The sequence below is a fragment of the Plectropomus leopardus genome, chromosome 15 (genome assembly GCF_026936395.1).
Source record: "Plectropomus leopardus strain MGB_pleo_1.0 chromosome 15, ASM2693639v1, whole genome shotgun sequence".
NCBI lineage: Eukaryota > Metazoa > Chordata > Actinopteri > Perciformes > Serranidae > Plectropomus > Plectropomus leopardus.
Genome location: NC_142190.1, coordinates 13,668,079 through 13,782,312, shown reverse-complemented (window position 1 = coordinate 13,782,312; position 114,234 = coordinate 13,668,079). Strand labels below are relative to the sequence as shown.

General features: G+C 38.4%; 8 protein-coding genes across 12 annotated transcripts; 6 read left to right on the top strand and 2 right to left on the bottom strand.

The window, feature by feature from the left end:
* Nucleotides 1-11,202: 11,202 nt before the first annotated feature.
* sar1b (secretion associated, Ras related GTPase 1B) lies at nucleotides 11,203-21,270 on the bottom strand. Its single transcript, XM_042499222.2, has 7 exons — nucleotides 21,111-21,270; nucleotides 17,568-17,643; nucleotides 14,966-15,085; nucleotides 14,680-14,745; nucleotides 14,239-14,342; nucleotides 13,576-13,707; nucleotides 11,203-12,919 (listed from the first exon to the last, which is right to left on the bottom strand). The coding sequence occupies exons 2-7, from the start codon at nucleotides 17,623-17,625 to the stop codon at nucleotides 12,803-12,805; spliced, it is 597 nt and encodes a 198-aa protein (XP_042355156.1). The 5' UTR covers nucleotides 17,626-17,643; nucleotides 21,111-21,270; the 3' UTR covers nucleotides 11,203-12,802.
* A 1,319-nt stretch (nucleotides 21,271-22,589) lies between these two features.
* sec24a (SEC24 homolog A, COPII coat complex component) lies at nucleotides 22,590-47,198 on the top strand. Of its 3 annotated transcripts, none has more exons than XM_088088390.1 (24): nucleotides 22,590-22,968; nucleotides 27,180-27,794; nucleotides 30,331-30,495; nucleotides 32,276-32,353; nucleotides 32,891-32,953; nucleotides 33,354-33,520; nucleotides 34,173-34,360; nucleotides 34,718-34,820; nucleotides 35,443-35,566; nucleotides 36,523-36,632; nucleotides 36,897-37,009; nucleotides 37,407-37,525; nucleotides 37,957-38,012; nucleotides 38,166-38,372; nucleotides 39,132-39,255; nucleotides 39,882-40,040; nucleotides 40,298-40,471; nucleotides 40,659-40,769; nucleotides 43,006-43,181; nucleotides 43,417-43,554; nucleotides 43,799-43,903; nucleotides 44,985-45,077; nucleotides 45,214-45,317; nucleotides 45,843-47,198. In XM_088088390.1, exons 1-24 carry the CDS (start codon nucleotides 22,914-22,916, stop codon nucleotides 45,955-45,957), a joined length of 3,462 nt encoding a protein of 1,153 aa, XP_087944516.1. In that variant the 5' UTR covers nucleotides 22,590-22,913; the 3' UTR covers nucleotides 45,958-47,198. The 3 variants fall into 3 exon arrangements, with proteins under 3 accessions (XP_087944516.1, XP_087944515.1, XP_042354799.2); XM_088088389.1 differs by having other exon boundaries at nucleotides 35,440-35,566; XM_042498865.2 differs by lacking the exon at nucleotides 32,276-32,353 and having other exon boundaries at nucleotides 35,440-35,566.
* Nucleotides 47,199-48,746: 1,548 nt separating this feature from the next.
* camlg (calcium modulating ligand) lies at nucleotides 48,747-57,664 on the top strand. The gene is made up of 4 exons (XM_042499439.2): nucleotides 48,747-49,082; nucleotides 50,866-51,338; nucleotides 51,665-51,730; nucleotides 52,690-57,664. Exons 1-4 carry the CDS (start codon nucleotides 48,929-48,931, stop codon nucleotides 52,879-52,881), a joined length of 885 nt encoding a protein of 294 aa, XP_042355373.1. The 5' UTR covers nucleotides 48,747-48,928; the 3' UTR covers nucleotides 52,882-57,664.
* Nucleotides 57,665-58,216: 552 nt separating this feature from the next.
* On the top strand, nucleotides 58,217-74,394 carry ddx46 (DEAD (Asp-Glu-Ala-Asp) box polypeptide 46). Its single transcript, XM_042499177.2, has 23 exons — nucleotides 58,217-58,366; nucleotides 58,622-58,780; nucleotides 59,859-59,981; nucleotides 60,085-60,172; nucleotides 60,266-60,434; nucleotides 60,791-61,029; nucleotides 61,871-61,978; nucleotides 62,250-62,415; nucleotides 63,750-63,870; nucleotides 64,522-64,697; nucleotides 65,181-65,302; nucleotides 67,696-67,774; nucleotides 68,885-68,967; nucleotides 69,337-69,501; nucleotides 69,699-69,861; nucleotides 70,541-70,734; nucleotides 70,883-71,020; nucleotides 71,152-71,301; nucleotides 71,520-71,747; nucleotides 72,451-72,669; nucleotides 72,983-73,127; nucleotides 73,227-73,300; nucleotides 73,898-74,394. Exons 1-23 carry the CDS (start codon nucleotides 58,350-58,352, stop codon nucleotides 73,943-73,945), a joined length of 3,174 nt encoding a protein of 1,057 aa, XP_042355111.1. The 5' UTR covers nucleotides 58,217-58,349; the 3' UTR covers nucleotides 73,946-74,394.
* A 141-nt stretch (nucleotides 74,395-74,535) lies between these two features.
* On the top strand, nucleotides 74,536-83,436 carry c15h5orf24 (chromosome 15 C5orf24 homolog). Of its 2 annotated transcripts, none has more exons than XM_042499285.2 (2): nucleotides 74,536-75,500; nucleotides 76,794-83,436. In XM_042499285.2, exon 2 carries the CDS (start codon nucleotides 76,797-76,799, stop codon nucleotides 77,406-77,408), a length of 612 nt encoding a protein of 203 aa, XP_042355219.1. In that variant the 5' UTR covers nucleotides 74,536-75,500; nucleotides 76,794-76,796; the 3' UTR covers nucleotides 77,409-83,436. The 2 variants fall into 2 exon arrangements, with proteins under 2 accessions (XP_042355219.1, XP_042355218.1); XM_042499284.2 differs by having other exon boundaries at nucleotides 76,791-83,436.
* A 286-nt stretch (nucleotides 83,437-83,722) lies between these two features.
* LOC121952180 (E3 ubiquitin/ISG15 ligase TRIM25-like) lies at nucleotides 83,723-85,972 on the bottom strand. The gene has a single exon (XM_088088131.1). It carries the CDS (start codon nucleotides 85,891-85,893, stop codon nucleotides 84,235-84,237), a length of 1,659 nt encoding a protein of 552 aa, XP_087944257.1. The 5' UTR covers nucleotides 85,894-85,972; the 3' UTR covers nucleotides 83,723-84,234.
* Nucleotides 85,973-86,997: 1,025 nt separating this feature from the next.
* On the top strand, nucleotides 86,998-92,750 carry txndc15 (thioredoxin domain containing 15). Its single transcript, XM_042498705.2, has 6 exons — nucleotides 86,998-87,187; nucleotides 88,643-88,959; nucleotides 89,774-89,920; nucleotides 90,438-90,601; nucleotides 91,664-91,794; nucleotides 92,411-92,750. The coding sequence occupies exons 1-6, from the start codon at nucleotides 87,091-87,093 to the stop codon at nucleotides 92,605-92,607; spliced, it is 1,053 nt and encodes a 350-aa protein (XP_042354639.1). The 5' UTR covers nucleotides 86,998-87,090; the 3' UTR covers nucleotides 92,608-92,750.
* A 603-nt stretch (nucleotides 92,751-93,353) lies between these two features.
* LOC121952659 (pterin-4-alpha-carbinolamine dehydratase 2) lies at nucleotides 93,354-112,383 on the top strand. Of its 2 annotated transcripts, XM_088088132.1 has the most exons (5): nucleotides 93,354-93,739; nucleotides 95,048-95,096; nucleotides 95,445-95,576; nucleotides 108,972-109,052; nucleotides 112,058-112,383. In XM_088088132.1, exons 2-5 carry the CDS (start codon nucleotides 95,067-95,069, stop codon nucleotides 112,151-112,153), a joined length of 339 nt encoding a protein of 112 aa, XP_087944258.1. In that variant the 5' UTR covers nucleotides 93,354-93,739; nucleotides 95,048-95,066; the 3' UTR covers nucleotides 112,154-112,383. The 2 variants fall into 2 exon arrangements, with proteins under 2 accessions (XP_087944258.1, XP_042355395.2); XM_042499461.2 differs by lacking the exon at nucleotides 95,048-95,096 and having other exon boundaries at nucleotides 93,462-93,739.
* Nucleotides 112,384-114,234: the final 1,851 nt, after the last annotated feature.

The following is a 114,234-nucleotide window of genomic DNA, read 5'->3' as shown; positions in this document are numbered from 1 at the left end:
TTCTCTTGAAAGGAAAAACCCATCCGTCATGTTTTTCTTTTTCTTTTCCTTTTCTTTTGTAAATAGTCAGTAGTAATCTAATTAAATGTTATGCTTTTATCACATAAAATATTCAATTCATTTAAACTTTATTTCATTTAATTATTTTTAGTTGTAGCAGTTACCCATTCTTTGATACTTGCTGTCTTTTCCATTTTCCCACTTCATTTTTGGCTGAATGTCACATTTCTCTTGAGTTGATTGGAGGTTTATTCAGATCACCTGTTGCACATGGTGTGCAGACTGACCCCTGATTAGGAATTGAGACCAGCTTGGTGCATTTCCCATCTGGGCCAATCAGGGTGTGGTGGCGCCCTTTCCTAAGTATTAAGAGAGGAGAGGAAACACACACTCAGGGCGTTCTGGTCCTTTCTCAGTGTCATGCAGACCTCTTGTTAGTAGAAATTGTCAACCAGAAACTCTGCTTTCTCTGCACTTTTGAGACTTCTTTGCTTTCTTTAGCTGTTCTGTCTTAGAGTGATTTTGTGCACTCTGAAACCTGGGCGTAGCGAATATTAGAGACAGGGATGAATCACTGAATGAGCATACTGGGCACAGGAACACAGAGTGCCAGGGGGCCACCTGGCCTTCCCTTCACCTGCAAAATGTCGACCATAAAGAGACTCAAAATGACAGAGGCACAAAAAAAATCCCACAAAGAGCAGCTAAAAAACCACAAAGAACAGCTAAAAAACCACAAAAAGACACAAAATCACCACAAAAGGGGACAAAACAACCACAAAGACAAACAAAGCAAGCAAAAAAGACACAACATGAGCTCAAAGAGATACAAACCACTACAGAGATGCAAACTACCACAAGGAGACACATAATTACCAGAGAGACACAAAACAACAAATGATGACTACAAATACATGGAAACAACAAAAAAAAGAAAAAGTCTGTGGGGCATTTTGCATGTATGTGCCCTGGGGAGTCAATGTCATGATCTGCCTTTGAACAAAGAAAACCTTTCCACGAGGTCACGTGCATCAGGGCAGTCATGCAGCTTTTGCTTGCTAATTCATAATATGGGGGGTGGATACACTGATAACGCCCACAGCCTTTTTTAGATCCATTTTATACTGCGTGTCAGAGGTGCGTGACTTCAGCCTCGCCAAACTGCAGTGTGTTTCATGCTTGTGGTGTTCACACATGCAGCTTTGTTGCAACGTCGCTGCTGCGTCACTGCCCACAGATATTACTATTTTATTCCACTTATTAAAAAATGCAGTTTTATAGGCAACTGATGGAATTCTTTTCAGAGACACTGTCAGGGGGATTTTATTGTGAAAGGGAAGCAGGGAAGTTGGAATAAAACAGATGTCTTTGTATTTCCTCATCTCTGTGACAGAGAGAGATTTTTAAACTGCAGTAAAAAGTGGCATAGAGTCAATATAATCATCAAAACACCATTCAGTGTCTATTTCTGCTGACAAACACGTGCGTCATGCGTAAAAAATTGGCGCTGCTCATGCGCTCCTGATGCGTGATGTGTGAAACGGGACTCAGTGTGTTCATGCAGCTTTTGCTTGCCAATCGATAACGCCCACAGCCTTTTTTATGATTTTGTTTATTGGTTTATTTTCATTGAAACCTAATATAACCCCTATCCCCATATATAAATATATTTGTTTATTGCTGAAAAAAGTGCAGAAATGTGGCAATAAGTAGTAATTTTGCAGGTTCATTCATTAACTCGAGGGCAACTTTCACTCAGTCTGAATGTCAGTGATGATTTTTTTTCTTTTTCCATAATTCTGACATTATGTGTGATACTCTTTAAGTTTCACTGGTGTATCTTTCCTCAGCCTGGAAAAGGAAATAAAGTCATCTCCTGTAATTATATTATTCTTGCAGCTAACTGTCCTCCCATTAGCTAGTTCATTAGCTTTCTAGCAAACACACATGTTCAATGAGGGATGCTAATAAAGCTTTGTTGAAGTCCAAAAGACACGAGGCAGATAGTAGCTTCCTCCACGTTGTGACAAGTGGCTGGCAAAGAAAAAATGACAGACGAAAATTCAAAATGTCAAGGCATCCATTTAACAGCCTTTTGTGCTGGCAGCCAGTTAATCTGACACATTGTTGAAAAATCAATAGAAAGCAGAAAACTGTTTGGATAAACTGTTGGCAGCTGACATCCACCACTGTGAAACCGTGAAATCCACATTAGTTTCAGGACGTCCAGCAAACGACAGAGGAAGGAGGTGGGCGGCTCTGCTCGGGGGGCTTGAACAATTCTATCTGTTACAATCTGATATACTGTCCTACACATGCACACGCACACACACACACACACACACACACACACACACACACAAACACAGTGATGACATACACACCAGCAGACCCTCATAGTCCTGACACAAGAGCTTGAACTCTCTTTTTCATTCCCTGCTCTGAGGAGATCCTTATCAACTACACTAACACATCGAGCCCCAGACCAGTATTTTCAAATGTTAGGTGTTGAAACCATCCAGTACAACAGCAGGCTGAAATGTCAAGAGGCCGCTGGGGTTTAGTGTGTTCCTGATGAATTATAAGTCATCTAGTTCCTCTTAAAGCAACAAACAATGGACTCAGCGGAGGGCCTGGCATAGAGAGAAGAAAGAGAGACACCAGACCCTGTGGACATGAAAGATAGTTTGTTTTCGTTGCTCTTGGTCCGCGTCCAGGGCGCTCTGCAGTAAGTGACGAAGCGCTTCCCGTATGAGACCCTTTGTAAATACTTAGCGGAGTCAAAGGAGGGTGGAGGTGAGGTGGGGATGAGGGAGGGCCTCGAAGAATAATAACAGATGCAGAGAGCAAATAACAGTGAGTTTGGGTTTGGACCAAGACTAGATTTAAGAGTCCAATATCAATATTTGACAGCGTTTTTTTTTTTTATGTGAACACTTAACATTTTAAAATAATTCCTTAAAGTCACAATTCCCCTCAAATTATAAATACATATTTTTCCTCTTACCTAAAGTGCTGTTTATCAATCTAGATTGTTTTGGTGTGAGTCGTCAAGTGTTGGAGATATCGGCCGTAGCGATATCTGCCTTCTCCTCTGTATAATGGAACTAACTTTGCACGTGGTTCTCGAGGTGCAAAACAATACATCACCTAGACCACTGAGCTAGCCTACGTTACCTCTCAGTCAAGGGGGTTGCTATTAATGTACAAGTATACATGTCTCACTGTCATGAGCATTAACCTCTTGTCAATGAGTAGATAAATGAAAAGAGACGTCGCTGTTGAAATTCTCAAATGTATTTTTTCGTTGACTGTCCCGTGACCATTATCCAGTGCTACTTTGTTTGCCTGGCAGCCTTGGTAAATCTGTGAGCTACATGCTACTTACTGTGAATTGAAATGTTTTTTGATACCTGCAGTTCTCTTTGTCCACTCTATTTTTTTTTTTGCACTTTTCACACCACAAACTGAGTGCAATCTAGTTCCATTGTATTTGAAAGAAGGCAGAAATCTCTATGGCTAATATCAACATACTGCAACTCGCACAAAAATGATCTAGAATGATAAATAATGATACAGGTGAAAGGAAATATGCATTCTTTGTTCTTATTTTATTTGGGGGTGAACTCCCCCTTTAAAATCAGTTATTATAAAGGGGATTACAATGAGAAACGTCCATATGTTTAGATAGAGTGGGCGCCATGCACTTGCTGAACCTTGTTATACAACAATACAGTCGCAGGACACAAACCATGTGTCTGTGAACTTCCTGAGTACGCTGTATCTCAGTCCACACCAGCCTTCTCCCAATAACACTTCAAAGACGAAAGTATCTTCTTCTCAGTAAGTTGCCTCACTAATTTAAAAAGAAATAGCCAATAGGGCATTTTTCAAAGTGATTGTGGTTCTGACAGGCAATTATCATCAGCACGCAGACATGTCTTCAATCCCAGGAAAGAACATCCTCAGAGGAGTTTACACAGCAGTTACCGATACACATGGACTGTCTGGAAACTTGTTTATAACAAGGATTACATACAAGCAAGACACAGGGATAAAAAAAAAAGAAACAACTTTTCTTGTCTGTGTAATTAAATCTGCATAATAGAGATGAGACAATGCCAGTTTCTTTTTAGCAAAACAGTCTTTTTCTGTCACCTAATGAGTGCTGGGATACAGGCTGCAGCTCGTATATAACCCCAAAGAAGAATAAAAAGATACAGCAAATATATAGATTGATGTGTTTGGGATATTTACGCAAAAGAATTAAAAGCATCGACTTAGCTTGCATCTTGCATCATTTTTAATTAATTATTATGTGATCAATTGATTCAAATTATTGCTGCCTGTCACTCGGCTACTACTTCATTCAGTATCTATTCTTATCAGTTTATTTTCCTTGATTTAGTTTAAAACATAACGATCATGACTTTTGTATAATTACTGATCATTTTTAATGATCTCCTTCTGCACATAATACATGTAATTTCAGTTTGTAGTAAACAAATATACTCATATGTCATGCTTTGTTTGGCCAAAGTATTTCTTTCAACCGTGTATAACAAATCAGTGAACATAAAAAAGAACTCAGTAGTATATAGACTACTAATCGAGTTTGTTCTGGTTTTTTTTCTTTTCTATTTTTGTAATTGCACACCAGTACTGAGGAAAGCTTTCAAGATGATACATAGGTTATTGTTGAATAAAAGCAATCATTTCCTTAAGGACCCTCTGCTGTGATTATAGGTACTCACATTAAAGGTTTCACATTGCAGGTATTTCCTAACCACCATGGACATAATCACACCACAAAATGCCCTCAACGGTGCTCTTGTCATAATAGTTATTTCCTACCATGTTTGTTCTCTAAGACAAGTAATCTTCATAAGTATAAAGATAACAGGATGTTGTTCTCAGATATAAAGTCTGTCAATGGTCGTCAACACTCCCTACAGTGTGTTGTTACACCTGAGGAAGAGAGGGACAGAAGAATATGCATGACTGTGTGCTTCCCACTAGTAAATAATTCAACTGAAATCTAGTTTTAAAGATGCACGTGTTAATAAAATAGCTCTTTCACTGCAGGCAATTTAAAACTGATTATGATAAATTATAGTAACATATAAGTTAGTTAAGAGCAGGGTAGGAGCGAGCAGTGGCTTCTGGGGGTCCAGCCCTGAATGTTTTCTTAAAAGCCCTGGATCTACATGTTTGTTTTTTCCCCCAATATGTTTGTCATTTTCTTTTTTCTGAAAACATATGAAATACACATATAGCAACAATATGATAGTTTGAAACTAAACAATGAATAATGCCCCCAGACCCCCTCCCTTCTAGATTTGGGCTGATGAATGCAACATCTAGCTCCGCCCCTGGTCAGGGGTTGTATATTTCTGGTAGTATGCGCAGAAATTATTCTGCTGCATGAACCCGACAAACAAACTGGAGACACAACAGACCTAATGGGTCAGTGTGGTTAGATTCTAAGAGCCTGTGAGCTACAGATTATTATCATTTAGGTTAATGATTATGTGACACGGCACATCAAAACAGTCCATCTGATATTCATGCAGGCAGTCTGTTTGCCTAAAGGCCACATGACTGTCACAAACAAAGCGGAATAAGATTTGATTACTGACGGCTGATAATGTTATCTCTGCACTGTGGGCTTTGTTAGCTCATTCTATTTAGATAATGTACAGAGCTGTACAGAAGAAAAACATGTAAAACTACAACAATTCACAATTGTTGATACAGGTACACAGCATATGGCTAAACTTGGCCATGAGTAGCATCAGAAAATGTTATGGTTAGCTTTGTGTGTAGTAGACATACATACAGTTAAAGTTTTTCTCGATCACTTTCTTAAATCATCCTTAAAAGCAATCAGATTATTTCCGTAGATACAGCACCACACTATGGAATACCAGCATTAGAGTACTAGTATAATACATTCTGATAAACATGACAAAAGCAACTGATAATGTAGGAAAAAGACAGTTGTACACAGTCACTTGAATGCTCAGAGGTATTTGAAGTTTGTTCAAAACAATGAGAAACTGCTTTTATGATGTGCACAAAACTAGATGATGTGCAGGCTGAACAATTAGTTATGAGAATTTTAGACAAATCTTAGAAATGTATCAAACTAACTGAGAAAACTGTATTATGAGTATTTGAGATGTCAAGTTTTAGTCTAGCCTGGCTCTTACTTCATAGGTTATAGGTAACTCTAACACATTTGTTAGCCCCAGCCTCTCAAATTTTAACATTTGATGCTTTTTTGTGCTACATATGATAAAGACTGAATATCTTTGGGTTTTTGACTGCCTGTTGCGCAAAACAAGACAATGGACGACATGAATATTTTTATTCTAGTTTCATAAGCTGATCATTTTTTTCTCAATTAATCAAATTGTCATTGATGCATTAAATGTCACAAAAATGTTTGAGAAATACCATCAAGATTGTTTTTGGTTGAAAAAAATGCAGAATAAAATTGCCAAACAATGTAACTTCACTGATAATATGGTGTGGCAGGTTATTGTTTGAATATTTAAACAGCACATTCTCATCACTATAAATTAATCAGAGCAGCATGTCAAGAGGTTTTGGCCAACTGGTATTGTCCTACAGGTGTCCAAAGGTCCAAATATGATATATTTCTCCTGTGTGCTAAAATAGTCCCTTATTAAGGACAGAAACTACCATCATTAGTCAGAGAGATAACTGAGGAAATGACCCTCGTGATCAGAGTACTAACCACAGTAAACTGATAAATGCTGACTATTACTGTTTCCTCATTCCTTTATCCTGTCCCGTGTCACTTTAAGAATTTAGACAACTAACAGTTTTTTTATTCAGTCACATCAAAATGGGCAGATTTGCTTCAAGGATGGAAACAGGGACCCTCAGCTGCCTTCCTGTACTGCCCTCTGGTGGCATTAAGTCATACGACTCAATATTTCATGTACCTTTCTCTGCTACTTGGGACAAGGAGTGTGTGGATGTGATTGATGCTATATTATTTTAAAAGTTATAATTTATTTGTGCAGGCAGGTGTTTCGCCCATTCATGAAGTCCACCCCCTCTTTGCACTATGTTTTCCTCATTATTAATTCTTCCCTTTTATTCTTCATGTCTCTCTTTCACCTTCCCTTCATCAACAGCCTGGTAAATATCTCTGAGAGAGAGGGTAACACACACACACACACACAAACACACACACACACACACACACACACACACACACACAGAGAGAGAGAGACACAGACATAAACACAACACACTGCAAAAACATTGGAAGCTATTTATAGAAGCAGGCAGAGGGGAAAAGTACACAGGCCATGGAGATGTGTCCTTCACCACTGCTGTGAACAATGCTGCCTGCCAGACTCACAAACACAACAAACACACATGCACGTATGCCCACGCTCAACACGGACATACAGGTGCCTCAATCAGTGTCGAACAATATTCAGGCAGACATACAAAGCAGCATACATACAATATATGCATAAACACAGGCTTTTACTCACGCACACAAACAAATGAATGCAATGAACACACACAATTGTACAAGTTAACACATAGATGCAACCACACGCTGAAAGGCAGGACAAATTTTATGCATGCACACAGAGAAAATAAAGGTCTCCCTGCCAGCTCATTTTTTTCTTCACCTGCTGAAATACATCAAAGAAACTCAGAGGAGAAAGGGACTGAGGTATGAAAGGCAGAATGAAGTCTTCAGATGATTTGGCTGTTGGTTGAGTTACCATTTATGTCATGGGAATGCAGTCATCAAAAGGTGTTTGGGTTGCATATTCTCCATGGTGCTTACTTGCTGATACAGGAATGGAAGGCTGCTGTGTTACTCTGTTTTGTTGAAGATGAAATTATCTCCACTGACCTCAAAGCTGAATAAAAAAACAGCAACAACAAAACCCCCTTGGTTAAAGGATTACTTGATTTGGGTGTTTTGTATAGCAGATCACAAAATAAAAAACTTTTCCTTTTCATAGGTCCCAAACTTTCCTATTAATTTAGTTAATATTTAACGGCAAATTCTTCAAACGCTTTTCCAAGTACACTATTTTAATCATTTGGGACCTGTTAAATGTAACAACAATGCAATTTTAAGATTTAAGATTTATTTGCATAAAAAAACAACAGAAATACAACAACAAAAAGAGACACGGTTGCTTAGGTGAGATGAAGAAACACCTAAGGGCTTATAAGGAATCAATCCTCAATAATATAATGTATCAGTGAATTACTGGGACTAATACCTTTTAAAATTTTATTGCATTAAAATCCAGTTAAAGGCTGGTTGGTACATTTTTAGAATTAAAAATGGTTGACTTGTTTAAATGCTATTTCAGACAAGCAGTCATGTATATGTTTTAAAAAATGAATATGGAAGTAATGTGATAGTATCAACAATCACTCAAAGTATTGAAGGGCTACCATGTAGGGTTTAGGAGCATCTATTAGCAGACATGGTATATAATATTTATAACTATGTCTTAGCTACATGCAGAGCAAGTCCTCTTCCACAGGGTCTGCAATGTTGTTCTACAGTTGCCCTGACAAGACAAACCAAACCCTGGCTCTTGATGGGGTCATTTTTGTTTTTGAGTCGGTCACCGACCTTCTCCTACACACTCTTTTCAGTTTTGCAGCCTCACTGCTAGCACCAATAAATCCTACACAGTGGAGATTTATTACTGGGAGCAACAGTGAAAGTGGGTTGAAGGCTTGGTTAAGGGTTAAATATATAATTCTGCATTTTAATGTAAGGAGTAAGGAAATTGTTTTAAAAAAAGGGTCACATGAGGGCAAAATAAAAGTATCTTGACATATGACGTAGGTTGCGAGTTTGTTAATGTTTTGATGTGACATCCAAAAAGATTTTCAGACAACTTCCTTAAAACAACTCAGAGAATACCAGGATAAAATCTTTCGGTACATATCAGGTAGTATTTTCCTCAATGAATGAAGGGCCATGTGCCATAGATCATGTCTAACCCCTTCTTGATAACTTGTTGTGTATTGTTGTGACTTGGTTGACGTGTTTGACTTGAATGCTGATTGCATGTATGTGAGAAGGACATGTAAGACAAAGTCACCAGTAATGGGGAGTCACCTCCTCTGGTGTCTCTTATCCTTAAATCCCTGTGAGGGAGGACGAGCAGCATTGGTTTCCTCTCTCTCTCTCTCTCACACACACACACACACACACACACACACACACACACACACACACACACACACACACACACACAATTCAACACCCAACTCAATACAGTATTACTTGAAGCACTGTTATTTGCTGCAATTTCCCAGTTTTCTCCTTACTATTGTTGTGGATGTATTGTGGATGATAACTGTTCTGGTATGTTGTACACTGCTTTATAAATCACTTCATTTTAATATTTTAAGTTCTGATATATAAACATTCCCTCACTGCAAATACTAAGAACAGACTGTATGTGCCATGTTTGTTTGATGCCTTGCTGTCTAATTTGTTATTCATTTTCATTAATTGCATTTCAGTTTAGGTTTTTGCCATACCATAATTACATTAATTGAAGTTGTAATTACTCACACTTCCCCAAAGAACAATCATTTTCATCACAATAGCTGAGACTAATCTTCACATACTCCTGCATCATGCCAAGTCAGTCTCTGCTCCTGCTGGGAACAGAAAACCTGTCTTGTGCCCACCTCGGCTGCAGGGACAACGCCCTGCACCTCATACAGGCAAGGGAGCTCCATGTTTGGGCGCTCAAGGTTCCACAACCTGCTGAGTGAACAACCATACAGACAATAGGAAGTCTGTCCAGACAGTGCTTCAGCCAGGACAGCTACAGGGGTCACAAACCTGTTCTGACACTTGCAGCCAATGCCTGGACCTCTGCCCAAACCCAGAGCCCCAGTTTCCACTATTAGCGCAGCCCTGCAGGGGGGGAGGAGACAAGAGAGAAGGTGCAGGAGCAGTTCAGAGGCAGGAGCATCGCTGTTTGGTGTGTGGGCATCTGTCCCAGCTGTCTTCTCCTCAGTGGTAGCTGTTTACATGGTGGATACTCTGATTGGAGAGTGCTGTTATGTGCATGGGAAAGACACATAGTCTGTGATTGACTCATAGGCTGTATTTTATGATACATGTCTCTGCATTACTGCATTAAACCGGTGTTTAAAAGTGATGCATTTGCTGTGACATCTGTGAGTGATTTTTTGTAGAAAATGAAACTGGTTGCTGCCTTAATATAAAAAAAAAACATATATAAAATGCTTTAAAAAACTATTGACAGCATCAGTTACTTATTGAGATAAAACCAATGATCTTTTCAGACGGTGGTACATCTATGCCATATGTTAAAGCGGAGACACGTCAAATAATTATCTTCTGTTCTTTTGGTGTCATTTGTAATAAGTATGATTTACTGTCAACCATTTAAAAAATAAAGACAAATTGTACAGCTCTCCTAATAGTACATCTTTCCATGTCATGTGTACCACCTAGTGGCTTGATGGTATATTGCTTGTACTGAAGTTAAGTCATACAGTGCAAATTTACTTATTAAATAGCCTTCAGTTGACTTTCTAGAAGCTGCTTTGTAAGCTGGCTCCACACAATAACTGTCTTATGTAGACATTTCAACTGCCAGAGAAGCTTGTGTACAATTTTGAGGTACCTTGATATTCAATTTTAACTTCTTGGGGCCCTATGTCACATTACAAATGTCTGAGTGATCTGCTCAAACTCAATAAATGGTTAGATAACTGTTTAAGGCCTCAAAAAGTCAAATGCTCAAATATTTCACAACAATGGCAAAGATTATGAAATGCCAGAAACATGAAAACCTATTAATCTAGAAAAACTGTGTTTTTACCTCCTCCTACCTCATTAATCATCTAACAACCAGATTTATTTTGTGGCCAACTAGAGGGGGCTCAACCTCTGCATGAAACTATTAAAAGTGACCAGCTACAACCAAACAATACTTCTGCATTGGTGCATTAATATCAATAATCTAAAAATTGTCATATGTATAAATTGCCTAAGTGTGATTTTATGTAGTGGAGTGCTTTTTCGACTGTTGTATTTGGACTTAAAATGAACTGATAATTTCTTCCACACTTAATCTCACCAAAGAAAAGTGACAAAAAAAAATCAGTCTGTATTGTGGATCAATGTTGAAGCCTGTTATTCATTGAAAACATTTATTACATTTTTTATGATGCAAACAACAGCAAGTCCCACCCTTGTTGGAACAGCTCATCACGTAGTCATGAGGGAATGAAAGAGACACAAAGGGACAGGGACAGAAAAAGTGTATTACGCGCAATTCCATTGTTTCCGTTAAAAAAACATGACAATCAGCTCTCATTGTAAGTTTTGGCATCTTTTTCCCTCCTTTTCTACTCTCTGGAATAATGGTCATTAAAAATCAAAAGAACAAGGCATGCATAATAGTTTCTGGTAATGCACATAGATCAAAGGATACCACTTAGAAGTACAAAATCCATGTACGATGTTCATGTACATTTCATATATATATATGGTCCCTTTCTTAGAGGTGTCTTAGGCCTACCTACCTGTTCCCACTGTGGGACTGTGTCCTCCATTATCTACGCTTGGTCACTAGATTCACCCTGTACAAAGGTCTTACTGGAAAATATATCTGTAGGATGGACTTCTAATATTGATGATTAGGCTACTAGATGTTACAACCATCTGTTTATCCCTCTCTTCCCCTCTTACTGCATGTTATTATCAAGGTATTTATCCCCAAGTTTCATTTACTTAAATAGTTGTCTTCACATGAACTGACCATTGTGCTACCTACACAATTTTAACAAACCTTGCCAGGGTTACAGCCTGTATTATTTTCTAAATTTCATCTCCCATCTGTTGTACTACCACCCAATGCTTCTTTTAAAAAAAGGGGAGCCCACGGCCTATTTGGATCCATTCAATGCTACTGTGCCCACAAGATAGAAGTCTGGAACAAAATAATTTTAACTTCGAAGTAACCTAAAGAAACTGATCTAATTTCTGATATGCTAAGATAAATGCACTAGTCCATTTTAATAAATGGGTGAAACAGCCACACATCTATAGTGAGGGCTGTATACGTGGCCACACAGTTTATTTGCTGAAATCACATTTTTAAAAAAGAAGAAAAAAAGGACAAATCAAAATGTGATTAAATACAATGTTGAATGAATGTCTTAACTGTTAAAAAAAAAAGTTAACTGCAATGTATATGACTATGTTGCTCTCTCCCATTGCTCAAAATGAGTTGAAGAGGGGGAAGAGGCATCAGGGATTGTGAATGGAATCATGTACAGATTTACAGTTATAATGCATCTATTGTCACACTCAACAGATGGCAGGAAGGGAGGGAGAGAGGGCAGCAAACGACAGACACAATATAGAAAAGATTCATCCGTTTGAATTTGAACACCCTTTGCTGTGGAACCAATGCTATGTTACTCTCTTAGAAAAAGACAGAGAGATGGAAACGAGTGTGTGTGTGTGTGTGTGTGTGTGTGTGGGCGCGCATACAGGTATGAATTCTGTAAGTGCGGAACCAAATGTTCGACCAATAAAAGTCTATTGGGATCAAGTTGTACTGGTTTCTCTGAAGGTGGAGGCAGACTTGTTTAACCAAACATGGGGCTGAGTATGATGGTACTGGTGGCAACGGTGGGCGTCTCGAGTGGTTGGGTTTAGCGCCCCCCTGATGGTGGTGGTGGTGGTGGTGTCGGTGCGTTACGGGGCTTGGCTGCTTTAGTCGATGTACTGGGAGAGCCAGCGGAAGCCCTCGCCGTAGCCCTGCCTCTTCAACACGCTGCACATGAACACTTCCAATGGTCTCGTGTTCAGCTCCTTCATGGGAATGGTGCCCTACAGGGAAAAGCAGAAAAAAAGTCAAATCCACTTTACGAAAACAGCAATTTGTTTTCACAGATAACTCATTCTTTATGCAATTTTATCCTCTACACAAAACAAAAAATCTGTTAGAATAAAAAACAACCTGCACTGGTCACATTCACTCCAATCTGGGCTCTTGTTATCAAGACATAGGAAAACAAACATCCACTGTTGTTATGTGCTGAGTTTAAAAGTTGTAGTTTGCAAGGAGATCAAGAGTGAGCTCTGAGTTTACATGCCTTTTTTGAATATGTAAATGGATCAAACAGGGTATGGTGTTGCTCTAAAACAAACAAAGGCAGTGAAGTCCTGTGAAGTCCTGTGGGAGTTCCCTTCAAGTCAAGTCAAAACTGACTTGACTTGACTTGACTTGACTTGAAGGGAACTCCCACAGGACAATACTTAACCTAAATAAACTGAAAGCTTGCAGATATTATATTTCACCATCTGTACAGGGACTTGAGTCTGCGCTATGACTGAATCATTTCTCGGTGTCAGTGTATTGGGGGGACTCGTCTTCCCATAGTCCAACGTTGGCACTTCACACAATCTATTCTCTGGTCAACAATTCAAAGTGACATTAATTTTTTTTTTGTATATACTTGCCTAACTTTACTGCGTCTACTCACCTTGCCTGTCGTCTGTCCATACAATCCAAAGAGTTCCCTCAGCTTCTCCTCGCTGATGGCTTCTGGTCTGTCGATCTTGTTGCCCAGTATCAGGATAGGCACGTTTCCAATAGTCTCGTCTGTCATTAATGCCTGATAGGGAACACTCAGTATTATTATGACTTTCATATAAATCCTCACTCTAATTAAAAAAAAAGAACACCCTCAGAAACTATTTTGTTGAACATTTCTAACTTAATTCTTTCAAGGAGTGATTTTATGAGCACTGTTATCTACTTCTACTTTAACTATTTATTTCCTACATTTTCCTAAATTACACTTGAGATATCCCTGGAAGAGGTGGACTGAGTTCTATATACATGGTAAAGAGAAATTGCATGGCAGTATTTTCCATAAAGATGAAGTCAGTAATTTGCTCTAGCTTGTTATCCATATAAGGAAAATGCTATCAAACGGCATCATATTTCATAATCTATTGTGAGAGCATAGTTTGCACATTTGCCTCCTCTACAGTGGATTCCTCTTTGAACAGATAAAACACTGGTGATTAAAGTTGACTGTAGAAAAAAAAACCTACCTCCAGTATGTCTGGTTTTAAAAAATGTTCTGTATGGTGTCTGGTGTACTGCTCTATGGTACAACAGTGACCTAGCAGGTACTTACGTCAAGTTCTGCTTTTGATTCAGCCAATCTGGAGAAGTCTGCACAATCCACAAGGAAGACAATGCCATTGATGGCAGGGAGGTAGTTTTTCCACACTCTGCGGGCTGTGTGAACAAACACAAAGACAGAGTTTACAGTCTGGACTGTCTACATATGTTAGATGCAGTATGCATTCACTGAAGCTACAGTGATTTATCGTATGTTAGCAAGAGTACTGGCAGGAGTGAGCTTCCCTTTAAGCACTGCCGAAACCGCATGCAGCACTTTCAGCATGTGAGTTAGGTATTTATTTACATACATAGTTTACAATCAAGTTTACACTTGCTAATATCAGTTTATTTTAAGATTATTTTCTGCAGCAAAAAAAGGACATCGGAGCTTAAAACGACACACACTTCGACATATAAAACCCCCAAACATTAGTATACACAAAACAAACACCTTGTGCGTGGCCTCCAAGGTCAAAGGTGGTGAAGGTCATGCCAGCAATCGTCAGCTCTTCCGAGGCTGGAGGAAGAGACAAAGTGATAATGAATAAATCTGAAATGTTATTATTATTTAGCATATTTACAAATCTGGAGTATTTTAACAACTATTACTCAGTCATAGTATACTTACAGCTCATACCACACAACAGTAGTTTGTTTAAAAATAGTGGGCATAAAGATCTTAATTTTAACCAACACAACAAAGTGAGCATGTGTATGAGAGTGTAACACCAACTCACTCGGATGTAAAGTTGGCACATGCTGTCCCATTCTGTCATCTTTGAGCATGTGCAATAGCGTCGTTTTGCCAGCATTGTCCAGGCCAAGAAATACTAACTTGCCGGATTTCTTGTACAGTCCTGGAAAAAAGCCAGAAGTATTTCACAAAACAAGCTTGGACACTAAACATATTTTTAAGATGGGCTGCATCAAATCATACAATGTTTAGCTATTAGAAATGTCACACATAGGAAAAGATTACTCCAGTGATGAGTCAAGTGTGACTGAAGGTCTGTCATGGCTTAAATTAGAACTTTGATTTGCATCAGGGTCACAAGCTCAGACTTGTTCTCAGACATGCACTGGATATTCAGCTCAGACATTAGTTTCTTTGATGCACAAGTGGCTGTTCTACATCTTCTGGTTTTGCCATTATCTTTTCATGACTTCAAATTATGAACGTTAAATTAAAAAAACTGAAGCCACCTTTGTCCAAGTTAAACTAAGCTCTTGCATTCTCCATTGTTTCACTTTGAATGCCATTCCTCCATGATTCCTCCAATTACAAATCAACAACTGCTTTTTTTTCCCAGTCACATTGGTTTAAAAACAGCAACAAAAACTTAAAGGAAAAAGTTGTGTTTTTTTAATTAAATGCACAAACGTGCTTTCTGCTTCAAAGGGAATCTGACAAGAAGTTACTCTTACTGTCAGTTTTTTCTAATATGTGCACTGACTCATGACTTTCCTGACAAGAAAACGAGGCTTTGTGTTTATCACTCTCTGATTCAGCGTAGTGATACTCAGCGAATTTGTGAAATTTCTGACTGAGTCAGCTTTAGTAGACGTCATCATTACTCACAAAGAGCACTATGCTACCTGTCTGACAAGGAAAACAGGAACGACTGCTTCTCAGGAGCAGCTCAAACACAGAAACTAGAACAGCACACTTGGGGGAGAAGAACATCTGGTACAAATAATAAGATTTACCAACAGTTTTCAGAGGGACACAGTGACCACAAACACATTTAAAAAGCTGGGGTGAAAATTCTCGTCCCCTTTCTGAGAGACATTTCCTCTGTGCCTTTCTTGTTCACATAACGTTAGGGTTGGGCGATTGTTCGTATTTTCATATTGTCACTGCCAAACGTTGCCTCTGGTTAAAGTAATATTTCATGAGTCATGATTTCACTACTTCCGATGTCTTACAACTAGTGATGGACAGTATATGGATAATATATTGATATTGTGATGTGAGACTAGATACTTTCTTAAATTTTGGATAGTTTAATATCATAAGTGTTTTCCTTTCCTCATTTTAAAAGGTGTATTATAGTTAAGTGAGGTAATTTTCTGAAACTGTTCTTGCTGTTCTATTTTTTTCCCTTTACCCACTTTGTCAGTACATCCACATTACTGATGGTTACCAAAATTGAACTGTGTAATTATTCTGTGAACACCCAATAGTCAATCTTACAATATTGTTGCAATATTGATAGAGTTATTTGGTCAAAAAATATTGTTATACTTGATTTTCTCCATATGGCCCTCATGAAAACAGAAATGGGTCTCTGCAAGTGCAAACACAAAAACCTATTTTTGCTGTTCGTGAGTCACGACAAAGTTTGTAAAAAATGAAATGCATCATTAAAAAATAATTTCAAGTCAACTGTCAATAATTACAGGCATTTATATTTATTCACAACTGAATTTCACACTCCAGAGATGCAAGCCAGTCCAGGAAAAGTAGAGGCACAGTGTAAGCTGGATGCTACGGACACTGAAAAATGACATTTTGTCAGGTTTCGCAGTGCACTTGACGGATTGGCAGATGGAAAAGGAGCTGCGAATGGACTTTACATTAAGGAGCAGCAATTAAGGAACTGTGATCGTCTGTGCACAGACATACCAGTCCACCAGAACATCAATAGAGAAAAAGCACTATCAGAGCTTGTCTTGTTGATAGTTGGTCTGATCGCCAGTCAGCACAAGGCTACATAACAAATGCTATTTGGTGGATGCTTTTAGCTGAGCTGCTTCAGGGAACATAAGTAGCAAGCGTGGCCACAGTGGAAATCAAACCCATCAGCCAGCTCGTGTTTGTACTCTAACTGAGGAGTTCTAGATGTTATAAGCTTTTATTATGAAATAAATTAATGTGTTTTGCCTGTCAAGGGCTTTTTCTGAGGAGGAAACTTTGCTGAAAATTATTTATTGCAGTCAAAATTATGATATGGATTAGCAGTTAAGGAGGTGCCTGCTGAACTTTCATGGTATTTGTATTTCAGATTTGATTCTGTGGTACACAACGTAAACCAACACTCACAGGGACAACACAACAGGGATGGAAACCTACAACATAGCCACAACTTTGCACAATACACTAAGCTCCACTTTTCAGTGAAAACTTCAGGACTGATGTACAAGACAGACCAGTAACAATTGAAGTTACTCTTGAGATCACTGAAGACATTGATTAGATTATACTCACACCACCCACCATGCTGCATAACATTTTTAATAATAGCTTTGTGGTTCACACTACAGCAATGCTATTTTGATTAATGACTTAAAGTACAACAGTGATCATAACTGTTAGTGTTTCTGATCCCCAATACTCACCTAAAAACTGTAGTATGCCATTCAAACTGTCATAAAGCCAATTAAATACGAATGACATATCCGGAGCTGTTGAATCCTGAAAGAAATGGCAAAAAAGCAGAGGTTAATAGGCATGAACACACACAAACAAAACAAAACAGCTGGGGTCTGTTATTTTTACTGTAACATCCATCATTAAAAAACAAGTGACCAAAAACAAAGCAAGACGTAAGTATCCTGATACAGCTCCAAGTGTTTGTACCTTTTGTCATTACCTTCCTACTGATGATTTATCAATAACTTACGTTGTATTTAGCTCTATACGTAGTTAGTAACTGATGTTATCCACAGAGTCTCTGTTCCTACCCATAAAGACATTTTGCTCCATAGATCACATGCTCAAAACACTGGACTAAGGAGAAAAGTGTAAATTGTAACTTATATTGTAAAATATATTTTTATTCAAAATCTTTGGAAAGGAGTGAATATGCAGATAAACTGACAAATTCCTGTCAATATTTGGTAGGATACATTTTATCCTACTGATGAAGATACTATTTTGCTGACATGCTGAAATTGCTACAACTGACAGAATTTCTTTTTTCCAATGGCACACTTTTGGACTTCGCTATGACTTAATATTCATATTTATGACATGCTTTGAGCTTACAGGGGGAGGTACTTGATAACACCAAGAGACAAATAGACACAATAATGCACAGACGTCAGGAGACACACGGTATGATCAATAGGAACCAATCAGAGCCCCGCGCCATTAACCTGTAAGTGACAGCGCTCAACTCCGTGAATATGCAGCCTGTCTCAACCTATCAGATAGATATTGGCAGCTGGTGATAACAATGACAAGCTTTCAACAGCCAATGATTAGCTTATTCCAGTGGGAGTCTTTGGACAGCAAAACAGGAGATTCAGGACACTAATCACATTTCATCTGAGAGTTCCTCAACAGGCAACATGAGTATTCTGATCAACAACCTATCTGCAAAGGCCTTGAAAATGACACCTAGTCTTAGCCTTTCATGACAAAATAGCCAGATTGTATTTCAATCAAAACAAAATGAATCTCAGATAGGACTGGGTGTAACTTTGTGAAGTCATCAGCTTCCTAACTGACTGACTGCAAAGCAAAACATTTGTTGCGTTCATGTCATTCTGGGTCACACAACCTGATTTTTTCCCTTTTTACATGTGATCAAATGTTTCTACAAGTGACAAAATAGAAAGGGGGGGCTGAAAAAAAAAACGTCCTCTCTCTGTAACCAAAGGAGAACTTTCAAGTTACAGCCATGATGTTTTAGACATAATCACACTCTCTTGTCAAACCTCATCTCATTTACTCGCCCTTTTTCTGTGACTGTTGAAGGGGCATCAGAACCAGGTAATCTGCTGCCAACCTCTAGACCCAGTTACGTAACAAGCAAACAACTCCGGGGTTAAAGTATAAAGTAGTCAAAGGTCAAGACCATGCAAACACAGCTGAACTACACGTCAGCTGCTGCTACACTCCAGTCTCATATGATCCTATGCCTGCTACGACACTGCAGGCTGGTGTTACAAACTGATGCTCCCACGTGTGGTGTGATGCAGCTGTGAATCTTGTGAAACAGTGTGACAGTAATTGACAACTACCTAGAACAAATGCGGGCTTATATAAAACATGTGAAATTAAAATATAAGTGTAAATGAAAAGGTTTGCCTGAGGGCAACAACCTTAACCCGTTTTAAGGGATCTGGAGTTGTCGTTTACAGGGTTCAACTGTGAAAATAAATCAACAAGCAAAATCAGCCACATTAAAGTGCAGTGAGAAAATGTGTGAGAAAAACTGTAGGTTGCCAAGTTAAGATCACTGAACATGCATGGCAAGAATTTGGACTGCAATGCCCCCAGAGCTAAACTCATCATCAATGAGACATCTGTTATGAATCAGATGAGTAAATTATCTTTATTTCAAGTTAGCACTTCAGCGCAAGATTATCTTGATCTTGAAAGAAGTGTAATCTCTCAAAAATTGTCTCTATACATATTTATATTACTATCTACCTCAGTTCTTAGGTGTCTGAAAAGCAGCTCACATAAGCACTCATACTCAATACGTAAGACTTGAAAATACATTACACGTGTAAGCATAACAGTAATATTTCAGCAATGTAATTCAGCTCACAAATTCGGACAATTGGCAGTTGGACACATCTTTTCCTAAGATACAGTATGGTTCCTATCAGTTCCCATCCAATGTTTCTAAAGGATTTCCGGCAGATGTTGCGAATCAAATAAAGAATTCAAACTGGTTTATTTACACTGGGTTGCATTCAAGAAATGTCCAAAGCTCTATATTGATTGTTTGAGCTACCCTTTGTTATGGTTGTATGGTTTTGATTTGGTTATGAATTCTGAAAAGTACCAACAAATCTTAACACTCGGTGCCATTCTTTCTGGAAAACCTCTGATTGGAAATAGGTTTAATAGTAAGAAAATGTCCCCGAGCACGCTGAAACCACATTTGAAAGAAAAAGGAAAAAAGATCTGAACATTACAGGAGCAGTGTTGGATCACCTGGACAGAATAAAAAATTTTTTTAAAAAAACATCCTACATCTCATGAAGAGATCTGGGGTTGTGAAGCAGCTGGCTTAGTATAATATACATGAAGATTATTGAAGAAAACTTCAAGAAAGACTGTCCAAGAGAGTTCAAGAGGTGCTACATGTAGTGAGAGATCACATTAAATACTAACTTCAGTTTGATTAAGCAACTTTGCTATTAAATTTTTGATGCTGTCATGCATTGAACGTGTTCTTTATATTTTTTAAATCTTAATAGAGTCTGAGACATGAATGTATATCCTCAATACAACTTTGCTCAAGCTAATCTATGCTGGCATAAGATTTTTGATCAGTACTGTAAATGTAATCATTAAATTGAGGTTCCAAAATAACTTAAAATACTGTAAAAGTGGTTTGACTCGGCTGTCAAACCAGTCCTGCTGTTGTACCACTGTCAACGGAACAGCGAAGTTAGCTAGCCAACATTTACATTCACGGCTAACGTTACATGGATGATTGATCTGCGTTGACAAAAAAAATAAAATGCCAAAATATCTTAACAACAACATGCCATATTTAAGATAGAAACACACGTTAGGCGTAAATTGACAAAGATTGGGTGAGGCCGACTAAAAGCCTGGCTAGCAGGAAGCCACTAGCTAACTTACGTGTCATATTCTGTAACAGGCGACGTTGCATCGAGGGGTTACTAGTAAGCTAATCGGCAGTTAGCTAGAACAACACCGAATACTTAAATTAGTTTATATATTTTCAATCCATTAATAAATCGGAATGAGGAAATAAATATAACAGTGGGTCAACTTCAGTTTAACGTCATATTCAGCTCAAATCCGTTTAATAGTAAGCGAGTTAGCCAACTTGGTGTTAGCAATGCTAACGTAGCATCGTTAGCAGCCGGGATGATTTGCTAGCCGAGATGCCGACGTTCACATAATACTATTTTTCTATCATTGTTGAGAAAATGTTTATAAAAACTTACCCGCTATTCAAGTGGAGATTGTTTTACCGAGTGTGTTATCTCTTTTAGTCATGTAAATTGGTCTGGAAAGATTCTGAGAGCCTGCGAAGTACCAGGTCTTCCTCTCCTTTTTCGTGTGTTATTACTGAGCCACGACACTGCAATGGCTGTCCAGCAACTCCCCAAACTCTGCCCAGCCGCTTCCTGTTTATGTTTCACAATCATCTTTCCGACAGGAGAACTGAAACAAACCGAGTGTCCGGTGCTCTTATTTTACAATTTGCACAGACTTACTCAACCTTTTTTTAAAATTCAATATATTATTAAAGAAGCGATGACTCGTATCTAAATCGAACAAAATGGCAGGCTGCAAAACAACTGCTCCTACAAATCAATATACGGAAATTAGCGGATATTTTACTGGTTTTGCCACATCAAAATAAAAAGGTAAATACTTAAAAATACTGATTACACATCCAATACAAATGCCCTTTGATTGGAGAAATCTGGAAAAAAAAACTGGTGGGAAAGAACTATTTCATCGTACATATAGGCCCAATAATCACAAAAATACTAACTTGAGATCAAAGTTACTTTCCAAAATCAACTCTTTTATGGAAATTAACTTTTTCAGAAATCTTAACAGAGAAAGTTTGGTCAGACCCTAAAAATATCAGTTCCAAACAAAACAAAAGAACGTAACTTAATTTAATACATAGGCCAAGATACAACCTGTGTAATAGCTACATTATTACATAAATTTAAAGTAGACATTACTCTAACTTTTTTTCTCTGAATCGGAAATTGAATCTATCTCTCATGTATTTTATAAATGTTCTTACTCTCAAGATTTCTGTGTTGAAGTTTCTCTGTTGATTTATACAAGTTTTAATACATTGACAACAACATTAGAAGACATGGTCTTATATCTAAATTGTTATACAGGCTCACCATCTACTGGCAATGCTCTCAGACTTGTCTGTCTGTTGGCAGCTATCACATCCATAAAGCTAGAGTGCTTTAGATAACTCTAAATATCCGTCTGTTTTGTGATGAACCACAATATCTCTTTTATTGTGTTTCTAAGATAAGAACAAACATAAAAAGCTATTAAGACCTCTCAAAAAATCTGAAAAAATGTATCTAATGAAACAAACAAGGTGTATTTTATCTTGGCTTGAATCTTCCACGTGCAATTTAATGTTGTCTGTATCAGTTTTTCTCTCATGTTCTTTTTCTTCTTGATATTGTTACATATACGATGTTAAATGTTGACTTGTAAATGCTTTAAAATTAAATGTATATCGTACAATGCACTGTTGAAGTTGAAATACGCCAAAAAAAATTGCATTATATATATATATAGATAGATATATAGATAGATAGATAGATAGATAGATATATTGCACCTTCTCTTTTTGTTTCCAGTACACTGCAAAACCAGAGGCACCGGAGGAAATGCCACGTGTACATACTGCGCATGCCCGACGAGTTTTACGTTGATCCTGCTGGGTGATCCCAACTTCCGGTGAAAGAGGAGAAGTGTCTCACACGATTACTCTGACAAGGCCTATCGTTACTTACCCGTAGGTAGTTAAACGGGGTTTCGGCGATAGCCATGGCTCTGTGATCACCATCAAGCCAGCTAATTAACTTTTTAAGAATCTGGGAGACGTCATTATAGACGCCGCTTTGACCAAACGCCACATCGTCAGAGCCACAGGTTTGAACGTTACTGCCAGCTAGTTAGCTCGCTAGCTAAAGACGCAGCTAGCTATTCGCCAACCAAGCACCTCTAAATTAGGTCCTGGTGTCTATTTCAAGATGTCAACTGCTGGGTTTAACTCTCAAAATGGGACAGGGCAGACGTATACAAATGGTGAGTAACATTTAAATATAAGTAAAGTTAGGTCAAGGCGAAGTAGCTAACAGTAGCTTACCCGCTTTACTCAGGTATTAAGCTAACATTAGCAGCAGTTCTTCTTGGACCCAGTCTCTGAGGCTATTTGCTAACTGTTAGCTAACTGTCAGCTAACTGTCTTGCTTAGTAACGCTGTAACTATAGTAAGCAAGAGTGAGCTGTCAGGTATAGTTACGCCGGGACAGCTGCCATTAATCTTGACCTGTGCTATCCTAACGACTTAAGATGTGTTAAGGCACAGTACTGTCCAAAAGTCTCAGGCCACCTTAAATTGTGTTATTTAAGCAAGGTTATAATAGTCACATATATTTATTTCTCGGAAGTCTCTTTACTAAAATACACCCAGAACATACAGGAAATAGTCATACAGTCTTAAAAACGGAACGTTTTCAGAGTAAAACAACTTCAACAGACTAAAGTTGCAAGGATTTAGTGTGACCACCCTTTACTCTTAGCATGTCTCTCTAGGGCAGACAGTATGAGATTTGTTAATCTTGTGGTTTATTTACAAGTTGCATTCAAGAAATGTCCACAGCTCAATGTTGATTATTTGAGCTTCCTTTTCATGCTAAATATTGACTTCATTCTGAAGAAGATGCCATTTTGTTCTGACTTTTTTGGTGTTTTAATGCATTGAACATGTTAGGTGTATTCTTTGTATCTTAATAAAGAAACAAGAAAAAAATATTTATATATTCTCATTACAACTTTACTAAAACAACAAATCTATGGTGACCTACGACTTTTGGACAGTACTGTACGATAACAATACTTGCCTTGCTAACTATCTATTGCTGCCTTTGGTTTCTTTCCGCTGGAAGACCAACAGGTTGAGAAACCCACAGGTCAAAAGGCAACATGACTTTTAAGACAGGTCTTGGGTTGTCCCGTCTTCTCCCAGTAAACATGATTATGATAGTGTGATCACACCCTCAATCTAGAACTTATTTGTCTCCTTCCAAACAGCTGCTCAGTTAGCCAGAACTTTTCCTGTCATGAAGAAAACATCAACTGAGCTTTGACTTATGTTTTCTTTTCTGCCTCCGTAGAGTTTTTTGTATTGCCAGCAAATAATCCCATCTGCAAGTCTATTAGTTCCCTCACTGTTGTGCAGTAGCAGGCTAAACAGCTAGGACAATTTTTGCTTTCCACGTTTTACTGTACATGTGGCAAATTGGGGAACGTCCAGATATGTTGCTGCAGAGCTTTCTCCAGACTCATCCAATTACCCTACAGCAGTTTGAGATTACTCGCACAATTCTATCGGATTTCCACGAATGCTAACGAAAAACAATCTAAGCACACTCAGTAACATCTAACAAAAGTGTGATTGTTTCAGAAGCATTTCTTATCGGTGCATGTAAAGGAGCTCTCTTGTACTATGCAGATGATGCAACTGCAGCTTGGGTTTAATGCCTCAGGTGGTTTTCTAAAACTGTAGCTATATTGTATTTGGGTTAGGGTTAGGGTTAGGGTGTCTATGTCTCTTGAGTCAGATGGGTCATTGACATAAAGGATGTTAAAGGACATTGTGTTACTGACAATAGCAACATGTAATGAAAACACGTCATCACACTAGATGGGATGATGATAGTGATAATAATGATGATGATGATGATGATGATGATGATGATAATGACGATGATGGAAGTGACGAGTGTGTATAAAATGTATCTATTGTCAGACCAATACATTTCCAAATATCATATTTATTTTTCATTAACTGATGTGCATTAGGATGTTCCATATCATATTGTTCACAGCAATACTGGTGTAATGTTTAATAAGATTAAAAAAAATAATATTGTGATAATGGCAGTGTTTCAGTTTGTTAGCATAATGACATTATACCATTATGCATGGCAAAAACAAGCATGGCTTAAAGCAAAATTGCTACTTTACAGGTACCTTTTAAGGTATTTGGCAACTGTTTAGATGTGTAATTTGGGGTGATTGTATTTTGTTTTTTATACAGAGTCTAAGTTACTGATGCTGTTTACAAACTAAAGAAATTAGAGATAATTTTTGTTCAGTTTTTGCTGAATATTTGTAGGCAAACTGTTACATTTATGCTTACCTATAAAACTATAACCTTTATTTTGTGGATTGTCTTTGTTTTTGAAATTAATATTAAAATATTTTTCAGCATTTTGTCATATCATCAAGAATATCAGTATTGTAAAAATACCCTGAAATATTTGATGTTAATTTATGGCCATATCGCCCACTTCTAATTGTAATAACATAGTATCATATGCACTCATATGTACTTTGTAGTTTTCTTACACATTCATAGTAATTACCCACTTGATGTTAATGAGGCCAATTTTTAAATTTACCTTTCAGTGGGATAATTTGTGATAGGCGCGGAGGTCTGATTCCACATCAGGCTCATCTTGATTGGACTAGAGCATTAGTTCTTTAAATTTTCCATCTCTCAGAAGGCCTAAGATTTAGGTGGACTATATTCCTTCAACTATCTTTACTCAGTGAGTTGTTTTCTTATCCCTTCTCATCCTGATGCTCACTTAGCTCCACTTCCAGTTATGTAGTACAGGACTAAGTGCATAGGAGTAAATCTGTTTGCATAAGGTAATAATTTCATGTTTAAACAGCGATATACTAGTGCCGCAATTTAAGCCCTGTTAAGCCTGTTACATTGTTATTTCGAGAACACATTTGCTGATATGAATTGTCACTATGACCCATTTTTCTCATTTTTTTCTGTCTGACTGACAAGTCGATAAATGTTTGAGATCTGCTTTTTGCTGTTGGCAAGATGTTACATCATCTATTATTTCAAAATGAATCATGTTTTGATATTTAGTTTGACACCAGGGTTCTTGGTATTGATATTCAACATTCTGGAAGTTGAGAAACAACTGACACATTTTAGTCTGGTACTCACACAATATACAATCAAAGCGTTCCTAATTGTGCAAAAGTGTCTGAGGTGATTTTCTGCTCTGGTCTGTCAAGTGAGGTCAGACCCGGCTTAGAGCCCCGCACTCACTGTCACTAGGGCAGATCATGATGAATTAAATCCAGGTAAAGAGATTAGACCCTGGGCTGTCAGTTCATTGGTCATTTGATGGATCTGAGTGGTTTTCACTTGTTGTCGTCACTACCAGTACTGTGCCATCTGTTTTTCATCTACCTTTTCAGACTGTGCTTCAGATGTAAACCCAAAGGACCTGCTCAGTTTTAAGATACTTTATCACAATCAAGCTCTTTTCAGACATTGATATCTGTAACATTGCTGGCTTCGTCTGTCGGGGAAGCTAATGGCTTGGCTTTTTGAGCTTTTAAACGGAAGGCTGCCTTACGGGAGCTTTCCATAATTGCTCTGGTCAAGTATAACTACACCATAGGCTAGAGAGGTGCAATGCTTGTTCAGATTTGGCATTTGAGACACAAGAGGGAGTACACCAGCCTGTTTTCTTCCTGCCATTGTGGCAGCACTGCCAGAGAAGAGTTTAAAAGTAAGAATAGTTTTCAACCTGAAGCTGACATGTGAAATTGCAGCAACATGGAAGGAGTGAAGTGTATTTCTGAAAGAGCTTTAGTGTCATTTTGATGGCGAGATCTGTGTTATCTTGGGTATAGGAAATATGCATTTAATAGGGCTGTCAAATGAAACATATAAAAAAAGTTTTAATAGCAGAATTTTAATAGTTAATTGCAATTAATCACATTTTTTGATCATATGTTTTCAATCACATTATTTTGCACAACAACAGTTATAAAGTCCAAGGAAAAGCTTTTCTTATTTTCATTCAAATATCTTGAGATCAGAGGTCAAGGGACCACTGTGAAATGACCATGCTGTTGTTCAATTGCCAGAATTTATCCTTACCTTGGAACGTTTTTAGCCCCCATTCTGAGAAGGTGGGTATGGTTGGTACCTCTGGATTTCTAGCTCTTCTCTTTCTTTTACACCACTATGACACTATTATCATCAGTCTAGCTTCAAAACTCAAAGACAGGAATGTCAGCAGAAAATAAAACGCAATTAAAAAAACAAATAAATAAAATGGGCTATGAACTGACCTTAATTGCATCGGAATTAACATGTTAATGCTGACTGCCCTAGTAATAAAAAAACGTAGGCCTGTTTTGTTTTTTCAAAAATCTAGTTTCTCTAATATTTTTCTCTTTCTCTTCTCCAGGTCCTTCACAGAATCCAGTTGCCCTGCAGCAGCTGCCAGGGGTCAGCTATGGTATGACTCACCAACCCCCCTACAATCCAATGCAGGCCAAAGCTCCCGCACCTTCCGGCCCTGGACTTTACCCTTCTGGGCCATACCAGCCTGCTCCTCCAGGCAGCTCCTACCAGCCCGCACCACCACTCACTTCTTACCCAGCTCCTCCAGGCCAGTCAATGCTGACCAGGCCTCTAATTGGAACTCCACCATCCCATACCCCTCCTCAGTCTGCCAGCCCTAGCCCTGGTCCTAGGCTGCCCCCTGCACAGGCAACACCTCCCCCTCCTGCTGTGTCTTCTAGTGGCTACTACCCAAATCCCCAACAGCCACAGCCCATGGCTCCAGCATGGCAGTATAACACAGCTCCCCCACCAATGGGGCCACCCACCTCCATGAGCACACCTCCCCGCGGCCCCATGGCTAATCATGTGATCCCAGCTGCAAGCTCGACAGCACCGCCACCACCACCGTCATCGGCTGCTTACAGCTCTGCACCCCTAGCCCCTGTGTCCCATAGTGTCACCCGGCCCGCAGGTCCAGGGATGCCCCCTACGTCTCTGCACACATATACCCAGCCAGGTAGGAACACAAAGCATCCAATGATGCAGGCACTCCTTGGGTCAAATCAATAAAAGGATGACTCATTTTATTCAAGCTCAGTAGATCAGATGAGTGAACTTTATCCCATTAATTCCAGTGTATCCATTACTTAACCACTGCAATGTGTGCCTTTTAAAAACATTCAGTGTGTGTGGTTTTTTTTTTTTTTTTAGATATCCGCCACTACCCCCTTGTAATAAGCTTTTAATATCACTCTTAGTATGTCTTGTCTCTTTCCTTGTCATTGTCTTCTGTCACTGACATGATATGCATATCAAGAATGCTGATACGTTGGAGCTGGACATTGCCCTCTGTTCTTTGAACATGTTGGCTGGCTGCTGCCTCTGGCTCCCTCTCAGGCACAGAGACTCATTTACACTGAATTTGTTCAAAGTTCAAATCTGAATTTTATTGTGTCCAACGTAATTCCTGTGTAACAGTATGACGTGGCTTCTAGGACTTTAAGTCCAAATATTTGTTTCAGTTTCTGGTGAAGTTGGATTGCTTTCTACAACAATGTCTTCTGGGCATTAAATAGTTTTGATAGATGCAGGTAGAAGTTTGAATTCTTGCTTTTGGAGTTTAAGGGTTGTGTGCACTGAGAAGCTGCCGGTGTCAGAAAAAGAAAAGACCACTCATAGAAAATCTCAGTAACTCTTTATGCCAAATAGTCATCGACATTTTAGGAGGAACTGGCTTAGTTAAATGATGTGAGTGTGATGTTGGTTGTGTAATCCGTGGCCACAGTGTCTGAACAATTTGTCATAGCATTTATAAATTAACCTTGATTCTTAAAAAGCTTTATTTAATGCACTGCTTCTACTGAGAGACAGAGTTCACGTGATCATCTCAAATTTGTTGTCAGCTTGTCTCTCAGTCTTATGGTTAGATTGGCTTGAAAACTGCTGTTTACATTCAGACCCTCAACTAGAAGAGTCTGCTCGATTTTAGTGACCTTTCCCCTAGCAGCACCATCAGTGCATCTCTTCCGAGTACAATGGTGACAGTGAGAGTAGCTGCTAACCAGAGAAATTATTATTAGGTCTTTGTGGAGATGTTTTTTCTCTGTCGACTGCTTTCTTGCTTTGAAATGTCACACGAGTCGTAAGCGATTCTCAAATGTCATTCATTTCTTCACCAGCCACAATAATATGTTGAACAGTTTTGGCTGTATTGGGCTGCAGAGAGCTTCATAGTGCAGTTAAAAATGGTTTTGGTCCCCAGGATTAACAGTTAAATGTTTCTGAATAAATGTAACCTGCCACAGCGTCAATATGAAATGCAAAAAAGTACCATGCCCAATCGGTTGTAAAGAGGATTATCTTTTTAGTCATTATCATGCAACTTCATCTCAGTCTAATCTCTAATCTAATTAAGTCTTTACAACCTTGTGTCCCTGAAATTATAGATTCTTCCCTATCAATAGATAATCATTTGTCATTATGATTGGCACTATCACTATTGTAAGAATAATCAACCTGTCCAGTTGTGCATGGTAATGCACCATACCTTTTTTAAGTGAACGGTGTGATTTAATAAGAAATGGTACACCTTTTTCTTTCTTTTTTTTTGTTTGATCAATAAGTTAATGAAGAGTTCATGTGAGTTTAGACGCATCTGAATCGACTGGTTCGTTAGTAGAGATGAACTTGTCTCTGTTGCTGTCACTGTTCTGACATTAGCTGGCTGTGGGTCATTGGTGCTACCAGCTGTTGTCGCCTCTAGTCAGAGCTTATAATGTTACACGCCAGTGATGCATCCTATCTCTTCCACATGGTATTTGGCAATATCACAGAGTGCACAATAATATTGACATGATTTCTGAAGTCATAACTCTATATTCTAAATTACTTCAGTGTCAATGCAGTTTTACTGGAGATTAGGGCTGCACGATATGCATAAAAATTATATTGTGATCATTCGGACAGATATTGTTATTGCAATTTGAGTCACAGTTTTTATAAGAATATAATTTTTTTTCATTTTATGTACACAAAGGAAATATGAAAATCGTGATGCTGTGATTTGAGTCTGTACCAAATAAGCATGTCCCCTTATGTCTAGAATATAATTTGTAGGCCAAGGCATCTCTGTAGAACCACAATGATTCATTCATCCTCATCATGTGTTGTGACACATTTTACCTTTATCAAAAAATTGCAACTCCGTTGATGTAAATATTGCACACGACCATATTTGATTTTGATGACATTTCGATTAATTGTGCAGCCTTAGCGGAGATAATGGAGGTTATGGGTTAAAGTATGTCTTTATCTCACAAGTGGATTTTAAAGAAAAATACTCAACAACAACATTGAAATATGATTTATTCTACATATCGCTTTTTCTTTCTGGGAAATTGTGACATGCATTGCTCACTTTTTTGTCACGTTTTAAGTACTAAATATATCATTAATTATTAATAAAAAAGGCTAAACATTAGCTTAACTCTATAATAAAATAGTAATGACTTTCAGTCCAAAGAAGACTCACTGTTGTTGGTGTTTTTCACCAGGCACTGCACCTCCACCAATGACTCCCATGGCTCCCCACACATACCAACCAAGCAGACCTCCTTATGGCCCACCACCTACAGGCCCACCACCAACCATGAAACCTGCACCGCCTCCCACTGGACCCCCAATGGCCAATGCCACCTCCCCACCCCCCAAGGCAGATGGTAAGTTTTTTTTAGTTTTTTATTTTTATTTTATTTTGGCACATACATTTTAGTGCTTTGTCGTCAGGTATGACCACCCACGTAGACAGCAACACATTAATAGTGCCACATCCAAAATTCTTTACACTTTACAGCATCACTTTATTTATTTATTTACATTTTACATTGTCTAGTTTGTCTTGAGTGGCCTTTGGCCTAGTCCACAAATGCACAGGTATTTTTGAACATAGCTTTTTTGCCTTTCATCCATGTGCAAACTGCATTTAAGTTTGAAAATTAACCTTTTGTAAAATTAAAAACTCTGTTTGCAGTGTTGGCATGTAGACAGGAAAAACAAAGTTTTTGGCTTGTGACATCAGAGTCTCTGCTGTTATCTGCTTTTGTGAAGCACCACAAATGAGGTGACATCTTGTGCAATGCTAGAAGTGATCAACAAACAGCTGGCTCTAACATCTTAAGCAGGACTTTTTACATGTTACACATAAATGTTCAGTTACTCCTCCACGATGTTGAGGAGCAGAGGCATCAGAGTGTGCTACAGAGGTCAGTGCTCGAGGCCGTTTTCCGGTAATAATGCCAGGCTTCTGTTTGACCAAAACCTTCTTGTGGCTAGCATGGCTTTAGGTTTAGGGCTATATTGCCATCTGTTGAGTTGCATACCCATGCACTGTTTTTTTTTAAATAGTGCATGGATGGTATTTTTGTTTTTGAGAATGAAGGAGGAAAACCCCATTTTTAAAAATACTCATATATGTGTGGACTAGGCCCTAGAGGAGCCAGTGGCCTGGTATGAACTCAACAAGACGAGACTTGTAATATATTTTGAAAGTGCTTGAATCAAGTGTGCTGACAAAAAAGGAAGTGGAGCTGGTTTTTCCATGTGATAATGTGACTAGTCCCTTCAGTAGAGTTAATATTTCAGACTGATTGCAGATGGATGGCTATAAAGTACTGTGCACAAGTCTTTGGCCATCATAGATTTGTTGTTTTAAGATAAGATACAAAGAATACAAAGAATATGTACACTGCATTAAAACACAGAAATACTCAGAACTAAATGGCTTCTTCAGGGCAAAGTCAATATTTAGTGTGACCCCCCTTTACACGTAGCACCTCTTGACTTTCACGAGGTTCACAACACTGCTTCTATAATTTTCAGATCTTGACTCTGTGGAGGCCACTCCATCACTGTCAGTGTTTTATCTGCCTTTTTTTTCGCCAAATATGATTTCAGTGTATTAGCAGTGTGCTTAGGATCATTATCATGCTGAAAAGGAAACCCATTTCCAATCAGAGGTTTTCCAGAAGGAAGGGCATGGTGTATTAAAATGTGTCAGTACTTTTCAGCATTCATGAAGACGTGCTAAGTGGAAAGGGAGGACACACTTAATAGTTGTGACTTTAGCCTGTTGACGTTGTTTTTTTTTTTCTGAAATATTTGTGTTTTTAATACTGTATACATATTTTCCTTTATGTTCTGGTTGTGTTTTAGTAAAGAGACTACTGAGAAATAAATATGTATGATCATTATAACCTTGCTAAAATTACAAAATCTAAGGTGGCTTGAGACTTTTGCTAAGTACTCTTTGTTAGAACCAGGTGTTAACTAAGTGTTTAAGTTGTGGAAACATTGATAGTCAAAGTCAGAGCAGCACAACGTTCTCATAATCATAATCGCAATGATGTCAGTGATGAGTAACTGTATGTCCTTTTATAAACCAGACATATTTGTTCTGATCATCATCTGTTGTTTCCCTTCCCTCCTTCTTCTACATGCCAGCTCAGTGTGGGGGTGCTGTTAACAGCACTCTTCCCCCCACTGAGCCCGACTGCCAGGAGGGAGATATTGAATGTCCAGGTGTGGCCATTTCTGTCAGTAGCTGTTAGTGTCAGTGCTATTGCACCCATCCTGTCCACTTTATGCTGTTGTTCATTGTATCTGGGGATGCACTAGTTATTTTCTTACGTCCCTGTAATTGATGTTGAGCTCTACAGAATCAGCCAATACAGAACTCCAATCTGTTGGCTGGGTGTCAGTGCTGCTTTAGCCCAGTTTTTTGGGGTTTTTTTTATTAGTGCGTCCCTGCTAACATATTTCCTGTCAGTCGTTTGTTTGCCTCTGTCTGTTCCCACCATATCTCCCATACAACCTTTATATAAACATCTTAGAAGCACCAAAGTACAAATATTTCTTTACAACACCATGCATTCCCATCATCAGCTTCATCATTAGTATTGTTTTGCCTCATCACTCTTTCGTGTCCATCTTATGTGTATCTTTTACTGTAGATCAGATCGTTCCATATCCATCGCCTGTGATTAGCACACTGGGATAGAAATAGCAAAGAGTGTCACTAAAATTATTCACTTCACATCTGTGTTTGTTTTGAAACAGGAACTGCGGCTGGCAATGGCCCACAAGCGCCAAACAGCTATAATCATGTTGACAACAAAATGGGTAAGGCCATTTTCTGCCACTTATTATATTCCTTTCACACAAGCCTCATGTACAGTCGAGGTTTATTAAGCAGGGTTTCAAAGATGCCACACACTTGTAGTGAATGGGAAAATGGTCCTCTTTCAATTCACGTCACGCTATTGATGAAGGCACAGCATTTCTAAAGGTGTTTATTTTACGTAAATTTTTTGACAACCTTTGAAAGTAGATCCCTTCTTCACTACTCTTAACACTTACAAATTATGACCTTTTACATTGATTTTTCTGTACTAATTACAAAATACAAAATGTCACAGGAGTAAAGCTTCCACAAAGTTAACTTTTTCAGTAATCAATGCTGCTCAGTGGGTTTGACTTCTTAATTAAACTGAACTAATTTCTGTACTCTTTTCTTCCATAGCTGGCCTGCCCCAACCCGGACCACCTGGTCGGCACCTGGGCCACTACCCTTCCCTCCCACCAGGGTACCAGAACACCTCTGCTCCTCACAACACCACCTCCCCCATGCACCCTGCAATGCAGGCCGCCACTCAGCCTTATACTCAAGCACCTCAGCCATACCAGCAGGTGAGTCTCGGCCGTGCACTGACTGATTTCTGCTGGAGCCTTCCAAATAAACTGCTTGTTTGCTCAGTGTTAATGGGTGTGGAACGATGTGCTCCGGCATTTTTCTGTCACACATTTGCTTTTCACAGAGTACACAGGCAAAACTCCTGTCTGCTCACAGTATATTGAAACATCAGGCAAGCACTGAGGAAAAAAATCCAAGCACTTGTAGAAGCAAAGTCGATGAAATAATAAGAAGTTAATGCATCAGTATCACAGAAGCTACATACCTCATTTGTTGTGTAATATCCTTGCACTGTTTTCAGAACTAAAACACACACATTTTTAAGTTTATACCAGCAAATTATTTATTTTAGCTTAACACATTGGTTTTCTGATAAATCAGACTGATTATTTCTTTGTAACTTAATTGATGGTAGTCAGTGTCATCCATAACTATAAAGATTTTGTAAACATTACATTTTATTGACAATGACAAGATGAAATGCTGGAGGAAATATTAAATCTTTGTGATGTTTTGGCTTTAAGGAGGTCAGAATTGGAGGCATTGAACATCTGCAGATATTAATGATATGCTTAATGATTTGGCTGTGGCTGTCGTAAGTTTTTGGTAAATAGATCAGCTGAATAGCTTGTCGTCCCTCCCTCTCAGCCACCTGGTGGCCCAGGGCCAGCCCAACTGAGCCCGTCCCTGGCAGCCATGAGCCTCCAGTCCAGCACCCCAGAGGCCCTGAGAGTGGTCAACCTGCTGCAGGAGAGGAACCTGCTGCCACCAGGTGCAATCCCTGCCCCAACACCCTGCCTCCCACAGGACCTGCAGAAGATCAACTGCAACCCAGAGTAAGCCATGGCAGACTTCTATTGATAGCATGTGTATATATATATATATTGTTTTTTTTCTTTAAAACCGACTTACTGTGATACTAAGTGTTTATAGTTCAAGTTCTTAACTATTGTATGCCATGTAATTTTGTGGAAAGAAAATTATTAAATGCACCTGAAGTGGGACTTTTTGCGTTTTATCATAGATCAGCATGAGCATGTATTTTCCCTGCATGTTTCTTTGCAAGTTTTTAGATCCTGCAGGGCTACATTGGTCCTGGAAAACATTTTTATAGCATGTGAAATATTGAGGTCAACATCATCTGATGGTGCTGTTGAAGTACTATAAACTTCTGTGTTTGCGTGTATCTCCAGGGTTTTTCGTTCTACTCTGACCAGCATCCCTCAGACTCAGTCACTGCTCAATAAAGCCAAGATGCCGCTGGGCTTGCTGCTCCACCCCTTCAAAGACCTCTCGGTAACACCTCAGTTCAATATTTAATGTGCACACACGTCAGTCATTGCATTAACATCAACTTAAATAACGTTGTAACTATTGGCTCTCTATTATAGCCTTGTTTCTGAGATGTCATGTCAACATGAAACCTATTTTACTGAGTTGTGGTCATACAACGTCATACTTTCAGTCCCAGTGACGTCCCTGTTGCTGCCTTATATAAGGGACTTTAATCTGTATTTGCTGTATTGCATTAATGCATAGGAAGATGATGCCAGGAGAAACTAGTATATGTGTTCATCTATTGCAGAGAAAGTTTAAAAAATCATCTACAGCCTCATCCTCAGTTATTTTCCTTAGATTTTGATAAGATAAGTGCATCAGACTTGTAGTGATTAAATGCTGATAATCTTCCAAACACTTTACTTCAGAATGAGATTTGACTTGATACTCCTCTGGGCAAAATCTGTCAGAATGAATTCACAATGGTTCGCGTGTTAATTGAGGACACAGGAAAGAGAGCTGTACCCCAGCTTAGACAGCAACAAGACTGTCTTTATGGAAACGAGTTACAAGAAAATTATATTGCCGGGAGACATTTTTCACATGGTTTGCTTTTGCTCCGTGGTTTTTCTTGCAGCAGCTTCCTGTGGTGACATCCAGCACCATCGTCCGATGTAGGTCCTGCAGAACTTACATCAATCCCTTTGTCTCTTTCTTGGACCAGAGGAGGTGGAAGTGCAACCTGTGCTATCGGGTCAATGATGGTAAGAACAGGGGAGGAGTGATGTCATGTGAAAGAACCACTGTTAGTGAACACCAGAGCAGATCGACAAGTTTCCAAAATGATATAGCCTAGCTACGGTTCACTGGACAAAATGGCAAAGCAAAATTCTTTTAAATTTTCAGGAACAGGTTGTGATGACCTTAAGTATTCTATAATGAAGCTTCTGCATTTATTATGTAACATTCACTTGAAACATTTTGGGGATTATATCAACATTAATAGCCAGCTACTTTTCTGAGTTAGCTAAGATGTGGACAAACTTAGGTATTTGTTGTCTTATTGGGTTTTTTTGTATGAATACCAGAGAAAGGGCCCTGAACCAGACACTGAATTTCAGGGAAGGCTGGTTCAGTAACAGGAGAAAATTGTGTTTTAATTATTCCACGTGGACTAGGAGCTGCAAATGAAGACTTGCAGAGCTGTTATCTTTTATTAAATTCAAGTCAGTTATCACTCTGTGGTCAAATATGACTCTTGGTCAAAGCTCTTGCTTCTAATTCATTGTTTTTACTTTGTTGAAGACAGTTCCGGAAATGTATCTATGCTTTTGCATTAGTATCTGGATATTATTTATAATATTTTCCTGTGTGTGAAGGTTGTATCAGCCTGTTCATGTTAAAAGAAAAAGAAGATATCTATTTGTTACATGACTATTATATTGGTGATTGCATAAAGATATAAAAATAGTCACATGAATGGATCCATTTTTTTAGTTAGACAATAACTTTAAGTAAGAAGTTTGCATACATGTACAACCCCAATATATGTTTCCACCTTTTTGACTGTGGAATAATAAATATCAATATTTTGGTCTTAGTGATAATACTTCCCACATACTTACCTTAATATTCAAGACTGAGAATTGTTACACACACAAAATACATTGTATAGATTTTAATATTTAACCTCACAAGATATTTTTGTGTCTTTATGTAGTTCCAGAGGAGTTCATGTACAACCCAGTCAGCAGATCATATGGAGAGCCACACAAAAGACCTGAGGTCCAAAATGCCACCATCGAATTCATTGCTCCTTCAGAGTACATGGTAGGTTTCAACAGCTTTATTGACATCAGTCCTTTTTAGGGTCTGAATGGTTATGTGCAAGCTCACTTTATTATAAATGAATAGCTCTTTTATTTATATGTATTAGTGCCTATGTAGTGCTTTCTGACCAAACTAAATTAGACATTTTTTAAAAACTTAATTACATGTTTGAAATGTGTACAGAAATCTGTGCGTGTGAGTATGATGATTTGTTTTGTTATTGACCTTGTGTTACATCTCATGTGTGTGCCCCAATTTACCCAGCTGAGGCCACCACAGCCTGCTGTTTACCTGTTCGTGCTTGACGTATCCCACAATGCAGTGGAGACAGGCTACCTGAATGTGTTCTGCCAGTCACTGCTGGACAACATCAACTCGTACGTTCAACATTAAATTTCCACTTGTTAGATGTTGGAAAGACAGCAGGGCCTTTTTGTAATTTCCTGTTGTGCCTTTAAACTGTACAGAGGGGGTCGATGAAGGTATTTCACAGTTAAGAAACACACTAGCTTTCTGCCAAAAAATGGCAAAATAAAGGGAAATAGTTTTTTTCATTACTGCAGTTATGTAAAGTAATATAATTCAACAGAGGCAGCATAACTTCATAATCTAATGGTAAAGCAGGGCTTTGTAAACAAAGATAAAAATAAGTATTCCCTGTTGCCTGTGTGCTAGCTTTATTTAATTGTGTGTGTGTGTGTGTGTGTGTGTGTGTGTGTGTGTGTGTGTGTGTGTGTGTGTGTGTGTGTGTGTCTCTGCCTGCGTGTGTCCCAGACTCCCTGGAGACTCTCGGACAAAGGTAGGCTTCATCACCTTTGACAGCACCATCCACTTCTACAACCTCCAGGAGGGACTTTCTCAGCCTCAAATGCTCATCGTGTCTGACATCGAAGGTGAGACACAGCTAACAGCAAAGGCCACACAGGCTTTACTACGGCAACATGACACCAGCAGTGTGCAAACTTACAGCAGATGTATAAAACTAAGAAATATATCAAGAGATCACAAAACTGCTTTTTTGGCGTGGACTGTTAACTTCTGCTTTGGTTAAAACTTCTGTGAAATGTTTCTAACATTTAGCTGGATCCAAATATCTACATGTCAGAGGTACTAGTGAAAAATCACCAAGATTATATTTTATTTTACTTTATTTTTCAAATCTAATTATGTCAAGTTAGCTGCATTAGAAATGGCTCTGTTTTATGTTATTTAAATGAAATACTTCATGGTAGCTGCACTATTAAAAATTAGTCCCATTACTTTTATATCAGCATGTATATGTCTGCATTATATTTGTTTAAATAATAGCTTTTGTGCTCCACAGATATATTTTTACCAACACCAGACAGCCTTCTAGTAAACCTCAATGAATGCAAAGAGGTAAGAAATGCACCATAACTTAAAGCTATGTTTATTGAATCTTACAAACATAACAGTCCAGGACCTTCTCATTTTGTCACATCAAGTCGTGTTTTTACATTTTTGGGCACAGTGTAGGAATTAATATGAACTCTCCCTGTGCTTGTTTCTCAGCTTGTGCAGGATCTGCTGAAGAGCCTGCCAACTTTATTTCAGAAGACCATGGAGACACAGTCTGCACTGGGGTCAGCTCTGCAGGCAGCCTTCAAGCTGCTGTCGCCCACCGGAGGGCGCATGTCTATCTTTCAGACACAGCTGCCTAGCCTCGGTGTGGGGGCACTCCAGTCCAGAGAAGACCCCAACCAACGGGCATCTGCCAAGGTAAAAGAGATGTGTTGGGGGTCAAACATAGGATTACAGAGCTGTATACCCAACAGTAGCATTATGTTACTTGAAAACACCAGATGTCACAGAAGATATTTTCATAAAATAGAATTACAAATGCTCATTATAGTAGGATCATGCCGATTATATTTATATAAGGGCAGTGTGCATGACAGAATAATGGAAATTTCACAAAACAAAAAGAAGAGATGAAATAATTCATCCTTGTTTTTCTCTTGAACTGTGTTGCTGATAGCAGTTTATGAGCAGACCGGCTAAAAAGGCTTTTTTGAATTTCTGATGGAGAGTATCAAAGACAGTATTATTATCAGTTGCTTCAATGTCACAAGAATTAACCCATTTAGGGTTTTACTAACAGCAGTTTTATCATTAGCCACCATTCATGTACTGAATTTTGAGGACTATATCAGACAAGGAAAGTCAGAATTCTCTGTGGAAGTAATACTCGTAGCACAAAAAATATACGTGATTTTGTTTTGGTAAATGCTTCTTTCACACTCTTATGGAAATTAAAGTCAGACTTTTGACTGCCCTGTAAAATAACACTGACCTAGTTCATGTCATGAAAGCGTTATGATACAATGGGAAGTCATGGAAAAGTTACTGATTTTTTACATTTTTATTTCAGGGCAGAATCTCCTAATTATATCTTGAAAACTGTCTTATGATTTTAGCTTATTTTTGGTAGTCACGTTACCTTTCTGATTTTGAGCCCTCTTGTGTGTTTTCTGTCAGGACATCCAGCACTTATCCCCGGCGACAGACTTCTACAAGAAGCTGGCTCTGGACTGCTCTGGCCAGCAGGTGGCGGTTGACTTGTTCCTGCTCAGCTCTCGATACTGCGACCTGGCATCGCTAGGTAAGTCCTGCGCTAAATGGATCAGAGTGGGTGAATTGAGATAGAGAGACGGTTTACTTTATTTTTTATTGTTTACCTGTGTAGTGCACAATACAGAATACTTTAATGTGATTTTGATCATTCAGGTTTTGTCAGGAGAGTCAAGTGTATAATGTAGTTTCTGGTTGTTAAGTTTTGCTCATATTAAAAAAGGGTAAAATCATTTTACATTCAAAGTTTATGGAGCAATATAATGATTTGTATTTATTATGGTGTGGCTTTATTTAGGCTTCTAACCACCATGGGCACTATTGTCCAAATAAATACAAAAACCTCGGGAAAGAAAAGTATTGCAAATGTAGTGGTCAAAACTAGTGCTCGAAAATACCAACTTTTTTTCTAGATTTTATTTTACCAAGTGCTAAAAAGCAAAAAGTAATATATATATATATATATATATATAATTTGTGATCAACTATGGCAAAAGAAACGGATAAAGATAAAGAATAAAGAAACGTGATTTGAAAAATACCAGATGCAAACACAGACCAGTGTGTGGGGGAAATGGGTGTGACATTTCACATTTTTGTCTTGTAAAAAATAAGACACTTAGCATCTCTCCTCTTTGGGTTGCCTCTCTCTTTCAGGCTGCATATCCAGATACTCTGCAGGGAGCGTTTACTACTACCCCTCCTACCACCACCAGCACAATCCCGCTCAGGTGGAGTGCTTCCAGAAGGATCTGAAGAGATACCTAACGAGGAAGATCGGCTTTGAGGCCGTCATGAGGATACGCTGCACCAAAGGTCTGCTGGAACAACAGCTGCTGCTTGGTTGAACTTTGACCTGAATATGTGTTCAAAGATGATTTTCAGAATTTCAAGTTTTGGGAAATGTTTAATCTTTCATCAATTCTGATTAGTAAATACAACTGGAAAGGAAACCCCTGAGTTTCCATTTCATCATGAATTTTGCAGCATTGTTTTAGGATTGAGTTATGTGACATCTTCCCTGTAGATTGATTTTTCTCTCTCTCTCTCTCTTTTTCTCTCTTTTTCTGCAGGTCTATCCATCCACACGTTCCACGGAAACTTCTTTGTGCGCTCTACAGATTTGTTGTCCCTTCCCAACGTGAATCCAGACGCCGGCTTTGCGGTTCAAATGTCCATCGAGGAAAATCTAGACGACATGCAAGTCGTCTCATTCCAGGCCGCGCTGCTTTACACGTCCAGCAAAGGTACACACACACACACACACACACATACACACACACACACACACACACACACACACACACACACACAAACACAAACATACCTAGCCAGGGTTGTTTTGTTTTGTTTTTTTCAAAGCCATTGTCCAAAATTGGAATAATTACAGTAATCTCTGACTATTTTGTTTAAATAACGTGTTTTCTCTCACAGGCGAGAGGAGGATCCGTGTCCACACCTTGTGTCTCCCTGTGGTCAATTCTCTGTCGGACATCTTTGCAGGTGCTGATGTTCAAGCCATCTCTGGACTTCTGGCTTGCATGGGTAGGTACTAAACTATCAAACACCTTATTAAGATTCCCTCCTGAAGTATTTTTCAGGGTTCGGAAAACCTGGGAAAGTCATGGAATTTAACAGTCACATTTTCCAGGCCTGGAAAAGTCATGGAATTAGTAAAAACTTTTGAGAGTTGTGAATAAGTCATGAAATGTTGTTGTGTGTAATGCAATTGTTACATATATCTTCTGTGGATAAGCATCAACATAATGTAACAGCAAATTTACTTTCTGAAGCTGATGACCTGGTGTAGCTCTAATATGCGTCAAAATGTGAGATTGTTTTGTTAACCATCACATTTTTCTCATCTTTTCCCTTCTTTCTTTCTTAACCTTCATTTATGTCAGCTAGCTGAAATTATGTTAAAATAGAGTTTAAATCTGATAACTGAAAAATACCAGGCAACTTAAGCAAGAATTTATTTTTTAATGATCAGTCCTTTAAAAGTCATAGAAAAGTTTTTGATACTTTGTACATAGAAATATTGTACAATTTTAATTTGTACAATTAAAATATTCTGCATGAAATATATATATTTTTTTTACAAAGTCTTACAATCTCTCTCCCTTATTTCAAAGTAAGAATCTATGAATATGCAGAAATTGTTCATTTAAAATTTCTACATCACACGTGCATAACGATTGCTTAAAAACTATTTGTTATGTCAAAAAGACACGCTCATACATGGGAATGATTAACTCAGATTTTCAGTTAGAGAGAATCGGTCCCCTTTGAGCAAACAAATATGAAAACAAATTGAGAAGCAAGTTGTTCTGATGCTGTGCACAGTAATTGAATGCCATTTTGACTTAAGTACGATAGCCTCTATATTCTTACCCCGAATTTTACAAATTTTGTATCAAATATCCTTTAATTTATTTAATCAGTTTAAGCAGCAGTAATGCTCCCCCGGTGTTTACTGTAACTCTATTTGAGTTTACAACTTACAGCTGTTTTCTTCCCTGCGTGTAGTAACTTTAAGCAGGAATGTGATGATAAAGTAAAAACATGCAGATTTCAGTTTTGTGTTTGATGCCTGTGATCATTTTCTGGGTACTTGATTACATCACATGAAGTCGTGTGTGTGTGTGTGTGTGTGTGTGTGTGTGTGTGTGTGTGTGTGTGTGTGTGTGTGTGTGTGTGTGTGTGTGTGTGTGTGTGTGTGTAATATGGATAAACTTGGATTTGTATAAAGCATCACTCACACAAATTGTTCTTTGTTGTTGCACTAAATAGTCTTTTGATTGGCCAGATACAAAATCACTGCAGGGGTTTCATCCACTTCACCGTTATTAGCACTGACAGATGGAGATGAGTGGCAGCAGCTGTGGTCACCTAGCAACGGTCGCATACTGAGCAGTCAGATCTGTGCTGGCTCATCTTGCAGTCACCTAGAGAGCAGATGCTGATGTTTTTGTTTTCTTCAGAATATGGCACAGAATGGTTCTGCCGCTGTTTTTGTGCCTTACTTCAACTGAGAGTCCACAGTTTTTCTAAACTGCTGCTTAATGTGCACAATTGTACAGATCTTAAAGTCACATTGCAGTTTTAAAAACACTTTAATGTACACTACTTACTGTACAACACGTCTTACAATTATCAGAAATTCATAAATCACATTTTGTCAAACTCCAAGGACAAGAATACACTTCTACACTCAATTTTTTTTAGAAATTTTTAAAAATCAAACCTGCACCATATTGATTTAACGTCAAACTTTTTGGGTGATTATGTGGCATAAGCGTTGGGATGCAAACAATATCCAAGCATTCATACAATCTCAGATTATTTTACAATTCCCTCTACACTGTTAACAACATGGTTAGAATTCCTCCATAGATTTCCCAAGAACCCCAGAGTAGCAACCTCATAAATTTATACACAAAAACAGTGTTCAGATTGTAAACTTCATGACCTCTCCCTCAACTCAAATACATTGAATTACAGAACTGAAAAACTATAGAAATGTTGTGTCTTTCTCGTCTGTGTCTCTCTAAGTCTCACCTAGAGCAGATATAGTGTTTCTCAAATTATTCAGATTTTGTTTCCAGAAAAATGAGAAAAATTCCATATAAAAATTGGTGGCCTGTTTTTATCGCTGTCATTTAAGTATGTCCCAGTGGGGGCTGCCATAGTCAGACATTTTAAAATCCAACACATGGCAATTTGAAAGAAAAAGATTCCTCCTCTTGACAGCTGCTGATGTGTCCCCCTCTCTCTCCAGCTGTAGACCGCTCAGTAACGGCCAGTCTGAGTGACGCCAGAGATGCGATGACCAATGCTGCCATTGACTCGCTGACGTCGTATCGGCAGTCTGTGTTGACCATCCAGCAGCCCGGCTTGCTCACCCCGGCCTGCCTCAGACTCTTCCCCCTCTTCATCCTTGCTCTGCTCAAACAGGTCAGCTTCTTTTCCCAAAAGTGCAGTCATTACACAGCATCTGCTCTGTGGACTAACAGTACACTTAAAACAACTTAAATTTAGCTTGTTAAGAGTCAGTTTACTAGTACAATTAAAACAGAACGGTCAAATTTAATTGTTTAGCATTTTTCAGCACTTACAAAACTAGTTTTACTCCCAAATCACTATTGAGCCCTTATTGATCCATTTTCACGTTTGTGTTTGCATCATGCAGAGAGCTTTCAGGACGGGCACCAGCACCAGGCTGGATGACCGGGTGTTTGCTATGTGTCAGCTGAAGTACCAGCCGCTGGCCTACGCAATGCTGATGATCCACCCTGCTCTGTACCGTGTTGACAATCTGACGGATGAGGTGAGGAGGGTGAAATTTCCTCTGAGATTTCTGTGCATGAAGTGGTGAAAAAAAGTAGTGAACCTGGATATAGTTGACTTGAAAAACATTATTTATGCAGTCTCTGTTGTTGAGGGTTTTTTTCTTGTTTTTTTAAAGCCGTGGGCTGAACCTCAGCAGTCATCCCAGTATTTTCCACTGTTATTTTAAATGTCTCCTTGTTGCCAAGTAATAATCTCTTATCTTCCGTTTCCTGCATCCTCAGGGAGCTTTGAACATCAATGAGCGGACCATCCCTCAGCCCAGAGTGCTGCAGCTGTCTGTGGAGAAGCTCAGCAGGGAAGGAGCTTTCCTCATGGATGCTGGAACGGTACAAGTCTTTAAGCCGTGGTTTTAGTAATAAGCAGTCATAACAAGCTAACAAAAATTCAAAGCTGATGTCTCAAACCTGGCTAAATTCTGCCCTAAGATGAACTCCTAAGATGAAAGCTTCTCTTTGTATTTGTGGGTTATAGTATGTGAATAGGGCGGTTATAGTCTCATAGTCAGAATGAGTGATAACTTGTTCTGAAGAAGTAAAAACAAACATTTTGTGCATTTCCTCTACAAATACATTTTGGGCTGTTAACACTTCTAGTGGTTTCATAATCTGACTCTGTGCCTGTGTGACAGTTAAACATTGGTACAAAGAGGCAGCTCTGTGATGAAGCCTTACTGTTGCTGATGGACCATGACATTACCATTGACAGAAACATTTCTGCAACACACTGGAGAAGAGTGTGTAAAATTAACATTTTACACAATGAAGTAGCACAGTTATCCAGTGTGGCTTTAAATTAAAAGAGCCTCAGTTTCTATTTTGTTTATGTCACACAGGAATGAGATGGCAAAGTTCTCACAGTGATAGCGCTCAGTTACTTCAAGGCTTACTTTTGTTATGCCCTCCAGTCGTAAGCCTGATCATGCGTTTGTTCGTGAGTGTGTGTGTAGCTGTTTTTCTTCAGCTAAACTCACAAACTACTGGACCAGTCAGCCTAATATTTTGTGATTGTATCCTCAAGGACCTCTCAGTTTGTGGTGATTTAAAGTTGTTGAAAAATGTGTTTTATTGTTTTATACCATCATTGACTGCTGATTCCTCACTCCTCTTAAGCGGACAGTAGACACCACAAGTCATCATTGAAATGGCTTTGCAAAAACATAGAATATGTTTGGAAGTTGTCTCAGTGAAAAACAGCAAGCCGATAGTTGTTGTTGTTGCAGGCCACATTTTGACCTTTGTCTTGGTCCAAAACTTACATCCATAGAAAAGTCTGGTCTTATTTTGAAGTGAAGCCAGGAGGGACAACTCCCCTTGGCGTAGCTGAGCCACCTGCATTGTCTAGAGTTATTGTGATCAATAATGTAGTTCTGAGTTTATATTTCATTTATAAAATATTGTTTTCCAAAAGGTGATGTATCTGTGGATCGGACGGAACTGCCAGCCCAACTTCCTCACACAAGTCCTGGGAGTTCCCAGCTACGCTGCCGTGCCTGATAACCTGGTAGGAAAGCTCATGTTTACTAAGATTTTCCAACAAATTGTCTTGAGGGTGACTTAATGGTCACACCTGTTGACTCACATACAGGACAGCTACAGTTGCACTCATTGCATCCTCCTCCCACTCTCTCCTCTCACAGTATCTGCTCCCAGAGCTGGACACTGCCGAGTCGCAGAGAACCAGAGCTTTCATCGGATGGCTCCGAGACCAGAGGCCGTTCTTTCCCTCCCTGCACGTCATCAGGTGGGCAACAAAATTACATCCTGTATGAGAGAGTAAAGAATTAAGTTTGAATAGTGTAAGGAAATTAAAGCCAACCAACAGCTGCAGGTAGATTTCAATCTTAGCAGTTAATATACTGTCCTTTTAAGGTCACCTTCTGTTCCATCGAACTAACCCTGGAAAACCGTGTTGGCTGATAAAATCTTGAAAATTGTGTCTGAACAGATCAATTCACATGGTAGCTGGCAAAAAAACGGACAGTCTGAAAACTGAGCAGTAGTGAAGTTACTTATGAGCTTTTGTTTAACTGAAACAGAATTCAGATTCTTTTTTAAAGAAAAATCAGTAACAAAGAAAACTACTAAAGGCTGCAAAAGTAGTCCAGTAGATTTAAAAAGGGGAGAAAATTCCAGTTTGTAAGTGTGCAAAAGTTTTCATAATTAAACCAATCTCTTGAATTTTGTCTGCCAGCACTTTTAAAAATTGAACAACTACATCTGACTTCCCCTGACTTTTTTCTTTCACTCTTAACCCTTTGACTCTCAGGGACGAGAGCCAGCTGAAGCCCACCTTTATGCAGAACATGATCGAGGACCGAACAGAGTCGGCCCTGTCATACTACGAGTTCCTGCTTCACCTCCAACAGCAAATCTCCAAATAATTTTCAGTGGGTCTGTGGAGAAGAGGGAACACTGACACGAGGACATGCATAAGCGTATGTGTGTGTGTATGTATGTACATGATGTGTGTGTGTGTGTGGCTGTGTGTGTATATGTTTGAAAGCAGTGGGAGTCAGACTCAAGGATGCCTCTTGCTTCCTCTCCAGCTGTGGCCCACCATCTCTCTGAGGAAAAGCTGAACTGATGTGAAATGTCACTAAAATCAAAATATGTGACAGACATTGCGAGGACGGAGAGACAAAGAATCTATTCTGATGCTTATTTGACACTTTTTAACCAGCTGAAGCTTTGCATTGGAAGAAGAAGAAGAGAAAAAAAGCAAGAAATCCAAGATGATGATGGTGATTATATATGTCAGTGATCGAATGAATCAGTGTTTATTCTCATAGAACAATGCTGTCTAACTGAGGTATCGTTCAGATACAGTCCAGGCAAACTGATGTGTAAAGTGTTTTTGTTCCAAAAGCACAGTCGTCTTTACTAAAACAAGTCAAATGTATGTTTGTATGTGTGCTTAAGACTAGGTTTGTGAGGAAGGGTTAGTATGTCTGCGCTCAAAGACTGTTATTGAGTGTCACCAGGAGTATTTGTACACAGAACACCTGAGCTCTAACAACACTCTTAATATTGTACCTGAAGGACAGAACGTGTGCTTTTTTTATTTCCCAGTCATTATAATTGTGTGTCGAACAAATCTGTAGACTCTGTTGTAAAAGGCAGGAATGTTGAAGGTGTTTGAAGGTGGATCGACCTTGCCGTCATCGCTGCCTTGAATGTGTGGACTCGGCAGTGGAAAGTCTTTTTCGTTGGTCTGATCTGTCCTTCAGAAACTCTCTGTCATCCTCTCTATCTCTGGACATTCAGAACACCCCTGATGACATCGCTGTTCTGTTTGTTTCTTTTTTTGTTTCCGATTATCTAATAATTTATAAGACTCCCTATCTGATTAAATTCTATAATTGCCTTGTATGGGAAGTCACTTTTTATTATTAAACCTCTGTTTAAATACAGACTCTATATATGAAATATTTTAATATAATAGGATATGGGAAATTCTTTAACACAGACATAACAAAGCCATTGTGATCTTTTAATCATGCTTATTGATACTTGTATATTGAAAAAGACTGCGTTATATAAAGGTGAAGAAATGCTGATGATTTTAGTATAAACATTAAGGTGAAATGACGCTAAGGAAATAAAATGTTTGGGACTTTTTAAATGTAGTGTTGTGTGCTGGTGGGTGAACAGTGTTTATTTCAATGGAAGCAAAGACCAGGAAACAGAATATGGACCAATAATAGTCAAGTTTTCTCTTGACTCAGCATGAATTGAAAGTTTTTTTGATTTGGTCTGATTTCATACAGTTTGTAATCTATGTATTATAAAAGCAAAAATGTATTTAGAACGGACAAATATGTTTTGGTCTTCTTGCACAAAATTATCTTTACATAAAGAAAAAACTGATAAATACAAATAGCCTGTGTTTGTACAGAGTAAATTGCAGAATTGTGGACTCGAGTCACGTGACTTGGACATGAGTCTTAGACGATGTCATAAAAGAGTGTGCAAAAGGCGAGCTTTGAATCAATTCAGTATCACTTTGCGTGAGCTGAATGGAAAGGCACATTACACATGTCACAGGAACAACAGACCAAAGACACCTGATAATTTAATATCGAAAGCAATAAATACAGATTTTAAAACACATTCATTTATCTATTTAAATTAACTAAATGTTGCTCTGTTAAATGTCATAAATATGGTGATTATGCACATAACATGAGACTTACTTTTAAAATGTAAAACAATGGTTTTAAACCACCTCAGGTGAATCACGAATCACTGTAAAACAGTCTTTGATGTTAGTAACAACACTCAATATTTTCTCACCTCTATATGAAAATTCCATGCATACATTTGTAAATCTTAGTCCATGCAAACAATGAAAGTGAATTTTGAAATCTGTGATACTTTTATACCTATACGTCATTACAGATTCATATTATTAACACAAAATATAAATTAACTAATAAATTATAATATATTAGGGACTGTGCTTTATTTATCAGAGGAGGGGGTAGCTTGGAAGTGACTTTGTTTTTTGTGTATGACCCTCCCCTGGAGCTACAAATATTTTTCCAAAACAAACCTTGCAAAACAAAACTGTGAAATATAGACAAAATATACTCATTTAAATGAATGTGTGTGCTAAGCCAAAATTAAAAAAAACCTCTCACCAGTTCCCCCCCAAGGACAGATGCCTTTCACAAATATTTAAACCATTGAAACCTGAACAAATTGGTGCAACTTCTTTCAAAAACGTAAAAAGGGAAATTTAGAAAATTATTCTTTGAAAGCAAGGGCAAAATGTCAAAGGAAAAAGATAGAAGCTAGGGGAAATGTATCATAATTACACATTAAATGTTATTTTAAACAATTATTCTGTTTTTATGCACTTTTTTCAAGTAACCTTTAAACGTATTTATTTATAACTTCCAGGCAGTTTTATTGATCCCCCCCTTATTTCTTGGTAATTTTTGGGTTATTTCTTCTTTCGTTGCTCATTACCCTCTTTCCATGTTTTGAGAAAAATCAAGTAAATTTGCCCAAGTTTCAAAGGGTTTAGTATGAGTACAATTTTGAATGCAGGACTTTCGTAACACAGTATTTTCCATGGATATACTATAGATATTTTCATCGCATCCGTGATTTTCACGCTGCGTCTCTGCTTCCTGCAAGTCATCGTTGAGGGCTGCAACACCTGCTGAAACTACTTTGTCATGCTTAACGATGATCTCATCACTGTGCGTCCTCTCTTCAGACAACGCTCGGTCCATTCCGTTGTGTTTACCGTGTTATTGATTCAGTGAGACGTTTGTGTCGCCGTTAAATCGCTATTTTTTGCATGTATCGGGAATACAGTTTGTAACCGACGCTTACATATTTACTATGGAGTCCGGAGAGGCCAACGAGGGAGAGAAGGCAGGCTCTCTGTCGGCGGCGCAGAGGAGGGCAGAGATCCGGAGGAGAAAACTGCTCATGAATTCAGAGGACCGGATGAAGAGAATCGTAGGCTACGCTAAAAACGAGTCCGAAAACAACGGTATGTTTTTATAGATGACCCGGTGTTGTGCTGAAGACTGTTTTCTCGTCGGTATCTATTATCCTTATCACCCGAGCTCCCTAAGGGACCGTGCTTTATTTGTCAGAGGAGGTGGGTGGCTGGGGTGTGACTTGTTTTTTTTTAATCTCGACCCCTCCTGAAGCTATAAGTGTTGTCTACCATAAATAACATTACTTTTGTATTCACGTTATATATAGGTGTTATTGGGGCCAATGCAGCTAACAAACACTGTGGGTCTTAGTTATGGCCAAAATAAACATCTCTTAAGCAAAATGCAAATCCTCCTTTAAAATGATTTGTTAAAGCACAGTTGGAAATTTTGTTTTCTGTTTTTACAGTCCTGGCCATGATAAATGGTGTGATTTGGCAGATTTTTTTGAGAAAACCTGCCTTTTAGCCCAGGACGTGACACAGATGTGTTCTTTTCTGTAAAAGCACACATGAATTACTAAAAGGCGTGCGCATCATATGTAAATGCAGGGTGAATTAACAATGCAACAATGCAACACATTAAATGCACTCTTTCAACTTGCTAAAAAGTGATTGCTGCTCCTATCTTGTCGCTGAAAGACTGTTTCTGCCTCTGAATGACTTGATTTCAGTCATAGTGAGTTAGTAAACGCACACGTGCAAATGAAAAAATAAAATGCGTTCCCGTAATACAAGTAAATCACGCACACATTTTAGTAAGATGCACACACGATATAGTAATTTGTGTGTGTGTTTAAAAAAAAAAAAATCCTCAAAAAACATTCATGTCATCACCCTGATAATTTATGGATTGAGAAAATTCTCCTACTTCTTAAACCTGAGCACATTGGTTTGATTTCCTTCAAAAACACGGGGAAAAGGCAAGCAACTTAAAAAGACATGGCCCAAAAATTAGCAAAAAAGGTTACGATAAAATTACCTGAAAATAAGCACACAAAAAACAAAATGACCTAAAAAAGTATTATATATGTATAACATATCTGTATTTATCTTAGAATTTTTGTCTATAACATAATTCTGAATACAAAACTGGTATAAATATATGTAGTTTTCTAGACATTTACCTATTTTCAGGGATATTTTTCAAATAATATTCTCATCTTTTTTTTACAACTAGTTTTTAGATGAATTTCTTGACACAATTTACTAATTTCTTATAATTTGTGGGACATTTCTTAGCAAGTTGGTCATTGCCTTTTTTCACAAAAAATAATAAAAATAATATGCTCCTATTTCAAAGGGTCAAATAGATTGTAAAAGGCATCTGAACGCAGCACAAGAAAACCGGTGTCAATCAAGGACCCAAAATAATTTGGGTCCACATTCTCAGTGTGATTGTTTCTCATTCTTCTGTGATAATGCTAATGCTAATGCTAATGCTGATGGTTATGTTTCACTATTGTTCTGACATTTTTTTAAATAAATGATTACTCAATCATTCAAGAAAAAAAGCAGCAGATCAATCTATTTGAAAATAATTGATGGTTGCAGGTGTTGCTCTATGTCTACAAATATCAATGCGAGGTCCTGTTAGAGAAATGGGTACAAATAAAAAATCTGTCCGTTCAAGTTCTTTGTCCACATAATAACACGTCTGCAGCTGAAATTAAGCCGAACTAATACTGGATCCTGATCAAAATTTTAGAGTTAAAGGGCCTGAACTCATTCATTTTGGCTGATTACACCTTCTCTTGCAGACTGTGGTTATTTAACATCTCACTCACTCCTGTTTTCATTCATCTGATGTCTTGACTTTGTCTGACATCTCCAGCTGGAGCACTCCGGCGTCCCACAGAACCCCGCTTCCACCTTGACCTCGACAGGACAGATCCATGGTCATCATCGTCCTCCCAGAGACCGTCTCCCTTCCTGCCAGAGACTTCGGGGCTCGGCAGTCGCTCCCTCAGTGCCACTCCAGAGAGGAGGGGCTCCCCTCTGCCAGACTGCAGTGAGCCACTAGGCGGTTCTCTTGGAAGCTCTTTGGAAGACGAAATCGGAGGGATCCGGCCGAGACCGAGGGGGGAGCGGGCGTCAGACGACCTCAGTGGCTCCCCGCGTCGAGGCCTCCAGAAGTACCTGTCCCGTTTTGACGATGCCATGAAACTGCGGGGTCAGCTGGCCAATGAGAAGCCGGCCCAGGACGGAGGGTCTGACTCAGAAGAGTTTGATCCCTTCAGAATCTTCAGGCTCATCGGCAGCATCCTCCTCGCTGTTTTTGTTCGGATATTTGTCTGCAAGTTCCTGGTAAGTGTGCTCGCTTTAAACCACTACATTCCTGTGATAACTGTGAGATTGACGTGTTCGTTATTTCATATGTTAAAGGCTTCTGGTCATATTTAATCTTTGAGCACTTAAACCTAACGGTGCAGATATCTATTACAGGTTTTAGTAATTATATTAAAGTAAAAGGTCCTTTCAGGTGTGAAATGTTGCTTTGTCATACATATGCATTTTGTGGGAATGTCAAATATTATATACCTCACTGGGTTCTGATATCAGCCCAGATTTAATAATAGTGCATCAGTCTACTTGAAACATGATGGTGGTCCTTGTATTTTTTTTCATTTTAGTCAATATTTGCTCCATTTCTGACCCTGGAACTGGCCTACATGGGGTTATCCAAATACTTTCCAAAGGTGAGTTTGTATCAGATATTTTATGAAAAATGACATCAATGTAAAAATGCAAAAAACTGCAGTTCCTCTAATGTGCACTTGAGGCTGGCCCCAGAAGCGAGTTAATGTCCACAGACCCACATGTTAAAATGGCCAACCCTGCAGCAGAAATAAACATGTTTGCAACCTTTTGCCAATAAACGGTTTTGGTCTCTATATCTAATTTCAACATTCATGACAATTGTACAGAGTGATGAATTTTTATATAACTCATCCATTTAAATTATTATTATTTAGGCCCAACATTACGTATATTTAAATGTGAGGCTGCTTGAGTAGCAGCTGTCTTTGAGATGTAGCTACAGTCTGAGTCAGATCACATTATTTTATACAGTCTATGTAAAAACACAGTTGCAGACAAAAAATAACATAACATTTCAAAATAAAAACATTAGAAGATATCAACATTTAAAACATCTACAGCCAGATGTGCCTGCTACCAAGTCAGGATCATTTTTAATCCATCAAAGCTACCCTTTTTCTTAGTATACTATGGACGGTTTGTAGTAATAAGTCCTGGGAGAAAACCTAATAACTGCCCAGATATTTTTGTAGGATAGAGATCCATGGGTTAGAAGGACACAGTTCAAGAAAACCTTTACTGATTATTGAGGTTAAGAGATACTTCAGAAGTGTCTGTGTGGAAAATTTAAAACTGTGACATGAATGGTTTTGATTGATTTTAATGTATTTATGTGTCACTTTTTTTGGTCACTGCACCCACAGTAAAAATATTACTGAGAGTTCCCCAGTTACTTCTTTGAAACCCAACTTTCATCTGTTTTCTATTATTTCACTTTTTATTGACAAAACAATTGGTTAATTATCTATAATGAATAGACAGACAGACAGACAGTGAGAAAAAATCATTAATTGCAACCACACATTATTTTCTTTGCATTATACTCCTGTTCCTCCAGGTAGAGAAGAAGGCCCAGACCACTGTGCTGACCGCTGCCCTGTTGCTGTCCGGCATCCCCGCTGAGGTCATCAACCGCTCCATGGACACCTACAGGAGGATGGGGGACGTCTTTGCCGACCTCTGCGTTTACTTCTTCACCTTCATCCTCTCACACGAGATCTTGCTGCTCTTTGGCTCAGAGACTCCTTGATGGACCAGGAGGTTCACCCCGTCCCCCTTCTTGTTATCCCCTCCCTCTGTCTCCCATAGCAACAAGGCATGGTCATATAAATACTGCTGACGTGTGTTTGTTGTTGACAGTCTGGAAACGAGTCCTCGCTGCCTTATGATCAGGGTTGCGCGTCAGCTTCAGGATTTCACTAATGCTAAGCTACATGTGACCAGAGAGTCCAGTGTTTGTTAGAGATATCCGAGTCATTTTTGCTCTGGATTGAACCCGAGAAACAGAAAGGCAGCATGTGTTCACTTGTGCAAAGAATGGCATTTATCTTGCTGAGTGATATTTATTTGTCAGGTCTAGCACAGAAAAAGGTAGAGAGTGGACACCAGCACTGTTTTTCAGCAGTCTGGCAGCCACAGATTCCATTTAACTTATGAATGGGAAACACTGGAGTTCCTCAAGGGCTGGGCGAAATTTCTCAAACTGGCACAGCATTACTTTAAAAAATCTGATATCGATGCATAAGCAAGTAAATGCCAAACCACACAAAATCAAAAACAATCTGGTGTTTAGTGCAATGAACTGTCTTCCAGTACTGTGCATAACATCAGAAAAATCCTTTAAATTTTCCAAAACAGAAACTTAAGAGCAACTTAACACCAGGCTGAATGGCAGTGCTCTGCCGCCCTCTCTGGTTTAATATTTAAAGTTTGTGACATCTGTCACCAAACCCAACAGTGACATCGTGATGTACTAATGCTTCAATCCTTTGTACGTCTGATTCAATAGTTCTGACTCTGCATTCCAGACATCTGATCTAAATGTGTCCCCTGTCCCATGCCAAGTCTCTAAGCTTCACAGCCATCTACAGAGGACATGCTTCAGTTACCACAGCGCCATTAGCAGAGAGAAACGACATATAAAATAATCACCAGTCTTGCTCGTCTTTGCTCATTTAAATACCATGCAACGCAAAATTCTGTAAATGGTTGCCATGCATAATAGTGTGAAGTTATTATGTGCTTAATTTTGTGTAGACTTTAGTGAAGCATACATCAACTGAATGGAGATGGCAGCTACAATGTTGTTACGGCACATTTCACAACACATACATAAAGTAAATTATGAAAATGTCGTTTTTCTCAGTTCACTGTATGCACTGCCTGCCCTGTTGCTGTGACATCGGGTGTGTTCACATTGGCAAACTTTGTCTAAACAGATCATGCCCTGAGTTTACGAATTCTCAACTGGAATGACCGTTCCAAGGCACTTTTCTGTGTCGGAGGTCGTTTCTCTTCAAAAACAATAGATTGAAGCATTACACATCAGGAAGTACACTTCTACATCACTGCAGTAAGGTGAGAATTTAAACCAATAGAAGGCAGCAAAAACATCTTTTTCTGATACTACCTAAGATGTACTTTAAATTTTCAAATTGTTTGATTGGAATAATTTATTTAAAGTGAGATTATGTACATTGTGCTTAACAGCAGCTATTGTAGCCACAAGCGGTAATTTCAGGAGGTGAATGCTAAAATTTCGTGCAACACTACAAAGAATAAATACTGGTAAGTTAGTGGACTGACTCACTAATGTCTGATATAACATTACCTACAATAACGCCGAATCACACTGGATACGGAAGTGCCCCGATCTGTTAATTGTCGGGCAGCTGCCCATTAGCAGTGGCCTGGCTCATCACACCAGGTGCGCATTTCTCCACGCTGGTCAGCGATTCTCCTTCTCTGCTCCTTTCTAATCACACAGAGAGCTCTGCCCCGGTCGCTCTGTCCCTGCTTGCTTGTGTGTTTCTGGCTGTGTACCTGTGTGTCTATGTGTGTCTGCTTTTTGCTCTCCCTGTCTGTTTAGACTTGGCTGACAAGCATTGTGTAAGCACTGGATGCATATTAAGTCATTTATTGAAATCAGATCATGTATATCATATCTAGCATATCCTTTATATTGTTCATAATAGAGTACTTAGTGTGCCGATTCACTTGCGGCTCACAGAAAAATTAAACAGACATCGAAACTATCGCTGCAGATCGTCAGCCTGCAGCAGAGCTCGGGGCAGCGAAGCGTCCAGTGTGAACGGTCTGACTGCTTAACAAGGGCATCGAAGGCAAGCGGCCAGCGCTCAGTGGAAAATTGGCACGACAGTTCTGCGTCCGGTGTAAACCCAGTGGACCCTCTGTGGTATTGAATGAACACTGCATTTAATAAAATATTAAGTTCTTCAGTTTTAAGAAAATGAATTAAAAATGACATAGTCTTGCTTTAAATAATAGATTTTCTAAAAGCCGACCTAAGTCCTTCTGTATCCTAATAATCCCCAAAGATGGTGCATAAAATGGGCAGCGTGTCATATTCTCAGCTAAGGCGCTGCAGACTACTCCGCAGGTTACTGGCTTTGGAGGTATGGTACTCATATGCAGCACTATGAATATGTTTTTATTGTCTTGCAGTATGTCAGGCAGAGTTGGGGTCCATGCATTTTCAGGTACTTCCATTTACAGCCTGAATCTAACCTTCACATAGCCTGCTGGATAAAGGCTTTTCATGTAAAGCTTACTCCTAAATTTAAAAACGAAAAAAAAACATAACACTTCTTCACTGGAATTTAAGTTAACTGACAACAACTTTGGAGCAAAGAGGTTTATATGGAGCTCTTGGTCTGTCATGATTGACAATCGATGATTGAATTAAGCAGAAAGCTTAAGACAGATTATCATCAAGACTGACAGAGGCAGGTGGTTTCTTTGTGGCCTCATACATAATCTTGCCTCTGCAACTCAAGCAGGAGACGACCTTGAGGCTTTGCAGTTGCGTCACAAATGACAACCTCCATTGAGGTCCAAGAAAAAGTTTCCTTCAAACAAAAGTGTTTACATGGAGGTTAAGCACCATTTGTATAAAAATATATATTCTGAGATTAGTTTCTGATTTTATTCTCAGGATTCTTACTCAAATTTCTGAATTATTTCCTCCTTTTTTAAACATATTGCCCCCCTCTTCGCCTTATATACATCAGAAAGACAGAAAAGTAGAAGTCTCTTTTTTGCTGGATCACCCCAATTTCAAGGCTTGTTATTTTTAGGTCAAAAAGTATGAGGAACAGTTACACACGATCATCCAGCTATACTTTGAGTATCTGATAATATCCAGTTCCTGATGATGTTAAGTGTCTTAAAAGGAATATCTCAACCACAAACTGACCATTTGTAAGTCAATTAGTCATGGTTTTCTCGCGTTCCTCTATGGAAAATGGTGAACATAATGATTAATTGATTGATTGGGGACCATGTTTGTATAAAATAATAGACGTAGCTACTGTGATGTCACCTATTGGTTTGTGGACTCCCATTGTAAAGCCTAGAGTTTGGCATTTCTGTGGCTGCTATCTTGGTTTTTGCAGCCAGAAGTGACCATTATTTCTGCTGTTAAGTTTGGTATTTTAGCATGGAAGTCTATGAGGATTGCTTCTGGAGCCAGTCTCAAGTGGCCATTCAAGGAACTTCAGTTTTTGGCATTTCCATGTTGACTTAATTTGTCTGCCGCAGTTTTCTACACAAATTGAAGGTAACCGCACGACTGATCGATTTACAAATGGCCGTTTTGTGGGTCAAGTATACCTTTAAAAACTTGCGCTCTCCTTTAATTGGTAGATTTGAATCTTGTGTGCTTGTTTTGTGACAGATATCCTCATAGGTCCTGCTTTTAGTCATATTTTATGCTGCGATCTGTCATCCAGCACTCAGAAGGGTCCACCCGTGTTACGAACCAGTTTTCCTCCTTTGAGTTGTGAGAAAAAGCATTTAGTCCTTGAATGTGGAGTGTATTATTTTGCACGGCTGTGAGCTTAAAAACGCAGTAAACTTCATATAGTGTAATGAAAAGTGTGTTTGACAGGAAAGTCTTGTCTTTTACTGGAAAGTGCTGTCGCTGCAAACAAACGTGGGGCAGTGGGAGTTTATGCGCTTATTTGTGTTGAGTAATTCTGGTGATGTGGCCTGCTTTGCTTTGTTTCGAGCCTCATTCATAAGTACTTCATATATATTCAACTTCTGTGCGATAATGTCCTCTCTCCAAACTTTTAATTTCATCCAAATTAATTTATTAGTGTGAATTAATTTTAGGTTTTTTGTTTTCATGTAAATAATATGGTGTGATTTATCCTACGACTTGTCTGACCTACTTGATTGTTTTTGATAAAGTTTACAGAATAACTGTTTTTAATGGCTCTTAAAGTGTCTTACTTAAGTAACCAGTTCAGTGTTGACATGAAGTAAACAATCTCTGATTAAAAACATACACAGGAATGAATAAACTGACCATTCATACCAAATAAATCCTACTTGCGTGACTTTCTTTCTTTCTTTTCATTCTGTCTTTCTTTCATTCTTTGTATTCATGTCAGCATTTTTGTATTATTTACTTTATTTTTTTATGTAATATTGTGGGCCTACTTATGTAATATTTTGTGCTATTATACATTACATTAATATTTATGTCTATTACTATTATTTTATTTAATGTTATTGTTACTATTATTGTTGCTGTTCATCTCTGCTCCCTCTGCCTCCCTTTCTCTCCCTATTTTTCTCTATCTCTCTCTTTCCTTTGCATCATTTTGTCATCTACTGTATTTTCTGGAACAGGGATCCCTCCTCAGTGCTTCTTCTTGAGGTTTCTAGAGTTTTCATTAGTTGATGTGAGGGTCTAAAGACAGACGGATGTCATATGCTGTAAAGTCATCTGAGGCTTATTGTGATTTGTGAATATTGGTTTATAAATAAAATTGAATTGACTTGAATAGACTATTTTTTATTCATTCATTTACATGTTTATGTATTTGTTTATTTATTTATACTTTTGTCATTTTTCATCCTTCATAGTCTTCCCCCTCACCATTGTAATTTATTGGCATCAGCATTTACGTTACATTGTTACCAAAGCAAAATAACAGATGAACAGATGATCGCATTTTGTGCAAGAAAGTTATATTGATTATCACAAGATAAGAAATACATTACAGAAATATATTTTAGACACATACTATATACATACTGTCTTGATTATGTAGTAACATTTAGTGTAGAGCTTGTTTCTCATAGTTTCCAACAACATTCAACATACTTTGCAGCTAATACTGCACACTGACTTTTCTCCCTGCATAGATATTTCTCTCTGATATTTGACTGAGGAAACACATATGCATTGTTTTAAAGAAAATTTGATAAATAACATCCAGAAGTGGCCACTTACTCAAGGTCCTGAAAACATTTTGTACTCGCGGTGTAATTTCAGTGCAGTTTTGCAGTTCTGGCCTCCCACCACGCGGTGGCGCATCACACTGTCAGCTTCACGAGTTTGTGAACCGCTGTCGCAGTTTTCTAACGTGAAGGTTCAAAGACACAAACAACCGTCCGTCGCACAAGACTCGTTGTTATCTGTGAACTAATTTGACTTTTTTAAAAAACATAACTTCGTGGAAAGCAATGGGACGTGAGTCAAGGTATGTCAGAATTATCGGGTGTATTTGGTGTTTTGTGTCTTCGGCTGTGACTACCTCCTGTGGCCGCTAAACTTTAAACATTTTCATTTCTGTGGCTAATTTCGATTAGCATGCTAGCTAAAACACACTTTTGCAAACCAACCCAGTAGTTAATCGCATGTATCCGTGTAAAATGAATTAAAACGTTTTTAATGATGTAGTTTTTAATTAATAAGTTTTTCAGCTGTCGTGATTATTTTGCTGTTTGGTCCTCAGACACTACAGGAAGCGCTCCGCGTCTCGGGGACGGTCAGGCAGCCGATCAAAGAGTCGCTCCCCGGACAAACGCTCCAAGAAAGACGACCGGAGCCGGAGGGAGCGGTCGCGGAGCCGAGACCGCCGCAGGTCCCGGTCCAGAGACAGAAAACGTGCCAGGTGGGTGCTCTGCATTATTGTATGCTAACAACGCGTGAGTGTTAAAGGAGACTACAGTTGTTAAACTTAAAGAGATGAATTAGAATAAAAGGAGACTTGGAGAGAAATAATTTTAGATTAAGGAGCTTTTTAAAGATCAAGATAAACTTCCACTGTAGGACAATTTATCTTGGGCTACAGAACTTCACAAATCTGCAATCACAGCTCCACAATTCAGTCTTTAAGTTAATTTAACTAAAACCATGAGCACCAATGAAGACGGAGTTGCTGGCATAGTATACAAAGAGATGCAAAGAAAGGTACCAGTAGATGTAGTCAATTATTTTTTTTAAAAAAGTGAAGGAAAAATGTCCAGTGAAATATATTCAAAGTTGTATATTTGAAATTATCTTACTGAATTATTAAAAATATTATTATATTAAAAATGTAAGCTTTTTTTCAGTTTTGTTGCTGTTATTTTCTAGTTTTTTGCTTGTTTGTATTGGTTTGTTGTTGTTGTTTTTTTGGGGGGGCAAACTTTCAGGTAATTGTCTTGTACTTTTTACAGATTTTTTGTGAACTTCTGGGTCATTTCTTCTTTTGTTGCTCATTATCTTCTTCCCATGTTTTTCTTTCTTCCTTTTCTTTTTAAGAGTCAATTTACCGAGGTTTTAAAGTGTTAAATCAATAAATTGATCGTATTTCCATCTCAGCTAAGCAACAGTTTTGTGTGAGAGGAATTAAAAGCCCATCCAACATAGACACTATTCCCAGATATAAGCCTGTTGAGTTCATTGGTTAAAGCAAATGATACCCTGGGCTAATAATTGAAGTTTTACATTATGTGCAAACATTGCTATGACTTTTTCAAACAAATGATTGCAGTTTCAACAAAACTATTCCTGTAGTGTTTTATTTTACACATTTGGGCTGAAATTCCCTGTGCAAAGGGTGTGAGTCATCATTAGAAATAGAGCTGGCTATCCTCTGTAACTGTCTGGTGTACAGGGACTCTGGGCTCAGCTAGTGAAGAAGAAATGAGACTGTCTCCCTCTTGTCTTGTGTGTTTTTATGCCATATGCTTGCCTTTGCTGTCCAGGCGCACCAGGAGCAGAGAGAGGAGGAGGTCCAGAAGCCGAGAAAGGAGGAGGTCTGGCAGCAGGAGCCGAGCCCGGAGGTCCCGATCTGTTAGCCCCAGCAAGAGCAGGAGACCAGATGAAAAGTAAGACATAAGAAAAAAAAATCAAACAGGATGTGACTGATGGCTCTGGTAACCAAAACCACGCAACTGTTTTTCTTTTTCTCTATTGGTATCTTCCTTACAGGTCAAGGAGCAAGGAGAAAGACAGCATTGATCCTTTATCTGACAAGAAAAAGATAAAAGAAGAGAAAGAGGATGAGAAAGTTGAGGATGTAAGTTACATATATTCAGTTCTTGCTTTTCTCAGAAAAGTCACCACACAGTAGATGGGAAATATTTTTGATATTTCCTCTGTGTCCATGCAGCAAGACTTTGACCAGAACAAACTTGAGGAGGAGATGAGGAAGAGGAAGGAGCGTGTGGAGAAGTGGAGGGAGGAGCAGAGGAAGAAGGCCATCGAAAATATCGGAGAGATCAAGAAAGAACTGGAGGAGATGAAGCAGGGCAAGAAGTGGAGCCTGGAGGATGACGATGGTAAAAAAATCAGCGCTGTTTGATTCCCCATCTGTTGTTTTATTGTAAAGAAATTTGGGAGTCTAAATGCGAAGACCCATAAATGTACCAAAACTACCCCTATCCAAGAATTATTTACATTTTTGATTGAACAATTGATTATTATTTAGCCACAGAAGTTAAAGTGATGTAAATACTGGAATAATTGTTTGCGTTGTGAAACTGTATCCAGCAAATGTTTGGTATTTGCACTTGATGGGTAATTAAATTAATCAATTCAAATAGAGTTTTAATCAATTAATATACTTTTATCAGCCAACTGATCACTTGACTAGTACAGACCTGCAGCAGAGCCTTACAGTGACTTTTTATTTCAGACGATGACGAGGATGCAGCTCCACTGGAGGGAGACGATGATGAAGATGGGGAAGGAAAAGGGGAGAGGAAAGAGAGGGAGACAAAGGAGGAGGAGAAAGAGGAGGGAGATAAGGAGAAGGAGACTCCTATGGAGCAGCAGACCGAGGAGGATGACGTGGATCCTCTGGATGCTTACATGGAGGAAGTGAAACAGGAGGTGAAGAAGTTCAACATGGGAGGCATGAAAGGAAATGATAAGGTGAGTGCGGGAGTTAAATACGGCGTTACTTTGACCCAGAGTTCTGCTTGGCTCTGATTTACAAGACTGGCACCCAAACTGGAAATGTGATGTAACCATACGCTGTTCAAATGATTGAAAGTATTCATTTTAAGACATTTTATACATATGAAACCAAGATTATGGATTTTAAAATGGAGGTTTTCAGGAAATACGATTTAAATGAATATTTTTTTCATATAATCATGATATTGAGCAGCAAATTTTCACTGTTTATGTGCCTGTTTGTAACACGCTTGATTGAAGCAGCTCTCATTTTCTAGCTGCAGCAGAAGAAACAGCTGACACACAAGCCAGCAGCCAGGGAATTTAAACGTTTAAACAATAAATGATTATGATTGTTCTAATTTTATTTAAATACAGCCATCATCCAAAACCCCTAATCTGACCAGTAAGTTATTTGTTCATTCAAAACTGAACCAGAAATTAAAATCTGACCAAATACTCCCTGTGAATCACCTTTTTTACCGATCACAAGCAAAGTACCGGCATATACCTAACCCAATGCAGGACTATGAAGAAGAAGAAAATCCCTCTAATGTTTAATAGTGGTTATGAAAAATTATTTAGACATTAAAGGGTAATTTTTGGTTACAGTTCATCGTTCAAGGGTCTTAAAGTAATGTATGACTATAGTTGACTTCCATTAGAAACCAGTTGCAACTGAAGCAAGATTGACAGCCAACTCCTGTCAGTTGTCAACAACAGGATGTCTTCTTGTGTTTGACTAGAGGTCGTCATAGTGGATGTTTTCCTGCACTGTTTTGCCAGATAACATGCATGTTGTTTTTCTCTTCGACAGAGAGGAGCCATGACAGTGACCAAAGTGGTGACAGTTGTTAAAACCAAGAAGGGACCCACTCATAAGAAGAAGGGTGAGCTGATGGAGAATGACCAGGATGCTATGGAAGTGAGTTTGTTTCAACCCTCATCAGTGTTTGTGATGAAGGTCACACGCTCACCTGCGTTTCTTCAATACGAATGACTTTTCTTTCATCAGCTAAAAAGTGCTTATTTTCTCACGTATTTCTATAAAGTACCCATCAAATAATGTATCAGTTCTCCCAGAGAATTAAATTCAGATACTGATATCATCAGGCAGTAAGCTTGACAGTTTCATCTAGTTTTTTCAGATTGAACCCGCTGCTAAATATCCAAAATGTAACCGATGTGTTTGACAGTACTCATCAGAGGAGGAGGAAGTGGATCTGCAGACAGCTCTTACGGGCTTCCAGACCAAACAGAGGAAGATCCTAGAGCCTGTTGACCACGGCAAGATCCAGTATGAGCCGTACCGCAAAAACTTCTATGTGGAGGTCCCTGAGCTCGCCAGGATGACTCCAGAAGGTCAGGAAAACTAACACGAGATTATGATTTCAGTTAGTTGAAATGTTAGGCTATCCAGGCTAGTCTGTTAGTGTTTGTGAACATGCTCGCCAGGGAAAGTGAAAGTATCAGCCCCATTTCCATTCTCATGTGCACTGTGCAGGGTTCCCACAGTCATGGAAAACCTGGAAAAGTCATTGAATTTCACAGTCTCATTCATGGAATCAGTAAAAATCATTGAAAGTTTGGGAAAAGTCATGGTTGTGTATGATGAAATGAATTGTTATATCAATCTTACGTAGATGACCTGTAATGTCACATAAGAGTGAATATATTTTCTGTAAGTTAGCTTTTTATGTAACATACGTAGCGCCAAAATGTGTTGATTAGGGCAGCACAATACATAGTTTCAGTATCGATATTGCGATTTGCAATAGTCGCAGTGCAGAATGTGCAATGTCAAGCAAGGCAAAATTTACCCAGATCACTTATTTTCTTCCTGATACAAAAGGAAAACTTGCAGTGTTTTAATTTTCCAATAATACCAACCAAGCCCCCCCCTTCAAAATTTGTTTTGTTTTACCAATAAACCTCTCAAGCAAAAAAAATAAGATGAAAACTGAGAAAGTACAGGCAGAGGCAGATTCTCCACAGAAAAATACACTGTCACACAATCCCAGTGAATCAAAAGTGATTATGGAGAGGGATTACTTGAGTCTATATGTTGTGTTTTAGGAACATCCCCCCTAGTATCTTTAACGTCTGCATGGTATGAATGTAATTTTATTTATACACATTCGACGGTTACGAATGGTGTACCAGCCAGCTTAACAAGAATTGGTTATTGTTTATTATTTTGGCTGGGTATGAAACCTCATTACCTTTCTTAATGCTGCTCGAAATGTGTATATAGCACTTAATATTGAAATAAGCCAAGTAATATAAGATATCAGAGTTAAACACTTTAAGGAATTGTTAGTCTTTTTTTATTTAGTCTTTGTTGTAGTCAACCCTAAAATAAATATAACTCGGGATAAACAGAAGTCATCTGTTTTTAAAAGATACTGTTAAATCATTAGGAGCAGAAGCTATTGTACCTGTATATTACTCACTGCAGCCTTATTTAGCGTTGCTGTGATCTTTTCAATAATGATGAATACACATAAGCCAGTTATCTCGACATAGGTATGAACCAAAAGTGTAAAATGCTTTTTAGCAATTAAACTACCAAACACTGTGTTTTTCAGCACATAAACTGTATATTCCTTGCATGGTTTTATTGTTGCTTTGGTATTCAGAATATACATTTTTGAAAACCTAACATCTCTCTGTTTGGCTGGTTTGAATCAATATAGAAGTGAACGCGCACAGGCTGGAACTGGAAGGCATCACCGTTAAAGGGAAGGGCTGTCCCAAACCCATCAAGACCTGGGTGCAGTGTGGAGTGTCTATGAAGATCCTCAGTGCCATGAAAAAGTGAGTGACTGATGGTGACTGCTGATGTGATGGACAAGGCAACTTGTTGAGGGTGGAAAAAAAGATGATTTTCTTTTCAGTTTTATGAAAGGAAAGCACAGCAGTCAGCTTGTTTGTACATGGCTCAAGCAGTGATTTAGGCTCGTGCAGAGAGCAGCTCCCATTTTTTAAATGTCAAATAAAGTATTTCACAGTATATTACACTGAACATGAAGTTGCAGGAAATGCAGCAGAATCAAACATGTCTTTGTTAAAACATTATCAGAGAAACAATTGGCCGGTGTGTTCGTGCCACAACAAAAATAACCCTTAAAAAGCGTGACCCCTCTTTTTTTTTGGTCTTGCTGTATATATCAGTTTTGATTAAACATTTGCTAAAGGCATTTAAACAAAGTTTTTTGTTGGAACGTTTTCATTTTTTTTATTAATGCATATCGGTTCCAAATATCGGTTATTGGTCTCAGTTAGTACTAATAATCTGTATTGGTATCAGCCCTGGAAAACCAGTAACAGTCAATCCTTATAAACGCTTTTGGCTTTTACTTTTACACGGATCAGCCAAAAATCAATATTGTATGTGACACTTGACCCTTTATGACCAGAGACCAGCACTTCATATTTGTATTAATTCTTTCTCACAAATGTACCCAGGCACAGCTACGAAAAGCCCACCCCCATCCAGGCCCAGGCCATCCCTGCCATTATGTCGGGCCGAGACCTCATCGGCATCGCGAAGACTGGCAGCGGGAAAACCATAGCCTTCCTGCTGCCCATGTTCCGACACATTATGGACCAGAGGCCCCTGGAGGAGTCTGAGGGACCAATCTGTAAGGAACAGATCATTTTATACATCCTTCGGCTGTCATGTCGTGTCATTGTAAGGTTGACAAAATGCACAGTGGCGCCAGAGGAATGAATGATGAAACCATCAAAACACCTTTGCACTCTACTCATAAAAATGAGCATATCTCAAAAATTAAATAATGTACATAAGTCAAATAAGCAATACGCAAAATATTTCACAATAAGCCAAACTACCAGTGTAGGCACTGGCATACTATGTCTATTGCAGAGTTAAAAAAATAATAACTGAATGAAGTCAGAAATAGGATTGTGGGAAATAAAGGTGTGATGTCCAACTATTGTGCTTTTCAAAGACTGGGTTTAAATGTAGGTCAAAAGACTAAAAGAGGACCCATTTACAAGGTACAAGGTAGATTTATTTGTAATAGTAACCCACAGGCTGTTATGCTTCCACAGCATTTCTAATATTACTTATCAGCCATCCTGTTTTTCTTCCTCCGTCACAGCTGTTATCATGACTCCGACCCGAGAATTGGCTCTGCAGATCACCAAGGAGTGTAAGAAGTTCTCTAAATCGCTGGGGCTCAGGGTGGTGTGTGTTTATGGAGGCACGGGCATCAGCGAACAGGTAAACACACACATACACTAATTTTGCCTGTTTATGTTATATCCCCAGGACTTTAATGGTTTTCTAGTGGTTGGCAAAGTTGAGGTCAGTGTTGCACAATAATACACAATGTTCCTGTCATGGTCCATGATGATCTTTGATAAGTGATCTAACAGGAGAGCCTTAGTTGAACATTACGTATGTTATGTTATTGCAAGGGTTCTCAACCTTTTTTAAATCAAGGACCGCTTCTCAATGCTTTAGCACCAACCTCCCAAATATCTAATAAAAACAACATTATATGACAGAACAAAACAACCTAAGTAGTAAATATGTGTTATGCCACTTTCTCAGCTGTTAAGGTTGTGATGACTTTCTGTTGTGCCCGAAGCCTGTCCCTCTTCATTTAGAAAGATTGTATTGGCTTCCCAGCATATCCTGAGAGCTTTGTGTTTGGTGTTATCATCTGACAAGATTTCAACACATTAAACACATCTTCTCAGCATCACTGCCTGCCGTTATGAATCAAAATCTAATGTATTCAGGGACATATTTCCCTACCATGCAGTGTTTTCTCAAAAAACAAAAAAGTAAACACAACAAAACAAAACAAAAACAAAAAAAAGTGCATCAGGAACAAACCATTCTGTGTTACTGCACAAGGGAATGTTAGCCAGCTAACAGAAGCAAAAACACATCTGTTTCTGCCCGATGATATTAAAACATATTTTTCATTTAAATTATGCATTCTAGCTTGACTTTTTTCATTTATGTGATGTCTTGTGCAAATTTTGATGTAAAAGCTTTGTAAATTACCAAAAAAGTTACATTTGACTTACATCTTATCCCACTAGATGGCAATCTGAAACCCACCAGTGGGCCTTGGATCACCAGTTTAGAATAGCTGATTTTGCAGTTGTGGAACCTAGCAGAAATACACAGCGCACCACCAGCATGCACTCAATACCTCCACCCCCCCTTAATTATTTATTTATTATTTATTTATTCATTCATTTTCATTCATTCTTCTTTATTAATTATTAATTCATTTATTTATTCATTCTTCTTTATTATTTATTTATTTATTAATTTATTTGTTTTTGGGTATAACCCCTATCCTCGATTTTCCCACCTAGCCTCCCTGATCCTGTCCCCCTGCCTCCTTTTCTATCTTCCTTGAGGGGAGGAGAGAAAAGAGAAAAAGGGGACATATTGTCATCTCTATCATGTCTCTCACCTGTCCTGTGTTGCATCACACAACAAAGAAAGAATTGCTGATTTATAAAACACCAAAGAACTTAATGTCCCTTGTTAATGTTCCTCTTTTTGTCTGCTAGCCCATATAAAGTTAAGCACAAATAGAAACTGGGAGAGGTTGTTCTTTTATTTTCTTGTTTTGAGTGCTCCTTTCATTAAAGCCACAGTTGGTAACATTTATGAAAAAAATAACATTTCACATTTACAGTCACTCTTTTCACACAAAGCAATAACTGAGACAGATAATCTCTCTCTGTAGCAGCTGTCAATCATGTCAATCACTGCTTGTGAACTGCGGTCATGTTGTCAAAAAAGGCGGCACAGATTGAATGTGAATTAGTATTCTGTTACTGCACTGACTATTTCACGCCTCAGATGTTTTCAGAAACATGCTATAGTGTACTGTTAAGTTGTAAAATGAGAAAATTTGTGAACTTTTGAGGTGAGAAATGGGCAATGCAGTTACAGAATCCTGATTCACACTTGATCAGCACTACCTAGTCTTACAGTTTGAAGGAAGTTCACATCGTGTTTGACATGAAAGCTTTGTTTGTGACTTCTTGGCTCTGATTGGTTGTTGCTGCTGCCAGTCTGATTGGGAGAAGGGGCATGATTTTTTTTTTTTTCACAGCCAGTGTGTCTCATGCACTTCTTTCAGAATATAGACAGTTTCAGTAGATTTGACATGAAGTTTGTAGCTTTAAATGTTGTACTTAAAATATCTTTAATAATTTTTTGGCTGTATCTGAGAGGGGCAAATATACGTAAGCATACGTTTCAGAATAACTCAGGGGAAAAGTCTGACATTTTAGGAAATGAGCTTTTTCACTCTCTTGCCGAGAGTGAGATGAGAAGATCGATACCAATCCCATATCTGCACAGTTAATATGAAGCTACCGCCAGCAGATGCCCAATTTAGTTAGTTAATTAATCCATAAAGTGAGAAAAGGCCCAACTGATTAATCTGATGAGAATAATAACTGGCTAAAGCCCTTACTTGGTAACAGTGAATTTGATTATGCAAAAACTGTACAGTTTTTACATAATCAGCACCAAACAGTGTCTGGAAGATATGTAAGCTCTGCTACTTTAATAGCTGTTATATTTTAATTTTAAATGCTGCATTAATACTTTAACCTGCTGTCTTTGGCCTTCAGATCGCTGAGCTGAAGAGAGGAGCTGAGATTATCGTGTGCACACCGGGAAGAATGATCGACATGTTGGGGGCCAACAGCGGTGAGTTCATGCACCTTGACCCTCTCACTTCTTTATTCTTTTAGGATGTCGATGCAAATGAGCCTTTTTTTAAGCCTTGTGAGGCTTTTGTTAATTACCCTGCATGACATAAATGTTACAATATGATAAAGTACACAATTAACCAAGTCAGTACCACTTACTAAACTGTCAACATTATTTGACCATCCTTGGGCTCAGTCATATCGACAAGACAGTGGTGTGTTTCCTGAAGATCAGGGGAAATACAGGTAGGTGGACCTGGTGCTGCTTCCGTGGCTCTTCAACCTCCAAGCCAGAGACGATCAAAATGTTTGATAAGTGTATTGTAACGTGGGTGTAATCAGGATGTGTAATTATGTATTATTAAACAAGAGTAGCCTGAATGCTCAACCAGGGTTCTACAGTGTTGTTTTAGTTCATATACTCACATAAATAAATCAATTAATCAAAAAGCATGTGCAATTTGATAGTCAAAGCACAGAAAGACATTTTCCAGTTGTTTTCACAGACCACACATCTGTAATACCTCACCTGTTTAGCTAATTATTTTTAATTAGGAGCTCATGTGGCTTCTGGGAGTAAATATCACTGTGGAGCCCTGTGCAACACTAAGCTTTTGCATACAAATGTGAGGAAATGCTTGAAATGTGTTTAAGAAGCTGTAGTTGTTATATTTACTGACACTTTATTGTGTGAATCTTTTCTGAGCAGTTTAATAGAAGGGTTTTTGTTGTTTCCACACATGCGAGGTAATCTGTAATATGTTTCCCTTGTAGGTGAAAAGGCGCTTGGTCAGATAATGCTTGATGGGGCTCCATCTCTTGTTTTGTATCTTGAGGCTGTTTTCTGACTTTTACAGGTCCCTCATGCCCCTGAGATGGTACGCAAGACCAGAGAAAACAAACAAACAAAAAAAGCAGAACAAACTAACAAACAAACAAAAAAAATCAAAATAGAATAAAACCCTGGTCCCTTGGAAAATTAGTCTTACCCTGAAAAAGTTGTCTGTTTGTTAAATTATTTTTTTTTTGAAGAAGGCAGAATGTGTATGAGGACTAACCTTTCTTGAAGTTAACTGTTGTCCTCATGCTCCTCTACTTTGGTGTGCAGGTCGAGTCACCAACCTGCGCAGAGTTACATACGTGGTGTTGGATGAGGCGGACAGGATGTTTGACATGGGCTTTGAGCCACAGGTGGGTGTCACCCGTATTTATCAAATGTGGTTCCTAATTATTTTTGTATACCAAAGTCACAATTATGAACTTTGCATGTTTGTGAGCCCCAGAAAGGAAGCAGAAATAGTTGCCATGAAGAACAATTATGTAAACAGCTATCTCACACAGTTAGAGGCAAGTAGATGTATAATGTCAAAAACATGCAAAACTAGCAAAAATTAAGAAAAAATTCATTTTTGAAATAAAAATTGAATTACAACAGGGTCACTTTCTTCTGTTACCTTGGATCTTATGTATCCAAAAAGAAACATAAAATGAAAAAACATTAAGCGAGAATGATTGGACAAAATCCGCTAACCCCCCGGTGTTATCTGGTTCCTCTACCAGGTGATGCGTATTGTAGACAACGTGCGTCCAGACCGTCAGACGGTCATGTTTTCGGCCACCTTCCCCAGAGCCATGGAGGCACTGGCCCGGAGGATCCTGACGAAGCCCATTGAGGTCCAGGTGGGAGGCCGCAGTGTCGTCTGCTCCGATGTGGAGCAACACGTGGTAAATCATCTCCGTTTCATCTCTCTTCTGAAAATGATTTATTAAAAGGGAATTTTTGGTTTTTATTTGTCCAGTATCAAGACAGATGCCAGTATTGTAATTTAGTTTTTTTTTTTTAATTCATAGTGGCAACCAAGCCCAATACAGACACCTCACCGTCTCTCTCTCTGATTTCTTCTTTGAATATGTTTCTGTAGCTGGTGATTGAAGAGGACAAGAAGTTCCTGAAGCTGCTAGAGATTCTGGGTCACTACCAGGAGAAAGGCTCAGTCATCATCTTTGTGGACAAACAGGAGCATGCAGACGGACTGCTAAAAGACCTGATGAAAGCCTCGTACCCCTGCATGTCACTGCACGGAGGTAAGGAGCCACATTTGGGATGCACTGATTACAACTTGGCGATAGTTGGACATTGGTAATATATATTGTTTAAGTCCACATTCATGACAGTAAACTACAGAATTGTCAACATAAATGTATTAATAAATATATGAGGAATTAAAAATAACATTGTTAAGACACCTAGATTTCTGAGAGACAATTGATTCTTGGTGCTTGGTAGAATTAGTTGGTGTTGTGCTTAAGTTGAGAAACAAATTCATGGAAAAAGAAAAGCCCCTATATACACCGAGGGTCCTACAGTGCAAAAGCAACAACAATAAAAAACATGGTTATTTTGGACCTAGGAAACAATGCAAAACTGTGTTGCACTCAGGGTATCTTACTACCTGGTCTGACCAAAACACATGTAACCTGGGGTTCAGGAGAGCATTCTCCTGCTCTTCTAACAACAATACAAGATGAACTATAATCAAGTAGGACATTTTGTGATATTAAAAGTATGTAAACATATAGATTGTAATATGAGTCCACTGTCAGCCAAATTGGGCAAGTTTGTCCTTTTATGACGTCTCTAGTAAAACTCTTCCCACAGCTACATAGGGGATGAATATATTCACTATCACAGGCTCTGAATCCTGCCTTATCATAATTCTTGATATTTGGTCTTCAGTATATTCCTTTCCTGCTGCCTCTTTAGGAATTGACCAGTACGACAGAGACAGTATCATCAATGACTTTAAGAATGGAGCGTGTCGCCTGATGGTGGCCACCTCTGTGGCAGCCAGAGGCCTTGACGTCAAGCAGCTGATCCTGGTGGTCAACTACAACTGTCCCAACCACTACGAGGACTATGTCCACAGGGCCGGACGCACTGGCCGAGCAGGCAACAAGGTCAGCTACTTAAAACTGAATTTGTGTTTGTGTTGAGTGTGTTTTTTTAGTTCTTTTTCTTAACGTGTTAAGTGGACTTGTTAGCGCTCACTTAATGGCCTTAATATTCAGTGGTTAACACGTCTCTTCATCTTGTTTCTCCTGCTAGGGTTACGCCTACACCTTCATCACAGAGGATCAGGTTCGCTACGCTGGAGATATCATCAAAGCCTTGGAGCTGTCTGGCTCTCCTGTCCCGCCTGAACTGGAGCAGCTTTGGGCCTCATTCAAAGACCAACAAAAAGCGGTAAGATGAGGGAGTAGTTAAATCAGTGTGCTGTCTTAATTAGCAAGTAGACCCAAGTAGGCATTCTAGAAACTTGTATACTTGTAATCAACATTTATTTATCTCCTTGTTTCTCCCCTTCTCCCCTGCAGGAGGGAAAGACCATTAAGAGCAGCAGCGGCTTCTCTGGGAAAGGCTTCAAGTTTGACGAGACAGAGCACGCATTGGCCAATGAGAGAAAGAAGTTGCAGAAAGCCGCTCTTGGATTACAAGACTCTGATGATGAGGACGGAGCCCTGGATGTGAGTAACATTTGAATTTCATTGTTAATTTCATTATTCTAAGTTTTCTTGAAATTGGCAACATGCACATTTAACAAAATGCAGTGCTCAGCTGTTTAAGATCAGTTTTCTTTTTGATATCTTCTGTTGGCCTTCCTTCTAGGCACAATTACAACAGTTCATTAATTAACTAATTGTTCTAACCCATCTCAATCTTCTCCCCTTTTGTCCCTCTTCAGATTGAGGAGCAAATTGAGAGCATGTTTAACTCCAAGAAGAGGGTGAAGGATCTGTCTGCTCCTGGGGCGGCTGCCGGTCCCACAGGAGCAGCTGCCACCACAACAGCTGTCCCCGGGGGGCTGCCAGGCTTCGGACCCACATCTGCAGGAAACATCCAGAAACTGGAGATGGCCAAGAGGCTGGCGCTCAAAATCAATGCTCAGAAGAACCTGGGTGCTGAGGCTCAGGTACGTCACACAAAGAGGAAATATATTAGTGCAGGTGTGTCTGGGGAGTTTTTATCTCTAAATCTTACATCTATAAATTATCACATATTCTACTTATTACATATTACATATTCTAGCCATTAAGGACTTAAAATGCAGTTGTATCAGTCAGCAAGTGACCTTTTGTCTTAGAATTGTTCTGGTCAAAACACATTTACTGCTTGGCAAAATTTTAAAAAAAAATAGTTACTTAAAATATTAATTAATTCATTTTCACCATTTTTGTGTGTATATTATCTCAGTTAATACTGAAGTAAGGTGCAAGTCATTAGTATCACAACATAGTGTAATCATTTATATAAGAAACATTGAAGTTTTTAAAACCTGTGCTAATAAGAACATGAACTTTATTTTTAACATGAAATGTCCAATCACTGGCTTTGAAACATTGTTTTTTCCACTTCCTTAAAATAATAAATGTGTGTGCACCTGTGAGCCTCATCTGTGGTTGCTGCCTTCAGGTTTGTGTTCCAGGTAGCTATAAACTTATTGAAAGAGTCCATGAGTTCTTATTTGACATTTAAAAACTTTCCACCTTTAACATCTTTTTTTGTCATTTTCTGCCACTCATTGCATGTTTTTTGTGTTTGTATCCTCTCTGATCTGTATGTGTTCCATCCATGTAGTTCAAATAAAGTCAAATTGGTTTTCTCTTCGTGTACAGGACGTAATGCAGCAGGCTACCAACGCCATTCTGCGAGGCGGCACCATCATGACGCCCTCTGTGTCGGCCAAGACCATCGCGGAGCAGCTGGCGGAGAAGATCAATGCCAAGCTGAACTACACCCCAGTGGAGAAGCTGGAGGAGGAGCGGCAGGCGGCTGAGCAGGCTGAGACCATCAAGAGATACGAAGAGGAGCTGGAGATTAACGACTTCCCTCAGGTCAGCAGCATGCAGTGCAGGGCTGTACTGAAATATTTAGCAGATTCACGTTTTAATTTTGATCTTTGTTTTGGGATTTTCTGTAGTTTAGCTCTTTGCCATTCAGCTTGGTTTTGTAGGTGCCCGGGAGCAACAGATAAGAAATGAAAATACAGAATCTCAATCTCATTGTTTTCTTTGAAAAAATATCGCAAATAGATCTCAATTTTTTTGTGAAGTGCAATCCCACATAACCATCAAATATTTATCTATAATTGGATTTTTATTTGTTTGCAAATTCATGCTCTTTTTTTTTCTTTTCTCTGTTCCTCAGACGGCCAGATGGAAGGTGACATCTAAGGAAGCTCTGCAGAGGATTGGTGAATACTCTGAAGCTGCTATCACCATCAGAGGAACATATTTCCCTCCAGGCAAAGAGCCCAAAGAGGGAGAACGCAAGATTTACCTGGCTATTGAAAGTATGTGTCAGAGAAATTATTTTTCAGTGTTTTTTTTTATTTTTACACTGAAACTTAAAAAATGTATATACTGTTTCTAACTATGTATTTGTTTTCTAGGTGCAAATGAACTGGCTGTGCAGAAAGCCAAAACAGAGATTACTCGGTTAATCAAAGAAGAGCTCATCAGATTAGTAAGTATCTTCTACCTCTTGAAGTCAATAACCAGTGATGGATCTCATGCTGATCAGATTTTCAAGGTTCCTGCAGTCATGGAAAACCTGGAATAGTCATGGATTTTAACAATGGAATTTTTCAGTCCAGAATAAGTTATAAAATTACTGATAATCATTGAAGGTTTTGAAAAAGTCAATTTTGTTGTGTGTAATGACATTGTTACAGTAAACATCGGTGGATAATCTTCCACATACTGTAACATAACGGCAAATCTATTTTTTGTGGCTGTCAACTTAAGATAGCTCTCATATGCACTGATGTGTGACAATGTTTTGTTTACGTATGCTCCGTCTCTCTTTTCATATATGCCAGCTAACTGTAAATACGTTTGAATAGAGATTGCGTCTGATATGTTTGAAAAATGCCAGTCAAGTTTAACAAACGTTTTTGTAATTATGGTTTCCTATAAAGTCATGGAATGTTGTGAAATTTTGTCCATGTATGAAAATGTATGAACCTTGTTGTTAAGATCAGTAACAATGAAACATGGTAGGTTGTTATTCAGCAGATATCTATGAAAGATGTCACTTATTGTCGCTTTTTTTCTTTTTCAGCAAAATTCCTACCAGCCGACGAGCAAAGGCCGTTACAAAGTGTTGTAGAGGAGGAGCAGGCTTCATGGTCGGGTTTTCATCTCCCAGCACTCTCCTGTCATCTCTACAGTTTCATCAAAGTGGTTTAAGAATATTTTAGTCTATATTTTTTAATAATGTTCCTTTTCATTACCTAAATTCATGGTCTGGTTTAATTTTTATTTTTCATACTTTTTTCCCCGTAGTTTCCACTGTGCTTCACTTAAATTCCCTGATTTTATACCAACAAACCATGAATACCAAAATGTCTGATACAGTTTTGTCATCGAACTATCACAATCTGCAATATGTCTTAAATGTAAGACATGCTTTATATAAGTGATATTTTTTTGGGTCAGATTTCACCATCTCGTATGTACAAGAAACATCCCAACCATAGTCTTTACGAAGAAATAATCAGATGAAAGATGTTTTTACTTTTCCGCACAATAAAACAATGTGTTGTTAAGGAAAAAAAATTGTCCAGCTGTTTGCGTTAACAAAAAACTAGTACATTTAATATACTTCTATGGAATGCCTTTAAAGTCAATTTTAAATACATAAATAAATAAATATATAATAAATAATAAATATAAAAATAAAATAATAAATAATAAAATAACCAATCCTAAAATACACGAATGATGTATTATATTTATAAATAAATGCAATTAAAAATGTATGAATTAGTCAATATAGTTAAATAAAACATTTTTTTTTTCATTAGAATTTTTTGTTATGATTCAACATCTATTTATTTTAGGAGACTTTCATTACCTAATGTCACGTTTATTCCTTATATTCCCCAGATTTTATTGCTCTTTCTATTTCCATCTGTTACAAAGAATTCCAGAAAAGATTCCTATAACATGGGAATTCACTTACTTATTTGTTAAACCATACTGACTATTATAGATTTCTATTTACATTATATTTATTTCCTCATTTATTTATTGCAGTAATTAATTCATAGCCAAATTGAACTATTTCAGAGGCATATGCATTTATTTATCTGTTTATTTATTTATTTAATATTGATATAAATGACATTCCATATGCTCCTGCCCACTGTTTCAATTATTCAATAGCCTCTCCTTTGTATATTATTCATCAGTAGTGGGGTGCTGTTTGGTAAGCATTGAAACTGCATTACGGTTCAATTTCAGGACAATGTCATCAAAAACAATAAATCAGGATTTTGCAGCTTTAATAGGTGCAAATAAACAACGTTTGGATGTGAAAGTGGTTCAGCAGAGGAAGGAGAAAAAGCTGTCCACATCCCCTGTTTGGTGCTCTGCGCATGCTCAGACTGCGCTCCCGTCTTATTAATTTTTAATGGAAAATGGCTGCGTTTCTTATCCAAACCTCTGGAGCTGGGCAATAAAAAAAACCCGTCCGAGCTGAAGCATCTCGCGTCTCGATAACGTGCACACCGAAATAATCCGATGTGGTGATTATACGACATTTTACCGACGTCCTGTGGTGCGAAAACATTTTTGGGAAAATGGATCGACTAACGCTTTGAGGGATGAAAGATCATTTTTGTGCTTAACCCTTTCTGCACCGAGATCTGCGAACAATCGAGGTACAGTAACCTTAGAGCTAACGTTGGTGGCAGGGAGGTGTGTATAGATTAAATATATATATTAGATGTGAGCAGTCAAATCGTATTAATGCACACTTTTCCACTCTTCTGTTAAACTGTTAAAGCATTTTCTTGAAAACCATTATTCGGGCCAGGATGGATCCAGCCGTCAGTGCTGTAACGTTACACAGGGGCAAAGTGACATGGAGAGGATGAGCTTTTGTCGACAAGGATGCAGAATCCATGTGCATATTTTTTGTGAATGAATATTACTACAGACAGACAGTGTGGTGTTTGTGATAGTAAAGTCCACACCTCCTCGCACCCTGTGTCCTCTGCAGAAGAGACAGTCTCATCAGCTGCAGTCTGTCCTTTTGCCTTTAAGTATTTATAGCCTCGAAATTAGTTAGGAGCATTGCATTGCTAAAATTAAAGAGCAGTTGTAAACATTAAGCGTATTAACTAGTTGTAAGCACTGTGTTATTGTTGATATGATGGTCAGGTTCAGATGCGGACCACCGGCTTGTAAGTATTCAGCAGATTGCTCAAAGGCACTTCAGCATCACTTTAAGTCTTTGAAACCTAAGTAAACTGACTTAATTTCTCTTAAAAACATGGAAAGAGGGCAATGAGCAACTTCACAAGAGTTGGCTCAAAAATTAGCAAGAAATTAATTTTTAAAAAATGTAAAAAATCAAACAACAACAACAAAAAAAAACACAAACCAGAAAATTGCCTGAAAATAGGAAAAAAAAAAACGAAAACGAAACTGACACCAGGAAAGTGCTAAAAATAAAATTTTCCTGTAACATAATTTTTCCTTGGGTTTTTTTTTTTAGAATATCGTTTAAGCCTCCCCATCTATTTCTTTAGATCATTTCTTTGCCACCTTTTGCAATTTATTTTTATTTTTTTGCTGTTTGCAGGACATTACTTGCCAAGCTGCTGATTATCTTCATCCTGAACATACAAAAATGTAAAAAAGTTGCAATATAGGAGGGGGAAAAAGGCAAATATAGTGGTATACAATTTAATCAGTTGACCTACACCATAGGTTATTGCAGTGCAACAACTTTGATAATTAGAAATGACCTCTCTTTCATTTAATAGATAATAACATTGTGTATTTTAAAGATATTGAATGCCAAACTCAAAACATCCCCTTCTGTTATTTCCAAGATCTGGTCACCTTATTGTACCAAGACAACAGCACTGACTCCACACAAAGGTATTAGTACTTCTTATCTCTGAGTGATAATAACACAGTTGCAACTTATTTCTGACCCCCAGCAGAAGATGATGCGCCAGGTGACAAGCAGTGACTTCTGCATGAATAGCAGGCCGTCATGCCTTGCAGAGGACGGCCACCACCCTGCCTCCCACTTTGACCTGTGCACCCAGGCCAACAAGTTCTACCCTCCTCCTCCTCCATCGGCCCTCCAGATGACGCTGGCTCCCATGACCTTACCTGCTCAGAGCCACAAGCCCATGGTGTGCCAGAGACAGGAAGTGCTCGGGAGTTCGCCTGGAAAAATACCCAGCATTAAAAGCACTGATCAAGCGCCGGATGACGGCAAGAAGAAGAACAAGGCTGCCGGGAAGACCGGCAGACGCGGGAGGCCTTTGGGAACCACCAAGCTTGCTGGATACAGAACCAGCACAGGGAGGCCCCTTGGCACCACCAGAGCCGCTGGCTTCAAAACGAGCCCAGGAAGGCCGCTGGGTACAACCAGAGCAGCAGGGTACAAGGTCAGCCCCGGACGGCCCCCGGGTAGCATCAAGGGTCTCTCTCGCCTCAACAAACTGGCTTATGGTAGCACCTGCAGCGGGGCGGCTTTCCCCTATCCGCTACCACACAAGGAAATCCTCTGTGAACCTTCCTGCAAAGAGAAGACCGCTAATGAATAAAAGGCTCGACTCTGTTTCCACTCACCCTCCATCCACTGAATAAGAGACGCATGTGTACAGGTTTCCTGCCAGATATTGGGGGTGATTGTAATCTCTCCCAGTCTGCTGTGAGGCTGAGAAGAGGAGATTTTTTATTCTATGTGTTGGTGTCATCTGTGTGCCTGCCACCTGATATAACACTGTTAGTATTCCAGTGCTGGAGATCTTTTGTGTGTGAAAGATTTCACGACACACAGCTCAGTCTGTGTTCTTGGGGGAAAATAATATCAGATGTATTGAGCAAGGGGCTTTTATCTTTCTAGCAACTGTAGTGGAAGGTCAACTTAAATTTTTAGTGTGCTTTATGTAGCATTTTAACACCACAGGATGATCGAGACATTGTTTTATTACTGTAAACAAAGGAGACCATCACGGGAAGACCAATTGATTGGGCAGCAGCACAAAACAAAGACAAAGTTTCATTTTTTAGTGTTTATCCCACTACAGTTTGAATAACACATTGGATAATGTTGTCGGATATTCGCTCTTGTAATCTTGTTACATAAACAAACATGTGCAAAGCAAGAAAGGAGGAAAAAGAGGGACAAAAATTGTCTTTGCAACAGGAAAGTTTGTTGAAATGTGGTCTTTAATTTAAAAAGCAAAATGCTATATGTAGCACTTTTTATGGGTCACATTTGTAAAACAGGAGGCATCTCACTGGATTCAAACAGCTGGGGGTCAAGTGCCTTGCTCAGTGGCACTTCAAAGACAGATATACAGATAATCCTCCAATGCTAACCAGCACCCCGAAACTGAAATCCAATTACTCCAAATTTCTCCACTCGGCTCCAGAACCAACACTAAAAAACATGCTTACGATGTCGTACTGTTCACTCTATTAATGCCACCACGGGAAATGTCTTCATATTATTTGCATGCAAATGTCATCAAAGCAACTGAGTCAAGTTACAGATTGTTGTGAGGAATAACAATGTTGTCCAAGTTTTTTTTACTTAAGGTATAAAACTAAAAAAAAATCATAAACATTGAAAGCAATTTAGTTCACCTCCTGATTTTCTTGCTAAAAATGGACCCATGTTGACTGTGATAGATCACCATAGAAAAATTGTTAGTGGGCAATCATTTGGATGAACTTTGTTAGTATATTCTGCTTGATGCTGGATACATTACAGTACAATTTGAGGTAGTTGTCATCCACTAGACAGTTTAACCCCTTTTTTACAGAAGTCTCACTGCAGAAACTGGACATTTGTGTGTTTACTTCCTTTAGAAATGTTATTTTTTCCAGCTTCCCTAAAGGCTGGGTATCATGTAAAAAAGTGTCATTACTGAACTATGAGTTCTGCGGCAGATACCAAAATGATACATTTCAGAACTCACTTTGGTTTTTTTTTGTTTTTTTTAATTTTCTAAAAAACCTCACTTATTTCTGTTAAACAAAACACCCCAAACATTTTAGCTTTAATTTTGTCTCAACATAAAGCAGCTGCAAAAGAACTTTGCTGAAATCTGATTTAATCAAGAAATATCTGATCAAAGATTAACTAAACAAAAATCAGGTGAAACGTTCCAGCTTTTAATACCTAAAGGATTTTTTCAATGCATTTTGTTGTGTTCTAAAAAAAACTCACAAAACCAGCTCTGTATCTTGCCCTTATTTCTAAAATATTTAATTTTGCGGTTAGAAATGATCAGATCTGATCAAAATTTGAGATTTTTGTTTAAATGTCCCCAAGGTCTGTAACAAAATTTGGTCTTATTAGGTCAATCTTGTACTTTTGTGACAGTCTTAATACACACATGTGCTGTACATCAAGTAAATTGCTTTTCTTTGAAAGGGTCACCTTGTAAAATTATTTTGTCACATTGTAGGAAAAGTCTGTCACCCAAAGAATTACTGTGTATCTTTTGTGTAATACTTTTAAACAACAGGTTGATTAAGGATTATGATTCATATAGTTAACAGTCTAGTCATAAAACAAAACCCAAAAAAACAACCTCAAACTTTCTTTTTTAAAAACACATTCATTTGAAGTGATATTTGTGTGACAGACATTTACCCCTGTTTTCCTTTGCAAAAAGAAAACAGGTTTTGATTTGCATTTTAATGCTGAATCATAAACAAATGAGACCATCACTGACAATCACTGCTGGCCTCTATTCTGAGTTTTTACCAATCCAATCAACAGAATTAATATTGGCATTGTACATTTCTGCAAACAACAGATATGATACATTTCACATGAAGCAGACATGTTGAAAGTGTATGTTTATTAATTTAAAATTGATGTTGTGACAAGCTGTGGTTAAAATGGGGTTAAGTGTAGGCACAAAAACCACTGGATTAGGGTTAGGAAAACATATTTTTGCTTGTATGAATATCTTGATTGTCAGCTACAAACACCGTTGGACATCTCCTGAACTACTGTTAAAAAATACTCCCCTTTGTTGTGAAAACTGGGCCAGCGTTGTCCTGAACTTGCATTAAAAAAGACCTTCTTTTGAAAAAAAAAAAAAAATCTGTATTTGTTGCTACAGTGTAGCCGGACATGTCCTGAACTTGTGTTAAAAAAGTCCTTCTTTTGTTGGTCTTGAACAGTCAGATGCTGCTGTTTGCTGCTCTGCAGCTGTCTGGTGTTACACCATCCACTCCCAAAGTCCCAGCCTCCCAAAAACACATAGTCTGAACTATGTCATGCATATAAAACATACAAATGTAATCAATCTGTGGTTTATAGGAACATACAATGCCAACATTTTATTCTGGCAACTTGTCTCGTTGGTTTTTACACTGTGAACCACCAGGTACAGTTGGTGGGAAATGTGCAGACAGGGGGCGCTGTTTCTGTCGAAGTAACTTTAAGTTGAAGTTATATCAGAAACAGAGGGAAGCAGTAAAATCACCTCCATTACACTGAACAGCCTAAATAAATCTGAAGAGAAAAGAACATTGAACCTGGAGCACTTAAAACCACTATCACAGCTGTGAGACAGACCATCTCAATCATGGTCTCATTTGTTTACAACCATCACACTAAAGATTTTAAGAATTATGTATTGATGTTTTGTTTTGTTTGAAATCGTACATTGATCTTTTAAATTTTGATTTTAACAGTGAGTTCAAATGTTGTTAATGTTGCTATTTATTATTTGGTTTTAGGTACATGACATTAGCCCCGTAGATCACTTAAATCTGACTGTTTGGAAAGTTGGTGTTTTTTGTGAAATGCTAAAGTAAAATAATTTAATGCAGACAGAGTTGAAAGATTTAGTAGTTTAGGGTTTGATATTTGACATTTCACAACATGCTTAATTTATAGTAAATATGGCAGATTACATAGAGTCAAATAAGATCCACTGTTTGGCGATTTGACTATGTGTCACAATATTGTATTCAAATTTTTATCATTTTGATTTTTTGGTATTATTCATACAAAGACATTTCAACTCCTGAGAGTGAAGAAATAGTGTAGCTCTCTCAGGATGAAATTATAAATTGTTACATTTTGGTGCAATAATCTGTTGTACGTATGTATTGTACTGTGGAAACTTTGATACTATCACTTTTTATTATCGTTGTATTTTTATACTGGTGTACAAGGCCTTCTATCACTTGTTTTGTTGATGTGTGTCGTGTTAACAGGATACAGAAATGTCACATACAAGCATCCTTTTCATCCTCCTTTACCAAAGAATATGACGTTATCTAACTGTAGGCATTTATGCTATTCGATTTTTTTTTTTGAAATCCAACATCTCACAAAAAAACCTTAGCATGAAAGTTACTGTGCAAAATGTAAATGAAAAAGCACTTGGAGACCACTGTCCCATTAAAGATAGTATGATTGTTTGAATTAGTAAAAGACAAACAAACAAAGCTATTAAATGCCATTTTTTTTGAATGCACTGTATATTGCCATCCAGTGATGACGTAAACTTCGTTCCTTACATTTTATTATATTTATATTTTCTGTTGTTCTACTTTTAAAGTAGTTTTTTTTCTATGTATAATTCTTATGTAGCCATGTTTGAATATTTAACTCTGTTTTTCTCCTTTTTTTAAAGATTATGGACGACATGATACCAGGCTATCTCACATTTTGAAATTTTTAATTTTACAGTGTTTGTCTCAGTGTGCTTTTTGTTTTATTCCTTATTTTGTTTTTCAGGCTTTTGATACATGTGATGAGGCGGATCCTGACGGGATAAACATGCAGGCAGGATGCACCGTTAGCCATATATTCACAGAGGACACTTTGACATGTCACGGTAGGAAAAGCACAGTCACTGTCACACTGTTAAAGCGTCCTGAGACACTTAAATAGATTGTTATTGTCACCGGTAACACCTGATGTCCTTCTGTGACAAGTCAAAATCTCTGCTCTGAAAAGCCAAAACATGTTTTTTTTGGGTCCATATTCTAGTGTAACTGGTTTAGAGTTTGGTTCTCTCAACCCATGTAATGTGTCTTTCATCAGTTGTCCATATTGTAAGATAGACAAAGGTCTTGGCAGTGTTTGGTAAAGGCAGCTAAAAACAGCATTATAGCAAAAATATCCCTGTTGTCTGGACATAAGGAGTCCACCACGTGCTGATGAGCACGGCTGCGTTGTAAGGACTTGATTTTTAATGATTTGTGCGACAACAAATCAGTAAAGTCTTCTCACCTCTAGTGGAAGAGATTCATTAAACTTAGAAATGGAACAAAAACCCGAGAACCATGTTCAAGCTTTTTTAGAAAGACTGATGAAAGAAAACTGATTTGGTTGGAAATTTGAGTGACTCTGGGGCTAGTGAGGACACAGGGAATGGGATTTGGAAGTGTCATTGGACACGCAGCTTAAAGTCTTGATATGGCTACATTTTGGTATGAAGCAAAAAGTGGTTTTGATTTCTTCATCGACAACACAGGAAAGAAAGGCAATGAGCATCAAAAAAATATGTAGATTTAGAAAATTATTTTCAATTTTTTTCATTTATTTATTTTTATTTTTTAAAAGCTAGGGCGCAATTTGCAGAAAACAGTATGCATAATTGTCATAATTACATATTTAAAAATATCTGACAGAGTTTTCAAGTGTTTTTTTTCAGGTCTTTTTTTTGTTTTTACTTTAATTTTTCTTTCTTTTTGCTTTGCTAGCTTTAATGTTATTTCTTTGCAACTTTTTATAAAATGTCTTGTGGGTTTTTGTGGATTTTCTTTTGAACTTACTCATTGCCTTCTTCCAAGATTTTTGAAAGAGATAAAACCAATTTGCTCCCGTTTCAAAGGGTTAAATAAGTGTTTGACATGACACAATTTTCTGTCATATTATCTCAGATTGTTAGGTCAGATAGGGTGGTATGGGGGTGTAGTTAGCACTGTCACCTTACAGTCGCTGTAGGGTTCTGTGTTTGAACCTGGTGGCCGGTTTGGGCTCCTCTGGAGTTTGTATGTTGTCTCAGTGTCAGCGTTGGTTTTCAGCAGGTTCTTCAGCTTCCTCCCACAGTCCAAAGACATGCAGGTTAGGTTAATTTGGCTTTCTGCACTGTTAACGCCTTCTTAATTCTTAATTAATCTTAATTCTAATTACTTAATTTCTTTCTTGAATTTTGTTACCTTGATGGACGGTACTGATATTTTGATTCTGACCCTTCGGGGCGACATGAAGGGATGATGATAGAATGTGGATTACACTCAGTAATGTGGAAAATGTATTAACATTCCCGGCAGCTTTAGTTAAGTAAAAACGAGTGCACAGGAAATGATAGTATATGTTTCTTTTCTCTTGTTATTGTTTATTGGCTGATTTTCTTGTCCCTCCGTCATCAGCATTAAATCAACACATGGTCTGTTGTCTGTAGATGATGATTTCAAAAAAATATTACCTCACATTTCGAGTGTTTTTGAGATGACGTGAAGCCCAGTTATCACTGAAGAGTGACTGGCGAAGCCTGTAAAGCTTTGTATAATTCCCATTTTATTCCTGCATGATTGTTGTGGAATGTTTAAAAGTTGTGTAATAAATCTGGAAGTAACACATTCTGCTAAAGTATTGCCCCGAAATGTTTTCCTCTTCAAAAGAGTCAGCATTTTACAAACTTAAAAGCATTGCATCATTGTGCTATTTCTGGTGGAGTATTTAAAAAAAATAATCACCCTGTGTATTTGTCTGATACCAAATATTTTTCAAACAATATATATAAATGATTGGAGAAAAACTTAGTAGAAAAAATATACATTTCTGCGATACTCTGTCGTTGAAAGAAAGAATATAGAGTGTTTCATCAGTGCATTTCTTTTTTAAAAACAGAGGTTTACTGTAAAATGGTTACAAGTCAACAATTTATTTATTTAAAGGATTTTGAACATTGACTGTTCATGAATGTTTCCTTAAAATTGTTACCGTGTGAAGACACTTTGATTCCTAAAAAGACTATTAGCAAACTCATTTTCTAAGGTTACATGTAAAATTACTCCAGTTTTTTCCATAAAGCATGTATGTGGAATACCAAAAAGAAAATGTATACAAATTATGTTTATGAAGATAACTGCACAGCTAAAATGACCTTTGAACCCCAAACTCATTTTAAAACTTATTGCATTCATTTTGCATATGTAATATTTTCAATGTACTGTATGTCATGAAATGTATTAGTAAACATAAGAATCAAATTTCAACAGAAAACATACTTTAATCTCTATGTAGCAAATTAAAAAGACTTTTTTTTTTTATCAAACCATTTCATTGAGTTGCTGTAACATCAGCAAAACAACATAACCCCCCCCCCAAAAAATTTTTTTTTTAAAAAAACAGAGGTCAATCACTTTTTAAACTCCTGTCTACTTGAGCTCACACAACTCAGCAGTGTCTCCGCCAGAATTTGGAAGCCAGAATCCAGGATGGAGAGGCTGAGTGAACGTGGTCTGGACTCTGTGGAGTAGAGTCATGGTTTCAGAGACGCTGTAGTAAGACAGAGTACCGGCTCTGTGATCCAGATAAACTCCGACTGTGGAGGACTGAGGGCCGGAGATGGAAGTAGCATTATTGTTATGTCTGAATTGATAACCTCCACTGTTACACTGTAATGCCCAAGATTTGTCATTATTTCCAAATCCACTTTCATATCGGGTCCCTGTTCTGCTAATATTCTTGTATGCAACGGCTACATTAACATGCCTACTCCACTTTACCTCCCAGTAACAACGCCCAGTCAGACCCTCTCTACTCAGGACCTGCCACCATTTAACAAATCTGTCTGGGTGATCTGAATATGACTGTTCTGCTTCCATTAATGTTGCTTTTCTGTTCTTGTCACTCAGTAACAAATGTCTGTTTGCTGTATTTGGATCCAGTGTGATTTGACGAGAATATCTCATGAATTCAGCTCTGGTTGTGGGCAGTAAAACTTCCACTTGAGTCGCTGCCACTGAGATCTTTGCCCACTCCTCACTCAGAACAGCCTGCAGTTTATCTCTGACCTCTGACACTGCCGCTGTCACATCTTTAAAAGAGCTCAGAGTGATATCAATGCTGGGTACGTCTTCAGACTCACTCAGGTGAGACAGTGAGGAATAGTTGTTTAGGAAATGCAGGTGATCCTCTGTGTGTGAGAGCTTCTCCAGCTCCGTGTCTTTCCTCTGCAGCTCAGTGATCTCCTGCTGCAGCTTCTCCTCCAGCTCTTTGGCTTGACTCACTTTAGTTTTCTGTTGGGATCTGATCTGCTGCTTCACTTCAGATCTTCTTTTCTCGATGAGACGGATCAGCTCAGTGAAGATCTTCTCACTGTCCCTCACAGCTTCATCAGCAGAAAGATTGAATGCCTCCACCCTCTGCTGAAGCTGCTCGATATCTCTCTCTCTGTCCCGGACTCTCTGTTGGATGTTTTGGCGACTCACCCCGAGCTGCATCTGCCTCTCAGCCCTCTCTGCTGCAGCAGAGACGATGTCATGGCCTTTATGATCGTCCATGGAGCAGAGATAACAGATGCCCTGCTGATCAGTGCGGCAGAAGATCTTCATCACCTCGTCGTGGCGAGAGCAGATGTTCTCCTGAAGCTTTAAAGTGGCTTCAACCAGCTTGTGTTTCTTTAATGGAGCCACATTGTAGTGAGGCTGCAGGTGCTGCTCGCAGAAAGAAGCCATACACATCAGACAGGACTTGAAGGCTTTCAGCTTCATCCCAGAGCAGAAATCACAGGCCACATCTTCAGGTCCTGCATAGGAATGATCAGGTGAAGCAGCTTGAAGTCCAACTTTCTTCAGTCCCTCCACTAACTCTGCTAACATGGTACTTTTCACCAGGACAGGCCTTGGTGTGAAGCTCTGCCTGCACTGAGGGCAGCTGTTTGTATTCTTCTTCTCTTGCTCCTCATCCCAGCACTCTTTAATACAGCTCATGCAGTAGCTGTGCCCACAGGGAATAGTCACCGGATCCTTTAGAAGATCCAGACAGATTGAACAGCTCAGGTTTTCTCGATCCAGAATCACTTGCTGCGCCATTTCTCCTCTAGACAACAAAGTGTCAGTAAGTTTCACTCTCTGTTTCCTGATAAAAGGCTGTGGCTCATTTCCTCATTCTCATTCTGATCTGCAGTGTATGAGCTCACAGCTTTTACATTTGATCACATGGTGTTTACACCCATCTGCAAACTGGCAGATCTGTGGAAGGGGAGGGGACGACAAATTTCTGAGCTGAACAGACTTTGAGCAGGAGGTGGAGTTATAAACATTTATTAAATAAGTTAGAAACAAGTTGTGCTTTATTCCAGGAAGAGGAGCAGTTTTATAGTGTCAGTATTACATAACTACACACTTAGAATATCCACTACTACTACTAATATAATACTATTAACATATGTATCACATTTCAAGTAAAATGCATTTTTGCGGTGTGTTAATCGAATTGTTAGGACATGTCAATGAATACATAATGTACCACCCCTGGACAGGACAAGGACCATATAAAGTAACAATATTTTTTATAAAACCAACACCAGAAGTCAACACAGATTACTAAAAAGAATTTCAGAGAAATAAATGTAATTAGACAGATCAGTTATACTTCTGGAAATCCATGAGGGCCTGTTGGTGTTAATTGAATCAAATAAAAACTATTCACATAAGACAGGACAAGGAAGGCCGCTTTATTTTTTAGTCCTATAGGCTTCACATTTCAAACATGGACAAATTAAAGTGCTTCACACCGGCATATAAAAGCAGTAGAATGACATTAAGAGCAATCACCAACCATACATTTTTTTAATTTTAATTTTAATTTTTACATGAAATCAAATAAGATAGGCGCACAAATGGAATATAGCAGAGATGGGTTTACGTAGAGTAAGAGAATACCCAACCTTAATCTTATTCCAATACCTTTTTAATAGCCTAAAACATTTTAAAACTACACATAGTGTGTTTAATTTTTCTCTCTAACTCTGCCTCTCTGCCTGCTTGGTTACATAACCTAGCCAACAAATTCTTCACAATCAAAAAACAGTTTTCTTTCTTTCTTTATTTCTATTTGTTTGCGCGTTGGCCCTCCGGAAGTCGGATTAATATCCGGAAGCAGAATTTAGAGGTGCAACATTTATTTTCTTCCGCTTCAGCTTGAAATGCTCTTTCCTACGAGCCGAACAGGACCGCCTCACAGCTCAACATGTCGTGATAACTGTTCATCTAGTTAAATCAAAAAATATGACGGGGATTTCGAATAAACTTCACTTCTCGTTTGTTTTATTTTTTATGTCCTATCATTTGGATGTTTTGAGGTTTTCGGCTGTGACCGCTCAAGGTAAGAGGCTGACTGACAGCAGCTTGTTAGCACAGAGCTAACACAACACTGTGACAGCTAACGCTAACTAACAGCTTAATAAGCGCTCCGCACACTAACTTATTACTCACTGCATTTAATGTCAGGAAGCTTGCTGTTGTCTCAATGCTGTGCTCACGTTTTAAGCATATGGTTAAATGACAACGCTCAAAACTCGTGACTATTATTATTATTATTATTGATAATTTCTTCTATCTCTTTTATTTATTTATTTATTTATTTATTTATTATTGTTAATTTAATAACTTAAATTAAAAGGAATTAAATTTGTATTTTTTAATTAATTACATTTTTTTTTATGAAGTTGTGGCCGTTATCATGATTTAATAGGGATGTTTAAACGTTATACTACTAATCAAGTGTTTATGAATACATTAAAAGTTTATGTAGGACTTAAGTTTAAAAACTAGTGATGCTCTCTTTTTGAATAACATAGTAATTTAATTTAAAGCAGACTGCAAAGCTGCAATAATTATTGTAACACTGCCTTAACTGTACAACTAATTCCAGCAATAATTCAACTACAGCAATACTAATATGCATTATTCAACTGTGCCTTATTCTTTTCATTATCTGAATTTAGTCCTACCAATACCACGATTTAACCCTTTTTGAAACCTTTCTTTTTTCCCTAGACATTTCCCCCTGGCTATTTTAAAATAATTTTCTAAATCTAATAATTTCTTGCAATTTGTGGAACATTTCTTACCAAGATTTCTTTCAAAAACATTGGGAAAATGCAAGTAGCAGAATTCACACCAATTGCTCTGGGCTTAAAGGTTTAATACTTATGAAAGGCATCTGAAAACACCACAACAAAGTGATGTTGCTCCAGGTTTCAAAGGGTTAACAATATGCTGCACGTATTGTAAAGATTTCTTATTGTTGTTTCTACTTATGTATATATTGTTGTATATATTGTGTTGCACATTGTCGCATTCTACACATATTTTTGTATTTCTAACTTTAAAAATGATGATTTACATTGTAATGTAGCATAAGGCACATATTTCAGTGTTGTTTGCACATTTTAAATACTCAGCAGATCATCCATATTTTGTATTTTTATTTTTTACGTACTAGTTTTAACACTGTAATGTAATGCACATATTTTTACTTTTATATTTTTGACATACTTTTATTCATACACTAATTTCTGTGTCTATAATTCTTGACACTTTACATCAGAGCGACTGTCACATATAATTTTCCCCTTGGCAATCAAGCAAGTATTTCTGTTTCTGTAAGAAGAGCAAGAGATTAGTTTATAAAAAATGTTATGACTTGATTTTATTGGGCGGGACCTAGCTAATTACTTAGATAATATTAAAGACACTTCTTATAAACAGTTGAAGCAAACATACTAATGAAGGCTTGTCATAATAGAAATCTCTTCTGTTGTGTCTGTTTTCTAAGAAAATGATGAGTCACTGGAGCTCATGCTGCCAGAGGATGCGGTGTCCGACCTGGAAAACAGCCCCAAGTTTGTGGAGTCAGAAGACCTGGACTCTCTGCCGAAGAGGCAGTTCAAGACAGCTGAGATCGCAGATGCAGTGATGGGAACCGAAGCTCCCATCGATCCATCCGACATCGAGTCCCTATTCCCCAAAAATGTGAAAGACTTCCAGTCAGGCTTCTCTCCACCTTGTGATGAGAACAGCGCTCAGTGCGGTTCAGCTGCTCTGGCTGCTAAAGAAGCCTCACAGGAGGACAGCAGCGAAACGTCACAGCAGGTAACACACGAGGAGCACTAAACTATGAGCAGGAATAGTTATAAACTGCAGCTGAACGACGAAGGTGAGGTCAGTCCATGATTTTGGGATAAGAGAAAAATCCATCTCTATAATGCATTATTCATTGTGCAAATTAAATATTAGTTTTCACATGTAGTTGCTGCAAATTAACTTATGCTTCCTATATTATTTTAATCAAGTATGATCAAGTCTCTTTGAATATTAATTAAATCAGTTAACCCCCCACAAAAAAAAACAAAACAAAAAAACAAAAAAAGAAAGTCAAATGCTAAAATAATGTAGAACATATGCCCTAAGCTTTTTTTCTGGTATAACTGAAATGATAGTCAATTCATGGATTATTTCACCACAAGTTTATCAGCACCGCTAATCGTAACTTAAGAAACTAAGTAAGTGGTTTTTAAGCGAAACACCATTCATTCTGTGGTTACAGGATTTACTGTTTTTCTTCTTCTTGTGTGATTGTAAATGGAATAAATGGAATTTGACTTTTGGTTGAGCAAAACATTTTAAGACATCGTCATGAGCGAAAAGAAATGGCTGTGTTACTATTTTCCAACTGATTATAAACCAAACAACTATCAATAAATTGAAAAAAAAGTTAGTTATATAAACAAATAATGAAAATAAGCCAGTTGTCGCCTTAGTTTGGATTTTAGATTTTGATGTCACATTAAATTTGCTGATTTTTTTTAAAGAGGCATGCCTCAGCTAAGATCAGTCAAAATAGACAATGATGAGTGCAGGAGTAGAAGCAGTGCTTCAGAAGTTGTCTTTTGATGTCTACCTCCAGATCACTCTTGACATAGTGCGTGCGGACATCACGCCAACCGAAGAGCAGAACACCACAGAGACCGCCAAGACGTATAAGGTCAACTGCGACAAGAGGAACATCACAGGAATGGACATTTTTACTGTGCAGGTCCTCAACGCGTCACAGGTATTCATGCTGCTAATTTTGCATCATTGTAATTGACCCGAGGCTGTAGGTTTTAAAGGGACAGTTCACTCCAAAATCAAAAGTGGGGTGAAGTGTCCCTTTAAGCTAATAATGTCTGTCAGGATTATTTGTTAATTAAATTTAACGGAACAAACATACAAACTACTTAAGACGCAAGAACAACTACCTTAGTAGAGGTAATTGTATCCTTTGTCATGCAATATATTAATACTAACAAACTGGGTTTTGCAGACTCATTTGCAAATAAATTATGAACGAGAATTACAGCAATACAGAGAGAAAGTTGATGCATGTTCTGGGAAAAGGGTTTTATAAGCTGTCAGATCAATCCAGGGTTTGTTTTATTTTTCTTTGGCTTTCATTTCTGCTTTTCTGCAATGTGTCCTTGATATGAAATGTTGCTGATAAATCCCATAATCACAATTGTTTTTATTCCTCAAATAAAATGCCAGAGGAAAGAATCCATCCTTCAGTCTTTGTTCCTCTTTTCTCTCAGGACCTGATGGAGTTCCTAAACGCTAACAGCACAGAGTGCTCCGTGGTGCTGTTCTTCACCGCCTGGTGCCAGTTCTCAGCCAGCCTGGCACCTCACTTCAATGCTCTGCCGCGAGTCTTTCCCAGCATGCACTTCCTGGCTCTGGATGCCTCTCAGCACAGCAGGTGAAGGGTCATGTTTTCTGTTATTATTGTGTATCATCCCCCTCTCTGTGAAAACCCGCTTTAAAGCAGCATTAAGGGATTTCTGATTTTTATTACTTTTTGTGTCCTGTGGCTCCGGTAACATTAGTCTGTATCTGATAGGAATAAAACTCGCAGTTTTATGAGCAACGAGTAAACTGGCTAATTGGATTAGGGATCCTTAAAAAAACATAGAGAAGTGTGTGTGTGCATGTTAGCAAAAATACAAACTGTAAAACAAGGTTTTCTTTGCTTTAAGGGGTTAATAATTTCCCTCAAAGCAGCCAGTATGTTAACAGAAACTGTCTGTACATTTATACCAGTGGTTTCCAACCTTTTTAGCTTGTGACCCCCTAGAATAAAACATTTTTTACTTGTGATCCCTCATCACAGGTTATGGCCTCAGTGTGGGATATGGGCCATAAGCAGTTAAAAAAAACAATTTTGTTTTCTTCTCGGATTTATCAGATGCTAGGAGCTCCCCAGGAGGTGAACGTTTTTAGTAAATTACAAGTGAAATGCAAAAATGATTAAAAAAAAAGAAGCATTTTTTGTATTTGCTTTATCTCTTAACCATCTTGTGAACGGCTGCCTTAGACTTGTGCTTTGCGTGAGACAAAAATCAGAACAAATAAAAGCAAAGCCAAGCGTGCACGGAGATAACCAGGAAAATATTCATTTTGAAATTTTCAGTTTTGTTGAGACTTTCACAGATGTTTTGATTCCATTTTATGACGTTTTTATTTAATGGTAGATTGTGTTATATTGAGAGGTGTTTATAATATTCCCTCGTGTGTATGCAAATATGTGTGAAAAACTTAAAAAACACCCTTGAATATAATGCAGAGGAACCAAAAAACAACACAGAGATCAATCAATGACCTTTTGAAAGAATCTTAACCAAACCTGAACATTATATGCATGTTTATATTTATTTAGTCTTTTTTTTTTTGTTTAGATCGGAGCATATCAGCAAATATCTAAAGCTGAATTGTCATTTGTCATTTTTTATTGTTTTGTGTGTCTCCATCCTCCACCAACCAGCCTCTCCACGAGGTTTGGGACTGTGGCAGTGCCCAACATCCTGCTGTTCCAGGGGGCCAAACCCATGGCTCGCTTCAACCACACCGACAGAACACTGGATACGCTCACCTCCTTCATCGCTAACCAGACAGGTACGAACTGAGTAGAAGCAGCCTGAGATGACGTAATTTGTAGGTTTTAAGAGAAGCAAATTTCTCTGGAAAGAGTGCTGACTCTCGGCTGATTTAGTTTTGATCGGTCACTCTCCGTCAGTCACACTTGATGAAATAATAACTTTACAACTAGGACAGAGGTAAGATATTCCTCTGCCCATTTGTTTTGTAAACACCGTGCTCAGTAATTTTAGACATGCTGTGCGTGCTGGATAAATGAAGCTCTTTCACTTGTCAAATTTGCAAAGGTTGACTTAGACTTAAGTTCTACAACACAAGGTGTTGCTACACCTGAATCTCAGAATCCCCAAAATTTAGTGAATGATAATAGATTAAAATAAAAATATATATTGTCAAGTGTTTAAAAAGTCTACATTGTAAGTTGACTGTTCTTGGTCCTGCACTCTGGACTGGGTCCCAGGTGGTTTTAAGAAATTTGGGTGGTTTGAAGGCACTTTTTTGACAAGAAAAAAATGGATCACTCCTGTGCAAAATGAATGATGTGCATTTTTTTCTGGTTGCCATTAGAAACATCTTTGTATGTTTCCCATCCCTGCTCACCAAGCCTGCTGTATTTTCTGTTAAACTCTTCCAGGGTTTGAAGTCGGCCCCGACAAAAACGTGACAGATACAGACCGTCTCGGCCCTCTCCCAAGCGTCCCAGTGAAAAGCATCGACTGGCTGCTGGTCTTTTCTGTCCTCTTCATCACAGGCTTCACTATGTACGCCATCCTGCGGACAGACAGCATCCGCTGGCTCATACCGGGACAGGAGCACGAGCATCAGGACTGAAAACACAGACTGCAAGTCACTGGATGTAAACGATTATTTGATTAATGATTTAGTTTGTTATTGAAATTAACAAATGCTAATTTGCTTTTGTTTCAAGTGTTGGATGAACAAAATAAACTCATTTGAGCCATTGTGATTTCTAATTAAGAATGTATTCATTTGTTGCTGTTAATTAACATTTTAGGCAGTTAACGGGTGTGTGTCTTCTATGCTTTTTTATTAGATTTTCTCTTGGTGAGGAAGGAGCTGGTTGGCAAAAAGCAGGCATGTCCAAAGTCCGACTTGGGGGCCCGCGGACCAAATTTAAACGGCCCGTGGCTTGTCTTTCAAAATTTACAATATGTGGCCTTCCACAAAATAATGATTAATCAAACAAAATCGCTTTGCATTTTTTGTGTTCATGTCATAATGCCAGGACTATAATAGCTTGTAGAAATGTACCACATGGAAATGGAACTAATTTGTTTTCATAAACAGGTGGTAAACAAGCAAACAAATGGTTGCCAAACAGCAGACAATTCCTTTGACGTAGCATACATGGCCACAGCAAAGAAGTGCAAAACTTTTTCACTGAAAGAAGAAACAGTTGTGTTTCATTTTTGTGTTTTTTTTTTCAGCAACCCATTCAAAAAAAGTTTGGACACCCCTGGAATAAAGCAAAAAGCTGCAGTGGAGACAACTAATTTAATTCATTGAAAACAAAAAACAAAGCAAAATACACAAAATGTTTCCCTCTGAGAGTGTGCTGGAGTAAAAGTATAAAGTGAACAAGTACCCCAAATTTTACTAAAGTGAAGTACTTGAGTAAATGTACTTAGTTATATTACACCAGTGATCACTAAATTAAACACTTGGAGGAGACCCTCAGGCATAACCAGACTCCCTTTGAAAATGTTGGATTTTAATCAGGCAGTAAACTGAACAGCTCTGGAGAAGTGTGTGAGGACAGCGAGAGGACAGGCTGGGAGCAGAGGAGGTGGCAGTGGAAAGAGGGATAACAGCTGACAAAGAGCAGGTTATGTCGGGGTTAATGTTTAGCCTGAGGACGAGCAGCTTATGGCCCTGCAGGCGTGTGTTCAGACTGAGCAGTCTGCTGCTGCCTCCGCTCTGCAGGAACCTCTCGTCAAAAATGGTGAGTGCTCCAGTGACAGTCTTTTAGCTTTAGCATGTGTAAGTTTGTATATACCTGTTTCATATAAAGTTGGGGACATGTACGTGTGAGTGTATCTCATGAGGCAAACGACAACTGAACAAGCTTGTAGGCTCTGAGGTAGCAGGTGGCGATTGTCCCACGCGTATTAAGAAATGCGTACGCCAAACTCCATTCAAAACGCTCTAAATTGAAAGTTTACACGTTCTCATGTAAAATGAAACATGTTTCAAGCAGCGTTTGTGGTATTTTTGGATTGATTCGGAGCTCTTCTTTAATTCGGCGTAAATAGTTTGATGAATATAACACACCAGACAATATTATGAGTTCATTCGTGCTCTTCCGTCCTTCACTCGACACTTTAATTCTGTACGTTGCCTGTATTTACAATGCAACTAAGTTCAAGATGTCGACATTGAATTGTTTTATAGGTGCCGAATTGAAGAAGGGGTTGTTAGAATTCAGGCAGTTGTTACATTTGTATAACTTTGCGTGTGAATTTGCAAATAAGTAAGTTAATATTAAATTGATTTTGAAGTAATAATGAAGTTCGGTGTGTTCTTTTTGTAAAAAAAAAAATTAAGTACAGATTGAGGATTCAAGCTCAGAAATTATATTCATACTTTGTGATATTCATATTTAACTATATAACTCTTGCTCTCTTCAAACATCCATTGAAAAACTTAAATATTATGTGTGGCCATTGCTTCTTTGGTTCTTATGCAAGCGTTTATACTATTATTGGTGCTAGGCTGCCACCCTGCGGACGCAGCGTTATTAGCGCTCACGTAATGGGACATCTATATCATCATATAGATGTCCCATTAACTGACACATCTCAAACTTTACTTAAAAGGAGTAACCCACCTACAAAATTACTATTTTTTCAAATTTGTTTTACTATATTCATGCCCTGTTACCTTGGATTTGAGAAGAAAGCTTTGTTTTTCTTGCATGCCTCCACAGAAAATGGTGAACATACCATTTATTGATTAACTGGGGGCCATGCTTAAAAACAACAAAAGTATCTCAAAACACCAGTTTACAAGCTCTGACACACAACTCGTGAAGTATAGGCGAACTATCATATAAAGCTGAACACTGAAACTTATCAATGCTCTTTTCAAAGCCAGACTTTTTTTTTTTTTAGCAAAAAATGCATGTGTTCTTAAATTCTGAGCATACTGGATAAATGACACTTTGAGTATACTGCATGAGCTGTATGAGGGTTTGTAAAGGGGTGTTTTTATATAGTTGTGCTGTTGTTAACTGTGGTCTCCTAACATTCAGTATCTTCCCTGTTGGAGGCATGCAAGAAAAACACAGTTTTGAATACAAGGTAACACTAACTGATTTACAAATGGTCATTTTGTGTGTAAAGTATTTCTTTAACACCTGTGGTTCCACAGTGGCAATAACCTAAAACATAAACGTCAAGAGCCACTGATAATAATGCATCTGTCAGGTACAAAGGCAGTTTTAGAGATGTGATGTTGTTGAATAAGAATTACTTACTACTTTTTTGCAGCTGAAACAAATACAGTATTTAATATGACCCATGTAGCACACCACAACAGACTGAGGAAAGCAAATAAACACAGAACAATTGTGTATTCCAAAGTTATTACCGTGACGAAAACAGCAAAATTAAGTTGCACATGTTCTAAATTTTTATGTTTGTCTCTAGTCGTCAGACTCCCACTGGCTCTCCCCTGCAGACCGGGATCAGCAGGTGATGGACCTGAGGGCCACAGGATGGGTGGAGGTGGAGGACCGCGATGCCATTTTCAAAGAGCTTCATTTCAAAACCTTTAATCAGGTGTGTTTGTGATACACTTTTGACACGTTGGAGTCCGCGTTAGTTGACTTTCAGTTCACTAAATTTTTGTAAAATTAGGTTATTTAATCACTTCCTTTGGTTTAGGTTAGGGTTCAGATTTTGGTTTAAACTAAGATTATAATGAGGCAATGCTGACAGTTCACAATGCACAAGAACAGAGTGTACAGCAGGTAATCGTTGATGATTTACCTGCCCTGTAAATAAAAGGAAAACAGTCATGAATTCAAACAGAATTGTGAGAAAAAAATAGTTGATCCTCAGATTATTGAGATTAACAGTAATAACTAATCACTGGGATCACAGTATTAGAAGAATGCACATGCACACACATGCATGCACACATGCTCGCATGCACGCGCACACACACACACACACACACACACACACACACACACAGAGGCAGCTGTCATCTGCAGCAGTCTTTTTTGGTTTTTATCCCAGAGGGCTGATAGAGTCTGAGCTGAAACTATTTTTTAAGTTTTTTTTTTTTAAGAAAAAGAGGGTTCAGCTGTGGTCTTCGGAGGGCTGTTGTAAGCTGGCTGGAGATTTGTTTGTTGGGGATCAGGATGCAGACCACCAGATGCACGACCATCTCGCTAACCATCGGAAACACAGAAATTCATCCGTGTTTATATGCTGATTGGTTGCAGGTGCAGCAGGGAGGCAGGTCCCTTTTTCACTGGATTTTTTTTTTGGTGCTTTTGGTTCTTATCTGCAAAAAACCCCACTAAGTGCATTTATATGGACATGAGTTACCCGTTTAAAGGCTTATCCTGGTAATAATCATATACGTAATTGGAATACTCCAAAACCTCAATCATAAATGGGTTGTTCATATCCATGTAAATGTACTCACTGATGACTCCTACAAGGTTTTTGTCTTAAGAGAAAAAATAATAAATATTGAAACCTGTTATAAACTAGTACATATGAAACGTTTTGTTGCTATGTCAAAAAATAGTCATTTTTAAAAAAAATTAAAATAGTGCTAATTTAAAGTACTTGGAAAAGTTTTATCAAATCTAGGGCTGCACTTCCTTTTATATTTTCAATACTGGCACTTATACAATATCAGTACTATGTGTAACAGTACAGGTAGAGCTCCCATACCAAAATTATACTTTAAAAAAAAAAAAACTTAATCTGAGGAATATTTAAATGTTTTCCTACAATAAAGGAATATTTTACTTTTGTGTCATACATCAAAGTGGCCTATATGTAGCAAGATTATGATGTAATGCACTATAATGTTCAAAAATACCACAAAAAATCCTGTAGCTGACACACAGTTCAAAAGGAACAAAGATCAGTGCTGCATGTTTTCCTAAACAGTAGTGTAAAAACAGAAAGCATAATTTACACATAAAGCAGAATAGTGACATAAAATATATCATCCATTATGCCTGTAAATCACATTTGTTCTCTGTGCCCATGTGATTACCAAATAATCTTAATGTGCAAAATTGTGTTTTAACAGTCCTTCCATTATTTGTAAAAAAGGTATTCTAATAGGTGTTTAGGTTTTTATTTTTAAAGTTAAATGAATTACAGACCAAAAATCTTGAATTGTCTAAATCAAGTTTAACTAAACAACATGTTTTATATCAGAAAATATTTAACTAGAAAATAACTAAATAAGACAAATTCTAAACAAGAATTCAATGCCAAGTTTGGGAACTTCATTACTTTATTTTGCAGTTACATTTTGGTTGGCACTCAACAAGTTGTGGGTTTGATACCAGTCGTCAGTTCAGGTCAGAGGTGTAAAACTTGTATTAGTGCACTGGCCACATGTTGCCTAATTTGATCTCACATGGGCCAAATCAGTTAAAGCGTCACATAATGACCTGTTAATAGCAACACCTGAAAATTTTCCCTTTATTGTATTTTAAAGAAGTTAAAGAACTGCAAAACAAAACAAAAGTTTCAGTGAACCTGAGGATTGACAATATTTTTTTCACCGCCCTCAATATCTGTAAATATGAGCACAATAAATATTGAGTGTTTTTTCAGAGAGCCGTATTGTGGTCAGGGTAGAAAGGCTCTGAAGCACCCACTGGTGACACCTGACACCTCTTAACCTTGTTCATGTGCATCAATGTTAGGTGTGTGAAGTCATCCAGTGGTCAGATGGGACCCTTGTTTGGGCTGGTTCTGGCCAACTAGTGTGTGTATTTGACTCCCCAGGTTTAAGGGATGTAAGTCTCTTTGGCACTTAGTGTTGCTGAGATCGTTTCCCCATGCACACATGATCTGTGTGCATCCTTTGCATATTTTTATTAACAGAATGTTTTACTTTTGAGCGCTTTTAAAACCACCCAGAGACATTGCACATGAATTCTTTAAATTAGAAACAAAAGGGATTTTTTTAAAAAAAAGTGCTAAACAAAGATACAAACAAAAGATATAGAAATATACATTTAAAAGTGCTCTGTTTTGGGGATTATATTTCATGTTCGAATGTGTTGTGAGAAAATATGATTGAACTTTTGAAACCAGTACAATACAACAATCTGCGCTTGCATACAATTCACAGAAGCTTGTGCAATGAAGAAAATACAAAGTCTCTCTGTGACATATTTTAAACACAAGTTTCACTTACTAGCCTTCTCTGGAGATTTCGACAGTATCCAACAGCCCTCTTTAACAAATGAAACTTGCTCTGCTGTTACTGTGACACCCAGTTTACGATGTGGTCAATAACAAGCCATCAAATGAAGTCATAGAACAGAAACAGGTGCTGGCCTATTGTTAAAGCCCTGGGATATGATTGAAAGCTCCAGAAAATAAACTAGCAAGTGAACCTTGAGATTAGTTTATTTTACCACACGTCAGTCTTCCCACAGATATGTATTTGCAGCATGCTTTTGTTGTAAAAGGAGTTCATTTTTCTGCCTCTTCTGTGTAACCGACCTGCTTCAAGTAGCTCTACAAAAACTTGAAGTGTTTAATTTAAAGTGCTTGTTGTACCTGACAAGTGCGCTCCCAACAATATCACACTTATTGTGGCAGTTCATACTTTCTCTACTACTTCTGGGTGTAAAAGAAACACTAAAAGTGATGTATAAATGTTTTCTGGCAGAGCTTTGGGAGGCAGCTTGCTACTTTGCTTCACCCTGTATTGTGAAGTAAACTGCAACATCTCAAGGCCACTTAGCGGACTTCCTCTAATCCTGTCGTTAGTTGTTTTAGCCCCTAAAATAGTCTGTTTTTACACTTCCCAGTGTTTGAAGTCGGGGGGCGAGCGCTGACCTCCCCCATCTGCTCCGCCTGGCTCTAAAGCCTCTCCTCTTACCCCGACACGTCAGGCTGCATTACCCTGAGACACGCCAGGCGACCAGTTGGCAGCAATTGGGGTTTCGATCAGAATGATTTCTTTCACAAACAATCAAATTGGTTAAAATGTTTCATCTGGTTCACAAACCACTAACAACCCCATCATTCCTCCTGGTAGATGTGCATTGCTTTCTTTTTTTTTTCGTGCTCGTTGCCACCCTCCTTTCCCCATCTCTGTCTTTGTCTGTGTCTCATTCCCACTCTGTGCCCCATGTTATTGGGGAATGAGCTCATGTTGTTCCAATTTTAAATGTTGGCAACTCTCTCCGTCTGTCCTCCTTTTTTCGCTCTCTTTTATTCTCTCTCCAGCCACCCCTCCAGTTCTCTGATGCATTTTTGCAAACTCTCTAGCTCGTTTTTCATGGCCGTTCTTAAAGGGCTTTTACCAGAGGGGAATGGAGATGAGGAGTGACACGCTGGCTGATTTCCATTCGCCACTTATCTGCGAGTGATGGGCTTGAAGAAATCAGATCCCCAAGAGTTTATAATGAGAATAACAAATCCCCTCTCAGTGAGTTGAAACACTTTGTCTTGTGGTCTCTAGGGGGCGGTAGAGGCAAGTCTATGACGTGCAAACCCACAGTGGCAGTGTGTCGAAGTGCAGCTGAATATTTGAGGCAGAGGGCCACTCATGGCTGCAAATGAGCTCAAAAAGAACATGACAGCTGGATTTACTCCTTCTTTTTTTTAACTTTATTTTGTCTTTGAATATGGCAAGTGGAAAGTGTTATGATGCTGTTGCAGCTCGGTAATTTAACTGCGGCATGTGGGTAAACTGTGCGTCGATAGTGGCAGTAGTCTGAGAAGCAACTGTGAGTTATTTTCCTCATCAAGTCCAGTGATGTTTAATCAGGTTTGAGAGGTGAAATCCTCTGTCTGGAGTCGCTTTGGTCAGTGAGAATCCCTGCAATCATATGTGGAAACATCTGTGTGTGTGTCTTTAATACTGTAAATTTTGGTTGGAAATAGTGCTTGTTCTTTAAGTTGCAGTCACTGATATTGTTTACGCATTGAGCTTTATGTTATGCATGTTTACAGACGAGCATCTGCTTTACATTTCAGTGGATGAAGTGGAAACATTCATGTGACACAAGTGAAATGGGTAGCCTTAAGATGCAGTTTGTATAGGAGAGGTGAGCTGTGCATGCTCAACTGTTGTGTTACGTTAGCTGAAGCTGACAATGATGGCATTCCAGCTCTTCCCACAAATACTCAAGTGGAGGAGACGGATTGACCTGAAAGCTGCATTCAGGATGGAAAAATGACTTTTTTTCTTGAGTATCTCCTGCAAAGTGAACCCCACCGCCTTTAATGTGGAAGAGACACTTTTAGTCAGGTAAATGTCTGTGTCCAGTGTAAATTGTTTTTATTTAAGGGTTGATGAGGCAGATGAGGTTGTCCATTGGGGAAAAATTAATTTAATTTTCTAGGTATTAATAGGTTTAGTGCTGAAATGATGCGTCTGTCCACCCCCCCAAAAAAAGGATGCACAACAATTCTTACAGTCACTTAAGTCATTTGAAAAAATGCCAAACATGAGGATTCACCTCCTCTCTCTGTTTTTATATATTTGTAAAGTTAATATAGAGTTTTAAATGTAGGGTATTTGTATCTTCAGACAAAACAACCAATTTTGATACATCACAAAGCAATGTTTTGTTCACTAGGTGGTATGAACCTCGATGGTTATCCTACCATGTACTTCTGCTTAGCTATGGAATAAAAAAAAAAAGCCACCAGACAGAGAATCTCACCTTTATTTTGCTTATTTTTTACACATGCAAAAAAATTGTGTCAAGTTCTACTTATGATAAAGCCTTTGTTCAACCCAAAAAAAAAATCCCTAAAAGATCACTTTTACTTATAATAATAATAATGATAATAGTTTTACCATATACGGTGAAAACGTTATATTTCCCGAGTAGGTTATCATACTTGAAAATCTTTTACCTCGCAATGTCGCCTGTATTTTTTTCTTCTTCTTTTTTTGGTGTGTTTGTGATATTGCCGGGCACAGTACACAGTTGTGGTTAGGATTTTACAAAAAGTTAATGACCAAGTGCCAGACCATAAGCAGCACGCATCCAAGAAGCTACAAAAACTGCAGACACAGCGCTGAAAAAACACAAATATAAAACACCAAGTGGACAAAGCTAGTTCCAAAATGAGATTGAATCTTGGGTTGGCTATCAATTTCACATTTTTGACAATACTGTTTACAAACAGTAACCAACAATTCCTATATAGTATACCTTTACCATAAGCAGTAAAAGAATATTGTCTGTAATGGTGCAGCCACTATACAGCCACTATGGCTACCAAAGAGTTAGAAATGAGCAAAACTGACATATTTTACTCTCAAATAAAAATTTTAAATATTGGCCATTTTCAAACAGTATTTCCTTGTATGTCCATGTCCAGTATTTTGAATGAAAATGGTGCAGGGATTCACAACAGTTATTGTTTCATAGGAGACATGCTATATTAACCATTATGATGCATTATATTGTTATATTCCTCGTGAGTATTTGCAGTATTTGCTCTTATATTAGTGGGGGCTGCATAAATGCAGCAATTATGTTCTTCTAAACTTTCAGTGACCTCTGCACATGTCCATGTGTAACATGAAAAGACATCAGTCTGAAAGGGTCAGCGATCAGGCCTCCACATATTTTAAGGAGGTGTGTTAGCTGGCCACATTCAACCTCATAATGAGCACATAAATGTCACAGACCGATGCCGGGATGCAGTAAAACTCCACAAAGCTGCTTGAGAAACTTACTTGAGGTCATATTAAAGAGCTATTTCGTGTCTTTGGATTGCTAGAACAAAACAAATACCAAGTATTATTCATAAATTCACAACATTTACAGTCATATTTGTGCAAAAAAAAAATAATGTCAAACAGAATACGACACAAACTTTGAGACAAACAACGCGCCAAAGTTGTGGTTAACCACAGACGACAACCGCATTACAAGCACCGGAAAAAGCTGCAGGGTCCACACACAGCTTCTGGACTTAAGTTCCAATTTTGAGACTGAGGAGAGCGCTGCTGTGTTCAGACAGCTCCCTCCGCTCCGCTCTCTGAGGCTGATACCCCTTTTTATATTCAGTTGGGGGCTCCCTCTCCATCAAATCTCCTTCAAGCCTCTGCCTCTCGTTACGGGCCTTGCTCTGCTTCTGTTGAATAAGTTGTCCTACAACTAAAACTGAGCCCCTGGGTAAACCAAACTCCCAGAGCCATCCCCCTCCTGCTTTACACACACACACACACACACACACACACACACACACACACACACACACACACACACACACACACGCACGCACGCTTCTGCTGTATGCATGCATCTATATCGCCATATTGTGCTACCTACTGCTGAATACCATTAACAAAACTGACTATTTCATTTCATTTCTTTTGCACAATTGAACAATTAATTTCAGGTGTTTTTGTGTTAATACATATAATTATTACATACAGCTATAATTATAAATAATTAAATAAACTTTGCTTATTACAGCCTTCCAAAGACATATAACTAATACAAATTTGTAAAAAAAATAATTAAAATTAAACTTTGACCAAAAAAATACTAGAAATTAATACTAAATGTGGATAAAACTATTAATTGAAAAATTAATACATATATTTATTAATATTATAGATAATCAGCCCTTACTCACTTAATTGTTCAATTAGATTTTTCATGGTGTTCCGAAAGTATTCTAAAGTTTTCTAACTATGGGACAGGTGTAGCCAGTCAATTTGTTGTGAAAGAGCTGCTAACCCTCAAAGAATTTAGTCACTTGAGGACAGATTTACTGACATAAATCAATTGTTTCAATGGTTTTCCAGCCTGACGAAAAGAAAATTCTGATCTGAACACACAAAAGAAAGCAGTTTTCTGGCTTGAAAATATTTCAAACTTAACGTAAAGATATTCAAAATCAGTCCACCTGCTTTAAAACTCCATATGCAAACCCGAGTATTTACACACGCATGTATACATAATCACCCTACACAAGCGCTCACACCATATCCCTTACTCACAGCGAGAGGCCGGTTAATCGGCTCAGCGGTGTTCAGTTCCCACCTCCGTCTCCAAAATGGAACTTTCCCTGGGAACTGGAGGCATCACGCATTCATTTCATCTTGTGAAAATGGCTGCAGGGAAGCAGCGAGGTGTGGCGCCCAAGCGGAGGTGGTTAGATAATCTGGCTATCAGTCCGTGGGTAAGCTAAGATGGCCCTGACGTCTGCTGTCTTTTGACGAGCCCAATGTCTTTTTAAGCCCTTACTGGTAACCCTGCAGTTAATGAGGGGGTTTGCATAAGTTGGCCTTAACGCCATGCCTGAGCATTACATGACACTCTTTACATAAATAGGAACTGACTTGGGTGAACATTTGTTACACAGGATATTAGTCCCTTAATGAGTGTTCACAGCATGCAGCACCTTTGTCAGGGTGTCAAATTGGAGCCCCTCAGTGTTTCTCAACTTTAAGAAGGTGAATTCAAGAAGATTGTGATGTTACACATGCCCAGCAGAGCTCTCTGTACTGCACAAGAGAACTTCAGCACTTGGCAGCTTTGCTTCATAATTATTCAATATTTTGCTCTAAGTTACATGTCAACTTAGCGGGCAGCCTTGTCTGGCCAGCTGGAAGCTTGCGAAGAGCTGTTTGGGAAGGGAGAGAAATGAGACATAAGAGGTGTGGTCGTCATCATCATCATCATCACCACCATCGCCGTGCAGTTCACAGCATTCTTGCCTTTCACTGTGGAGGAGCGAAGGTTTTCCAGGGGGCTGATGCTGACGCGGGTGATGATGGGGCTCGCAGGGGTAATCATCGGGTAGTCATGGTGGTGTGTAATGGAGGAGAGCGGCTTGTCTTCATGTGTGTAGACACGTACTTGTGTGTACGCTGAAGAGGTTTGCATATGTGCATTCAAACATGCATGTGTGTGTCTGTCAGAGTAAAAGTATAGGCACAATCTGCATGCACTTAGTCCTGGCAAGACAGAGCAGGCGTTTCTAAGCCCCTGGACCGCGCGGCGGTGGAAAACCGATCTGTAAATAACAGACACATGTGTTTGAAACTGAGTCCTGTATTCCAGCCCACGGCCGCAATGAGAGAGAGAACACCACTCTGCTCCGACGTCAAATTGTCTCATCCAGTGTTGTATGACAATCATGCCGTAATAGCACCAAATCGGCTCCTCAAAAGCGGGTGTGTGGGGGGGAAAGGGGCATAGCGGGGGTCTGCCGTCGGGTGTTTCTGATTATTTGAGACGGGGGCCTGCATAATGTCACGTCAAATTATCTGACTCTGACAGCTACAGCTTGTTGGGCCAGTTGGAGAGAACGGCTGGCTGGCTGAATAGGTGGATAGCGAACTTAGTGGCTGACCTGTTGGCTCGAGAAGTGTGGCCCGCACAATACAAACGGGGTAAACAAAGCACTTTGAGAGGGAGAGTCCTTGACCTCTGTTGACATAAGACCTCAGCTGGGAGTTGAGGGATGGTTTTATTTCCTTGTTTGGTCCAAGTGGAGGGCGTTGAGATGACCTACAGGTGACAGACAGGCGTAGCTCCGCCACTTCGCCGTATTGTGTCCTGCTACTCTCCTTACTGCCCCCGAGGGACCACCATCGATGTAGGGCGATTTTTCAGGCCTTTTCAGGATTTCAGGTTATTTGGACATTCAACTCCAATTCATTTGTAGTAGGAGATTACGGCTTTACTTGCCTTTTTCTTGCCTCATTTTTGTCTTCCTACTACAAGAAGAGTTATATCTTAGGGTTCATGTTGCATACAGGCTAAACGTCTCATCTTATGTTTCATATTCTGCTGTCCTCCACATTACATTTTTGCTCTGTGGTTTAATGAGGTCTAAACATGGACATGTAAAATTTTGGGGAGTGTGACACTTCACTTGATAAAAGCAGTGCCACCCGTGTATTGTGCATCACTTTGAAGTTTGGATAATGAGTATAAGCTCTGGTTAGCGTTGGTTCACTGTCAATTCTGGCAAACTTCATCATGCGGTGAGCTGGCTTTGGAAGACAAATATACTTCTTGAATTAAAACTGAATTGATGTGACCAATTATTCATCCAGACTATGAGTTCCTTCATCTGCCAAGTTTTGAAATCTGTGGAAACACATCGTACAGATGTGACTGCAGATGTACCAGTTGCAGAACCATCGTAATGTCAGCGAATCTACAACTGTGTTATTGTGATATTGTTGCTTTAAAGTGGCGTGACCCAGTTGGCAAATGTATAGTGTTAAAAGGGATCCTCCCTCTATTAAAGAGGGAAGTACACCCATTATTCACACATACTGATCAAGGCTGGGAGTCTGAGAACAGTTCATCTCCAGCGGGAATAAATATGAAACTCTTCCAGCAAAATGCAACCCTATATTCTTTCAGTCATGTAGACGGCAATAATCAGCATACAGTATTTGAGCTGTTGACCAAAATCCTTGAATTTAGGCAACAAATGTAACAGGCACTAAGTAGAGCCTGACTGGATTTTTTAGGCTGATACTGATATTGATATTTTTCTCAATACAGTTTACAGTTGCTACAGCTGTAATGCAGTACAAAGACATCTGATAAGTCATAATTGGCCAATAATATTGATATGGCTCTAGCATGGATGTATAAAGAGAACTGGATAAAGGGTTGGAGGAAGGAGGTTACATTCATTCCTATGAAAGTTGCTCAGTGGCCCTTGAAGCCTAAAAAGCTTGATTTATATAGTATGTAATTACTCGAATCTTCTGCATTATTAGACCCATAGAGAAAGCTTCGACTTACTTACTTACTTACTTGCACTGGCTGAGTGGCTAACTTTTGTTTTTTTGCTGCGTTCACATGGAATCAGTCAAGACGGTAGACGGCATAAGGAAAAAGGAAAACACCTCATAAAGAATGGAATAAAATGTATTAAATAAAATGATTTTAGTTTATTTTTAATGTCCAGTAATTGTTCAGATCGCCGTGTTTTGCCTTGTGTAAGGGAACTATGTAACATTTGTTTATAAAGTTCCTTGCCAGTATTCTCTGCCACCGTCACCTAATTTTAGCGTCCTGCAGTCATGAATTGACATGACATCATGACACATGGTTTGCTGTGTGCTCTATCTCATGTGAGATTAGCATTAATCCTACGCTAACTTAAATAAAAATAATTTAATCATGTGGCTGTTTTAGACTTTCAAATTTTATTAGACAAAACAGATAAAAATCTACCATTAGAATAAGTCATTTGTCAGGGTTGTGATGTTCTAAAAAGTGTATCCACAGACATATCATATTGCTTATCATTTTTCTGATAAGTTTGGTTTTAATTTTATGCTTTTAAAAGCTGGTGTGACATCATGATTGACAGCTTTGTGTGTCAGTTGGTGTGCACATGATCATTGGCGCTGTTTGCAATTGGGTTGGACAGGTGTATGGGCAGGAACTCGTTACTGCGGCTCCACTTTGTGAACACTACTACGCAGATTCTGGCATCAAAAGTGCAAGATGGCTCTGTCTGGGATATATTTTGGCTTAATTTTGTACAGTGGGAGGAAGTGGAGACCCATCGTCCATCTTTGTATACAGTGATGAGGACAAGCATCATTAGCATCTGTACTTTGAAGGTCCAGAGAGTGCAGACACACTGAATCAAAGAGCGTCTGGTGTGAATGATAGTGGCAAAAATAAAAATGATTGGTTTAAATGATTTTGTAAATAAAAAACACTGTCTTCATGCATATTCTTAGGCCATGTTTAGCCAGTCGGGAGTGTGTCAAGCAGATGACTTTTTGTTCCATAACAGAGTCCAGGCTGGAAAGTGAGTTTTTGAAAGAACACGCTGTTTTGAAATGGGACAATGTGCAGGAACCCTTAAGTGATCACACAGAATCCTTTTACCTGTCACTCAATGTTCCTCAGCAGCAGCAGATTAGCCTGAGCTCGGCCCTGTGAGAGAGAGAGACGACATGTTTGGACAACACCTGACATGACAGGCTGCTTAGCCATCTCCATTAGAGCCAATGAAAACTGAGAAAAAGCAGACCGCCTCGGTCTCCAAATTGGTGCCAGTGGGGTCAAGTTTCAGGAATATGCCAATTACTTAAATTGATCAGGAGACGGTTTCCTTGATAACCAATTTGATCAGGCTGCCGATCGTGTTACATGTGTCGCGCTGCACGAGCACCAAACAGGACGTCTCAGAAATTGGTTACAACGCGCTAAAAAGGCTAAATGCAATTCCTTCTGCGAGAGTAATTCTGTTTCGTCATGTCAGGTGGTGGACGGGGCCGCAGCCATGGTCTGTAAACAATGGCGTTTCAGTTGATTTAATTAGGCAGGGAGGAAGTATTTAGGGGCTTAATTGAGATTGCAGTGGGAAATTGCTCTGAAATAGGTCTACCTGATTTTTTTCTCCTCTCTTCATAGTGGGCATGACGAGGGATTTCACTCTCCTCTTTGTAGATAATTAGAATAACCATAATCACTCCCTGGATGGCCTGTGATTGGAGAGAGCCACATGCCAAACTCTAAATATGAAGAGTGTGTATGTTTCTGAGTGTGTGCCTGCATGCTGTCTGCTCCTTACATGGGTGTGGAAGTATGCGCATACCTTCATGAGGGTTTTCTGCATGCAGAGAGGCGCCGGCTTGTTCTTCTCTGCACCTCAGATGGCAGCATTGCTCCTTGGGTTGTGTGCATCCAATGCTATATTTTACCAATTAATTTGCAAAAATTAGTCAAAAATAAATCAGCTGTGTTGATCATTTATCTTCTTGAGTCATTAAATAATAAATTTGAAAAAAAAAATGCAGAAATTCTGAGGTTCCAGTTTCTATTACATGAATATTTCCTGGTTTATTAGTGTTCTATGATTATAAATGGAATATCTTTGGATTTCAGGCCGTTTGTCAGACAAAACAAGATATTTGAAGGTGCAGAGGTGTAGACTTGAGTCACAGTGTGCCACAAAAAAAATCCCTACATTTTTTTGTTTTTATTTCATTAGACAAAAAGCATGCAACAGTATAGAATATAGCTTTTAATAAAGACTATTTTTCATAGAAAATGTCTCAAAGATTTGGCAAGAAAACGTTATACACAATTTTCTAATATGAGATGAGATAAACACAAGAAGTCAGGACAGGAACATACAAATATCATTCAGATTAATAGCTGTATGCTTTGAAAATGTAATATCGGTACTACTTTTTCATGATTAAGTTAATTTGCACTTGTTTTAACAAAAATAAAACAAATGTTAAAAAACACAATTGTTATTAACATAATATTTTGTCAATCTGTTGGCATTACATTTGGTAAAGAACACAGTATGACTTGTTTATGACTCAAAAGTTTAGGACTTGGGAGTAGAGTGCAAAGACTTGAGACCTTCTTGAGACTTGCAAACCATTACTGACAACAACAAGGTGCTATCTCAGGGTTTGGGAAAATATGATTGGCATTTTTTCCCCATTTTCTGCCATTTTTATGTAATAATTAGTAATCTTATTAATTGAGAAAATAACTCACTGATTAATATAGAATGGATATAATTGTTGTTACAACCTTACTTTTTTTCATCCTGTGTTTCTTGATTGTGACCTTATTAGCAAAGGTTGAATCAGTGCTGCAATACATTTCTGGCCACAGTGTCATTTGTTGTGGTAGAGCATTATAATCTTTTAGGATCACTTTAAGACGAATTATATTAAATTAGCTTTACTAAATGATTGCATTTTTATTGTCTGACAGTTTTTTGAGTAGCTTTTCTTTTTTTTTGGTCATTATCTGGGAAACACCAGCAAGATTGGTCAGTGTTTATTCAACTATATGTGCTCTATTTTGGAGGCTTTAGATGCTTTTTAACTTCTTTGTATTATACTGCTACCACTCTAGTTATATCAGTGAGTAACAAATCATACAAAGATACTTTTTTTTTATTTTTGGAAGAGAAATCCACCTTCTGTGTTTGATTGACGGTTGATTGTTTCCTCCTAACCAGGCGTTTGGCTTCATGTCCCGAGTGGCTCTGCAGGCAGAGAAGATGAACCACCATCCAGAATGGTTCAACGTTTATAATAAGGTAATAACTTTCTCCATATTATGGCCCAAATCACAATTTGTAATTGTGACTGAGGAGTCACTCACAGCGCTGAATTTGTTTAGTATCCATTACCGAAATCACGGCTTGTAGGCTCAAACAGCGTTATCACGGCTACATGTTTGAGTTACTGCCATATTTGCAATGCTATGGTTGGCTTATGACAAATTACAGACACACCGAGATCAATCAACCCCGGATAAAGTCAGATTTTTTCATGTCAAACAATCCTCACTGGTTCTGGAGAGCTCTCCACTCAAAACCTGAAACACACTCCGTTAGTCAGAACGACAAAAAAGCGCAGTAGCTTCACACTCTAATCCCATCGTTTTTCTTGTGAAAAGCTCTGCAAATATCTCTACCTCCCCTCCACAACCCCAACACTCACACACACTCTCACTTTCCCTGCCTCAGAAATAAAGTAGTGGTTGATATGACAAACCCAGTCCCTGAAAATCTCTCAGCATTAGGCTGTAGCCACTGAGTTACTGTGTGGTGGACCGGGCCGCTCTGACAGGAATGCTGCTCCTAATCCACTCTTTATTAAAGTGGCTGTAGAACTGTGCTACAGGTCTCTGGGCCCCCACAGCACTTTCCACCAGACACTTACACATAAATCCCACTCTGACTGAGCTTCAGCCTCAACAAAATAGATGCTGTGTACACTGAGCTGCTGCTAATGTTCTGTTAATATTCATTCATGCTCTGGTCTGTTGTATCGGATCTTTGAGATGGAGGTTTACAAACATTTCTTCCTGAGCCGGAGCGGCGCTCCAAGGAGTAACCTCATTGGTTGAGTCAAATGCAGCCTGTTGGACGTGAAGTTTGAAGTACACTGAATTTATTATATTATTTTACCAATTAAAAGGACAATATATGTCTGTGTCAATAAAAGAAATAGTTTTGAGAAATATGGTCATTTCACTTTCTTTCCAAAATTTAGAGCAGAGGATCAGTTTCATGTCTGAGTGTGGCACTATATCAGTTTTTCACTACACATGGCTGAAAGAGTTTATGATGATGATATTATTCCAGTATTTGTAACAAAAAAATAGAAAATAATAATAATGCTATCAGTCAGTCTTTAAATTTACTTATTGCACGTTTTGTGAATTGCTCAAAATACAAGTGTGGGATGTGGAGAGAGTCTGTAACTGTATTAGAGTGTACAAAAAGGAAAATTTAGCAAACACAGCTTATTGGAGGGTGCAAAGGCAACCAGATGGAATTGGGAGAGGAAGACAAAGCTAGAACTGGAAGAAGCAGAAATGATTTTAGAGGCACTAGGTTATTTACACAATATTATCATTTTTGTATTATTAACATGATATCAATGTTTTATTTTCAAATATCACAGATATAATCAGTACTGGTATAGTGCAGCACTCCAAGCACAGAGTCAGGATGTAGCATAAAGACTGGAAAGAGGGGGAAACAGACAATCTTGTTCTGTCCAAAGTAAGAAAAAATACACCTAACATCACCTCTGATGCTAAACAGAAATGCAAAAAGAAAAATTTGTGGTTTTAGGGAGATTTGTGTTTTAGAACTACATTTTGGCAGTGCCTGTGTGCTTTTTCCTGAACTCTGGTCATTTTAGTAATGTCACATAAAGACCAAAATTTAAAAAACCATCAGCTATTGTCTGACGATGATAAGCCAATATTTTAGGTGATCCAGTGTAGCTTGCAGATATCCAAGCCAAGACTTCCTTTTACATGCGCTGGTTATTGTGTACAGTTTAATTTCGCAGCTTGAGACAGGTCCAGAAAACATTTCAGCTAATATCTATAAGCAGATAACTGCATATGAATGCATGAAAATTAGAAAACAGTTAATAAAAAGCCAAAACCTGGTCAGACGATAACCAATGGGTTGCAGCCAATGTGTCCTCTCTTTTGCTCTTCACGTGGATCATTAACCAGCAGGCAACCAAAGCCCACTCAAACGTGATTGGTCAATACTATGAGGACTTCAACAGAAACCAGAACCAAAATCTTGTACTGTTGTTTGTGCATACATAGACAGGTACCTGTTTATAGAGGCTACACAGAGACATAATCAAGACCTGTGCTCAACGGTTGAATGTGGTAACCCACACTGTAACTGGAGATGCTGCACAGAAGTGCTGGTTTGGTGAATAAACTGTTATTAGTCAAGAAATACCTCCAACACCTAACTCCCCATGAAAGTAAGTTTTAAAGTCAACAACAACATAATTAGGCACAATTACACCCACCAGTACACAGTAATGTCAACTTGTACCTCTACAAGCATGTTTCTTCAAAAGACTACTGTACTGAAAAACTGTGTCTCGATCAAATTCTACTGTCGTCTCGGAAAGTGTCTCTGTATTCAGCATTTACAAGGGATTCCAATGAGGACATTTTTAATAAGTGTATAAAATCATACATAGAAACCTCTGGTTTTACATATTCCACCTCACCCGTATTGATTCAAAAATTATTTAGGGTCCAGATCCTTAAAAATTCTTAAAAGTCATTGAGATAATCAGTCTAAAAATAAGGTCTTAATTGGTCTTACAATGTGTTAAAACGATTTTTAAGTCTTAATGTACAGACATAAGAGACATAAAGACTAAAAGGTAAGATTTTATGAATTTCTAGTAAAATCAGTCTTTAATTTCATTCTGAGTGGCATTTAAAATGTCTTAAAAAGTCCTATATTCCACTTGCTGCAAACTGTTGGCACCCTGTATATTGAGTTTACTGAAAGTTTCATTAAAAAAAATTCAGTGAACTCAATGCTTGACCCTTACGAAGACAAGCGGTTACGGACAATGAATGAATGAATGAATGAATTAAATTTTCATTGTGCCTAGATGACATGCACTCAGAAAAGAAGTGTTAAACACTAAGATTGATTTTGTAGTAAAACAAAGATTACAGCAAAATTCATCTTTTTTTTTCTTTTTTGGTTGACCTTTTATTGCTTTGCGATTGCAAATAATGTGTGTGTCCTCACAGGTCCAGATTACATTGACTACACATGACTGTGGAGGGCTGTCAAAACGGGACATCAAAATGGCCAAATTTATTGACAAAATTGTACTCTCAATGTAATGCTTTGACTTTAATTAGACAGTGTTTCTTGTTCCTTTGCTTTTAGTCACAACTCAGTTAAATCAAAAATGATTCCTTATATAAATAAGTTTGCTGTCTCATATAGATCCATAGACCTCTGGGTTCATCTCAAGTGAAATCTGTGATATTCTATTTTTTATGTTTTTATTTTGTTCGCATTGCATTTTGTACAAGCTTTCTGTAAGAATAAAACTTTGATTTTGTGAAAAGGTGTTGTGTCTGTAATTGCTTCACAGTATTATAGATCTGCACAGACTCTTGCATAAGATGAGGCTTTGGAGAAAACCTTGCCCTGTGGTTTAGATTCCATCACTAACTGAATCTGGCAGATTTAATTTCGCTGTGTGTGTCACCGTGTGGTTTTCTTGTTTTCGGCAGTGTTTATTTTCACACATGGAATTAAAATGGAGCGTAATTGCTCTGCAGTGCTCTGTCCGGTACTTGCCAGCGATCCAGAGGATACTTTTCCCTGTCAGTCCCTCACCAGACCACATGTTCTCCTTTTGGCCATGAAGAGTGGAGCAAAATGAGGAAGGGGGTCAAAGTCAGTAGGAAGGGGATTTATGTGATTTACGGTTTGGTAAGGGATGAGTCAGATAGGGCTGCTGTGTTTTTCTGACCGGATCGCCATCAGGAGAAGATCAGCAAAGAGAAAAAGAGTAATAAAAGCCAAATCAGTAGAACAATGTTCATGCTGCCAACCTGTGCAGCTAAAAGCCTCTCTCTCGGTCCTGTCTTGAGCTTCATACCTTTAGCTTGGAGAAAGGGATGTTATGTTAAGTTATGTAGCTCTTGTTTCTCTTAAGCTGCATCCAGGTAGTGTTATGCTGAACACCTCAAGTGCTCTGTTGGATGGTCGTGATTGCTCAAGGAAAATTCAAATTAGTTTATTGTTCCATATTATGGGAAGTACACTTATTTACCCCGTTGCTGAGTTAGATGATATCTGTATGGTAAATGTAAAGCCATAGCCAGCAGGCAGTTAGCTTAGCACAAAGACTTGAAACTGAGGGAAACAGCTAGCCTGGCTCTGTCCAAAGGTAATAAAATCTGCCTGCCTGCACCTCTAAAGCTTGCTAGTTAACATTTTATAGCCTATTTTTTTTATACATACAAAAGAAGTTTAGAAACAGCAGACTGATAGTAATAGTAATACATAGTAAATACATTCACATCACACAAGAAGGCTGCATTGCTTCATCTTTTATATGAAATGTTGCAAACAAGGCATTATAGTGATTGCAATGTTTCATATGAAGACAAAATCAATTCGGCCTTCTAGTTTGCGGTGAATCTACTTATTTACTATTAAAGCATGTGATTTTGAAAGTGTAAAATGTAATTACAGTTAATGCAAAGTGGGATGGCCTTTCTAGCCGCTTATCTGCATGTTTATTAAGATTAAATATGCTTCTCTCAATTTACCAGTGCATTGTGAAAATGTTAAAGTTCAGCGCGCTTGTAATTTCTAAACCTAAAATGTCTCTTTTTGCTTGGGTTGATGCAACTTGGGTGTCAGATGCGTTCATTAGTTCAGAAAAATCACCAAAAACATATCTGATTTACTCATAAAAGGTGATGAATTGAAATTTGCCATCCTTTGGTGTAAGGCATTACAGGTTGACTTGAGTGTATTCTGTGTAGTTCACCATCAAATTACCTCGTTTTTGGATAAGTCATGTTGAAAAGCTGGTGTATAATGTTTTTTTCAGATGACACTGCTGGATCACAGTTCTGTTCAAACACATAAATCTCCGTTTGTAACCTACACTTGACTGTTGCTGTTGAAGCTCAGTTTTCCTGTTTTCCTTTAGGCCTCAACTAACAGAGTAACTTAAACCTCATGGCCCGCAGACTGCCTGCATTTACATTAGATTAAATAATTTGTCAAATTTTCACAGTTTCGCCTTTTTACAGTGAAGGCCATTCAGGCCCACACATGTTGGTTATAGCACATGCTCAAAGTTAGATATATATCATATTGCAAATATAACTTGTGAGCATTTAACCTCATGTTCATTAATTTGTGTAGTCAAGTTCTGACTAAAATTAAACAACGG

Excerpts from the sequence above, each read along its gene's own strand:
- sar1b (XM_042499222.2), bottom strand. The coding sequence starts at position 17,625 with ATGTCATTCGTATTTAATTGGCTTTATGACAGTTTGAATGGCATACTA. Across the intron at positions 15,086-17,567 it reads TGGCATACTACAGTTTTTAG|GACTGTACAAGAAATCCGGC; the intron begins GTGAGTATTGGG and ends GCTTTTTTCCAG. Across the intron at positions 14,343-14,679 it reads CCTTGGAGGCCACGCACAAG|CCCGCAGAGTGTGGAAAAAC; the intron begins GTGTTTGTTTTG and ends TTGTTCACACAG.
- sec24a (XM_088088389.1), top strand. The coding sequence starts at position 22,914 with ATGTCAACTGCTGGGTTTAACTCTCAAAATGGGACAGGGCAGACGTAT. Across the intron at positions 32,954-33,353 it reads TCATGTTGACAACAAAATGG|CTGGCCTGCCCCAACCCGGA; the intron begins GTAAGGCCATTT and ends TTTCTTCCATAG. Across the intron at positions 40,472-40,658 it reads GCTTTACACGTCCAGCAAAG|GCGAGAGGAGGATCCGTGTC; the intron begins GTACACACACAC and ends TTTCTCTCACAG.
- camlg (XM_042499439.2), top strand. The coding sequence starts at position 48,929 with ATGGAGTCCGGAGAGGCCAACGAGGGAGAGAAGGCAGGCTCTCTGTCG. Across the intron at positions 49,083-50,865 it reads AAACGAGTCCGAAAACAACG|CTGGAGCACTCCGGCGTCCC; the intron begins GTATGTTTTTAT and ends TGACATCTCCAG. Across the intron at positions 51,339-51,664 it reads TATTTGTCTGCAAGTTCCTG|TCAATATTTGCTCCATTTCT; the intron begins GTAAGTGTGCTC and ends TTTTCATTTTAG.
- ddx46 (XM_042499177.2), top strand. Across the intron at positions 65,303-67,695 it reads GCACGGGCATCAGCGAACAG|ATCGCTGAGCTGAAGAGAGG; the intron begins GTAAACACACAC and ends TTTGGCCTTCAG. Across the intron at positions 71,748-72,450 it reads ACCTGGGTGCTGAGGCTCAG|GACGTAATGCAGCAGGCTAC; the intron begins GTACGTCACACA and ends CTTCGTGTACAG.
- c15h5orf24 (XM_042499285.2), top strand. The coding sequence starts at position 76,797 with ATGATGCGCCAGGTGACAAGCAGTGACTTCTGCATGAATAGCAGGCCG.
- LOC121952180 (XM_088088131.1), bottom strand. The coding sequence starts at position 85,893 with ATGGCGCAGCAAGTGATTCTGGATCGAGAAAACCTGAGCTGTTCAATC.
- txndc15 (XM_042498705.2), top strand. The coding sequence starts at position 87,091 with ATGACGGGGATTTCGAATAAACTTCACTTCTCGTTTGTTTTATTTTTT. Across the intron at positions 87,188-88,642 it reads TTCGGCTGTGACCGCTCAAG|AAAATGATGAGTCACTGGAG; the intron begins GTAAGAGGCTGA and ends CTGTTTTCTAAG. Across the intron at positions 88,960-89,773 it reads GCAGCGAAACGTCACAGCAG|ATCACTCTTGACATAGTGCG; the intron begins GTAACACACGAG and ends GTCTACCTCCAG.
- LOC121952659 (XM_042499461.2), top strand. The coding sequence starts at position 93,626 with ATGTCGGGGTTAATGTTTAGCCTGAGGACGAGCAGCTTATGGCCCTGC. Across the intron at positions 93,740-95,444 it reads GGAACCTCTCGTCAAAAATG|TCGTCAGACTCCCACTGGCT; the intron begins GTGAGTGCTCCA and ends GTTTGTCTCTAG. Across the intron at positions 109,053-112,057 it reads GGTTCAACGTTTATAATAAG|GTCCAGATTACATTGACTAC; the intron begins GTAATAACTTTC and ends GTGTCCTCACAG.